This window comes from Chanodichthys erythropterus, chromosome 15, assembly GCF_024489055.1.
Source record: "Chanodichthys erythropterus isolate Z2021 chromosome 15, ASM2448905v1, whole genome shotgun sequence".
NCBI lineage: Eukaryota > Metazoa > Chordata > Actinopteri > Cypriniformes > Xenocyprididae > Chanodichthys > Chanodichthys erythropterus.
Genome location: NC_090235.1, coordinates 6677675 through 6821853, shown reverse-complemented (window position 1 = coordinate 6821853; position 144179 = coordinate 6677675). Strand labels below are relative to the sequence as shown.

Genomic DNA, 144179 nt, shown 5'->3' with positions numbered 1-144179 from the left:
TTTACTGCAGGTTCTGAAAAAATGTTAATTGCTGTAGTCTGTTTAAAAATATGGATTCAAATGAATCTTTTAATCAGTTTGAATAAATTATTCACTCATAATAGGCTTGTTCGAAATGCATCAGTGTTGCGCAGACCGATCAGCATATGACATCAAAATACCGTGAGAGCGACTGGAGAGCGTACTTTGATGTCATACATTTATCGGTCTACGCAGCACCGATGCATCTCGAACAACTTCACGTGCTTCAGTACGGGATGAAGCCGTGTTTTTGAACGCATATCTTGAATGAATGATTCAATGACACCATATTTTTTAATAGTCACTTGTCGCCACCTAGTGGCGCAACAATGTAATTGATACAATCTATTTGAAACGTCAAGTTACTTTCAAAATGTGATTTGGACATTCAAAATGCCGTGGACATCAGTGTTTATATCTGAACTATAAACCTTTATTCCAGTACTTATGTGATCATTTGAATTACTGTAACAGAAATAATGATACTGTTGTAAAAACTTTGTGGAGATGTTGCATATAGACTTTCTAAAGGCTAATTGCTCTCTCTGGCTCAGTGCAGCGCCAACACAGATGTGAATGTTCGCTGTGATCATATTCGTCAAAGCTTTAAAGGTGCTACAGAGGATGTTTTGTTTTATACATTTTTGCAATATTACTTCAAACTGTCTTTACTAACTGATAAAAGACTATTTATTAGGTGCACTGAAAGGAATAATATTAATATACATCATCTGTGCACGAGGTAGGGCCTTAAAAACATCAGCCAATCGTTTACGTGATCATCGCGTAAACGATTGGCCCTCTGGCTTGTCAATCGCTGCCATGATGTTCCTTGTGAGAGACGAGCGCGGCTGCGCGCTCCAGTAACTTTCCACACTCCACAGGCGCCGCATGCGATGTTTTTGTCAGGAGACAGGAGTAACAACTGCAGATTATGAGTTACCTGCGGTGAGTCCGATATAATGAATCCACTAACACAAATACATGCCGGTGGTAAACACTCGAGTTTTGGGAGGCGTTCCCTCGAAAGGAGGGGGGGTTGTTCTTACGCATGCGCTCATTTCAAAAACTCAGTCTTTGGTTTCTCAGTCGACGAAAAGATCCTCTTTATCACCTTTAATAGACAAACCACTGTCATTTTTTGGAATGAGATTGCGAGGGTGTTTGATCTTGATGATTAATCGTGCAGCTCTACTATCATGTGTCTCATAACGGAAACGCAGTCTCTGTTCAGGCTACATCAATTTTAGATATAGTTTGCATTAATAATTTCAGATATGTAACGCTGTTTTATCCATATCACTGACAGAAGCATGCACTGGCTGCTGCAACCTGCAGATATTTGGTCAATCACCAAAGTCGATTGCGTAACTACATCCCTCTGTCTATTATATATATATATATATATATATATATATATATATATATATATATATATATATATATATATAACGCTATGTTTGTGTGCTGAATTCGTATCGCTTTCATTGGCTATTGAGTAAATAAAATAAATATATTTTTTTTTCATTTCTTTTCATTTCCTTAAAAAAATCTAGCCAATTTGAACTGGAATGCCGATCCCACCTCGAAATTCCCTCCCCGGACTCCGTCCCCCCGCTTATCCCCCATTTCCAGAGCTTGTTTGGGCGTTAGCGTATATATGTTTCACCAGTTCAAATTCGAAAATTAACACTGACAAATATTTCAAGTAATTTCTCTAAAACGATTTTAATCTGAACTGTCTCTCAGGATTAGGCAAGGATGCGGGTCGTAGCGATTGTGCTTCTTGGAGTTCATCTAGCCCAGTGAATCTCAACCTTTTTTGAGTAATGGACCCCCGTCATATTTGAAACCATCCTCAAGGACCCCAGAATAAAACTGGCTCATTGGTATCATTAATGTCTTTGAAATAAATATTATTACTTGCATTTGGTCGTCACAAAGACATTAATGATTATTATAGTAAAATTTACTACTACATTAGTTGACTTTTCCTATATTTAGTCATATTATATATTATCTTCTTTTATGGGAACATGTCAAAATATACAAAAAATCATATTCAGATATTTTATAAGGACCCCCTAGCATTATGTCAAGGACCACTAGGGGTCCATGGACCCCTGGTTGAGAAACACTGATCTAGCCTATGCTGCTGAGTAGGCATAGGTTATTTTAATTTTACAGTATAGTGCCAGAGTAAGATTTCTCTTAAAAATAGTGCCACTGTGTGATATGTCAGTTATTATATTATCTTGAAAGAGACCTAAAAGAAAAATGCGTATCAGTATTATGCGTTTGTAGTCTCGTGGAATATGCATATGATACGTACTTTATGGCGTGTAATACGCACGAGCGAAAAATGCGTATCATATGCACAAGAAAATGCGTATCATATGCACGCCAAAGCTCATTTTAGCGTATATATTCCACGATATTACAAACGCGTTCTATTGATACGCATTCTCAAGTGAACGGGTTGGTTTCAGATAAAGATCAGTTTCATTTCTAACCCGAGAAACGCTTTTTTGCCCAGAGACTGATGATGACCAACTTGCTAAACCCACAATATGCTATTGATTGTTTTGTTCAAATAATAAATCTTAAAATAGCCTATAACAGCAGAATAAATAATAGTTATTTATTTATTTATTTATTTTTAATTAGATCCACGGTTCTTGGGGGAAAAAATAACTTGGAGAATTTGACTGCAGTCTTTATGGCCACTAGATGGCAGTAGAAGAGCACGAACAACCTTATTCTTGCCTCCGAAATAATAATTTATAAAAATATATAATATATCTTTCTGTAAAATAGTGTGATCAATAACAAGTGAAAAGAGTGTACTGCAAAGTATTTTTCTTGTTTTCATTACAATATTGCACAGTCTTCAAAAATACATTCAATAGGCTAAATGTCGTTCTTACATTTGTCTTTGTGAATGTGAGATCTAATGCACACACCTGTCTAACAAATGTTCATTTACTGGGTCTAAATATGTTATTTGTTGTAAGCACTCAGAGCTCATATGAACTAAAACCAAATTCCCTGTGTATATTCTAATAAAGATTGGATAATAAAGTTGTTTCTGACTAAATGGTTCTAATTCAAATATAGTAGGCCTACATCTTGAAAATGTTATTCCAATAACTGGCAAAATCCCATTAAATATACATTTAGCATGTAACAATGTTTAATTTAAGAAGATGACTAAAATGTTTCTCTCTGTTTGTGTTTCTGTCCAGGAACACACTCTCTGAAATACTTCTACACTGGTGTGTCTAGAGGCATTGACTTCCCAGAGTTCACTGCGGTTGGTCTGGTCGATGATGGGCAGTTTATGTACTTCGACAGCAACACAATGAAAGCTGTGCCAAAGACAGAGTGGATCAGACGGAATGAGGGAGAGGATTACTGGGACACAGAGAAACAGAAACTGATTGGCAGCCATCAGGTCTTCAAAAACAACATCCAGATTGCAATGGAAAGGTTTAACCAGTCAAAGGGTAAGTTGGTAACAAACCCACTTACACACACAAATGATCTAGAGATTTCTGTAGTATTATGTGTGTGTGAATGAATAGTGCATCACATATACAGTATAGTATATGTAGTATGCAAAACACAGACTAATTTCTCTGTTACGAGACAACTGGAATGACTGATTTAGTCAGATTTACTCACCATCTGATTATCAGGTGTGCCCAACAAAGAAATATTAATGTACTATTAAAATATATATATTTTTTTTACAATATATAAGTTTGAGTCTTATGCATTGAATGAATAGGGCAGTCTCAGCTTTTTAATGATATAATGATGTTCTCCAAACTGTCGTCGAGTTATAATCATTTAAATGGTGGCTGTCAACTTTTTTTTGTTGAGAAAATGGCCTCAAAGATTTCAAATGAATTTCAGTAATTTCTGGCAAAATTAGAGATTTTTTCAAACTACAAACACTAAATTAAGACCAATAAAAAAATATATTTATAATTTTAGAAATACGCACTTCCCTAACTGATAATTTTGTACAGATGATTTCACCAATCTTCCAAATTACCTTAACCAGCAGGTCCAGAAACTAAACCAGCTCGCACTAACCTATATTTTACATTATCCAAACATTCTTCCAAAATATGTTGTGACTTTCTGACTGACTGATGATTTTATTCTGACTTTATGAACTGAGTTTTCATATAATATACATTCATTGTCTCTTTTCCTCAGGTGTGCACACAGTTCAGGTAATGTACGGCTGTGAATGGGACGATCAGACTGGAGAAACAAATGGGTTCCGCCAGTACGGTTATGATGGAGAGGACTTTCTGTCTCTGGAATTGAGGGAGATGAGATGGATTACACCAGTTCAGCAAGGATTCATCACTGTACTGAAATGGAACCATGACAGAGCTGAACTTGAGGGCAGAAAACATTACCTCAACACTGTGTGCATTGAGTGGCTGAAGAAGTATGTGGAGTATGGAAAGAGCAGCCTGAAGAAAATGGGTACATCAGTTCTTACAACAGTGAACATGTGTTCCTAAACAATCTTGTTCACTAGAAGAAGAAAAAAAAATATTTTTATACATTTTGTCTCTTGATGTTTAGATAATTTAAGCATTACAGATAATGTGGTCTTTGTGGAAATTAATAAAAAAAATGTTCTTTAAACCAAGGATTGAATGGGAGGAACTTATTGCAAGGATATAGACCTTTTCCAGGCCATGTCCTGCTGTACTTCTATTATTTGTAATATATTGTATATTCCTATAATTTATTAATTCAAAGGTATGCTGGGTATAGAGCTTGAGTGCAGTCTTGTGCTCTTGTGATTGAGCCCCTCCATTGAAAAAACAAATCAGTTTACCTTTTTCTTACTGATATATTATAGGAAAATATGAATTCTCGTTTGGAACTGTAGCAACTCTCTCTCTCTCTCTCTCTCAGTCTCTCCTCAGGTGTCTCTGTTGCAGAAGTCTTCCTCTTCTCCAGTGACGTGTCATGCTACAGGTTTTTACCCCAGTGGAGTAACAATCTCCTGGATGAAAAATGGACGAGAACATTATGAGGATGTGGATCTTGGTGAACTTCTTCCCAATGAGGACGGAACCTTCCAGAAGAGCAGCACCATCAGAGTCACACCTGATGAGTGGAAGAACAACAAGTTCAGCTGTGTGGTGGAACATCAGGGCAAGACTGTGACAGAGGAAGAGATCAGGAAGAACAATGGTAAGAGTGATAATATGTGCAGACCATAGAACTATTTATATTCATGTTTTATGTTAATGTTTAATATTTAAAATAAAATAACTAATAAAACAAGATAACTATTGCTAAATGCCAGTGGACCCTGAATCTGCCGATAAAGATGAACTGAAACAAATACCATTTAAAACATATAAACCACATAAGTTTATATCCTTTCATTTTGGGGTGATAGTGTGTAATTAAGTATTTTTTACATTGTTACTGTACATTTTTTGAGTATCTGAACTCTAATTTTACTTTTGGGAAACTTCTATTTTCCTACATTTAAAAGCATTACTTATTACTCCAAATAAATGATTCTTTCATTATTATTTTTTTTGTAGCCAATTCTTTTCAAATGAACCTGTTCGCTACACTGTAAAAAATTATTTTCATAATTTGTTATCACAGCATTTTTTCTTTTGTCAAATCAACTTGGATAATTAATGTGGTTCAGATAACATAAGATTTTGAGTTTCTGTTGATTAAATCAGTCGCCTTCATTGTATTAATTCAATTTTTATTTTAATGAACTCAATTTTAAGGCAACCAGGTAACTTACTTTTTAAGTTAAACCAACAATTCTTTTTTACAGTGTATGAGCGATTAAAGTAATAATTCTATACATAAAGCAACACTGCTCTAATCATTCTTGTATAAGCAGAGGTGTTGCATTTTTTGTTACATGTTTGTCATTTTCTTTTCCAGCCTCTGATGTCTCATCTAGTCAAAGAAGCATGTGAGTGAACCACAACGATATATGTTTCTGTCATTTTAAAGACACAAGATGAAAATACTGAACTTGAAAAATAATGCTTAGCATCATTCAATAGTATAAACAGATTTGAATTGTTAATTTTTTGTTGTAGCTTCTGGCAGTGGATCTGGCACCTCAAGTTAGACATCACAGTGGGCTAATATATGTAAGTGTGTTGTTATTATTCAGTACAACTGTCTTATGTGAAGTGAACCAAATGTAATGCTGTTGTTCCTGTAATTTTAGTTCAAAACGTGACTGAGAGAACTGATCCTGACAAATAATGTCCAACATTCTGCCAAAGATTTCTCAGAGAGACGAACACAAAAACATTCTCTTCTTCTTCTCTCTATATATAGAGGAGGAAACAATCGAAATATAGAAGATGCTTCCTAATTTGACTATTAGCAAAACTAGTTGGTTGTAAGGGTCCTTTGTTAGTTACTGAATGACCCATGTGTTTAGATTTGTGTACAAGTACTGGTAAAGCATTTTATAAAATGTATATTCAAGTTTTTAATAAAATTTTTTTGAGTAATACTGTGGTATGCGGTATTGAATGTGGAAGGGTGTGTGAAACCTGAGTGGAGGTCTCTATATAAGCCACCGTTAAAAAAAGGACAGGATATACAGTGGCAACTTCTTCATTGTACAATTGCAGTAAATGCTGTCATTTGTTTTAAATGCTGATGTCAGCGTCGAATGTCCTTTTTGCCTAAAAAGAGAAATGAGAAGAGAAAAAAGAAAAAAGAGTTTTTTATGCTTTTATGGAGTGTGATTAGACTGAAGCCTATATTTTTGGTTTTGCAAAAATTGTTCAATTGCTTTAACAAAGTGTTTCCTATGATGACCTTTATTTATGGTTTTACATTTGTTAAAAAGAAGAGTTGAATTTGTCAGTTGTTGAATTTTATTTTAGGACAGGCCAAATTAGCCATCAATGTGAGCAGGGAAAATGAGATTGAAAGGTTGTTGGAGTAAGATGACATTGTGTTAATGTTTTAAATATGGTAAAAGCAAGAGTATTCATTGATTTTGATTTTTATAAGTCAATGAAAGATCTGTTAACATTTGAGATGAAGTGGTTTGTAAATGGAGTGTTGTGCTTTGTTGTTGATGAAGAGATATTTTTTACTCATTTGTTGTAACTTTTTTTCTTCTTTTGATGATTTCTTTGGCACTTATGTAATAATTGGATAGGTTTTTTTTAGAAAAAAAAATGTATTAATGATGTATGATTTATTATAATAAAATTATTTTTTTTTAAATTCTCAAGTTCAAGTTGCTTTCTTGGCATGACATTTGGAAAACATTTTAACTGTATTTAAATACAGAATAGAATTACATCACCAAAATAATAATAGGAAATAAAAGAAAGAAAAAACAAACAAAACAAACAGAAGAGGAACAGTAGATAATACAAAACAAAAATCACTAGATAATATCTCCATCCTAATATTATTTATAAATAATTACAATTATATACAGTAAAGAATATGTAAAATATTACAAACAAATAAAATGGATTAATCATTTCGTAGGTGTGTATGGTATATATTTTGCAGCTAGTTTGGCTGTCATGTCATCCTCTTGTTATAGATGGTGTAGTGCAGCAGAGATGAGGCAGAATAGGAACTTCCACAAGAGACGGGTTTATTAAACGGAACAAACAGCAAACTTACACCATGAGCAAAACATAACAACAACAAGAACGGACAAGGAGTGCAGGGAGTGAGTCCAATAAAAAGGGAGTGCAAACAACAAAGACTATAGGTGCAGGGAATCCAGGGAGAGCAGGAGAGATGATGAGGAAGTGAGATCAGGTGTGGAACAGAGAGGATTATGGGAGTCCGGGACAGGCGTGACTGTACCATCTCTCTGCACAGTGGAGTTTTAGAGTCATTTAGAGTAAAGAATGAACAATTCAGTGCTGCAAATTGTGGAAAAAATATTTCCTTTGCAGTGGTGTTCTTGGGACAGGCAAGAAGAAAGTGTTTCTCATCCTCTATTGATTCAAATCACAGTGTCTGCATATTCTCTGTTCTCTTGGTATCCGGCATTTTTTAAGTCTTCTTTTCTCTATTTCTAAGTCATGGTCACAGAGTTGATATTTTGAAGGAATTTGTCTTTATTTTAATGGTTTAACTGATAAGTAATTTGCCAGTTTGGTAATTCTGTTTAAGGCCGAATAACACTTGAGTTTGTTTAGGAGGTCAAATTAGTTTAATTTTTTTTATCATAATTATACTTCAGATGTTTGTCAGTCTCTTTTTAAATGTCAGGGTTGTGGTTGGAGTCAGACTTGGCTTGAGTTTCATTAATTAGTTTAAGCATGAGTATATTTAGAGGATGAGACACTGTGGGGGTTTCATTGGCAAGGAGGGCTTTATATTGAATATTCAGTATTGGATTGGCTGAGGTGATGCCCAAATTTAAAAGCTTTTGTTTGTATTTCAATTTTTAAGGGGTATAATTCAGCCCCACAGAAGTAAGTAAGATTAAAAACAGTGCAAAAACAAATCATTTTTAGACAAATACAGGTTAAAACCATATTAAACAGGCCTAATATTCTATACATAATTAAAGGGATAGTTCACCCAAAAATGAAAATTCTGTCATCATTTACTCACCCTCAAGTTGTTCCAAACCTGTATGAATTTCTTTGTTCTGTATATTTTGAAGAAAGTTTGTAACCAGGCCACTTTGGGGCACCATTGACTTCTATAGTAGGGAAAAAAATACTATAAGAGTCAATGTTGCCCCAGAACTGTTCAGTTTCCCACATTCTTCAAAAAAATCTTCCTTTCTGTTCAACAGAACAAAGAAACTCATACAGGTTTGGAACAACTTGAGGGTGAGTAAATGATGACAGAATTTTCATTTTTGGGTAAACTATCCCTTTAACCTGCACAAACAAACATACAATAGAAGGCTTTTCAATTCACATATCACTAATCTTGCAAACGTTGATCTCACATTTACTTTGATAAGACAAACTGTAGGTGCAAAATCAAATGAAAACATTGACTTCGGATTCCACACAAATTCATTAAATACATATAAGCTGAACACCCTTTATGTAGTAAGATTTAGATTTTAATTGGATACATTAAATAAGAAACATGTAGAAATTTTCCCATACACTCTCAGAAAATAAAGTACACAATTGTACCTTTAGGGGTACAATGGCTTGTCACTGGGGCTGTACCCTCAAGGGTACAGTTTTTGTACCCTTGGCATAGGGTACAAATTTGTACCCTTGTGATTTGTACCTTAAGAGACCAGTTTTGTACCTTTGGTGACAATTTTGTACCTTTATTTAACAGTACAAAAATTGACCCTTCAAAAAGGGGACAAAATTGGCAAAATTTTTCTTTTCTCCCAGTGTGTTTAAGATTTTAATTCAAAATGCCGAATCTGTTGCATGAAAGTACTGTTGTTAAAATAAATAATGAATAAACAACCACTTTCAGTCAGTGATGGGATTAGATTTGATTATTTATGGTGTAAACTCTATCACCAGACTGCTTTTATCTGATGTCTTATTTGTATAAATTTATATGTTTTTGTAAATACAGTTACAAAGTGTTTAACATAATCTTAACATAGAGACCAAGAGCAATTGCACAACTAAAGGAAGCACTGATCACCGTAATGGTAACCAAATATTTATATATATTGAACATATATCAAACCTCTGTCAATTCTCAAAAAGAACTTAACTGTTAATAATAATAATAATTATAATAATATCAAAATCTGTAGAAATACATTAGGGGTCAATCACCTTCAGAGTCAGTCACATGCTCTGTTTAATCTACTTAACATTTGTCTACTTGTTTTAGACTTATCATGCATGCGGTTTTTATTTTAAGTAACACTCTCAGAAAATAAAGTACATAATTGTACCTTTAAGGGTACAATGGCTTGTCACTGGGGCTGTACCCTCAAAGGTACACATTTGTACCCTTATGATTTGTGCCTTAAGAGACCAGTTTTGTACCTTTGGTGACAATTTTGTACTCTCTCAGAATATAAAGTACATAATTGTACCTTGAGGGGTACAATGGCTTCTCACTGGGGCTGTACCCTCAAAGGTACACATTTGTACCCTTATGATTTGTAACTTAAGAGACCAGTTTTGTACCTTTGGTGACAATTTTGTACCTTTAACAAAATTTTTACAAAATTGGCTTTGACAGCGTACAATCGTTGACTATAATGAGATATATATATTTTACACACACACACACACGCTGAATTAAAATCAGAATTTATTAAATCCTTTTCATTTTCACATTTTACAACATTTCATTTTAAACACATTTTTAAACATTCCATATGAGTCCATCTTGCCGGGTGTTAAAAAGTAACACTGAAGCAGTGTTAAAGTTAATGAGATAATTGATTGATGATTGAGTGATGATTGACAATTAGTGGAGACACCTGATGATAATAAGCAGAATCATTGAAGAAACAACAAGAGAAAAAGAGAGAGACACAACATCTACAACTGACTTCCAGCCATTAAACATTATTACACTTATTATTAACCAGTTTGATTTGATTTCTGTCATACATCAACAAAAGCTCTTATTGAGAATGAACAGAGGTTTAGATGTTAATGTTTTAATGAAAGTTTAGTTTGAAGTCACCATGATGGTGAAAAGCATTTCCTTTAGCTGGGCTCTTGACTCTCTTTATTCACATTAATTTATCTCTGGCTGCTCCAATGTTGTGTTTGTAAAGCACATTTGTTATGGTCAGAGAAACTGGTCTGCGTTTCCCAATAGTGATGTGAGCTAAAGTTGATCAATTTAGGTTTACAATGCTTTGGGAAGCACAGTCATGATGGTTGTGTTTTCTCATTGTGAAATGGCCAGATTCATTGGTGACATCCAGTATTAACTGGTGATATAGATGTAATATTTCTTCATAGTATATTTGTTACCGTTTGAGATCCAGCAGAGCTTTTATAATCTGAAGGGTTTTTTTTGAAACACACACAGACATCAAGAATCAGCACATGACCCTCAACAATGGTGACAATCAAAAAGTGCTTCATGTTGCAGTGCATGATGGGAGCCACCAATCAAATCTCATCCATGGCTCCCATCATGCATTGCTGCATGAATAAATTATGCAGCTGAATTGTCCTGTAATTTTCGTAGATTGTTCATGTTTGCTTTATTTTTCTGTTGTTTTGTTGTGACAGTAGCTTGTTTTGTGATGTTCAGAGTTGATCTGTTTGTCAGTATTTTGTATTTATTTATCGTCACCGTTCTTGAGAATCATATGCTGACTCTTGATGTCTGTGTGTGTTTAAACACTGAAGCTTCAGTGCATAATGTATTATTCTTAAAAAAAAAAGAAGTCATACTGCTGTTGGATCTCAAACTGTAAAATCACAGGACTACAATACAATAATACTAAAGCTACACATCAAGCCAACGGTCAGAGATTTAGACTCTAAGCGACATCAGGCCATCACATGATGATAAAATCATCATCAAATTATATTGTGACCAGATCATAGTTTCTCTGACCATGACAAATGTGCTTTACAAACACAAAGTTGGAGCAGCCAGAGAAAAATTAATAATAAAAAGTAAAGAGTCAAGAGCCCAACTAAAGCAAACGCTGACCTCTTTCATGGTGACTTGAAATGAAACATTTCATAAAACATTAATTAACACCTTTTTTCTCTCTTTCCTTCAGTGATTCTGCTTATTAACATCAGGTGTCTCCACTAATTGTCAATCATCAATCAATTATCTCATTAACTTTAACACTGCTTCAGTGTTACTTTTTAACACCTGGCAAGATGGACAGCCTCTGCTAAGCCTTTTTTTTTTTTTTTTTTTTTTTTCAAAATTTGTTTTTTAAAAATTTTAATGATATATCATAAATGATTAATGATATATCATAAATCTTTAATGATATATATAATTTATATATCATTTATATCATTTATATATCATTAAAATCTTTAAACAACAACTTTTACAAAAAAAAAATGGCTTAGCAGAGACTGTCTCTTGATATTGTACCTTAACCTTTAAAAGAAACGGTACATATATGTACCTTTTAATGCTTGGGAACATATATGTACCTTTTTGACCCTCAAAAAGGTACAAACATGTACCTTGAGGTCCAATAATAAGTTCTCTGATGTTCTCGTAATGTTGAGCGAAAACGTTCTCATAACAACGTTCTTGAAACATCTTTATCACGTTACGTTATTTGTACTTGACTGATGTTCTCGTAATGTTGAGCGAAAACGTTCTCATAACAACGTTCTTGAAACATCTTTATCACGTTACGTTATTTGTACTTGACTGATGTTCTCGTAATGTTGAGCGAAAACGTTCTCATAACAACGTTCTTGAAACGTCTTTATCACTTTATTTGTACTTGACTGATGTTCTCGTAATGTTGAGCGAAAACGTTCTTAGGATAACATTCTGAGAACATGCTTTTAATGTTATTATTATTTGCTAAATGTTTTCAGAATGTTATCATAATACGTTCTGAGTACAATGTTTATAAAAAGCGTCCTTACATTGTAATCTGTACTTAATGAATGTTCTCATTATATAGAGAAAACGTTGTGAGAACAACATTGCTGTAGCCGTAACGTCTTTATGATGTTATTAATATTTGCTAAATGTTTTTGAAGTTCAATGTTTTGAACGTTCTTATGTGACCATAAAATGACCCAAATTGGAATGTCCCCCTAAAGTCATATAAGGAACCTTGAACTGCAGCACTTTCATTACCAAAAGAGGACGTTTATGTCACAAATGTTCTGTAAAATGTCAGAATTTTTGTCACTTTTAGAGAACTTTTAGGCAAAGTTGAACAAGGTCACGAGAACATCGCCTTCTGCGTGTGTGTTTTATAGAAAATAATAAAGTTTGAAGTCACCGTTATAGAGGTGAGCGTTTGCTTTAGATGGGCTCTTGATTCTTGACGTGTAACATTAGTTTTTCTCTGGCTGCTTTAACTGTGTTATCAAGACATGATAGTGATAGCAATAAACGTAAGAGAACTTCTGGTTAGATGAGTTGAGTTGTTTAGTGCTGATGATTTAGTCATCGTCACTAAAGCCTCAAGCTGTGGATGTATTAACTGTTAGTTTTATTAACGCTTTATTATATTTAATTCTTTATACAGACAAGAGTTTTGAGGGCTTTTTATTCAAACTTCAACACAGACATCATGAATCAGCGTATGATCCTCAACGATGGTGACACTAAACAAAATCTTTTTTGTGACTTTAGTAGCTTGTTTTGTGATGTTCAGAGTTAATCTGTTTATCTGAAAATTTTGTCACCATTGTTGAGGATCATACGCAGAATCTTGATGTCTGTGTGAATCTGTATGATACTGTTTGAATAATTTCTGCCCAATAATGAAAGCTTTCAAAATATCAAAGCATGGCAGGATTTTATACACTATCATTGGACTATAATAACACAAAAGAAAATACAATATTCAGAGACCAGAGAATAAGGCCACTAAAAATAACAATGAACAATCAAATCCATATGATCAGATTTTTTTTAAAACAAGCGCTTACCTCCATAACGGTGACATTTATACATTTGATAAAACATCAACACCTCATAAAGAAGATTTGTATGAAAGAAACAAAGTCAGAGTGGTTTGTTATAAGTGAAGATGCAGAGATCTAGAGAGATCTGTTAGTGTTTAATGTTGTTTCTGTTATCTGAGTTTTGTGTGTCACCATTGTGCAGGAGAGTAGATCCTGAGCTTCAGTCAGTGATGATCCAGAAACACTGATGCTCTGCTGCATGTTGTCTTATTTAAAGACAGTAACTGTGTAGTTGCTGATGCAGTGATACAGCAGTTACATTAGCTCATGTATGTGCTGTCGTTTTTTTGTCTTTTGTAAGACATTTAAGAAAAATTAGATTTTGTTTTTGAGCAGATACTCTTATTAATTGACATTTTTGACGAGGGCAGCAGGGATGTTCCCTAAAAAAAATACAAATAAAATATGGTTCCCTAAATGTTCTGTGAATGTCCGCCAAATAACGTCCCCCAAACCTTAAAAGAGCTCCACATCGTGACCATCTCTGAACGTTCTGGGAACATTATTAGACAACGTCCTTAACACCAGTGGGGATGTTTTGAGAATGTTCTGGGAACGTAAAATATCTAGTGGGGCAGGTGGTTTTGAACTTTCAGAAAATAACGTTTTCATAACATTTCCAAAATGATAGAATGGAATGTTCCTCTAATGTTCACATAAACCAAGAAAAAACGTTCTTAAAAACAGTTAATTTGAACGTTCCAAAAATATTACAAAATAACGTTTTTATAACATTTCCAAAATGATAGAATGGAATGTTCCTCTAACGTTCACATAAACCAAGAAAAAACATTCTTGATACATTTAAAAAAATGGACGTTTTGAACGTTTAAAAAACATTCCGAAATAACGTTTTCATAACATTTCCAAAATGATAGAATGGAATGTTCCTCTAACGTTCACATAAACCAAGAAAAAACATTCTTGATACATTAAAAAAACTGGACGTTTTGAACGTTTAGAAAACATTCCAAAATAACGTTTTCATAACTTAAAGAGAATGTTAACAAAACGTTCTGACAACTCCTTTTTGTTAGCTGGGACAGGACTAGTGATGGGATTTATGGCTCTTTGAGGGGATCCGGATCTTCGCGATCCGTTCCTTTCAAAGAGCCGTTCAAAAGAACGGCTCTTTTGGCTCTTTTTAAATATTTAGTCAGTTTTAAGAAGCCAGCTTGGGGGCATCTCAGTTTATCCTGGAAATAATCACTGGGAGGAATGATGAGGTGAGATTTGTAGTCAAATAATTAAAACTCGGATATCACACACCAATATCTGAGTTTGAATTATTCTGAAATATTGATTATTACCTCATTTGTCATGTGTGGACTATATTCCATAGGGTTGCACAAATCCCTCTGCTTAGACAGTGACATCACTATTTTGGATTTACCTTTAGTACAAAGTGTGTGTGTGTGTGTGTGTGTGTGTGTGTGTAAAGCTACGTTGACTTATGTTATTCATACAATACCTACTCACAAATAAACATCAAAAACAAAGCCGGCTGCAATGAATTTCTGTGCAAAACAGCTTTTACTACAAACACTTCCACACAAGAACATTTTGATAGAAAACGTCTTGGGTTACGAGTGTAACCCTTGTTCCCTGAGTAAGGGAACGAGACGCTACGTCGTTGACGTGATGGGAATCCTCTGTGTTTTTGTGTTCGTGAAGCACCACTGTATCCAACCAATGAGAGAGAGAACGTGACGTCATAGGCGGGCGACGTCGCGGACTATAAAGCACGCCCAAAAACAGAGAACGCTAGCTTCTGTGATATGTCTGAAGGAAGCGCTCCAGGCATGCAGGAGGTACGGCAACATGACGTAGCGTCTCGTTCCCTTACTCAGGGAACAAGGGTTACACTCGTAACCCAAGACGTTCCCTTTCGTGGGAACTATCGACGCTACGTCGTTGACGTGATGGGAACGCTGTCCCAACTATGCCGTGCCTCCGAGTGCCTGGCTGCCATCTTGTAGCACCAAAGCACCCGGAGTAATACTAACATTTAGGTCATAAAACCTAACAAAAGTATGCTGGGATGACCACCCCGCAGCACCACAAATATCAGCCAGGGAAACACCCGACCTGTGAGCTGTTGATGCCGCCATACCTCTTGTTGAGTGCGCCCTAATGTTCAAAGGACACGGGAGCCCTAAGGCTCTATAAGAAAGTGTGATGGCCTCAACCACCCACTTACTCATTCTTTGTTTGGAGGCTGGGCCCCCCGATTCGGGGACCCATAACATACAAAAAGCTGGTCAGATTTTCTCCACAGGGCAGCTCTGTGGACGTAAGTATCCAGCGCCCTCACTGGGCACAGCAGGTTAAGTCTCCCCTGATCCGGAGTAGTAAACGGAGGGGGATAAAAAGCCTCCAGAACAATGGGACCTGGGACCCTGGTGGGGACTTTGGGTATGTAACCAGGCCTTGTATGCAGGAAGGCCTTAACCATACCTGGTGCAAACTCTAAACATGATGGTAACAACGAAAGAGCTTGAAGGTCACCTATTCTTTTCAATGAAGAAATGGCTAATAAGAACACAGTCTTCAATGTTAGCATTTTGTCCGACACATCTTCCAAAGGTTCAAAGGGCGCCTCAGCCAACCCTTGTAACACAATGGCCAAGTCCCAGGTCGGAGATTTTGGGCGCACTGAGGGCCTCAACCTCAGTGCGCCACGAAGGAAGCGTACAACTAAGGGGTCTCGACTTACCGAGACACCCTCCATAGAAATGTGGTAAGCCGAAATAGCAGCAACATACACTTTTAGTGTGGAGTACGTTAGACCCTCTGACAGTTTTCCTTGAAGGAATTGAAGCACATGGCTAATAGAAGAATGGACCGGGTCCACTCTGAGATGACTACACCATGTAGAAAACACATTCCATTTATACATGTAAAGCTTCCTTGTAGATGGAGCCCTGGACTGAAGGATGGTTTCCACCACCTCCGTTGGGAGACCAGAATCTATGAGTCTTGCCCCCTCAGAGGCCAGGCCCACAGTTTCCACATTTCTGGACGGGGATGAAAGATCGTGCCGCCCGCTTGGGACAGGAGATCCTGTCTGAACGGAAGCTCCAGAGGAGAGCCGTAAAGGAGAGAAACTAGGTCCGCAAACCAAATTCTCGTTGGCCAGCAAGGAGCCACCAATATTAGATGCACCCCTTCCTGGCGTACTTTGTCCAGAACTCCCGGGAGCAGAGAGACTGGGGGAAACGCATACAGGCGTCGCCTCGGCCACGTCTGTATCATGGCATCCAACCCCAGAGGAGCTGGGTGCCTCAGAGAATACCACAGAGGGCAATGGGTTGACTCCTCTGTGGCAAAGAGATCGACTTCCGCTCGACCGAACACTTTCCATATGAGCTCCACTACCTCGGAGTGGAGCTTCCATTCCCCCGGACTCGCGCCTTGCCTCGACAGGGCGTCCGCCCCCATATTCAGATACCCTGGGATATACGCCGCTTTCAACGAGAGTAACTTCCCCTGGGTCCAAAGGAGGATACGGCTGACTAGCTCGCACAGTGGACGAGACCGCAGCCCCCTTGGTGATTTATATAAGAGACCACCGTAGTGTTGTCTGTCTGGATCAACACATGGTGGCCCCTCAGGTCGGATAGGAAGTGTTTCAGAGCCTGAAACACTGCCAGCATCTCCAGCCGATTTATGTGCCAGGAGGCCTGGTGTATATCCCACCGACCTTGAGCTGAGCGACCACTCATGATCGCTCCCCAGCCCGTGAGGGACGCATCTGTCGTAAGCATTACGCGACGACATGAAGTTCCCAACACGGGTCCCTGGGACAGGAACCAAGGCTTTTTCCACATGACCAGAGCACGAAGGCATCGCCGCGTGACTTTGATCATGCGAAAAGGATTTCCCCTCGGGGAAAACCCCTTGGTCCTGAGCCACCACTGTAAGGGTCTCATGTGCAGAAGGCCAAAAGTAATAACGTTGGACGCAGCTGCCATCAGACCCAACAGTCTCTGAAACTGTTTTACAGTGAGTGACTGGCCTAACTTCACCCCTTTCACGGCCCCGAGGATGGAATCCACACGAGCAGGGGACAATTGCGCCTGCATCGTGGTGGAATCCCAGATTACACCTAGGTAGTTTGCAACCTGCCTCGGGACCAGCACACTCTTTTTGGCATTGAGCCTCAACCCAAGCCTTTTCATGTGCGACAGAACCACATCTCGATGTAGAACTGCCTGACGTTCCGTTTGAGCTAATATCAACCAATCGTCGATATAGTTCAGTACACGGATGCCCCGGAGTCTCAGCGGAGCCAAGGCTGCATCCATGCACTTCGTGAACGTGCGGGGTGACAGTGATAGGCCGAAGGGAAGAACCTTGTATTGGTATGCTTCGCCCCCGAAAGCAAACCTGAGGAACTTCCTGTGAGAAGGATGGATGGATATGTGAAAATACGCGTCCTTCAGATCTATCGCCACAAACCAGTCCTCGGATCTGATCTGTGGAATAATCTGTCTGAGTGTAAGCATCTTGAACTTCAACTTCTTTACAGATCGATTTAGTATGCGTAAATCTAGAATCGGACGCAACCCTCCATCCTTCTTTGGAACAATGAAGTAGCGGCTGTAAAAGCCCGACATTTTGCTGGGAGGAGAAACCCTTTCTATAGCTCCTTTTTGCAAAAGCGTCGCAACTTCTTGTTCCATAACCAGAGACTGCTCTGGAGCAACCACAGTGTGAATCACTCCACTGAACTTGGGGGGAAGAGAACCGAACTGAATTCTGTACCCCCGTTCTACTATGAACAGCACCCATTTCGAAACATTCGGAAGACATTTCCACTCCTCTGAATGATCTACTAAGGGTACCAGCCTCTCGAGACTGGTCTCTGGTGTTTTTTGAGCACTTGGCTCGTTTATCTGACGCGGCGCACCGGCAGATAAACGAATCACGTGCTGGCCGAACCTCCTCGGAGGATCGACAGGGACTGCTGCGCCCTGTCGCACACTGGGTGGCAGGGTTGGCAGAACAGTCCCTTGAGGGCGCCGAAGGGGAACGATAGAAATTAATCGTCGAACCCCTTCGGAGGGGGCTGCCCTCAGAAACCCTGGCCCACGAGCGTCAGGATTTCTTTTGGGAAGCCTTCCGGGAAATAATGACGGTCCTCAGATCCGCCCTACCCCCGGAAGGCTTCGGCTGTGCAGCACGCTCCGGTCCCCAAGCTTTCCGCGGGGAGCACGGGCGGCCACACTGGCCTTTTGTTGGGGTCTGTGCCCCGAGGAGCCGGCTGTCGGCTGAGGCTGCCCCCGCCCGGCAGCCTCAGGGGGATGAGTTTTTCGAGGGAGGAACCTTTGAAACGCCGCCTTCTGCTTCTTTGCCTCCTCGAACCTGTCGACGACAGTATTAACTGCGTCACCGAACAGGCCCTCGGAGGAAAGCGGCGCATCCATGAGGACATATTTATCTTTGTCCTTTATGTCAGCTAGATTGAGCCACAGATGTCTCTCCGTGCCCACCAGTGCTGCCATGGAGCGGCCCACTGACTTGGCCGTCTCCTTGGTGGCACGGAGAGCTAAATCCGTGGCTCTCCTCAGCTCTTGGATTGTCTCAAAGGTTACCTCCCCACTTTCATCAATTTCCCCCAGCAGATCAGCTTGGTATGCCTGCAGTATACTCATCGTGTGCAGACACGCCGCAGCCTGACCCGCTGCCGAGTAAGCCTTGCCCACCAGATTTGATGTTTGCTTTAATGGTCTGGTGGGCAATGTCGGGGATTTCAGGGACGATGCAGACTCGGGCGAGAGATAGCTCGCAAGCGTCTCTTCAACCCGAGGCATCGCCCCATAACCGTGTTGTTTCAGCCCGTTAATATTGCTGTACATGGATGTTTGCGGGCTGAAGACACGGTACTGCACAGGTCTGTTCCACGACCTCGACACCTCGGCGTGGAGGTCGGAAAAGAACGGCAGTCCCCGACGCTGAGGCAATGACCTGGCTGGAAGAAAGCGTTCGTCCAGTTTGCTCTTTATTTTGGGAACGCTTTCCTCCACGGGCCAGTTTATATTCAACTTTTTTACTGCCCGGGCCATAACCTCAGCAAGCTCCTCATGGGCTGGAGATGAGGATGACGGTCCCTCATCTCCACCCTCGATACCTTCAATATCAACCTCCTCGGAGGAAGATATATTCAGTATCGGTGTCTCTCTTCGGGGGGAAGAAACCGCAGCGCGTGCTTCCACCACCAAAGAAGAGACACTAGATCTAGCAGGTAAGGGGAGCGATAAGGCAAAGCCCGTCTCTCCCCCCTCTGCTAGATCCATTTGTGAACCCCACGAGTGCAGCCTTCGCTGTGCCTCGGCAGCAGCGGGACCAGACCCGCGGGGAACACTCGCCGCGGCGCCCTCCTCAAAGAGCGCCCGGCGTGAGCGCAGCGCCCTGAGAGTGAGCCGCTCACAGTGCACACAGACAGCCCCCTCAAGAGCTGCCTGTGCGTGCTCAACTCCCAGGCATTTCACACACATCTCGTGTGTATCTCCCTCCACGATGAATCGCGGACAAGGAGGTGCACACTTAGTGAAACGCTGGCTTTTCTCCGTCATTTTATATATATATATGTCTTATTTATGTGTCTATTTCACTTGTTAGAAACTCTTGTCCTCAGACAAAGAGATCACTTTCTGGCGAGATGGTAGACAGACAACAGTAAATAAGACAGACAAGATACAGATAGCGCTTACTGAAGACAACAGAAGCTAGCGTTCTCTGTTTTTGGGCGTGCTTTATAGTCCGCGACGTCGCCCGCCTATGACGTCACGTTCTCTCTCTCATTGGTTGGATACAGTGGTGCTTCACGAACACAAAAACACAGAGGATTCCCATCACGTCAACGACGTAGCGTCGATAGTTCCCACGAAAGGGAACAAAAAATATTTAAAATTGCATCTGTGTGAAACACGCATAGGAAAAAAGAACGACAGAAAGAACGGCTCCCCTCCGGCCACGACTCGGCTCCCATCGTTCATGTTTATGAGCCGTTCAAAAGAATCGGTTCGTTCGCGAACGTCACAACTCTAGACAGGACATTAAAGTGCAGTTATCATCTCATATCTGTTTTCTACTCTAGAACAGGTGCTATATACTTTGTCGTCTGTGAATGTAATGTTGGATCTGGTTGGTGTAGGAAGGAGATTTATATACAGTATTTTTATTTGTCAGGCAGTATCATACTACTACACTATTTGAAACATAACAGCAGATACAGACAAGTGAACACAACAAATACTCTTTGACTTGAGGATGGACTTTGTGAGTTATTATATTAGAGATTATATAGTAGCCTACACAAATGTTTTTAAAATCACATGCTGCATTGACACTGAGCAGTCACATAGTAAATCCTGGATGGGCTGATGTCTGCAGGAGGATGAAGTTAAGTCTCTTCACTGTAGGCTTCAGTTCTGAGGAACATTAGAGATTTCAAATTTTTTAGTATCATAGATCTATATCTCACTGTGACATAAACTAAACGATATATCTAAACTAAAATAATATGTAAACTAAAACAATGCATCTTGAATTATTTTTTACATGTATTTCGCTTTAGTCACCACTAAGTGGCGCTCTGAGCCAACAACAGTTTTCCAAAATTAAACCATTGTTGTTGCCTGAAGGAGTTAAACTCATACTGCCTCAGCTCTAGGCATTTGTCTCGATGTCACATGATTTCAGGGAACAGAGTGCAATCAAGGACACAGGGAAATGTCTGATCTTTTGTTTATCTCTACAGTGTGGCTACTGGCTACAGCAGTTAGCCAAACTTGCCTGACTAATATATATATATTTTTTCCAGTGTTTATTTGCACATTGTGAATCTTGATCCTTGTCTTGTAATATCTTTGTTTGAACATTAGAAAATATTATCTTAGCATTTTATGATCATTTATGGTCATTTGTACTTTTGTTTTAAAACCTTACAGTTACTATGATTTAACATTTATGAGACTAGCCCTGTTTGAGTCCCAGTCTCCTGTACACAATTAACTGTTGGGAGTAAATTTCAGTTCTACATTTAGTTTATGACTAAACATGCTGTGGCATATTCTTCTTGGAGATTAGTGATGCTGAAGAATAGAAAGAATCCGGTAGTAATTAGAGTAAATTGGTAATAACTAACCCTGAACCTACCCCTAAACCTAACCTTAACCCATGTAGTTACCTCATATTACCCAGTACTTTCTAAGTGGACGTACTGTAAAATAAAGTGCAACCAAAAATCCTAGTCTCTAATTTTGTAAATCTGTTTTTGTGCATTATGCTTGCACTCAGTTAAGACTGCTCAAACTTCCATATAAAACACAGTAAACACTGAACTGAGAACAGTGTCTTCAAAGAATGTTGATTGGTTAGATACCAATGTTCACATCTCATTTTTCTGAATGTGGGCATAGTTGAGCCAAACTTGTATGTCACAAGACAGATCGTAGTCTAAGTGACCTGATTTCAGCTATATTTCAATTTTGACAAAAAGATTCATGTCACCAATCAACAAGCCATCAAATAAGCACTGCTTAAATTTGTTGGACATTTTGATGTGGCAACACAAAAAAATAGAAAGAGACAGAAACTGTATTTTTATAATCTACATGTTATAATGGAAGCGTTTCCCTCCTCTGGCTTATACAAATAATCGCAATTTGCAAGCTTTTTAAGACAATTTATTACTAAAGGTTTTGGCTGAAATATGACACAAATAAATTAATGCATGTTCTAAAAATATATTTTAAATAGCAATCCTGGTATCTTAAAATGTAAAGACGGTATTTTGGGCAATCTGGATAGTATATAAAGGGGGTATTATTGAATAATGGTTTTATTATTTCCTGTGATGATTTTTAGTAATCTTAGTAAACATACAACAAGCTATAACATTTTCCTCATAATAGACACTATTCTACCACTCTCAGAATAATTTTCTCCCTGCAGCTTAACTTTCACTTTTGATCTCAACCTCCTGTGATAATTTGATTCTAGTAACAAGTGATGTAAGAGTTATAGTTGATTTCCATTGGTCCTGAAAACCTACTTGATGTGCTCACCATGAGCAAGTGCTCGCAGTTGTGCGTCTGCTTGCTCTGAGGAGAGGAGCTATCTCTAAAGATCAAACAAGAGTAAAATACTTTGGTTTGCCAAATTATAGGAAAAAATGATGAAGGTCTTGGTAATTTTTGTGCTTGGGATTCATCTGATTTCAGCTGGTAAGATTCTTCCTTTTTTCTTTCTTGCTTTCTTGCTATTAATTAAAGTTCACAGTTTCAAAGAAATAGTTTATTTGTTCTTTTGAGCCATCTGTAAGTTATTTTTACTTTGGGTTAAGAGATTTTGACAGATCATTTAGTTTACCCAGAATAACTGACCAAAGTTGTAAATTATTTATAGTGTTAAAATGTTAAATAGTTAAATTACTACCCAATTATAGGTCATTGAAACAACAGCTTAAAAATTATGTTTCTCAACAGGTTCATATTTTTATTAGGTCTTAAATGTACATTTCTTAATATTTGTAAAGATGAAAACTATTATTAGGCAACTATAATGGTAATTAAAATTATGTTGAAATGTTACTTATATTAAATATATAAACTTTATGGCTCATAATGATCTTATCACCCATTTTGATCTTGTTCTTATAATGTATATTTTCCCCCTTTCAGCAACCCACACTTTACAGTACTTCTACACAGGCACCTCTGGCATTGGAAATTTTCCAGAATTCATGACAGCAGGGGTTGTTGATGGTCAGCAAATTGACTATTATGACAGTGTCATCAGGAAAGCAGTCCAGAAAGCAGAGTGGATCAGTGGAGCTGTTGACCCGGATTACTGGAACAGGAACACACAGATCTATGCTGGAAATGAGGCTCCATTTAAAAACAACATTGACATTTTAAAATCTCGCTTTAATCAAACTGGAGGTGAGTTACAACTTACAGTTGGAGGTCAATTAATCAACATTAATTGTTTGTTAATAATTTAATAGTTTTTTTTGTTTTGGAGAGAGGCCCTAAGGACTTTATTATTATAAATAGCATGTTCACATATACACAGTCACTGTGATCTTGTGAGCACAGTAACTAGAAATATTTTGCTCTCTAGCAGTTCATTTATTATACTTTTGCATCAAAAAAATATATATAAAAAATTAATAACTGAATATTATCGTTCCATCCGGAAACTCTTAATAATGTGATCAATGTTCCCACTGGGCACACCAACTTCCTAAAAACGTCTCAGCCTGTTGAGCAGAAACCAGAGCAAATGTAAATTAAATTAAATTAATAAAATATAAATAAATGACTTTTATAAAACAAAATACAAAATAAATGTTTTAATAAAACTTATAATTAGTTCTACTACATTAAAATAATTATAATGAATTATTATAATTGAATAAAAAATATATAAATAATAATAAATTATTTAAATCTAGAAGCATTACTGTTCTGTACTGCTTTTTCAAAAAGAAAGATGAAAACTCAAGATAATTTGTGTGCTTTTGCGAGTACTGCTACTTAATTTCTGTACTGTTTGTCATTATTTCATGATAATTTCACAGCTTGTCATATCTTCAGTTCAATACTGAAAAAAACTGTGTGGATAGATGAAACACTGTTCATTCATCTGTAATTTAAGAAATCTCTTGCCCCCCCCACACTTGTTTTAGTCTGTCTTCTACTCATCAGACGTGTACAAACACACAGACATATAACTTGATCTCTTGTACTCAGTGTGTGTAGACGTGTCTCCTGCAGAGTTCAGCTCCAGCTCTCCTCTTTCACATTGACTGTCATTGTTCAGTCATTCTGACACTGAGATCAGCTGATGTTTCAGTAGGACTGGAGCTCAACTCTGCAGGATGATGATGATCCTCCAGGAGTAGATTGAGTACTGCTGATTTTCACTGTTACTGTGGTAAAGTTGAATCACTATTCAACAGCGCAAAGAGTCTTAATATGTATGATATCCTATTTAAGATCATTAATTTTATTGATTATATATTTTACTGATGGTTTTCCCACAGAAGATGATAAAACTCTCAAGAATTCCATAGACTTTCAGTGACAGAATCATAGACTGTAAAAAATATGGACGTAGCGTCCGTGACGTCACCCATAGAGTTCTGAACAGCAGCTTTGAAGCGAAAATGAGGACGCGGCCATCTTAGCTGCGCGTCACCGCACGTCACTCCCGGATAACTGAAAATGGGCAAAGAGGCGGGGAGGTGGTTTGAGCTGATGTGATTGGTTGCTGAAACCACGCCCACCTAGCTCGACGTGACAACGTTAGCAAGCAAAGGAGCTATCTATCTAGATACTATCTAAATTATTAATAAAGATAAGTTTTAACATCAGAAAGTTCTAAAGGTTTACTGTCAATTTACGGTGTTTTTTTTAAGATATAGATGCTCCAACACCAGTAATTTGTGTTGGGTGTGCAAATAACAACATGGAACATCAAATGGGACTTCATACCTTTATAATAGAGATCGCGAGATGAATCCAATCTGGCACTTGGGTAAAATATAAATGTCCATTGCAAAACAAAAAAAAAACATTTCACATTTATTCTGAATGATCTGCTCTCTGTCATCGTTCTTCAAGAAAGGATGCAATCTGAGCAGCGATCGTATCTAAAAAACAAATGAGCCTGTGTCCAAAGTATATTTTTTTCAAAATAGTGCAGCAGTTTTAGTTATAATATCCAAGCAGTGCTGTCAGAGTTGTATATCCTCCTGGTATTGTCATTGTAGTAACTTAAATCTCCCAATCAAAACTTTCAGCCAATGCCACGATCCAACAACGTGTGTTATGTCTCTTCCCCGTGCACGCACACAGACACACATCAGTCTCGAATATTATGCAGCAAGCCATATTTTATAATTGTATAAAATAATCGAGAAAAAAAGCACAAAAACGGCTGAGATGCCAAATTCAGCGGCAGCTGAGGTAACATGACGCCTCACAGACAGCAGCGCAATCTACCTGTCACTCAAGTGGCCACGCCCTTAATTATGCAGAACTTTAAGGCTTAATACAATTTAAACGGATAAGTTATAAAAAAAATTCACCCCCCTCAGAGTTGTCATGAAGGGCAAAAATAGCAGTATAGACCAAAACCACAATTTGAACCAACTTGTAAACATGTTTTTTTCTGCTATAAACTTGGCCAATTTAACATGGGACTCTATGAGATTCTGCTCTCTTTTGGAGCCTGTCCCTAGCGGCCAGTCGATGAATCGCAGTTTAAGTTACTTCCGTATTGGCTTCACGAGAGAAAGGGGGAGGTTGCCGCTTGGACAGAATTCAATCTCCAACTGAAACTCCAACTGTCAAAAAATTCAAATGTAAACACTCACACATCTGTTTTTCTGACTGTTTGTTTAACTGTCTAACTGTAGGTGGGCCAAAACTATCAACTATTAAAACTATGTTAAACTTTCAGGTGAGTCTTTGTGAAGGCAGCATCCGTTTATCTTGATCAAATGCAGTTTGGTCTGATATTTAATACCATGTAACCAAAGTAGGTCACTTTAGAGTCATCTGCTCTCTGCTGTCAGGAACACTGTCCTTTCTACGGTCTCCATCTGTTTATAAATATTGAGTGTAAAAGAAGGAAAATAGGTGAGGAAAGAATTTAACAATTCTGCTTCTGAGACACCGTTTCCAGTTCATTAACCGATCCATTAATGATTCTTAAAAAATAATTGATACTAACTAGAATCAGCAAACATACTAAACAAAAACAATACTACTTTTGGCAACATTTCTTTTTGAATTTAAGTATCATTTATTATGAGAGAACAATCTTCCTAATGTGTGTCTTTAACAACAGTCAGTAACTTCACTGATTAAAGTCACACAATCCTAAAACCCACACAACACAGTCACAGTTCACAGTTCAATTTGATTGACATGATGAAAATCACATGACATCCGCTGCAGTGAATAATTCAACAACTGCTCGATCGATTCATTCAGTGAGTGATTCAGTCAAACCCATAATTTAGAGCGGTTCATAAGAGTCGTTCATTCGTGAGTCAGATGACACTGATAGCGCAGTATGTTTGCAGTCGTGTTCATCCAGCGAAGACATCGCAATAGAAATCATGTTGTCTGTTTATCATCTTTGTGTTATTTCACAGCACACACTCTTTCTCTCTCATCACAATAAATTCAGACGAGAAACTCACATTTCTTCTGCTGTGCTGCTGTAGATTCAGCGGTTAGAAACACTGTCAGAGTATTTCAGTTCAGCGTCCGTCAGCATCAGTGGAAGATGAACCGACTGAAACAAATATCAGAAATCATTCGCTTCCTTTTTGTAAGAAAAGAAACCAGTTCTGTTTTAGAGACAGAGAAAAAGTGAAACCGTTTGAGCAGTGAAGGTTCAGATGAGCTGAAGTGATGTGACAGGACGTCCTGCTGAATCAAATCATGACTGATTCCTCAAACAATCTATTTTATATGAATCACAGGAGCTTTACGACATCAAGCGTGTTTTATATTGTATCTCCGTCTCTGTCGTGGTTCCTCAGAATAAGATTGTTCTTCTGTGGTTGATTCGGCCGCTGCTGAAGCTCAGGGTTCGGTTGCATGAAAGTCCTTAAGTTAAGAAAACCCTTAGTTATAAGGTTAAGGGTATCCTCAGTGAAACATGGGTTGCAAGAACAAAACCTTAAGGCTGTCACTAAGTATTTCCCTTAATTGCTTAAGTATTCCCTTCAGTTCTGCTATGTGTTGCAACAAAGTCCTTAGTAATCATTTAGCAATAAAAAATGAAGGGATCAAAACGGGTCCCTCAAGTCATCTGCTGAACTCAAACACGACGGATGATTTCATGTTAACTGAGGATGAGGAAGTACCGATGTGTATTTTTAGCGATTGAAATAAGCCTGTTGAAAGTATGACGTGAAACAGCATGTATTGTAACAAAATAAAATTGAATGAACAGCGTTTTCATATTTTGATCACGTCCATATGCACTTGAATTAACTCTCTCATGCAGGCTTTTGTCTTGTGCACAAGAGTGACTGATTATAGCGGCAGGCTTCGGTGTTTCCCTTCTTTTAAAAAAAGAAAAAGAAAAAAAGAATAGCTTTTTTATCCTTGGTCCAGTGATTCCCATGATCAGATGTGATTCGTCAGATGTCAGGGCTGAGAACTGATCAACCTACATTCTGCTTCTCTAATAAGAGCAAAGCAGCCCGTCGGGATAAAGCAGAATGTAGGTTGATCAGTTATTTGTTGTTGATTAGAAGGTCCAGTTGCTCTGAATCATTCTCAGCGCTGACAGCTGTCCGTCATCCTCACATCATCAGATCAATCATTCTCAGCGCTGACAGCTGTCCGTCATCCTCACATCATCAGATCAATCATTCTCAGCACTGACAGCTGTCCGTCATCCTCACATCATCAGATCAATCATTCTCAGCGCTGACAGCTGTCCGTCATCCTCACATCATCAGATCAATCATTCTCAGCGCTGACAGCTGTCCGTCATCCTCACAGCATCAGATCTCTGAATGAGGGTTTTGGTCTTTCTGTTAGCAGACGCTCTGACTGTTGTGTTTGATTGAACCGACAACAATTCACTCATTTCTTTCACAGAAATCTGTAGTGAGCGTTTAATCAGTAGATACACGCCGTTATGTGTATTACGTTTTTGTCTATCACAGTGTAGAGTTTACATTAGATTATATTGTTTTTATACTGAGCTAATGATATTTTCTATATCCTACCCTTAAAACCTGAACTTAAAGGGTTAGTTCATCCAAGAATGAAAGTTTTGTCATCAATTCCTCACTCTCATTTCGTTCCAAAAGAATATTTATGCCGCCTTATAAGATATCATCTTTTGGACACAATCTAAGGCAGAATCACATGACTTTCACTGTGAATACAATCCCATAATGCACTGCAAAATCCTCAGTGAAACAATCCATATAATTCTGAAAATTATAAAACAAAATAGTTTCATAGAATTAAAAACTGATTATTTTTCCACAATATTTGTGTATGCATATTTATGTTTATTAGAGAATCACATTTGGCAATATGCTAACGACAAACTGAATCAGTTGTGAGTTTACACACTTGAGCAGAGCTGTTTTCATGATTCATGTGTCGCTGCCTTTATAGTGTGTTCCAGATCAGTCACTTATGAGGTTCTGTTTCATTTAGGATGCTGTCTATGTAGACTGGAGTCAGATCAGTAGGTTTAGATCAGAGTCCGGATGAGCACTAGTGAATCAGAGCAGGACAGTTGAGCAGCAGCACTCGTCTCACTTATGTTGAGTTTTAGACGCTGTTACTGAGAATCACCACCAGACCTGTTAACTGCCTTAACCAGCAGATCCAGAACTAGACCAGCACTAACCTACAGAAACAAACAGATCCAGCATTTGAATTCATACAGGTCTAAGCTGGTCTCAACAGGGTTTTCATTGTGTCTGAGTGTGAATGAGCTCGAAGGAACACAAACTGAAGCTCAGAGACACAGAGAGACAGACAGACGCCAGATTCACAGGAGATGATCAATTCATAAATGAATGACAAACTGTCATGATGTTTGAAATGCATTTAGTTCAGATGTCACATGAGATTCACAGACTATTGTGTGCTCAAGGTGAGAACAGACGCCACTGTCCCAAAACACTGATGCCAAACACTAGATATATAAAGACGTTCACTCGTATTACTATGATTGGGAGAAAGTTCAAAGCGCAATATGGCAGAATAAGTCCCGCCTTCTAAGTAAAAGAGCCAATCATCAATCGCTAAAGTCATTACATCACTGCAGCTGGTGTTAGAAGCTCCGGTTGCTATAGAAACAGTCAGTGTTTATGACTGCACATGTGCATCGGCTGCTCCAGCCTGAAAAATGCAGTTTTTTGTCATGATTTGAGCGTTTAGAAACAAAATTTATGAGACAGTTGTCAGATTTCATTGGTGATTTCAAATATGAAGTTTAATCGTAAGCTTGATGAACAGCTTTGGGGAATCTAACGTTTCCCCACTCAAAGAGAGAGGAGCTGCAGTCACATGACTGAAAGAGCTGCTGAGAGGCGATTCAAAGATGGCCGCTGAGTGAAATGACTTTCCTGAAAGAGACTTTGCTGATGCAGAACACTGAACTGCTACAACAGCACAACATGTTTCCATGGTTACTGTGTGTTCATCAGCTGAAGATCAGTAACTCTGTGTGTGTGTGTGTGTGTGTGTGTGTGTGTGTGTGTGTGTGCTCATGTTGTACAACTCTTTGAACAGGAAACTAACACTCAATGTCATTTTCGGTAAGAAGCTGAATTATTTAATATTATTCGATCCTGAAGCTCTTAATGATTGTGATCAGTGTTTCCTGTTGATTTTTTTCTTGCTGAGCAAAACCAGTTTCTAAAACCCTCTCGATCTTTTGAGCAGAAACCACAACAAACAATTGAACCCAAATTAATTAATAAAATATAAATGAATAATAATTGATTACACTTATTCATACAAATTATTTGACTAAAATACATAAAATAATTAATTAACAAAATATAATTAATAATAGATTAATTAATATAGAGGTGTTACAGTTATTTTTTGTGTTGATTTCTTGAAAAGATAAAAGGATGAAGCTCCTCCAGGAGTCGATCGAGTGCTGCTGATTTACTCTGTTTTACTGCGGTAAAATCACTCTTCAACAGTGAGAAGAGTCTTAATAAGTATGATATCCTGTTTAAGATTAATAATTTGTATACACTTTATTATGTCTTTAAGTTCAAGCTCATTTAATACAGTTATACAAATGAACATTTCCTTTAAAGACATAGGGCCCAATTTTAACGATCAGAAACGCAAGTGTCAAAGCGCGAAGCGCAAGTAACTTTGTGGGCGGGTCTCGGCGCTGTTGCTATTTTCCCGGCGGGATAAATGGCTCTTGCGCCCGGCGCAAATCTAAAATGGGTTGGTCTGAAGTAGCTTCATTATTCATAGGTGTGGTTTGGGCGTAACGTGAAATAAACCAATCAGAGTGTCATCTACCATTCCCTTTAAGAGCGAGATGCGCTCGCGCCATGGCGGATTGATATTTACATGACGGAATTTGTTGGCGGAAAAGCTGAAATTGCCTGTTAAGTGGCCAGTCAATCTTTCAGTCGTCTGCGTTGGATGCAGGCTTTCAAATAGCTCCGCGCGATGAGTCGGTTAATATATATGTGTGTGTGTATTGGCACGATTGTCCAATTAATTAGCCAATTTCGTTCATCATTATTTGTAATAGAAGGCTGAACTGAAAATAGGTAGCCTAATTCTAATACACGCAATTACTATTCATCATTACATTTTTATATTTATGTAGCCTACACAATAATATTCTTTTACACTATAATCCTTTTGTTTTTAATGTTTGGCATGTTTGTGTGATGCGCATCCCTGTGTGTAATAAGCAAAGTCAACGCGCACTGTGGACGCGCCCAGAGGTGCAGTTTCTACCAACGCGCTCTAACAAAAAAATATTGCGCCATTGACTTTAGACTAGGTTTTTTCTGGTCAGTGGCGCAATTGTTTAATGGAACAGCAAAATAGCACCAGGGATTGTTTGCGCTTCTGTGGAGGGAAAAGCGCGCTTTGCGCGGGTGCAAAATAGGAATGACACATGCGTCGGTGTACAAAGTCAATTGCGCTGGGTGCAAGATAGGGCCCCTTATATTTTGAATCAATAGTTATTTCTCATTTTTCCTTCTTCATTCTCTTCCTTTCACTTTTTTATCTTTTTTGATAATACCATCACCAAAACATAAAAAATAAATAATAAATAATTAAGAATATTAAGAATAAACAAATAAATAATAATTAGAACAATAACCAATACATACACAACAAAACACTTTTACATACAAAAATAGGAGGAAAAAAGAAAATAAAAATACAAGAAATACACACAAAAAATTAAACATTCACATATTCATATCAAACTCTTATAATGACACCTAATTCCTAATAAGTAAGTAAACATTATTTAAAACCAATTAATAATAATATTAAATAAACAAAATAATAAATTAATAAGTTAAAGGGAGGCAGGGTTATATAAAGAGGTAATTAATATATAATTCCTTTATTTTATAGTATATACTTTGATTTTAGAGGTGCTCAAATCTTTTCAAAATCTATATTTTGCTCTTAATTTCATGTTTCCTCTCATGAAGCGACTTTAGAAAGTAAATCTGACAATCATTTAAAATTGGGGATTCTTTTCTTCTCCAAAATCATGTTATTGTTTTAAACGCTGTAATTCTCAGTATTCATGATAAATATAACTCATCTTCACTAAGTAGCATATGTCCTAATACCTTTATTATATTTGATTTCTTATTATATTCCCTGAATTACTTCTGTCCAAATATTGTTTTATTAATTTACAAGTATAAATATGAGTGTAATGAGCTTTAAGTTCACTGCAGCTTCTCCAACATCCTGAACATAAATGATTATATTTGGAAGATATTTCTGGTGTTATAAAATATCACATAATGATTTTCCAAGCATATTCTTGTCAATATGTAGATTGTGTAGATATTAAATGATCTTTTAAACTTTGTTTCCAATCTCCTTCTGTTATTTTATTATCTAATTCAGTTTCACATTTTGTTTTAATATTATATAAACCCGTATGCTTAATTTCTGTGAATATATTATTTATTCGTCCGATCAAGTTATCTACTCTATTCATTTTACTAACTTTAATCATAAAACACAACAGAGGGTGAAAATCATCTAAAGTTTTTATTTTAATCTCATCCTTTAAATAACTTCTTATTTGAAGATATTTGTAAAATAATGTCCTAGACGATACATATTTCCCCATATGCTCTCAAATGTCTCCATCTCATTGTCTCCATAAATTTGACAGAATCTCAAATCCTTTTTTATCCCAAACCTTCAATACATCATCAAAAGTATTTGATTTAAATCTGGATCTCTTGATATTTCTCTTTAACTAACCATCTCATGATCACTAATTCTTCTCCAACATTTAAAAGTTTCACTTATACAATAATAACTATATTCACCTTTTTCTTTCTTCCACAAAATATTAATGAACTAATTGCATCAAGTGACCCAGTTTCCATACATTTCCACTGATATATTATCCACTGCATCCAGCTCAACATTGGTTTAATCTGGGCTGCGTAATAATAATACTCCACATTTGTCAATGATAACCCACACATTTCTTCACTATTTTGTAAAATCTTTAGTTTTACTCTTGGTTTCCCCTCATCCCAGATACATTTTCTAAAAATACTAGGCCACTTTTGGAATGACTAAGATCTTTTATTAAATAATTCACTCGTATACTCTGCGTTAAGGGCTCGATACATAAAGCAGATATTTGAGGTGATAAATGATCCTCTTGTCTTGTCCTCATTAAAGAGTTGGTTCACCCAAAAATGAAAATTCTGTCATTAATTATTTACCCTCATGTCGTTCGACACCCGTTAGAGCTTTGTTCATCTTCAGAACACAAATTAAGATATTTTTGTTGAAATCCGATGGCTCAGAAAGGCCTCCATAGCCAGCAATGTCATTTCCTCTCTCAAGACCCATAAAAGGTACTTTAGACGTCGTTAAAATGTCCATCTCACTACAGCGGTTCTCATTTTATGAAGCCACAAGAATAGTTTTTGTGCGCAAAAAAAACTAAATAACGACTTATATAGTGATGGGCCGATTTCAAAACACTGTTTCCTGAAGCTTCGAAGCGTTATGAATCAGTGTATCGATTCATGATTCGGATCGCCAAAGTCACGTGATTTCAGCAGTTTGGCGGTTTGACACGCGATCCGAATCATGAATCGATACACTGATTCATAACGCTTCGAAGCTTCAGGAAGCAGTGTTTTGAAATCGGCCCATCACTATATAAGTCGTTATTTAGTTTTTTTTGTGCACAAAAACTATTCTTGTGGCTTCATAAAATGAGAACCACTGTAGTGAGATGGACATTTTAACGACGTCTTTAGTACTGGGGACACACCTAACGATTAGCTGAAACATTCTAAGACTGAACTGAACACACATACCGATTGTTTCCTGCGACTGAAGCAGATTTAAATACTTACACATGGAATTTGAACACCGACTGCAATCGCTGACTGAACGCGACTGGACGCGTTTGAGCATGATCAGCCATAAGTATCAATTTACATTCATAATCGGCCTTACAATCATTAAGTGTGTGCGCGGCTTAATACACATCTTCCCTCCTTATCTATTTTAATAAATTCACTTTTAAATGATACGAATACTTGAGCTCCAGCCAACTTTTCTGATCTTCTTTATTTAAATGTGTTTCTTGCAGAAAAATAATTTCTCTTTCCTCCCCTTAAAACATTTTTACAAAACAACAAAAAAGAAAAGGAGAGAAAACTTGGAGAGAGAGGTAGAAAAAAATAAACTAAGAAAAAAACATAATTGTACAATCATAAACATACAAAATGAATAAAAAATAAAGAAAAAAAATAATAACAGTAATAATAATAATTAAACAAAGCTCAACTTCCCTCATTCTTCTCTCTGCCATCCTTCTTTGGGGGTTTTATAATCAATAACCAAAGATTAATACATTTCTCTAAATTAAACATTCATATTGAGATCATTTCATTCTGTTATTTTCAACAAGGAAGAAAAACATAATAAATAATAAGTAAAATTAATGCATTTCTCTAAATTAAACATTTTTATTGAAATAATTTCATTCTTTTAAATAATAAAATTTAAAAAAATCAATGAGGGAATTTAAACTCTTTAACCCTTATTAAATTATATAGTTAATTCCCCTTTTCCCCTCTTCAAGCGTAATAATAATAAAAACTACTAAACAAAACTTAATTAAATTCCCTCCTTCATCTCCCCTCCATCCTTCTTTATTAATTATTAAGATTATTAATTTTATGGACTATATATCTTTTCTAATGCCTGGCTCACACTACAGGAGTTTTTAAATCCTGACCGAATATGAAATCTGGTTGCAGCACACACATAAGGAGAATCTTCACAGATTTTATTCTCACAAATCTCAAACATGCACACACTACAAGATTTGAAATTTGCAGCGCAGCACACACTACAGGATATTATTAAGATTACCATACCCAGAAGAGTCACTGACATAAACAGGTAGGCTATGTTTACATTTGCTAGCAGCTTTCTACACTCACCCGGTATGTTCAAAACCATAGTGAATTCTCCTCAGCTTATCTCTTTGTCCGTACGGTTGCGTCATGTTTTTGAAGACGCGTTATTCAAGGAGTTCCGCCATCACTAATGTCCAACGGACCCATACAGCAGCTGGTTTCGCGGTCTCATTCACTTCTCTCATTGGCTGTTGTTAAAGAACTGACGTGATCTTCCCGATTTAAAATCCTAAATATCAAACATGTTTGATATGATCGGGGCGGCCCCGATTTGTGTGAGAGCAGATCGGGAGGCGCAAGATTCAATCTGTGAACGCCTCACATTACCAGATAATCTGCGCCGAACATCGGAGCCGATCGAGGTCCTCGACAAGATTTTTTCTCAGATTCTCTGAAGGGTAAAATCGGGCATAAATCGGCCTAAAACTCGTGTAGTGTGAGTCAGGCATAACTGATCAGACTAACAGTTTTCAGCCGATGATAAACTCACAAACATTCCATAGACTTTCACTGACAGAATTCAAACTCCAACTGAAACTCCAACTGTCAAAAAATTCAAATGTAAACACACACACACACACTCTTGCTGCGTCCCAATTCGCCTACTTATACTACATCCTAAAAGTATGTACTGTTTTTGTAAAGAAAAAATACATACTTTTGAGTGTGTAGCAGAAGAGTATGCAAGCTTTGGGACATACTACCTCGTCATAACTGCGTCTTAAACGGACGTTCTGTCGCTTAGTGACGTAACCTGTAACTGTTTAAACTGCTCTGTCAATCATCTTGTCACAGTTAAAATCCTCCACATTCAATTCAATTTAATTTCCTACCATTTTGGAGAGAAATGTAGTCGCTCATTGATATGCCAGTCACGGGTCTTTCATGAAATAACTCTCCTCATCTTTGCATAATGATGGATTTAAAAGTTAATGACCAAACGCATTGTTATATAAGTTCACAATGCTGTTGCAGATGAAATAATAATTTTTTAGTTTGTAGTTCTAATCGAATCCTGGTCCACAGCGCAATGTGTTATGGGCAATATTAGCCGTTAGAAGTGCCCAGATTCTGCATGTTCGTGAAAGAACAGCAGTGCTTTTGATTTCATTTTCAGTACGCAGTGTTACAGCGGTGAAATTACAAATGCCAAATACACATTCTGAGACATGAAATGAATAACTGGGAATTTTATTAACATTAAATCATTCTTCTCCTCAAAATTTTGGGTAGGCTGTGCCTCCCTTGCCTCCCCTGACGAGCCACCACTGCTCATGGGGAGTTTGGGGACCAAAAAATTTCCCCACAAGGTAAAACATATATATCAGGTTTTACTATCCTTGTGAGACATTTGGTCCCCACAATGTAGTTTTCCAAACCTCTCTCAAACACAAAATGTTTCTCTCTCTCTGCTGTTTTAAAGCGCTCTGAGTTGCTCTCACTGTTGGCCATTCAAAGTGTAAATATCACAGCAGCACTGAGATCTGTGCTGACGCTTTTGAGACGTGTGAGCTGGTCTGTGAAGGATGATGGGTATTTTTCAGACAGCAGAGAACAGATGGCTCTGAAGTGACCTACTCTGGTTACAAAACTCCATTTGCTTTGATCTCATAGCAAAATTATCAAGACTCTTTACACTGTTGATGGGTGACTTAACCATAATAACAGTTCATAGTTCAGTCTACAGAATACCCAGCCTGTGTGTGCTTCATGTGTTCATATTTTCTTTTTTAATCTGGGATACAGTGGAAACTGAAAGTTATTTCTAAATTCCTCATCTTAATTGATGTAATTGTTCAGGTATCTGTATCAGCTCACTGAATGAACCTACAAACACATAATGGAAAGCGTGTGTTGTTCTCAATGGCTGGCTGCTTTGTCACAGTCACACGTGATTTTTTAAGGCAGTGGTCTCAAACTCAATTCCTGGAGGGCCACAGCTCTGCACAGTTTTGCTCCAACCCTAATCAAACACACCTGATCCAGCTAATCAAGGTCTTCGGGATTACTAGAAAATTTCAAGCAGGTGTGAGTTGGAGCTGGTTGGGGTTAAACTGTGCAGAGCTGTGGCCCTCCAGGAATTGAGTTTGAGACTGCTGGTTTAAGGGCTGTAAAATGCAAGAGACTGTTTAAATGAGTGAGAGAGGAAACATGAGTATCACAGTAAAGAAGGGCTTTACATTACAAGGCTCCGCTGGACAGTGATGTGGAGGATCAATAAGCCTTTTCATTTCATTACAGAAACTGGATTTAAGACATAATAAAAGAACAGCAAGTGTTTCACAGTGAGTCTATCAGTGTGTTTGTTAAATCGCTCAGGGACACAGAGGGGGTCTGGAGGACAGATTTGTGGTGGTCTGTGTGAGGGCTGTTGGAAAGACTCGTCCTGACTCATACGTCACAAACCTACTCTAATGTTTCTATGAGATTATTTATAATGATTAGGGTAGGAATTGTAACAGTTCTGGTTCTGAGACACAGATCCAGTGCAGTGAATAAGTCAACAACTGCTCAGATTAAGTCAGTGAGAGATCCAGTCAAACTGATCAAATTGCTTTGAAAACAGACATAATAGCTTTCTGAGGTTGTGATCTGATCTGTTTTTCCCCGGTGCAGCTCAAGGATGTGCTGATCGCCTTTCTTATATTATTAATTTTCTCAGAGAAGAAAGAAGCAAACTCGCAGCATTTGCTGTCTGAGAGCATTTCACTGGGAATCTGACTTGGGGGGGTTTGTTAGTCTCTACAGTAGCAAAAAGAGTGCGGGGGTTGTTTAAGTTTCTGTTTATAATATTTGAGAAGAAGGTCTGTCTAGCTTTGCCTAGTTCCACATTGAAAGCATGAAGGTTATCTTTATAGATGTTATAGTGGATTTCAAGTTTTGTCTTTGGCCACATGTGCTTAGCTTTTCTGCATTGTCTTTTCATATTTTGCACTGCTGTTGAGCTTCTCCACAGTGCTTTTTGTCTTTTGTCTTTTTTGTCTATATTGAGAGTACTCAACATTTGAAGTGGGTCAAAACCTTTCATCAAAGTTGTCCTAAAACCTTCTTCTTAGGACAACTTTTATTAACTTTTTTGATTCATTTCAAATGTTGACTTGTATATATATATATATATAGTATACTACTTATAGTTGGATTTCCTGTCTAAGGGTGTTTTCACACCTATGGATCGCTTGTTTTGTTCCGAAGTTTAGAGACTAAATTTGTTACAATGTTTCATTTTCTTCTTGGTTCGGTTCGCTTTCACATGGCAACATTTCAAAGCGTACCAAAATGAGTTTAGGCAAGTCACATGTGAGTAAAACTGTCCTCTTATTGGTCAGAGTTTTCTCTGCCTCATCCATCAAAATAATGATTGAAAAGTTCACTCCATGAGCTTATTGTGGCTTTATTTGTAACTGTCGAGACACACGCAAACACTTTATAAATGTAGCCGCCTTTCCCGCTGTTAAATTATATGCTACATTCATATTAATGCTGCGGCAAATTTAAACGCACGCTCTTTCTCTCTCTCGGTCTGTCTCTGGTTTTCTAGCTCTGTCTAGTAGGTGACCTGTTGTCAGTGCGTCGAGAGAGACCATATAAATTTTATAATGAAGCAGCAGAGCGGGAATCAAGACTTCGTCGGGACAGCATTCTCGCACGGAGAAGTGCAATTACACAACAGAGGCACTTGTTGGTTTTCAGTTATGGTAAATAATGTTGATCACTCACAGAATCAGACACTACCGCTTTTTATACCACATTTCCTGTTAGGAATTATGATATTGTTTGGTTCGTTGGTCCGTTAACTGGGTTGGATTGCTTTCACATCTCAAGCGAACCGCTCCAGAGTTCGTTTGAAAGCTTACCGAGACCACCCTTTGGTGCACACCTGAGTGCGATTGCTGCTTTCACACCTGCCCAAATGAACCACACCAAAGGGGGAAACGAACTCTGGTAAATGAGGCAGGTGTGAAAGCACCCTAAGTTTAGCTTCAAAGGGCATCTTCAACAACAGTATTCTATAAAAATTAAGACTATATTTTTTGCATTCCGATTCTGACATACAAAGGCACAACAAAACATTTTCCTTCTTCTTCTTGTTACCGCTATATTTCTGCCATCACTATGCATTCGCAGCTGCAAGTGACGTAACTGTGACGTCTGCTCCAAATTGGACTATAGGGCTGTGAAGAACAAGCTTTGGGCTTGTTGATGGAGTCGATCAACTCATCGTTCTGAATCTCATCCGGATGTTGAACAAAAATGCCAATTTTCTCAGCTTTTTGTTTAAAATGTTGCCTTTTTTTATACGAAACTTACCCACTCATTTCTTTCACAGAAATCTGCAGTGAGCGTTTAATCAATAGATACACGCCATTATGTGTATTACATTTTTGTCTATCACAGTGTAGACTTTACAATAAATTTTATTGTTTTAATCCTGAGCTAATGATATTTATAAGCCGCCTTAAAAGATACCATCGTTTGTTCAAACTCTAAGGCAGAATCACGTGTCTTTCACTGTGAATACAATCCCATAATGCAGCGCAAAATCCTCAGTGAAACAATCCATATAATTCTGAAAATTATAAAACAAAATAGTTTCATTAAAAAATAGTTTAAATAAAAGTACTCACATTTATTTATTTATTGTTTTCACCCTTAATAATATTATATCATCATGAAGGGATTCATTAACTCTTTCAGCTCGTTTTCCTCCCTCATAATCACAATCTCAGATAAACACACAAATGACACACATTATCAATAGATGTCCAGCTGTGGCGTCCTTCACAAGTTTGCCTAATATTGTCCAAAACTTCTTTTGATTTTGGACAAAGGGGTCTATAATTCCCAGTGCATTTTCTCCTCTAACATTTAGTGTTTTTCAAGAATAATTTCTCTTTCCTCCCCTTAAAACATTTTTTCAAAACAACAAAAAAGAACAGCAGAGAAAACTTGGAGGTAGAAAAAAAATAAACTAAAAAAAAACATAATAATAGTACAATCATAAACATACAAAATAAACAAAATAATAACAGTAATAATAATAATAATAATAATAAAAATAATAATTAAACAAAGCTCAACTTCCCTCATTCTTCTCTCTGCCATCCTTCTTTGGGGGTTTAAATAATCAATAACCTAAGATTAATACATTTCTCTAAATTAAACAATTTTATTGAAATAATTTAATTCTTTTAAATAAATAAATAAACTCCAAAAATTCAAGGAGGGAATTTAAACTCTTTAACCCTTATTAAATTAAATAGTTCATTCCACTTTTCCCCTCTTCATCCGTAATAATAATAATAAAAACCACTAAGTTCTCTCCTTCGTCTCCTCTTCATCCTTCTTTATTAATTATTAAGATTAATTTTATTGACTATTGACCTTATTCCTGACTAGCGTTTCGAATTATGGGTTCCACTTCCGGTTTGGGGAACTTCCATTCAAAAAGACTGAAACTAATCGTTTCAAATTATAATCATAAGGTTGTCCTACAAATGAGCTGTCAGTTTTTCTTTCATGTTTTATTTTCAGACATCATGAGAATTACGTAACGCTTGGTATTTTAACGTAACATGTTGTAACAAGAAAATCTATGGCAAGAGCTCTTTTCAGTTTTCAGCAGATGCTTTTTATCCTCGTGATTATTTTCTTTTGTCCCTTTGCATTTCACTGTAACAGTATGAAAAAGGACAACATATGCTGTACATTTGTGCTCTGTTCTCCCGATATAATTTACGATATATCCATCCCATTAGTAATTCACTGGAATGCACGAAGAATCTCTCGTTTTTCTCCTCAAAACCTCAAGTCTCTTTCCAGGTTTGTTTTCAAAGGTACATACAATTTATTAAAATGGAAATCACTTTGAAATAGTATCACGCAATGCTGAAGTTCATGAACATATTTATTAAGGCAACGTATATTACATAACGCAGATATATATATCACTATAGTTATGTTCAACCCGTCCGTTATTGCTGTGGAAAGAATCACGCTTTTTCATGGCCTTTAAAAGTAAATGGACTTTTAAAAGTGTAAAAGCATCAACAAGGTAATGTTCGTTGGTTGAAGGGTGAGTAGAATAATGTCATCTCATTGTACCCAGTTTAAAAATAAAATGCATTACTACGTTCATAGAGCAAGTATATCACTGACTGTCTACAGCTTAACGGAAGTTACTCCCATAATTCGCGCAAAGCGTCATGGGGCGTAGGAATAAGGTGGATATATTTTCTAATTGATCAGTTTTTTGCAGATGATAAACTCACAAACATTCCATAGAATTTTACTGACAGAATTCAAACTCCAACTGAAACTCCAACTGTCAAAAAATTCAAACGTAAACACACACACACACACACACCTAACACACCTTGTCACTTCAGAGTCGTCTGCTCTCTGGTGTCAAGAAACTGTCTTTCTACTGTCTCCATCAGTTTATAGTTGTGATGTTCTCCATATGATGCATGATAGAAACACAAGATGAGATGAATATACAAACTCTTGTCAGACTTTATTCAACACAAGCTCCTAAGCATACAGACAAAACCAAACAAACCCAGAGCATGGATCGAAAACAGACCTCAATAATACATCAAAGATGTCTGCTGTGCTGATATACAACAATAGTGAAGGATACAAGAGTGTAAAAGAAGGAAAATAGATGAGCAGGGCCGGGAATCGTAAAGAATTTAAGACACTTTTGAGACACTGTTCCAGTTCATTAACCGATCCATTAATGATCTTTTAAAAAATAATTGATCCTAACTAGAATCAACAAACATACTAAACAAAAACAATTCAATGCAGTGCAGTTTTGAGGAGAAAATACTCAGCAATGTTGTTGTCATGTAAATTTGCAAACACCACATTGACATATAAAAAACAGTAAAAACTTAATTTTCACCACATGGGTGTAGTGTTTACCTGGACCATTCTCTCTCTCTCTGCTGTTTTAAAGCATTCTGAGAGTGAAGGCTTCAGAACAATGGCTACGTTTACATGCACCAATTTTCGTCAATCTGAGTGAATTGAATCCGATTGCAGATCTGTTTACATGTACTCTAAACATTTTAATCTGATTCAAATATCTGTTTATATGTGTTTTATATACATTCTGATTAAAACTTTTGCGCATGCGCTCTGTGTGTTTGGCGTCATATCAATCACACTTGCGGTTACGTCAACAGATGATGATCATGTATCGACAATAGCCAGAGATATTGTCAAAAGCATCAAATCTCAGCAATATTACGAGGATTCGGTATTTCCAATTAATGTAGGCCTGTTACATTCTTCTAGTCTATTATAACTATTAGGTTTGGCTTCTTTTATTATTAAATTAATATTATCCGTGCTGTGAGGATAATAAAAGATTAGGCTATTAGCTATCTTTGAAAATGTTTTAAACATTTTTTTAGGTCTATTATACAATGAATTATTAAGAGTGTAGGCTATAATATTTCTTAACACCGCAACCTGTTTAACGCGAAATACTATTATTGTCATTTGTTTCACTACCCTAGAAAATAATGGAATAAATCAAGACAGTTATATACCGTTATCAGCATGAATACTGATCGAGGTTGAGACTTTTTCACCGGCATAACTCTTGCGCAAAATTTGCACGTTGCTTCTTGTGTGATATCCATTGGCTCCCCTTCTTGTTTTAAAATGGAAATATTTCCAATATTATGATGAAGGGATACAGCTACGCCACTGCCTGTTGGCATACATCTTTACAACTAAAGATGTGAACGTGAATTTGCTCACTGTGTAATGTGTGTCAACACTGCACATGTGCCTCAGAGACTTCTGAGTATCATTGAGAAAGTAGTCAGATTCAAGCGTAATTTTTTGCTGTTGGATCAGATTAGAAAAGGAATAAACCACTCCTTCCAATCCGATCTAAATTTCTTTCGGATCGAGCTCAATTGGATCGATTAAGGTGTTTACATGAATGTTTTTCAATCCGATTGAGCCGTCAATCCGATCACAAATGGATTATTTGGGTGCATGTAAACGTAGCCACTGATAACCTTGGGTTAAGCGCAGTGTGAAAAACCTATAATGCGTGTTTTCTGAGTGAGAATTGTTGTCAGTGTTATGGTTAATGTGCATATTTTGAGACATGTATGAAGTGTTTTGGTAGTTTGAGCAGGTTTTGAAGGTGAGAATATCTGTTTGGTCAAGATTCGTGTTGGCAATGTATGAAGAATTTTCAGAAATGACCGATACTTGTTGGCAATTGAACAAAAAAACCCTAATGAATTCACACACACACTCTTAAAAATAAAGGTGCCAGGAAGAACCAAAAAGGGGGTTTCACAGCGATGCCATAGAAGAACCTTTTTTGGTTCCCCAAAGAACCTTTAAGCAGAAGGTTCCTTGAAGAACCTTTTTTTATTTAGTGCCATAAAGAACCTTTTTTGGTACTGCAAAGAACCCTTCTAAAAGGTTCTTTAAAGAACCTCTAACAGTTCTTCATGTCACTTTATTAGGTTCTTTGTAGAACCGTTTATGAAAAGGTTCTTTATGACCCTATAGTAAACAAATATACAGATAGTCCAGGAATAAGGCTGAGTGAATTTTTATTGCTTTTATACTTTGATCTACATGAAAGCATATGAATATATATTTCATGAATCAGACGAATTGCACAATTTTAAAATGTTAAAACTGTAGTGCAGAAACACTACAATAAACCTGAAATTATCAGAAAACAGACTGATTCCATAATAAACCAGAAATCAGCAGAAAACACTTAATAATAAACCAGAAATGAGCAGAAACAGAGTCCATAATAAACCGGAAATGAGCAGAAAACAACAATAAACCAGAAAACAGGCTCTAGAATAAACAGTCTACTTCAAATGAAAACTGTAAATTAAAGTATTAAAACAAATGAAGTGTTAAAGAGATATGGTTGACGATGCCTGGTTTGTTTCTCTTACAATTGAAGAGATAGTTCACCCAAAAATGAAAATCGTCACCATTTACTCACCCTCATGTTGTTCCAAAACTGTATGAATTTATTTCTGTTGAACACAGAAGAAAATATTTTGGAAAATGTTGGTAACCAGACAGTTAATGGTAGCCACTGACTTCAAGTATTTTTTTTCCGTTCTATTGAAGTCAATGGCTACCGTCAATTGTTTGGTTAACAACATTCTTCAAAATATCTATTGTGCTCAACAGGAGAAAGAAATTCATACAGTTTTGCAACAACATGAGTTTGAGTAAATGATGACGATTTTCATTTTTGGGTGAACTATCCCTTTGATCGTGAGAGAAACAGGAGAAGACAGAACTGTATTACAGGGAATTATAAACTCTCTTCACACAAATAGGGACAGGTCCACTCCTTTTGAAAACAAAAGCCTCCAAAAATGCCAATGTCCTTTGTATACTGTCTTTTTTAACACTGCACAAAAGAAAATATGTCTCTGCGTTGGTTTGTGGTTACCCACAGACGCGTACAATAGTTCTGTAATAGACCTGCACAATATATGATGGACAATGTAGTCTATAATTTACTCATTCATATGTTTGCTGCTCATAAGTCTGCTAATGTTAAATGCAGATAACTTTAACATAACATAAAAGTCTATTCTGTCTGCGCATGTTTATAGCTGCCACCTAATTGATTTTAGGCTTCTCATTTAGTAGATTATGGTGTAATGTTGAATATCATCCATCATGTTAAACTGATACACCATCATTGTACAGGAATGTGCAGCTGTAAAGATATTAGGGTAACACTTTACAATAACAGTACATGAATAATCATGAACTAATGCCTGAATTAATAGTTACTTCAACATGAACTCAAGATTAGTTAAGATATGAACTAATCATGAACTAATGAAGAGTGATCCTTAACTACGTGTTAATATATGTTTGATAATTAATGCATTAATTAACATTTAGGGTAAACTAAATCAAACAGTCTCTATGAGAAGGAATAATAAATATTTGGACTTTAAAATAAATGTAAACAATTTATTATTGTCAGAATTTAAACTACTGACATCAGCAGCTTCATTATAAACATTACTGAAAGGCACAGGATTAGTTTGTAATTATTTTCACTGACCCTCCTTATCAAACATATAAAATACTAAATACACTAATAATTTATCTTAAAAGGTCTTAATATGTTTTGTGACATTCTTTCCTATCAAACTAAACTACTGTGACTTACAACAGTTCCTGAGGAATCGGTTCCCCAAAAAATAACCAAACAGGAAACATGAGCTAAGGTCAGGGAGCATTTGCTGGGATCAGATTCAGAAGTTCACTCTCCATCCAGACGCAGGCCGTGATCATACTGTACCTCCATTCTCTGACTTTTTGAAAAGTCACACAACATCACTTAACTGGGCTGAATACTTATATAGTTGTGTTAGTACATGTGTATTTGATAGTAAGTTAATGATAAATCATGAGCTGAATTTGGTAAGTAGTTAACAGTGAATTAATTATGATGTGCCCCCTCAAGTAAAGTCATGACATAAGTATACATTAACAAACCATTAGTTGATGTTAGTATATGCTTAGTTAATAATGAGTTAATTATGATTGTGCCCCCTCATGTAAAGTCATGACAAGATGCACTTACAAATCATTAACTAATATATGAATAAACACTAAGAGTGCCATCCTTATTCCTCTACACCCCGGTACAAAAAAACAAAAATAAAAAGTATTTGTATTTTATTTTTATTTATATAATTAAACATATATGGACTTGAAAGCAAGCCATAAACATACCTGTAAAGACACACATAAGGCACATTTACGTGTAAAATCGGGCGTGTCCACAAGCTAATGCTAATCAAAGCATATACATTTAAACGACAAAGATACAAATACAGTTAATAACTGCACATAACCTCCTGAAAATCCCAATAAAACATACATGTAAATATGTCTTTAATTATTAATTCGGCTTACCAAAGCAGTCAACATTTATTAGTTTAAAATGCCAGCAACACAACAAATGCACCAAGAGAACACCTAGCGTGAATACCCACCAGAAACAAACCCTACATACTTTAGTTCCGGGAATAAACTATGACTATTTAGCTATGACTAAATATAAATTAACTATAAAAATCAGAAAATGGTTTAGATCAAATTTAATTTATTAGTGGTAGTTAGTCTATTTTCCACATTTGATTAGACAGATCTATGTAATTAATGGCTAAATAATCATGTGCCATTCCTATTATTTTTCCCAAAGCTGCAGATGGCAGATTATGATATTACAGTGTAAATTATGACAGTATTAAATCATGTTTAATTCAAATTCAGAGTACTTGTTTACTCTTATGGAGCCTGATTTATTTAGTTTACCCCTAAATGTTAATTAATGCATTAATTATCAAACATGTATTAACGCGTAGTTAAGACTGCTGTTTTCATGCATAAATCCTTATGACTCCTGTCGTAGCTAAGGATCACTCTTCATTAGTTCATGATTAGTTCATATCTTAACTAATCATGAGTTCATGTTGAAGTAACTATTAATTCAGGTATTAGTTCATGATTATTCATGTACTGTTATTGTAAAGTGTTACCGATATTAGACATTAAACAATCATGATAAATCCAGTTAATTCCTCAGTATGATCCCAGCACGTAGAAGCAGAACATCATGCACACACACATTAAGGATCATCTTTTACCGATGGACCTACAGCTGTCAAATATTTTAATGGTGTGAACTCACTATGCACATGGACAGGCTTCATGTTTATATAATCATATTCATCTATTCATGTTTCCTAATTGTCAGTAGATTTTATTATCTTACATCTCCACTAACTACAACCCAAATTCCGGAAATGTTGGGACATTTTTTTAAATTTCAATAAAATGAAAACTAAAACACTTTCAAATCACATGAGCCAATATTTTATTCACAATAGAACAAAGATAACATAACAAATGTTTAAACTGAGAAATTTTACAATTTTATGCACAAAATGAGCTCATTTCAAATTTGATGCCTGCTACAGGTCTCAAAATAGTTGGGACGGGGGCATGTTTACCATGGTGTAGCATCTCCTCTTCTTTTCAAAACAGTTTGAAGACTTCTGGGCATCGCGGTTATGAGTTTCTGGAGTTTTGGTGTTGAAATTTGGTCCCATTCTTTCCTGATATAGGTTTCCAGTTGCTGAAGAATTCGTGGACGTCTTTGACATATTTTTCTCTATAGGTGAAAGATCCAGACTGCAGGCAACCAATTCAGCACCCGGACTCTTCTACAATGAAGCCATGCTGTTGTAATAGCTGCAGTATGTGCTTTTGCATTGTCCTGCTGAAATACACAAGGCCTTCCCTGAAATAGACGTCAACTGGAGGAGAGCATATGTTGCTCTAAAACCTTTATATACCTTTCAGCATTCATAGTGCCTTCAAAAACATGCAAGCTGCCCATACCGAATGCATTTATGCACTTCATACCATCAGAGATGCTGGCTTTTGAACTGAATGCTGATAACGCGCTGGAAGGTCTCCCTCCTCTTTAGCCTGGAGGACACGGCATCCGTGATTTCCAACAAGAATGTCAAATTTGGACTCGTCTGACCATAGAACACTTTTCCACTTTGAAACAGTCCATTTTAAATGAGTCTTGGCCCACAGGACACAACAGCGCTTCTGGACCATGTTCACATATGGCTTCCTTTTTGTATGATAGAGCTTTAGTTGGCATCTGCAGATGGTACGGTGGATTGTGTTTACCGACAGTGGTTTCTGGAAGTATTCCTGGGCCCATTTAGTAATGTCATTGACACAATCATGCCTATGAGTGATGCAGTGTCGTCTGAGGGCCCGAAGACCACAGCTTCCAATAAAGGTCTTCGGCCTTGTCCCTTACGCACAAAGATTTCTCCCGTTTCTCTGAATCTTTTGATGATGGTATGCACTGTAGATGATGAGATTTGCAAACCCTTTGTAATTTGACATTGAGGAACATTGTTTTTAAAGTATTCCACAATGTTTTTACGCACTCTTTTACAGCTCTGCCCATCTTTACTTCTGAGAGACTCTGCCTCTCTAAGACAACCCTTTTATTGCTAATCATGTTACAGACCTGATATCAATTAACTTAATTAGTTGCTAGATGTTCTCCCAGCTGAATCTTTTCAAAATTTCTTGCTTTTTCAGCCATTTGTTGGCCCCGTACCAACTTTTTTGAGACCTGTAGCAGGCATCAAATTTGAAATGAGCTCATTTAGTGGATAAAAGTGTAAAAAGTTATCTATGTTCTATTGTGAATAAAATATTGGTTCATGTAATTTGAAAGCCTTTTAGTTTTCATTTTATTCAAATCTAAAAAAAACGTTCCAGCATTTCCGGAATTCGGGTTGTAATCATAATTGCTTGTCTGTATGTGAATGTTTGGATTTGTGAAGAAAAACGAAGATGTTATTTGCAATACTTTTTGCTCAGTCACCACATTAAGGTTATACAGGAAATGAGGAGTGGGAAGTATATTAAAATGGTGTTTTGCTTTTTCTCTTTACAGGTGTTCACTCATTCCAGCTTATGTATGGCTGTTATCTGGATGATGATGGCAGCACTCGAGGATTCTACCAGTATGGTTATGATGGCGACGACTTCCTTAGCTTGGATAAGAGCACCCTCAGCTGGACTGCTGCTAATCCTGAAGCTGTTATTACCAAGATCAAATGGGAGACTAAAGAGAGAGACTTTGCAGAATACTGGAAAGGATATCTAGAGAATACCTGCATTGAGTGGCTGAAAAAGTATATGGGGTATGGCAAGGACACTCTGGAGAGAAAAGGTAGGAATATCAATTGTTTTAAAATCCCCACTTTCTAATCCTGATCTAATCCTGAACTTGACCATCTTGCCCAGTAAGACCATAAATGTTAGAACCAGACGAATGCTAGGAACCAATCTTTAGGAAAATATTAATATAATATCTTTGCTTCATTATTTCAGTCTGTTGTAAGTGCCACACTTCCTACTACCAGCTGTTGGCGCTATGACCGTGACACACAATAGCCATATCCATGTGATCAGCCCCCATGTCCGAACATACAGCTAAAGTTTTATCTAAATCATACAATCATGATATCAGATGCTTCCATTTTTTGCCATTAATTTATTGCCTCGCCATGGCAACAGATGTATACAACACTGTTCAATATAATAAAAATCCACACTTTCAGTGCTTGGGCCCTAATGATAGAAAAGAGTAAATATATAGATGAATACTATCAACAACAAAAAGGAAGTTGAAGCCAATAGCCTTGTGGGCAGCACTCTAACATATGGCGCAACTGCGCATTCTGTGACCTGAGTTCGATTCTCGGCTCGAGGTCCTTTGCAAATCCGTTCCTCTCTCTTTACCCCATGCTTTCCTGTCTGGCCTCTGTACTGTCCTATCCGATAAAGCAAAAAAATCCCAAAAATATAACTTAAAAAAAAAAAAAAAATGAAGAACAAGACATATAAATATCTGGTCTCTTGAAGCAGCACACGCATAGTTTGCTATTAAGAATCCTTGGATCTTTAATTTCCCCCTCTCTGCTTTCTTAAGTACAGACACAGACACGTTATTGTGCATCACTGGAATGTCTGTACATTATCTGGTTTAAGTCTTCTGCCCAAAATCGCTATTCATAAGAAGGTACAAATCTTTATTTCTCAGCAGTTTTTTGCATTAACATGCATAGTTTGGTGTTTGTGAGGGTTTTTATCATACGACACTTAAGCAAAATGAAGTTTCACATGAACGTGAAGCCAGGAGAGTGTGTAATCCCATTAGAATATTCAGAAAGAATCTAAGACATACAGTCAAACAAAGGATTACCTTTGGAGAATTCACTTCTCAGAATTAAAGGGTTAGTTCACCCAAAAATGAAAATTATCCCATGATTTACTCACCCTCAAGCCATCCTAGGTGTATATGACTATCTTCTTTCAGACGAACACAATCAGAGATATATTTAAAAAATATCCTCCAAGGTTTATAATGGTAGTGAATAGGGGGCCGTGTTTTGAAGTAAGTACTTTTAATGTTGCAGGTTGTGCACTACTTTCTCTTACTATTTCTCTTTATCTTTCTGTTTCTATATCTTAATATTTTTCTGTTCTCTCTCTCTTTCAGTCTCTCCTCAGGTGTCTCTGTTGCAAAAGGATCCCTCTTCTCCAGTGGCGTGTCATGCTACAGGATTTTACCCCCAAGGCATAACAATCACCTGGATGAAAAATGGACAAGAACATCATGAGGATGTGGATCTTGGTGAACTTCTTCCCAATGAGGACGGAACCTTCCAGAAGACGAGCAGCATCAGAGTTACACCTGATGAGTGGAAGAACAATGAGTTCAGCTGTGTGGTGGAACATCAGGGCAAAACCATCAGAGAGATACTGACAGACAGTAAGATCATAATTAGCTATGATTAGAATGATTGTCTTGATGAGTAGACCATCAAACTACAAAATGTTCATAGAAATAATTTGCTTTATGCTTACAAACTTGTTCAGGAATGTGTTATGGTGTCACAGACAATATTCTATTAGATTGTAGTGATGTACTGCAGACATCACAATCACAGATTTTGTTTTTGTATCAGCTGAAATGTTCCACTTCTACAGGTTCTACAGAGTTTTTTAATAATCTGATGTTTTCTTCTAATCAGATTCTTCAGATTCTGTTCCCATTACCATCATTGTTGGAGTTGTTGCTGCTCTGATCCTGTTGATTGTCAGTGGTGTTGTTGGGTTTGTGGTGTATCGGAGAAAGAAAGGTGAGACATTGTCTCATATTTTATCATTATTTCTATATTGATTACATTGTATGTTTCACACATTTGTGTGCTGCTTTGATGGGTGAAATAACTGAACTTACAGTCCATTTCTCTGGTTGTTTTTCAGGCTTTAAACCTGTTCCACAGAACCGTAAGTTCCTCATAATCTCCTTTATCATAACGCATTAATAAAAGATGGGCTCTGCCATTGGTCACTATTATGTACCATGTTCATATTTAAATCTGTTAAGTAGTTTAAAGTAATGTAAGTAATGTAAATTTATATAATTAATCAAAATAGATGTTGTGTGTCCTACAACATTTCTCTCTAATGTAACTAAAACTAATAAATATGGCATTATATAAATATGTAATGCCATTTGTGCTAATTCTAGAAGCAGTCTGTTGTATTATTGTTGTAATTTTCTTTTTCTGTAGAATCTGATGATGGTTCAAGTGGATCCTAAAGCACAAAGATGTAAGTGTGTTATTGTTATTATTCATCATTGCAACTGTCAGTCATGTAAAATTACTGAAATGTAATATGTTTCTGCCATTTCAGGAGACCAGATGAATATGTGAGATGAAGTTGAAAAAATGAGGCTTATCCTGCTGTCTTGCTTACAAATCTACATTTAAACACACATAGAACATGTAAACACACACATTGTGTGAATGATTTGTCTTGGGGTTCTACACTGATTACATCTAAAAGTTTTTTTTTTTTTTTTTGTTTATCTTTTTTTTTATTCATTTTATAAACTTGTTCATTTTAACATATAAATATGACACATTGATCACAGAACCTAAATTGGAAAATGTGTATATTTCACTTTAGTGACAAAGAAATACAAATGATTGATTTGCAAGTTTGATTGATTTGTAGGATTTGTGATATCAGTACTGACAATAAAAAAGAAATCAGAAAAGAATGTAGAAATCTGAAATGTTTATAATCAGTTTAACCACCTATGTAGATCCATGTATCTCTATGAAGAAAAATGTTTGTGTTTTTTCTGTGGGGAAAAAGGGGAAGGATGATAACAAGTAATTAAAAACATACATTTTTTATCTACTGCAACATTTAAATAATGTAATATAAACTTTAAAATGGTCTAGACATTGGAACATTTGTACTTGGGGTTTTCCATCAATTCAGCTATCAATATGCAAACTTTACATTGTATTCCTTAAATGGGTTTAATGGGTTTGTTCTGTTTGTATATTTCCTTTGTTTGTGTTGTAAGTTATTTAGATGATAAGCTGTTCTACAGAATATTTGATTTTTGTTAAACAATTATGCTGTACTATTAAACTTTTACATGAATGTTTGAACAGTACAGTAAAATATATATATACTTTCCTTTATTTGAAGTTAGTGCATCTAAATTAAGTTGCATGAATGTTTTTGTATATTGGTTGCCTTCAGCTGTAATGTGGTTTTGATTCTTTTAAAATAAATAAACCTCACAAAAAGCAGCACATGATAAATATCTGTATTTCACTCTTTTACTCCAAAATAACAGAATTCAGATTTCATCAGAAGCTATTAATTAATTAATTGTTGCTCCAAATGCAGCAGAATATTATTTTCTCATATTATTTCTCATATTTGATGAAGTTTGCATCACTGATTCTGTTCCTTTCTTGTTTATTATTGTGAAGATGTTTTGAAACAATTTCCAATTTATGAAGTGGTCAGGGCTGTGTAGATTTCACTACAGATTACAAAATACATGCTTTAAAAAATAATTTGTAACATATTTCGTTAGATTACTATACTATCTAAATACTTCAGAATGCTTTGGAATACTAATAAGGTATGTAACAAAAGGTCCACCAAACATAGAACTTGGTTTTCCTCTGCATATTATTTTTAATATGCATATCAGTTTTCCACAGTACAGTATTCCTTGAAGGAAAAAATGCAGACAACCTTTTAAAAAACAAAAATACTGATGCAACAATCCATTAAGAGCTGGGATGTGTAAACTTTTTGAATTGCATGAACAGGGTAAATTGTAACTACAAACCCGATTCCAAAAAAGTTGGGACACTGTACAAATTGTGAATAAAAACAGAATGCAATGATGTGGAAGTTTCAAATTTCAATATTTTATTCAGAATACAACATAGATGACATATCAAATGTTTAAACTGAGACAATGTATCATTTTAAGGGAAAAATAAGGTGATTTTAATCTGGACTGCAGGCTGGACATTTCAGTACCCGGATCCTTGTTCTACACAGCCATGATGTTGTAATTGATGCAGTATGTGGTCTGGCATTGTCATGTTGGAAAATGCAAAGATCACAAAAGTCTGGATTTCTGGTTGTACCTATGATATCTAAGTCCACTAAAGGAGGTAGAGCGTTTTCACATTTGGCTCCGAGCCCCAGTTTACTCGAGTCCAGCTCCAGACGGCTGCTCTGACGGAAGGTGCCGTCAGTCGCCTGTCTGTGACCCGTTACACCACCCTGACCCAGAGAGCGGGACTTCCCATCAGCCCCGATGAACTCCCAGCCCAGATCCAGAGTGTGAGGAGCAAAACCAGACGCCTCACACTGGATCAGCAGAACCTGCCCAGGAACCAGCAGAGGAAGAGGAGAAGGATAGATGGAGAGAGACGGAGGCTCTGGAAGAAAACAGGCAGTGGTTTTTATTCTATTAAACTATCTGGCTGAAACATCATATAGATAATAATATATGCAAATCTGACTTGGATGTCAGGATCAGAGTATTCAATCATCTCACCAACTATCTCCAGGTCCACGGCTACCTGAGCCAGCAGGTGTGGAAGATACATTGTGCAGATATAAGTTCCTGAGTGTCTCACTTGAGATTCTTCCAGAATCAGGGATGCATTTCCTGTTTCATAGAGGCCTGTGATGTCAATATCGGCTCCGGTCTCTGATGTCTCTGCAAACCGATCGTTCTTGCCATCGTAAGCGAGGACCAGCCGTCCTTCACCCCGAAACTGATAACGCCACTCGACAGAGAATCCAGAGCCGTGAACTGGAGAAGACGGGTCGACCCAGAACCCACAGTCTAACAGAACCACTTCTCCCAGTCTAGAGCGGACCACAGGAGTTTTAACCAAAATATATGATACATGGATTGCAAAACCCAATGGGAATGCAAATATTTATTTTTTATTAAAATGCAATGTGTCCGTTCTCGGGGAGGGATTAGTCGCTTGACCTCGCATCGTTGGATGAGGGAAATCAATGCTGCGGCAGTGGAGAAAAGGTTAGACGGATAAACTGAGCAGAGAGGACATACTGCTGCGGCAGTAGATAAAATTTTGCCAGAGAACTAAGCTCCTGTGGGAGCAGGGAGAATAACACTGCGGTGGCTGTGAAGAAATAGCCAGAGAAGCTGAGCTCCTGCAGGAGTGGGGAGAAAACACGGCAGGAAGAAAACACAGCTACGGCTGTGAAGAAAAGTTTAGATAGACAAACTGAAGAAACTGCTGTAAACTGAACTGAATCTACGGCGCGGCTTGCTAAGGGCCTCTAGATCCGACTTCCTCAATCCACCATATAGCCCATAGAATTGCCATTAATTCAGTAGTGAGAACAGAGCTTCCATTAGAAATACGTAGTTCAATCTTCAACCCTAACTGCTCCACATACACCCCAAATCCAGCTCTCCACTAACTAGATCTCTAGATACATATGTAAAAACAATCATATTACTCTTTTACTGATTAAATTAAGATATTCCACTATTTTTGGTGTAACCTCCCACTAATCTTTTTCCTGAAGAAAAGCAAGCTCAATATTCAGTTTAAGCAGCATCCAATGGGGCATAGGTAACCAACTTCCATGCTCTACAATACCTCCCTGTTCCATGCCCATCTTCTTAGCCCACTGATTTACTTTGATAAAAAATGTATTGCATTTATTACCTCCAGTAAACTCTTGTAACAGACACCTTGCAGGGAAGGTATGATTACACCCACTGAGTTTTGCCCAGTACTGAAACCCTTAATGCGCCTTAACCATAAGGGCATTTCTCCCATTTCAGTGAGCAGGGCAGGGACTGGGTAAGTTCTGAAGGCCCCACAGCAAAGCCTCAAAGCCCTTGCCTGCAACACAACTAACCTATCCAGAACATTTTTAGAAGCAGACCCAATACACAAAGCACCCATAATCCAGAACAGATCTTATCATGGCCTGAAAAATTAGCAGCATTGTCTCCCTATTTGCCCACCACCTCACACCCAGCCAGACTTCTCATAACATTCAAAACTTTTTCACACTTCAACATTCTCAATATCTAGGAATACACTCACTACTATTTCCTTATTTCTGAATGTCCTTTTAATATGCTGATTTAAAACTGCAACTGATTCCATTGTAGACCTTCCATTCCTAAATCCATACATCAACTAAGAGTCCTTTAGATTCTAAAAAATATAGCAATCAATTATACCATCCTCTCCATAATCAGATCACTGCCATGAGCACTATAAAAAATCTGCAATGAGAATATATGAGGCTCTTTAACTTTTGGCTCTTTAGAAGCTGAAGTCGCGCTCATAATATTGGACAATGTCAGCTGCTCGTCAAGCCCTTGTGCTGCCACTGAGAACCAATCAGCTTGCAGGTAGACTGGACTTTGGGCGGAGTCAGTGAGAGCAGATGTCCATCTGACCATGGAGGCGTGAGGCATGAAAGGGTTAATCTCACACTTTGGTTTGTTCACAGAGCCTTTGGGAGGGTTCAGAGCGGCACTACAATCGTGCCAGCTGGATCTGGAGGAGGACAGTGCATTAATAAAGTTTAGTTATCATCTTGTTGTTTTACACTCTGAAAGGTAGCATTATACTATGATATCTGTGGCTGTATTGTTGGATCTGGGTAGCATTTGCCACCAATGGATCTACAATCAATTTAGGCAATGCTTTTGGGAAATGCTACCCTGGTTGGTGAAGAAAAGGGATTTAGTACAGTATTTTTGAATTGTCAGTCAGTATCATCATAATACTATTCTTCATAATACCATTTATTTGCATACACATACCTACATCGTTTTAGTCCAAAAGTGTGCACATTTGTAGAAATACACATTTACCTCAGATTTCATTATGGTTTAATAATTACCGAGGTCATAAAATATAGTTTGCTAGGGGGGTTCGGGGGCATGCTCCCCCGAGAAAATTTAGATTTCTCTGGTGTACATATGTGCATTTTTAAGACGTTTTAAGGCCAACAAATTGGATAACAAATGCTTTAAAACCATGTTAACAAATACATGCATGCACAGTTTTGAGGCAGCTTTAATTGCATGTGTGGTAATTTCATGACTTAACTTACAACAGAGCAATGACGGTCATTGGTCGTATTCTTTTGGGCTTTATTTAAGCTATAATAAAGTCATTATGCTGCGCGCGCCGGCGCATTTGCGCATGTAATTCTTGAGTGCGCGCCGCGAGCACAGAATAACGGCTGATTGGACCTGTTCTTTTTTCTGAATTTTACTGACATAGTCTGAACATCTGAAGCTCCCTCGTCGTCACTTGTAGCCTATCTTTTCCAATTTTCATTGATTCAACTTATTCGTTCAAAAAGCTGATTAATTCAGTAAAGAAATAGCGCCATTTGTTGCTCAGGGACGCAATACAATGCTCTGGATTTGATCTGAACTATATTCGTTGGCGAAATTGTGCAAAAACAGGCAATGATGTCTAAAATGTAAACATGAATAAAATTTATATAACATTTGTTATGCTGATATCTGGAGAAAAACGGCACTCTTCATGTGATTATAATATTTACTATTTATTAACACAGTGAAAGCGTGCACTCTAAATGCGCACCGACACTAGTCTAATCTACAAGACAACATCACATACAGGGATGTCAGATCGATTGTGCATCATTAAAACAACAATTATGATAAAATCGTAGACTAAATATATCGCACACCCCTACCCTACCCTCTTCACAGTAAATAACATTTGAAATTCAGGTCTGTAGACATTACTATTTAGACTCTTGGTGGCAGTAAAACAGCTACTCTGGTGGCGTCAGTCAATCTATCTTTTTTGGTGGCATTTTATTTTCTTTCACTTCATGAACTTGTGAATTTACATTATGCATTTAAATTAATAGTACCCACCAATGCAAAATCATACTGGGGTGGCCACAGGGGTGGCCAGAGTTTATGCAGGGGTGGCCGTCCCCTTGGGGGCGCCCCTGCTTGAGAATGGACTTTGTGAGTTACAATAAAAGATTATATAGTCCACAAATCAACACAAATCTCTTTAAAAGCACAAAACACTGACCAGTCACATAGTAAATCCTGGATGGGCTGATGTCTGCAGGAGGATGAAGTTCAGACATGGTCTCTTCACTGTAGGCTTCAGTTCGAATGAACATTAGAGAAACCTCCTCCATGACCGTGCTTCTCCTGGACAAACCAGCACTCAAGAACTGGACAGAACTAGAAATTGCAAGATCCATAAAAATAGTTTATTGGTCACACACATAGCATTAAAGATCAAGTGGTCTCGATTAGGGCCTACCAAAACTTACCACTAAACAATTATAGATGTTTTGTATGATCAAAATCTCAGACATCGTCGTTTTGCTTGTTAAAATGATAACTGTGTGTAGATGTGCTGTTTGGTGTATTAAAGGTCCTTCGGATTTTCCCAAAATTTCAGTGCAGCTTTTAGGGGCGGCCCCGATTTGTGAGAGCAGATCGGGAGGTGCAATATTCGATCTGTGAACGCTTCACATTACCAGATAACCTATGCCGACCATCAGAACCGGTTGAGGTCTTCGACAGTATTTTTTCTCAGATTCTCGGGAGGGGAAAATCGGGGATAAATCGGCCTTAAACTCTTGTAACATTAGTGTGAGCCCGGCTTTTCAGTACTTCTCTTTCAGTTTCACTCCGTGTTTACAGCGCATGAGCATTGACTGCTGTTTGTTTTGCGCCAAAATAGCCTATAATTCAAGTCATTAATGTAATTAATCTAATACACATTATTGATGTAACATCATGCAAAGGTCTCGTGACATTAAAAACATATACATTTCTCTATAACACGTACATTTTAGGCGCTCTCAGACTCAGCCAGTATTCCAAACGCGCCACACTGTGAATAAGAAGCTGATGGTTTTTGCCATGATGTCACGTGGTTTCGAACCGAGTGCAGTTAAGGACACAGGGGAAGTTGCCTACCATCTCTTGATGTAGTATTGTAACAACAGATACCCCAATCCTATAACTTAAAACACATTGTATCTTCCATGATAGAAGAATTAGCTGTCTCAGGCTGCTTCATCACAAAAGTATTTGTAATTGTTTGTATAAAAATAAAAATAAAAATTGTAGGCTAAATCATTAGTAATTGGTCAAGATCTTGTCCTTTTATTCTCCATACAGGCCAGCTTCACAGCATGAAATGATAAATTCATAAAACTCTAAACAGGTAGGCTACACACAAGAGTCACACATCTAATGGTTGTTATTAAATTTCCACCCAGATTTATTTTTTTTCTTTTTGTAGGCCTATGTGCTGGCCAAAAAAGTTGTAATTATTAAGATGTAGGCTATGTAGCCTAAAAAAATATATTAATTGTTTACTTGTTTACGCAGCTTTTTAAGAGGGTTTCAATTTGTTTAAATTTGTTCACATTTTGTTAATTAGAGGTTTGAAAGCAGCACACAAAACCACTGCTAGATAAAACAGGTAAACTTTTTAGTCAAAACCTTAAGATTTGTGTTTGATTTCTGTTTCTGTTTTTTTTTTCTTTTGTATATAACCAAATTTGGCTATAATGTCTAACAATAGGCCTATAGTACAAGTTAAGCTAAAGTGAGGTGACAACATCTGGTTGCACTTGAATGTTTGACTTCATTAACTTTATCAACTCACTAAGTCTAATAGACTAGATGTAATAATAAATACAATAGTCGAAGTGCTGCATTCAATTATCTTTGGTTTTAAAAAACAAGACAAGCTTAAAATCTCAAAAATTACAGTAGGGTAATATCAAGCATCTGTATTCATTAAATAGCCTATGTTTTAAAAAAAATACAGGTTGAGGATTGAAAACACATTAGATCGACCACTTTAGGAGGATATGTTTGCCTCAATGATTTTAAGGGCCTTCAAATACTTTATTTTGTTTTCACTTTCGCAAACAACCCAGTGTATGAAACTCATCTTAGAGACTGATGACGTCGAGTCTTTCTAGATTATCTATTGGCTGCCGCTTCTAGAGCTATATATGTGTTCTCGCAGTGACACCGACATTTCGCCAGTTTACAGACAGGCATTAAAGCGTCTATAATAAGACAATCTAATTCTTTAGAACGTTTGTCTTTAATTAAAGAAAATGCAGTCCGTAGCTCTCCTGCTCATCGGGATACAGCTCGTTTATGCTGGTAAGTAGATGGTTTGACCGTTTAGTGCAATTTCATGATTTCTCCCATAAAGTTAATTACAGAACGCCGCTTGTTTATATTTATACAGTTTAAATCTAAGTTTTAATGTTGCGATTGTCACTACCATGTAGGCTATTTCTGTTCGCAAAGTCGAATGTTTGTTTTTTTTATTAGTTTTTTTTTCATTCATTTTTTTCCCAACATTTACTAAAAAAAAATAGAAAATGCAAATATGCTTGACAGATGATGACAGCTGGTCCAGCCATTTTAAATCAACCATTGACTTATGCAATAAACTAATGTTTTGGGTGGTAAGACTACTCAACCAGTAATATATTTTGATCAAAATTACAAAAGCAGACAATTCAATTGTACATAATCAATCATTGGCAACTTGTTCAAAAGAATGAGAAATTACTTTTATGATGTGCTCACTGTAGATGATGTGAAGTTGAACAGAAAGTTTTGAGAATTGTAATTGTGATCTGAGAAATGAACTAAAGCGACTGAGGTTTATTATCAGTATTTTTTGCTGTTGACACTAGAGGGCAGTGCAGGATTACAATTAATGTACATTGAGTTGCATCCATCAGGCAGTTTACAGAAAAGAAGAACTTTAGTTATTTTGAGTAAGAGAAAAAGAGAAATCTCAATTGTTGTTGTCATTGTTGAAAACAATTTGCCTTTTTTCTTTCAGGAAAACATTCCCTGCAATACTTCTACACAGCAACATCAGGCTTACCAAATCTTCCTCAGTTTGTGTCTGTAGGAATTGTAGATGGACAGCCATTCACATATTATGACAGTAAAATTCGCAGAATGACTCCCAGGCAAGACTGGATGGCTAAATCTGTGGGAGAAGACTACTGGGAGAGGAACACTCAGGCCTCAATTGGGTCTGAACAAGCCTTCATTAACAACATTAATGTTGTCAAAGATCGCTTTAATCAGACTGGAGGTGAGCACTACTATATGATATTAGAAATTCAAGTAAAAATAATCAATGTATTTTTAAACAAACTAATACTGAGTAAATAAAGGTATTCTATTCCTGCGTGAGGGGAAGTACTTATAATTAAGCAAGATTAGCATAAATATTCTTCTAGTAATCTGACCTTTTACAAAATTGTAATATTTAACTCAGGTTATGTTAATGTGGTTACAAAGTGTTTTTGTGTGTGTGTGTGTGTGTGTGTGTGTGTGTCCTTTTGTGCATTATATTTCTGCACATACGATATATATTTTGTAGAGGCATCTGGGATGAACACAAAAGATTTGATGTGAAACATTAACTTTTGGTGTTATACTGTAGGCCTTGCAGCTACACTCCTCTTGTAACAAGAAAAGGGCAGCATATTATTCAAAGTTAAATGTTGTTTATGCAGAAAGTTCTGTATGTGTAAAAAGTTGCTCATTGAAAGTGCACTGAATTAGTGGAGTTTTGGTATGCTTACACAGGTAGACAGATATGTGCTCAGGGCCTGTTCTAGGAGGTCTGTAATGCAGAGTGAGCTATTTGTTAGAATTATCATTCATCTCAATTGTAGTTGCTCTTATGGGAGTAGATACACCAAAACGAGCTGTCAAGTTGAACAATTCTCACTTCTTGTAGTGAACCAGCAATCTACATAATCTAAGTCAGATAGGCAGAATTTGCTAATCTCAAACAAGCGTATTATCCTCAGCTGTGACATGAAAGCTAGGTCATTGAGGACAATTAGATAATATTTACACCTTTGTGAAATTTAGCCCTTATATTTGTTTAAAAACAAGGAAACTGTCATCTTAGTCACTGTGATCTCTTTCATAATTTTTTCTTCAAAGAAGAAAAAATATTGACATATAAAACACTGTTTAATTCATTATCCTTTATAATACAGTCATTTTAGATACTTCACCATATTTATTCCTCCAAATTTGTCTCAGTTTTAAAACAAAGCAGTGTTAAACAAAGCACTTTGTTTGGCAACAGAAAGTTTGTATGTTTAGAAACATGCTAATGCGAAACTGAATGAATTGTTAGTCAGGTATTCTGTGTGCTTCATGTGAGGATAATTTTGTATGCTCTCAGTCTACTGGGCAGAAACCAGAACAAATGTAACCAAAAGTTAATTTAATAAGTAATTATACTTATTTATACAATTATTTTTATAAAAGTACTGAAATACATATGATTAAATGAGAAACCAGAAACCAGAGCAGACCAATTGAACCAGAATTAATTAATAAAATATAGATTACGTTAATTATTAATTATGCATATTTATACAACTCTGCAGGATGATGGTCTTCCAAGAGTAGATTGAGTACTGCTAATTTTGAGTCTTTTGAGTAATTTCTTCAACAGTGTGATGAGTCTTAAAGAATTTGATATCCTATTTAAGATTATTTTTTATATTTTTAAAAAATAATTGATCCTAACTAGAATCAACAAACATACTAAACAAAAACAATACTACTTTTGGCAACATTTCTTTTTAAATTTAAGTACCATTTATTATGACAGAACATTCTTCCAAATGTGTGCCTTTAACAAATTAAAATTCACAATTCTATTGTTTTTATACTGAGCTAATGATATTTTCTACAGTCTACCCTTAAAACCTAAACTTAAAGGGTTAGTTCATCCAAGAATGAAGGTTTTGTCATCAATTCCTCACTCTCATGTCGTTCCAAAATAATATTTATGCCGCCTTATAAGATATCATCTTTTGGACAAACTCTAAGGCAGAATCACATGACTTTCACTGTGAATACAATCCCATAATGCACTGCGAAATCCTCAGTGAAACAATCCATATCATTCTGAAAATTATAAAACAAAATAGTTTCATAGAATTAAAACTGATTATTTTACCCAATATTTGTGATGCATATTTATGTTTATTAGAGTATCACATTTGTCAATATGCTAACGATAAACTGAATCAATTGTGATTTAATTGAGCAGTGCTGTTTTTATGATGCATGTGTCGCTGCCTAAATAGTAAGACCCGATCGAAATCTTTTTCAACATCTAATGTCATCATAAACATTGTTTCTTAGTTTTAGTCTCATAATCAATCAGATTTAGTGTTCGTACATTATCAAATAATACCCGATTTTTCACAAATCCTGTCTGATCTGAGTTCAGTATTGTTGGTATTATATCAGCAGGTCTAGCAGCGATTATTGATGTGAAGAACTTCTGATCTATTTAACAAGGATTCAGGTCTATAGATGAACATTGTTTAGGGTTTTTCTCTTCCTGTAATATTACGGTTATAATAGACGAGTTCATGTCCGTCACTCACCTGTTATAATCCAGATAAAATCCTCACACAATATTGGGAACAACAATTTATTCAATTCTTTATGAAATTCATTAGTAAATCCATCACTACTGGGATATTTTTCTGTTTTACTTGTTTTAATATCTCTTAAAATCTCTTCTTCTGTTATTGGAGAGGTAAACACTTTATTTTGTTGACTTGTAATTGTAGGAAGATTCAAAGAATTCAGATAATTTTTAATTTTACTTCCAAACATTCAGAATCTGGTTTATAAAGAGACGGGTAATCATTATTGATTTTATTATTTTTGTTTATTTTTTATTTGTATTTAAATGCTAGACTTCTTATTTTACACTATTATCATAATATTTCTTTCTAGTATACATTAAATTCTTCTCAATATCTGCAGTTGCTATTTTATCTAAGGACTTCTTTAACTCTTCATGAACCTCCTTACTTTTTTTGTAAAGTTTTTAATTTATTTTTCTAAGTTTAACTAATCTATTTTTCCATGATCATCTGCTATTTTTTTCCGGCTCATTGTGGCTTTAGCATCCCACAATATAACTGTTGTCTCTTCTCCATTATTATTACTCAATATAATTTCTGAAAAAGTGTATTATTTTATCTTTAAAAATATTATCCCTAAGAAGAGAATTATTAAACCCCAATATTGAAGATCCTTGTTTACTCCCAAGATCCATTTCCATTATCACTGCATGATCTGCTACAGTTATTGGTCAGATTTCACAGCTCTTTACTCTTAGCACATCATTTTTAACATAAATATATAATCTAACCTGGAATAAATATTAGGAGCTTCAGGGTAATATGTAAACGCCACACATCTGTCAATCCACATCTGCCCCTTTTATTGATTTGTGTTTTCTTTTACTCTGAGTTTCTAATTCTTCATACAAATTTAAATCTCATGCCATAATCATTATTCCTTTAACTTCCAACAACGATAAAATAATATTTTTAAAATTTTTAAATTTTCCCCAGGTGTGTTTTATATATTAATTAAAGTTATTTTTGTCCTTCTAATTCTCCGCTCACTAATACATATCTGTTTTTATCTATTTTACTAAATTCACTTTTAAAATTCAAATATTCCTTAACCAATATTTCTTCTCCTTTTTGCTGATGTAAATGATGATGCGAATACTTGAGCTCCAGACATCTTTTCTCATTTTTTATCTTCTTCTTTTATTTAAATGTGTAATAATTTCCCCTTTATCTCTCTTAAGTTTCTGGAGTACCTCTTTCTTTTTATTGTTTTTTTTTTAAAACCATTTGTATTTACAGTTATTTTAAGTCCTTCCATTTATTTATTGATTTATTTATTGAAACTCCAACTGTCAAAAAATTCAAATGTATACACACACATCTAACTGTTCTGAGATCAGTCAAAAGCAGATTTGGTTTGATTTTAATATCATGTAATCAGAGTAGGTCTCTTCAGAGTCGTCTGCTCTCTGCTGTCAAGAAACTGTCTTTCTACTGTCTCCATCAGTTTATAGTTGTGATGTCCACCATATGATGCATGATAGAAACATAAGACCAGATGAATGTGCAAACTCACATCAGACTTTAAAAGCTCCTAAGCTTACAGATATAACCAAACAAACCCAGAGCATGGATTCAAAAACAGACCTCAATAATAGATCAAAGATGATAGGATGCTGTGCTGATATACAACAATAGTGAAGGATACAAGAGTGTAAAAGAAGGTAAATAGATGAACAGGGACGGGAATCGTAAAGAATTTAACTATTCTGTTTCTGAGACACAGTTCCAGTTCATTAACTGATACATTAATGATTCTTTGAAAATAATTGATCATAACTAGAATCAACAAACATACTAAACAAAAACAATACTACATTTGGCAACATTTCTTTTTGAATTAAAGTACCATTTATTATGTCAAAACGTTCTTCCTAATGTGTGTCTTTAACAATCAGTCAGTAACTTCACTGATTAAAGTCACACAAGCGTAAAACCCACACAACACAGTCACAGTTTACAGTTAATTTTGATTGACATGATGAAAATCACATGACATCCGCTGCAGTGAATAAATCAACAACTGCTCCGATCGATTCAGTCAGTGAGTGATTCAGTCAAACCCATAATTCAGAGCGATTCATAAGAGTCGTTCATTCGTGAGTCACATGACACTGATAGCGCAGTATGTTTGCAGTCGTGTTCATCCAGCGAAGACATCGCAATAGAAATCATGTTGTCTGTTTATCATCTTTGTGTTATTTCACAGCACACGCTCTTTCTCTCTCATCATAATAAATTCAGACGAGAAACTCACATTTCTTCTGCTGTGCTGCTGTAGATTCAGCGGTTAGAAACACTGTCAGAGTATTTCAGTTCAGCGTCCATCAGCATCAGTGGCCTTATTTGTTGTTGATCAGAAGGTCCAGTTGCTCTGAATCATTCTCAGCACTGACAGCTGTCCGTCATCCTCACATCATCAGATCAATCATTCTCAGCGCTGACAGCTGTCCGTCATCCTCACAGCATCAGATCTCTGAATCATGAGGGTTTTGGTCTTTCTGTTAGCAGACGCTCTGACTCTTGTGTTTGATTGAACCGACAACAATTCACTCATTTCTTTCACAGAAATCTGTAGTGAGCGTTTAATCAGTAGATACACGCCGTTATGTGTATTACGTTTTTGTCTATCACAGTGTAGAGTTTACATTAGATTCTATTGTTTTTATACTGAGCTAATGATATTTTCTATAGTCTACCCTTAAAACCTAAACTTAAAGGGTTAGTTCATCCAAGAATGAAAGTTTTGTCATCAATTCCTCACTCTCATGTCGTTCCAAAAGAATATTTATGCCGCCTTATAAGATATCATCTTTTGGACAAACTCTAAGGCAGAATCACATGACTTTCACTGTGAATACAATCCCATAATGCACTGCGAAATCCTCAGTGAAACAATCCATATCATTCTGAAAATTATAAAACAAAATAGTTTCATAGAATTAAAAACGGATTATTTTACCCAATATTTGTGTGTGTGCATATTTATGTTTATTAGAGTATCACATTTGGCAATATGCTAATGACAAACTGAATCAATTGTGATTTAATTGAGCAGAGCTGTTTTTATGATGCATGTGTCGCTGCTTATATAGTGCGTTCTAGATCAGTCACTCATGAGGTTCTGTTTCATTTAGGATGCTGTCTGTGTAGACTGGGAGATCACTAGGTTTAGATCAGAGTCCAGACAAGACTACAGTGAATCAGAGCAGGACAGTTGAGCAGCAGCGCTCGTCTCACTTATATGTTGTTTTAGACTCTGTTACTGAGAATCACCACCAGACCTGATAACTGCCTTAACCAGCAGATCCAGAAACAGACCAGCACTAACCTACAGAAACAAACAGATCCAGTGTTTGAATTCATGCAGGACTAAGCTGGTCTCCACAGGGTTTTCATTGTATCTGAGTGTGAATGAGCTTGACTGAACACAAACTGAGGCTCAGAGACACAGAGAGACAAACAGATGCCAGATTCACAGGAGATGAACGGCTCATAAATGACAAACTGTCATGATGTTTGAAATGCATTTAGTTCAGACGTCACATGAGACTCACAGACTATTGTGTGCTCAAGGTGAGAACAGATGCTGTTCCCAAAACACTGATGCCAAACACTAGATATATAAAGACGGTTCACTCGTATTACTATGATTGGGAGTGCAAAGCACAATATGGCAGAATAAGTCCCGCCTTCTAAGTAAAAGAGCCAATCATCAATCGCTAAAGTCATTACATCACTGCAGCTGGTGTTAGAAGCTCCGGTTGCTATAGAAACAGTCAGTGTTTATGACTGCACATGTGCATCGGTTGCTCCAGCCTGAAAAATGCAGTTTTTTGTCATGATTTGAGCGTTTAGAAACAAAATATATGAGACAGTTGTTGTCAGATTTCATTGGTGATTTCAAATATGAAGTTTAATCGTAAGCTTGATGAACAGCTTTGGGGAATCTAACGTTTCCCCACTCAAAGAGAGCGGAGCTGCAGTCACATGACTGAAAGAGCTGTTGAGAGGCGATTCAAAGATGGCCACCAAGTGAAATGATTTTCCTGAAAGAGACTTTGCTGATGCAGAACACTGAACTGCTACAACAGCACAACATGTTTCCATGGTTACTGTGCGTTCATCAGCTGATCCTCTGTGAAGATCACTAACACTGTGTGTGTGTGTGTGTGTGTGTGTGTGTGTGTGTGTGTGTGTGTGCTCATGTTGTACAACTCTTTGAACAGGAAACTAACACTCAATGTCATTTTCGGTAAGAAGCTGAATTATTTAATATTATTCCATCCTGAAGCTCTTAATGATTGTGATCAGGGTTTCCTGTTGATTTTGTTCTTCTGAGCAAAACCAGTTTCTAAAACACTCTCGATCTTTTGAGCAGAAACCACAACAAACCAATTTAACCCAAATTAATTAATAAAATATAAATGAATAATAATTGATTACACTTATTCATACAAATTATTTGACTAAAATACATAAAATAATTAATTAACAAAATATAATTAATAATAGATTAATTAATATAGAGGTCTTACAGTTATTTTTTGTGTTGATTTCTTGAAAAGATAAAAGGATGAAGCTCCTCCAGGAGTCGATCGAGTGCTGCTGATTTACTCTGTTTTACTGCGGTAAAATCACTCTTCAACAGTGAGAAGAGTCTTAATAAGTATGATATCCTGTTTAAGATTATTAATTTATTATATACTTTATTATGTCTTTCAGTTGAAGCTCATTTAATGCAGTTATACAAACGAACATTTCCTTTAAAGACATAATATTTTGAATCAATAGTTATTTCTCATTTTTCCTTCTTCATTCTCTTCCTTTCACTTTTTTATCTTTTTTGATAATACCATCACCAAAACATAAAAAAAATAAAATAAATAAATAAGAATAAACAAATAAATAATAATTAGAACAATAACCAATACATACACAACAAAACACTTTTACATACAAAAATAGGAGGAAAAAAGAAAATAAAAATACAAGAAATACACACAAAAAATTAAACATTCACATATTCATATCAAACTCTTATAATGACACCTAATTCCTAATAAGTAAGTAAACATTATTTAAAACCAATTAATAATAATATTAAATAAACAAAATAATAAATTAATAAGTTAAAGGGAGGCAGGGTTATATAAAGAGGTAATTAATATATAATTCCTTTATTTTATAGTATATACTTTGATTTTAGAGGTGCTCAAATCTTTTCAAAATCTATATTTTGCTCTTAATTTCATGTTTCCTCTCATGAAGCGACTTTAGAAAGTAAATCTGACAATCATTTAAAATTGGGGATTCTTGCCTTCTCCAAAATCATGTTACTGTTTTAAACGCTGTAATTCTCAGTATTCATGATAAATATAACTCATCTTCACTAAGTAGCATATGTCCTAATACCTTTATTATATTTGATTTCTTATTATATTCCCTGAATTACTTCTGTCCAAATATTGTTTTATTAATTTACAAGTATAAATATATGAGTGTAATGAGCTTTAAGTTCACCGCAGCTTCTCCAACATCCTGAACATAAATGATTATATTTGGAAGATATTTCTGGTGTTATAAAATATCACATAATGATTTTCCAAGCATATTCTTGTCAATATGTAGATTGTGTAGATCTTAAATGATCTTTTAAACTTTGTTTCCAATCTCCTTCTGTTATTTTATTATCTAATTCAGTTTCACATTTTGTTTTAGAATTATATAAACCCGTATGCTTAATTTTTTTGAATATATTATTTATTCGTCCGATCAAGTTATCTACTCTATTAATTTGACTAACTTTAATCATAAAACACAACAGAGGGTGAATATCATCTAAAGTTTTTATTTTAATCTCATCCTTTAAATAACTTCTTATTTGAAGATATTTGTAAAATAATGTCCTAGACAATACATATTTCCCCATATGCTCTCAAACGTCTCCATCTCATTGTCTCCATAAATTTGACAGAATCTCAAATCCTTTTTTATCCCAAACCTTCAGTACATCATCAAAAGTATTTGGTTTAAAATCTGGATCTCTTGATATTTCTCTTTAACTAACCATCTCATGATCACTAATATTCATCACTTTGCAAATTCTTCTCCAACATTTAAAAGTTTCACTTATACAATAATAACTATATTCACCTTTTTCTTTCTTCCACAAAATATTAATGAACTAATTGCATCAAGTGACCCAGTTTCCATACATTTCCACTGATATATTATCCACTGCATCCAGCTCAACATTGGTTTAATCTGGGCTGCGTAATAATAATACTCCACATTTGTCAATGATAACCCACACATTTCTTCACTATTTTGTACAATCTTTAGATTTACTCTTGGTTTCCCCTCATCCCAGATACATTTTCTAAAAATACTAGGCCACTTTTGGAATGACTAAGATCTTTTATTAAATAATTCACTCGTATACTCTGCGTTAAGGGCTCGATACATAAAGCAGATATTTGAGGTGATAAATGATCCTCTTGTCTTGTCCTCATTAAAGGGTTGGTTCACCCAAAAATCAAAATTCTGTCATTAATTATTTACCCTCATGTCGTTCGACACCCGTTAGACCTTTGTTCATCTTCAGAACACAAATTAAGATATTTTTGTTGAAATCCGATGGCTCAGAAAGGCCTCCATAGCCAGCAATGTCATTTCCTCTCTCAAGACCCATAAAAGGTACTTTAGACGTCGTTAAAATGTCCATCTCACTACAGCGGTTCTCATTTTATGAAGCCACAAGAATAGTTTTTGTGCGCAAAAAAAACTAAATAACGACTTATATAGTGATGGGCCGATTTCAAAACACTGTTTCCTGAAGCTTCGAAGCGTTATGAATCAGTGTATCGATTCATGATTCGGATCGCCAAAGTCACGTGATTTCAGCAGTTTGGCGGTTTGACACGCGATCCGAATCATGAATCGATACACTGATTCATAACGCTTCGAAGCTTCAGGAAGCAGTGTTTTGAAATCGGCCCATCGTTATTTAGTTTTTTTTGTGCACAAAAACTATTCTCGTGGCTTCATAAAATGAGAACCGCTGTAGTGAGATGGACATTTTAACGACGTCTTTAGTACTGGGGACACACCTAACGATTAGCTGAAACATTCTAAGACTGAACTGAACACACATACCGATTGTTTCCTGCGACTGAAGCAGATTTAAATACTTACACATGGAATTTGAACACCGACTGCAATCGCTGACTGAACGCGACTGGACGCGTTTGAGCGCGATCAGCCATAAGTATCAATTTACATTCATAATCGGCCTTACAATCATTAAGTGTGTGCGCGGCTTAATACACATCTTCCCTCCTTATCTATTTTAATAAATTCACTTTTAAATGATACGAATACTTGAGCTCCAGCCAACTTTTCTGATCTTCTTTATTTAAATGTGTTACTTGCAGAAAAATAATTTCTCTTTCCTCCCCTTAAAACATTTTTACAAAACAACAAAAAAGAAAAGGAGAGAAAACTTGGAGAGAGAGGTAGAAAAAAATAAACTAAGAAAAAAACATAATTGTACAATCATAAACATACAAAATGAATAAAAAATAAAGAAAAATAATAATAACAGTAATAATAATAATTAAACAAAGCTCAACTTCCCTCATTCTTCTCTCTGCCATCCTTCTTTGGGGGTTTTATAATCAATAACCAAAGATTAATACATTTCTCTAAATTAAACATTTATATTGAGATCATTTCATTCTGTTATTTTCAACAAGGAAGAAAAACATAATAAATAATAAGTAAAATTAATGCATTTCTCTAAATTAAACACTTTTATTGAAATAATTTCATTCTTTTAAATAATAAAATTTAAAAAAATCAATGAGGGAATTTAAACTCTTTAACCCTTATTAAATTATATAGTTAATTCCCCTTTTCCCCTCTTCAACCGTAATAATAATAAAAATTACTAAACAAAACTTAATTAAATTCCCTCCTTCATCTCCCCTTCATCCTTCTTTATTAATTATTAAGATTATTAATTTTATGGACTATATATCTTTTCTAATGCCTGGCTCACACTACAGGAGTTTTTAAATCCTGACCGAATATGAAATCTGGTTGCAGCACACACATAAGGAGAATCTTCACAGATTTTATTCTCACAAATCTCAAACATGCACACACTACAAGATTTGAAATTTGCAGCGCAGCACACACTACAGGATATTATTAAGATTACCATACCCAGAAGAGTCACTGACATAAACAGGTAGGCTATGTTTACATTTGCTAGCAGCTTTCTACACTCACCCGGTATGTTCAAAACCATAGTGAATTCTCCTCAGCTTTTCTCTTTGTCCGTACGGTTGCGTCATGTTTTTGAAGACGCGTTATTCAAGGAGTTCCGCCATCACTAATGTCCAACGGACCCATACAGCAGCTGGTTTCGCGGTCTCATTCACTTCTCTCATTGGCTGTTGTTAAAGAACTGACGTGATCTTCCCGATTTAAAATCCTAAATATCAAACATGTTTGATATGATCGGGGCGGCCCCGATTTGTGTGAGAGCAGATCGGGAGGCGCAAGATTCAATCTGTGAACGCCTCACATTACCAGATAATCTGCGCCGAACATCGGAGCCGATCGAGGTCCTCGACAAGATTTTTTCTCAGATTCTCTGAAGGGTAAAATCGGGCATAAATCGGCCTAAAACTCCTGTAGTGTGAGTCAGGCATAACTGATCAGACTAACAGTTTTCAGCCGATGATAAACTCACAAACATTCCATAGACTTTCACTGACAGAATTCAAACTCCAACTGAAACTCCAACTGTCAAAAAATTCAAATGTAAACACACACACACACACACACACTCTTGCTGCATCCCAATTCGCCTACTTATACTACATCCTAAAAGTATGTACTGTTTTTGTAAAGAAAAAATACATACTTTTGAGTGTGTAGCAGAAGAGTATGCAAGCTTTGGGACATACTACCTCGTCATAACTGCGTCTTAAACTGACGTTCTGTCGCTTAGTTACGTAACCTGTAACTGTTTAAACTGCTCTGTCAATCATCTTGTCACAGTTAAAATCCTCCACATTCAATTCAATTTAATTTCCTACCATTTTGGAGAGAAATGTAGTCGCTCATTGATATGCCAGTCACGGGTCTTTCATGAAATAACTCTCCTCATCTTTGCATAATGATGGATTTAAAAGTTAATGACCAAACGCATTGTTATATAAGCTCACAATGCTGTTGCAGATGAAATAATAATTTTTTAGTTTGTAGTTCTAATCGAATCCTGGTCCACAGCGCAATGTGTTATGGGCAATATTAGCCGTTAGAAGTGCCCAGATTCTGCATGTTCGTGAAAGAACAGCAGTGCTTTTGATTTCATTTTCAGTACGCAGTGTTACAGCGGTGAAATTACAAATGCCAAATACACATTCTGAGACATGAAATGAATAACTGGGAATTTTATTAACATTAAATCATTCTTCTCCTCAAAATTTTGGGTAGGCTGTGCCTCCCCTGACGAGCCACCACTGCTCATGGGGAGTTTGGGGACCAAAAAATTTCCCCACAAGGTAAAACATATATATCAGGTTTTACTATCCTTGTGGGACATTTGGTCCCCACAATGTAGTTTTCCAAACCTCTCTCAAACACAAAATGTTTCTCTCTCTCTGCTGTTTTAAAGCGCTCTGAGTTGCTCTCACCGTTGGCCATTCAAAGTGTAAATATCACAGCAGCACTGAGATCTGTGCTGACGCTTTTGAGACGTGTGAGCTGGTCTGTGAAGGATGATGGGAATTTTTCAGACAGCAGAGAACAGATGGCTCTGAAGTGACCTACTCTGGTTACAAAACTCAATTTGCTTTGATCTCATAGCAAAATTATCAAGACACTTTACACTGTTGATGGGTGACTTAACCATAATAACAGTTCATAGTTCAGTCTACAGAATACCCAGCCTGTGTGTGCTTCATGTGTTCATATTTTCTTTTTTAATCTGGGATACAGTGGAAACTGTGACCTAGAATGAAGTTATTTCTAAATTCCTCATCTTAATTGATGTAATTGTTCAGGTATCTGTATCAGCTCACTGAATGAACCTACAAACACATAATGGAAAGCGTGTGTTGTTCTCAATGGCTGGCTGCTTTGTCACAGTCACACGTGATTTTTTAAGGCAGTGGTCTCAAACTCAATTCCTGGAGGGCCACAGCTCTGCACAGTTTTGCTCCAACCCTAATCAAACACACCTGATCCAGCTAATCAAGGTCTTCGGGATTACTAGAAAATTTCAAGCAGGTGTGAGTTGGAGCTGGTTGGGGCTAAACTGTGCAGAGCTGTGGCCCTCCAGGAATTGAGTTTGAGACTGCTGGTTTAAGGGCTGTAAAATGCAAGAGACTGTTTAAATGAGTGAGAGAGGAAACATGAGTATCACAGTAAAGAAGGGCTTTACATTACAAGGCTCCGCTGGACAGTGATGTGGAGGATCAATAAGCCTTTTCATTTCATTACAGAAACTGGATTTAAGACATAATAAAAGAACAGCAAGTGTTTCACAGTGAGTCTATCAGTGTGTTTGTTAAATCGCTCAGGGACACAGAGGGGGTCTGGAGGACAGATTTGTGGTGGTCTGTGTGAGGGCTGTTGGAAAGACTCGTCCTGACTCATACGTCACAAACCTACTCTAATGTTTCTATGAGATTATTTATAATGATTAGGGTAGGAATTGTAACAGTTCTGGTTCTGAGACACAGATCCAGTGCAGTGAATAAGTCAACAACTGCTCAGATTAAGTCAGTGAGAGATCCAGTCAAACTGATCAAATTGCTTTGAAAACAGACATAATAGCTTTCTGAGGTTGTGATCTGATCTGTTTTTCCCCAGTGCAGCTCAAGGATGTGCTGATCGCCTTTCTTATATTATTAATTTTCTCAGAGAAGAAAGAAGCAAACTCGCAGCATTTGCTGTCTGAGAGCATTTCACTGGGAATCTGGCTTGGGGGGTTTGTCAGTCTCTCTACAGTAGCAAAAAGAGTGCGTGTGTTGTTTAAATTGCAGTTTATAATATTTGAGAAGAAAGTCTGTCTAGCTTTGCCTAGTTCCATATTGAAAGCATGAAGGTTATCTTTATAGATGTTATAGTGGATTTCAAGTTTTGTCTTTCGCCACATGTGCTTAGCTTTTCTGCATTGTCTTTTCATATTTTGCACTGCTGTTGAGTTTCTCCACAGTGCTTTTTGTCTTTTGTCTTTTTTGTCTATATTGAGAGTAGTCAACATTTGAAGTGGGTCAAAACCTTTCATCAAAGTTGTCCTAAAACCTTCTTCTTAGGACAACTTTTATTAACTTTTTTGATTCATTTCAAATGTTGACTACTATATATATATATATATAGTATACTACTTATAGTTGGATTTCCTGTCTAAGGGTGTTTTCACACCTATGGATCGCTTGTTTTGTTCCGAAGTTTAGAGACTAAATTTGTTACAATGTTTCATTTTCTTCTTGGTTCGGTTCGCTTTCACATGGCAACATTTCAAAGCGTACCAAAATGAGTTTAGGCAAGTCACATGTGAGTAAAACTGTCCTCTTATTGGTCAGAGTTTTCTCTGCCTCATCCATCAAAATAATGATTGAAAAGTTCACTCCATGAGCTTATTGTGGCTTTATTTGTAACTGTCGAGACACACGCAAACACTTTATAAATGTAGCCGCCTTTCCCGCTGTTAAATTATATGCTACATTCATATTAATGCTGCGGCAAATTCAAACGCACTCTCTTTCTCTCTCTCGGTCTGTCTCTGGTTTTCTAGCTCTGTCTAGTAGGTGACCTGTTGTCAGTGCGTCGAGAGAGACCATATAAATTTTATAATGAAGCAGCAGAGCGGGAATCAAGACTTCGTCGGGACAGCATTCTCGCACGGAGAAGTGCAATTACACAACAGAGGCACTTGTTGGTTTTCAGTTATGGTAAATAATGTTGATCACTCACAGAATCAGACACTACCGCTTTTTATACCACATTTCCCGTTAGGAATTATGATATTGTTTGGTTCGTTGGTCCGTTAACTGGGTCGGATTGCTTTCACATCTCAAGCGAACCGCTCCAGAGTTCGTTTGAAAGCTTACCGAGACCACCCTTTGGTGCACACCTGAGTGCGATTGCTGCTTTCACACCTGCCCAAATGAACCACACCAAAGGGGGAAACGAACTCTGGTAAATGAGGCAGGTGTGAAAGCACCCTAAGTTTAGCTTCAAAGGGCATCTTCAACAACAATATTCTATAAAAATTAAGACTATATTTTTTGCATTCCGATTCTGACATACAAAGGCACAACAAAACATTTTCCTTCTTCTTCTTGTTACCGCTATATTTCTGCCATCACTATGCATTCGCAGCTGCAAGTGACGTAACTGTGACGTCTGCTCCAAATTGGACTATAGGGCTGTGAAGAACAAGCTTTGGGCTTGTTGATGGAGTCGATCAACTCATCGTTCTGAATCTCATCCGGATGTTGAACAAAAATGCCAATTTTCTCAGCTTTTTGTTTAAAATGTTGCCTTTTTTTATACGAAACTTACCCACTCATTTCTTTCACGGAAATCTGCAGTGAGCGTTTAATCAGTAGATACACGCCATTATGTGTATTACATTTTTGTCTATCACAGTGTAGACTTTACAATAAATTTTATTGTTTTTATCCTGAGCTAATGACATTTATAAGCCGCCTTAAAAGATACCATCTTTTGTTCAAACTCTAAGGCAGTATCACGTGTCTTTCACTGTGAATACAATCCCATAATGCAGCGCAAAATCCTCCGTGAAACAATCCATATAATTCTGAAAATTATAAAACAAAATAGTTTCATTAAAAAATAGTTTAAATAAAAGTACTCACATTTATTTATTTATTGTTTTCACCCTTAATATTATTATATCATCATGAAGGGATTCATTAACTCTTTCAGCTCGTTTTCCTCCCTCATAATCACAATCTCAAATAAACACACAAATGACACACATTTTATCAATAGATGTCCAGCTGTGGCGTCCTTCACAAGTTTGCCTAATATTGTCCGAAACTTCTTTTGATTTTGGACAAAGGGGTCTATAATTCCCAATGCATTTTCTCCTCTAACATTTAGTGTTTTTCAAGAATAATTTCTCTTTCCTCCCCTTAAAACATTTTTTCAAAACAACAAAAAAGAACAGCAGAGAAAATTTGGAGGTAGAAAAAAAATAAACTAAGAAAAACATAATAATAGTACAATCATAAACATACAAAATGAATAAAAAATAAACAAAATAATAACAGTAATAATAATAATAATAATAAAAATAATAATTAAACAAAGCTCAACTTCCCTCATTCTTCTCTCTGCCATCCTTCTTTGGGGGTTTAAATAATCAATAACCTAAGATTAATACATTTCTCTAAATTAAACAATTTTATTGAAATAATTTAATTCTTTTAAATAAATAAATAAATAAACTCCAAAAATTCAAGGAGGGAATTTAAACTCTTTAACCCTTATTAAATTAAATAGTTCATTCCACTTTTTCCCTCTTCATCCGTAATAATAATAAAAACCACTAAGTTCTCTCCTCTTCATCCTTCTTTATTAATTATTAAGATTAATTTTATTGACTATTGACCTTATTCCTGACTAGCGTTTCGAATTATGGGTTCCACTTCCGGTTTGGGGAACTTCCATTCAAAAAGACTGAAACTAATCGTTTCAAATTATAATCATAAGGTTGTCCTACAAATGAGCTGTCAGTTTTTCTTTCATGTTTTATTTTCAGACATCATGAGAATTACGTAACGCTTGGTATTTTAACGTAACATGTTGTAACAAGAATATCTATGGCAAGAGCTCTTTTCAGTTTTCAGCAGATGCTTTTTATCCTCGTGATTATTTTCTTTTGTCCCTTTGCATTCCACTGTAACAGTATGAAAAAGGACAACATATACTGTACATTTGTGGTCTGTTCTCCCGATATAATTTACGATATATCCATCCCATTAGTAATTCACTGGAATGCACGAAGAATCTCTCGTTTTTCTCCTCAAAACCTCAAGTCTCTTTCCAGGTTTGTTTTCACAGGTACATACAATTTATTAAAATGGAAATCACTTTGAAATAGTATCACGCAATGCTGAAGTTCATGAACATATTTATTAAGGCAACGTATATTACATAACGCAGATATATATATCACTATAGTTATGTTCAACCCGTCCGTTATTGCTGTGGAAAGAATCACGCTTTTTCATGGCCTTTTGAAAGTAAATGGACTTTTAAAAGTGTAAAAGCATCAACAAGGTAATGTTCGTTGGTTGAAGGGTGAGTAGAATAATGTCATCTCATTGTACCCAGTTTAAAAATAAAATGCATTACTACGTTCATAGAGCAAGTATATCACTGACTGTCTACAGCTTAACGGAAGTTACTCCCATAATTCGCGCAAAGCGTCATGGGGCGTAGGAATAAGGTGGATATATTTTCTAATTGATCCGTTTTTTGCAGATGATAAACTCACAAACATTCCATAGAATTTTACTGACAGAATTCAAACTCCAACTGAAACTTCAACTGTCAAAAAATTCAAACGTAAACACACACACACACCTAACACACCTTGTCACTTCAGAGTCATCTGCTCTCTGGTGTCAAGAAACTGTCTTTCTACTGTCTCCATCAGTTTATAGTTGTGATGTCCACCATATGATGCATGATAGAAACACAAGACGAGATGAATATACAAACTCTTGTCAGACTTTACTCAACAGAAGCTCGCTAAGCATACAGACAAAACCAAACAAACCCAGAGCATGGATCGAAAACAGACCTCAATAATAGATCAAAGATGTCTGCTGTGCTGTTATACAACAATAGTGAAGGATACAAGAGTGTAAAAGAAGGAAAATAGATGAACAGGGACGGGAATCGTAAAGAATTTAACAATTCTGTTTCTGACACATTAATCGATCCATTAATGATTCTTTAAGAATAATTGATCCTAACTAGAATCAACAAACATACTAAACAAAAACAATACTACTGCAGCACAGAGTATTTCAGTTCAGCGTCCGTCAGCATCAGTGGAAGATGAACCGACTGAAACAAATATCAGAAATCATTCGCTTCCTTTTTGTAAGAAAAGAAACCAGTTCTGTTTTAGAGACAGAGAAAAAGTGAAACGGTTTGAGCAGTGAAGGTTCAGATGAGCTGAAGTGATGTGACAGGACGTCCTGCTGAATCAAATCATGACTGATTCCTCAATCTATTTTATATGAATCACAGGAGCTTTACGACATCAAGCGTGTTTTATATTGTATCTCCGTCTCTGTCGTGGTTCCTCAGAATAAGATTGTTCTCCTGTGGTTGATTCAGCCGCTGCTGAAGCTCAGGGTCCGGTTGCATGAAAGCCCTTAAGTTAGGAAAACCCTTAGTTATAAGGTTAAGGGTATCCTAAGTGAAACATGGGTTGCAAGAACAAAACCTTAAGGCTGTCACTAAGTTTTTCCCTTAATTGCTTAAGTATTCCCTTCAGTTCTGCTATGTGTTGCAACAAAGTCCTTAGTAATCATTTAGCAATAAAAAAATGAAGGGATCAAAACAGGTCCTTCAAGTCATCTGCTGAACTCAAACACGACGGATGATTTCATGTTAACTGAGGATGAGGAAGTGCCGATGTGTATTTTTAGCGATCGAAATAAGCCTGTTGAAAGTATGACGTGAAACAGCGTGTATTGTAACAAAATAAAATTGAATGAACAGCGTTTTCATATTTTGATCACGTCCATATGCACTTGAATTAACTCTCTCATGCCAGGCTTTTGTCTTGTGCGCAAGAGCGACTGATTATAGCGGCAGGCTTCGGTGTTTCCCTTCTTTAAAAAACAAAAAAAACAAAAAAAAGAATAGCTTTTTTATCCTTGGTCCAGTTTGGTTTAGATATTTTAGCGCACAGGACTAACGTTAGGCATCGAGCCGTGCCGCATAAAGGTCACCGAACGCATCATTCAGTGAATAATCGCCAAACAGGCAAAGTGGCGTCGATGCGCGAGTACAATACAATAACAATGAGTCGGACTAATATAATGTAATTTAATGGAAAACTATGTGAGTGTCGCGGCAGGATTTTGAGTGTCGTAGCTGTGCTCATATAAACAATGTGCTTGAATTTTAGTTTGCTCTGTGTCGTCCGTCAGGCTCCTTTAATAATCTCCATCACTCAAATATTGCAGAACAGTTGTTTAGTAAATGTTAAACTTGTTTAAAAGTCAGTGGTCCGTTATGTTTTGTTTATCGTGGGAGATTTCGTAACTATAGCAACCCGTCGGGCTGCTTTGCTCTTATTAGAGAAGCAGAATGAAGGTTGATCAGTTATTTGTTGGTGATCAGAAGGTCCAGTTGTTCTGAGTCGTTCTCAGCGCTGACAGCTGTCCGTCATCCTCACAGCATCAGATCAATCATTCTCAGCACTGACAGCTGTCCGTCATCCTCACATCATCAGATCAATCATTCTCAGCGCTGACAGCTGTCCGTCATCCTCACATCATCAGATCTCTGAATCATGAGGGTTTTGGTCTTTCTGTCAGCAGACGCTCTGACTCTTGTGTTTGATTGAACCGACAACAATTCACTCATTTCTTTCACAGAAATCTGTAGTGAGCGTTTAATCAGTAGATACACGCTGTTATGTGTATTACGTTTTTGTCTATCACAGTGTAGAGTTTACATTAGATTCTATTGTTTTTATACTGAGCTAATGATATTTTCTACAGTCTACCCTTAAAACCTAAACTTAGAGGGTTAGTTCATCCAAGAATGAAAGTTTTGTCATCAGTTACTCACTCTCATGTCGTTCCAAAAGAATATTTATGCCGCCTTATAAGATGTCATCTTTTGGACACACTCTAAGGCAGAATCACATGACTTTCACTGTGAATACAATCCCATAATGCACTGCGAAATCCTCAGTGAAACAATCCATATAATTCTGAAAATTATAAAACAAAATAGTTTCATAGAATTAAAAACTGATTATTTTACCCAATATTTGTGTGTATGCATGTTTATGTTTATGTTTGACAATATGCTAATGACAAACTGAATCAGTTGTGATTTAATTGAGCAGTGCTGTTTTTATGATGCATGTGTCGCTGCCTATATACGGTAAAAAAAAAAACAGTAAAACTCAAATGTTTACCTCTAGGGGAGTTGGAAAATGAGTCTATTTTCAAAAAAAGTGGAGTGTTCCTTTAAGTCCTCACATTTATTTAGTTATTTCATTTTTTCCCTCTTAATAATATTTATATCATCATGAAGGGAAACATTAAACTCTCACAAGTTTGCCTGATATTGTCCAAAACTTCTTTTGATTTTGGACAAAAGGGGTCTATAATTCCCAATGCATTTGCTCTCCTGACATTGAGTGTTTTTCAACTGTAAGAATAATTTCTCTTTTCTCCCTTAAAGCATTTTTACAAAACAACAAAAAAGAAAAGGAGAGAAAACTTGGAGAGAGAGGTAGAAAAAAATTAACTAAGAAAAAAACATAATAGTAAAATAATAAACATACAAAATGAATAAAAATAATAATAATAATTAAATAAATAAAGCTCAACTTCCCTCATTCTTCTCTCCATCATCCTTCTTTGGGGGTTTTATAATCAATAACCTAAGATTAATACATTTCTCTAAATTAAACATTTTCAATGAAATAATTTCATTCTTTTAAATAAATAAATAAACTCCAAAAAGGAGGGGTTTTAAACTCTTGAACTATTATTAAATTATATAGTTCATTCCACTTTTTCCATCTTCAACCGTAATAATAATAAAAAACACTAAACAAAACTTAATTAAGTTCTTTCCTTCATCTCCCCTCCATTCTTTATTAATTATTAAGATTATTAATTTTATTGACTATATCTTTTATAACTGATCAGACTAACAGTTTTCAGCAGATGATCAAACTCACAAACATTCCATACTGAAAACTCCATCTGTCAAAAAATTCAAATGTAAACACACACACACACACACACACATGTTTGTTTTTGTGAATTGTGGGGACTTTCCATAGACTTCAATGCATTTTACACTGAACAAACTGTACATTCTATCCCCCTACCCTGCCCCTACCCCTAAACCTAACCCTCACAGGAAACTGTGCAAACTTTTACTTTTTCACAAAAACTCATTCTATATGATTTATAAACCCATTTACATTGTGGGGACCGCTGGCTGGTCCCCACGATGTAGGTGAACTCAGGTTTATATTACATCATGGGGACATTTGGTCCCCACAATGTAATATAAACAAAAGCACACACACACACACACACACACACACACACACACACACACACACACACACACACACACACACACATCTTTCTGTCTGTCTGTCTGTTTTGAGATCAGTCAAATGCAGATTTGGTTTGATTTTAATATCATGTAATCAGAGTAGGTCTCTTCAGAGTCGTCTGCTCTCTGCTGTCAGGAAACTGTCCTTTCTACTGTCTCCATCAGTTTATAGTTGTGATGTCTGCCATATGATACATGATAGAAACACAAGATGAGATGAATATGCAAACTCACATCAGAAGCTCCTAAGCGTACAGACAAAACCAAACAAACCCAGAACATGGATTCAAAAACAGACCTCAATAATAGATCAAAGATGATGATGCTGTGCTGATATAAATGAATGATCCATTAATGATTCTTTAAAAATAATTTATCCTAACTAGAATCAACAAACACAATAAACAAAAACAATACTACTTTTGGCAACGTTTCTTTGTAAATTAAAGTACCATTTATTATGACAGAACCTTCTTCCTAATGTGTGTCTTTAACAACCAGTCATTACACGCCATTATTTATATTACGTTTTTGTCTATCACAGTGTAGAGTTTACATTAGATTCTATTGTTTTTATACTGAGCTAATGATATGTTCTATAGCCTACCCTTAAAACCTAAACTTAAAGGGTAAGTTCACGCAAAAATGAGAGTTTTGTCATTAATTCCTCACCCTCATGTCGTTCCAAACCCGTAAGACCTTTGTTCATCTTCACACAAATGTTTCTGCATTTCTACATTTTCATTAAGACATTATTTAGTTTGTTTATTGTGTAGTGTAGTGTATTGTTTATCGTTTATCATTTTTATTAGAACTGTTGCTGCTCATGAGTGCAGGTGATTTCAGGATATACTGTTTTTGTTAAGACATTTGATCCCCATATTGTAGACAAAACCTCACATGCACACACATATGTTGGGTTTCCATGTTTTATGGGGACTTTCCATAGACGTAAACTGTGGAAAAATATCCTGTTAAATTTCTGTGGTTGCCAGAAATTCCCAGCAAAAAGTACTGTAACAATGTTTCAAGTTTTACAGGATGCTAGAATAAAGCAATAAGCCCTGTGAAGCTGTGGTTTACAGTGAATTTATAACAGCTAAGGGGCGTTGTTAGGCACATCATAACTGATTTAGCACCAAAGTCTCCTCAGGATATTTATCTAACTATGGTGAGTATTGACTTTTTCCCTTTTTGTCACTCTGTCTCTTGTTCAGGTGTGCACACATACCAGGAAATGTACGGCTGTGAATGGGATGATGAGACTGAAGAAATAAATGGGTTTGATGAGGATGGATTTGATGGAGGAGACTTCACTACTCTGGATTATAAGGAGAAGAGATATATTTCCCCAGTGCCACAGGGACTCGCAACCGCAGAGAAGTGGAACAGGGATGGAAGCCTGCAGCAACGGAAAAATTATCTAGGCACTATCTGTGTTGAGTGGCTGAAGAAGTATCTGGAGTATGGAAAGAGCAGCCTGCAGAAAAAAGGTTCATAATATAAAGAAAAATAATCCAGTATATTTCTTGTTCTGAATCAAAAAATTGTCATTGACAACTCACAACTAATTTTCACACATAAATATTGTTAGTTAAGTTTGTTTGTTTCTTTCTTTCTTTCTTTTTAACACACAAGAGGCAATTCTTTCAGTGTTGAAAGAATAGCGAAGAAGGATTTTTTCCATTACAGATGCACACAGATATGTAAATTAATGTTTCCCTACATTTTTAGATCAAAGATATAAAAGATTTTGTCAGTGACTGTTCTGAAATTGCAGTTGCATCTCTGTTTTATTGTGCAGCAGTGTTGAAAGAGAGCTCTTTTACGAACACATTCTTCTCAGGATTTTGAGTTCCCATATGCTGCCCACAGCCACTGCTGTCCTCTTTAGACTCCACACTTTGTTGATGTAGACAATTAGATAGCTGGATAGTTCACTGTCAATTCTGCTCCAGTGCAGGTTTAACAAATGTGTGCAACAAGGATGAATCATGACCAAAAAGAGTACTCTTGTTAGTGCCCTTTTGAATCATAAAATTACATGCAAGACATGCAAGAATGGACATGCAAGAAAAGACCATGAGACTAGAAGCGAGGTCACTATTTGGGGCATTGACTATGAGAGATAGATGTGATAACTACTGAAATGAATTATTCTAATCTCTTTTGAACTAGTCTCACTTTAAACTCTTTCAAAACACTTTAATCAATTTTAATCAATTTTCTTTCTGTCACTCAGTCACTCACATTTGCTCATTTCTTTGCTCCACTCCTCCTTACTTTCTCTTAGAAGAAACAAAGTTTTGAGTTTAGGCACCTGCACAAAAAAGATCAAACTATAGACATTAAAATGCATTTCTATCTCTCCAGTCTCTCCTCAGGTGTCTGTGTTACAGAAGGATCCCTCTTCTCCAGTGACGTGTCATGCTACAGGTTTTTACCCCAGTGGAGTAACAATCACCTGGATGAAAAATGGACGAGAGCATCATGAGGATGTGGAGGTTGGTGAACTTCTTCCCAATGAGGACGGAACTTTCCAGAAGACGAGCAGCATCACAGTCACACCTGATGAGTGGAAGAAGAACGAGTACAGCTGTGTGGTAGAACATCAGGGCAAGAGTGTGACAGAGGATGAGATCCGGTCTAACAAAGGTAAGATTGTACAAGTCAATTACAAAATTATCACATTTTAATGAAAATCATTAGTTTCTTTCATTAGACAAACTATAATGTTCAGATCTGTGTTTCTTAGGTGTTTGTACAGACAATAGGTTGAATTGACTGTTGTGAATTATGTCGGGTGAACTAGTTGAACTAGTTGAAGCAGACACAGTCAATGTCAAAATATCACTATGTCTTAAATAATTAAGTCATTACAGATTGCACTTTATTTGCAAAACTGTTTATGTAAAAGAGATCAGAAATCAGAATATGTATGATAGTTTATTAACAGGTTTCAGACTTTCAACCTGTTTTCAAGCCTCAAATAGGGATGATATTTTTATAGTGACAAAAAAATCTAATTGAAATCGCAAAGTAAAATGCTTCCCTACTCCCAATGTAAATCCAGTGGCATACCATTGCAATTTCCTTGGATTATTCTAAAAATTCCAACAACAAGACACTGACACACTGTACATCGCAAATGCGAAGAGGTTTAGTCTTGACCGTTGATTGTGGGTAATTGTAGATGTTTATAAGCATGTGTCTGAATTTTAATTCGTAAAAAGAGAAGAGAATGATGGGAAACAGGACAAAGATAAGACCAAATTACGCAAGTTTGGATTGTGCATTATACCAATTTTAATCACCTAAATTGCAGAATCAATACATGCATCATTATTTTAATGTTATATTCTTATATTGTAACATATTTTTTTGTCTATGTCTTACTATTATTGCTAGTATATCATACCTCATGGAGACCATCACTGAAGACCAAGAGGGCTGAATTTTAGATTCAGTATTCATATGAATAGAAGAAGGCTAATTTTATGCAGCTGATATTATAAAATAAATAAATGTTAATTAATTTAATTTAATACATCTATTTAATGTATTATTGTAATATAAATAGTTATTTATTGTATTTGTATTTTCAGTTATTCTTTAGAACCTATGTAATATTTAGACCTGTATTGTGCTTGCATGTGGTAAATATTCTATCCAATGTACTGCAGATATCAAAATCAAAAATGCTGTTTGTCTTTTTATCTCCCCAAATTTTCTACAAGTACTGGTTAGTAAAATGATATACACACTCTTTGAGTAATCTTATGTTTTCTTCTGATCAAATAGGAGATTCTGTTCCCATTGGCATCATTGTTGGTGCTCTTGGTGCTGTCGTCCTGTTAATTATCATTGTTGTTGCTGGGTATAAGGTGTACCAGAAGAAAAAAGGTGAGGACTAAAGATGGCAAAAGAAAATATGTAATATGAATATATGTTTATAAATAGAACAGTATGTTCTATTTAGGCTGTAAATGGCTCTTTTTCAATTGATTTTTTGTTGGTTGGTAAAATTACTGAACTTACAGTTTTTGTCTTTGGTTGTTTTTCAGGCTTCAAACCTGTCAATGGTAAGTTCCTCATATGTGCATGTATCAAGAAGAGCTTTAACATTGGGAAAGATGTGATTAAAAATGGCATCTTAATATATCCAAATGTGTAATGTATAGCTTTGGTAAGGTGAAATGAAAACAGATGTCTCATCCCCCTTCGTTCGAATGTAGAACTACTAAATTTAGCATGATATAAATACAAAGATGGCTTCCATGCTAATCAAGACAATTTTGTTGTAATATTGTTTTCTGTTTTAGGCTCTGATGATGGTTCAAACAGCTCAGCTCATACAGTTCCACAAGCATAAAGATGCAAGTATGTTATAATTATTCATCAGTTACAATTATCAATTAGTACAATGGTCTCAGTCATGTGAAATGAATGAAATTTAATGGGTTTTTTCTTGGATTTTAGGAGACCACAGACAAGTGGGAGATATGAAGTTGAAAAAAAAAATGCTTGTCCTGCTGTACATGCTTCTCCACTCACTCACTCACGATCATAGATTTATGTGATGGGATTGATCTGGCTCATGTTTCTACATTATTACATCTATACAGTAAAGATTTTCTTTCTGCACACTTTCTGTTCATATTTTTTTCATTTATGTTAATTTTAAGATCCAGAAATATGACATTAATCACATAATTGAAATGTTAACCTAAATGAAACATCAAAAATTCTCTTTAGTGACAAAGAAGAAAACAAACAAAATTATTGATTTGCATGCTTGATATAGGATTTGTGAATATACAAAAGTCTCACTGGACTTTCAGTCTAAGAACAGTCATAATTTGTTTGTTTTTACAAATTAATTTCTGTGGAAAATAAATTAGGATAAGGCTGCTAGCAACTATTGAATATCAAATTGTTTATTTAATGCAACATTTGACTCTTTTAGTAAACTTTCTAATGGTCTAGATTGGACAATTTTTGATATTGGGCTTTTCCATCAATTATATTAAATGTGGGCTTCTTATTTTATTCCTTGTATGGGATAAAATATTTTCTGTTTGTATATTTACGTTTTTGTTTTAAATGATTTTGATGATAATCTGTACAACACAATAATTAGTTCTTGTAAAGTTTAAGATGCTGTACTATTAAACCTTTTCATTAATATATGAATAGTATAGTTAAAAATATTTTCCTTTATTTGAGGTTACTAAATCTAAATGGATGGGGTTTTTTTTTTTTTTTTACATTGGTTGCCTAAACAATGTAATGTTTTGCTTATTTAAAAAATAAAGGGACCTCAAAAAAAGGAGCAAGTGTTGCATGTCTGACTTTCCTAAAATAGTTGAATATATAATTAACTTTTTCTTCAAATGCAGCAGGAATATGATGTTCAACAGTATGATTACTTTCCCAAGTTGTTGTGAAATATGAAGCAGAATCAGAATTGCTTGTCTTGACACTGCAGGGATGCAGTAGAATGGCAGGTGAAATGGGTATTAAGTGTTGATGAAATCCCTAATAAAAAGCCCACATAGAAAGATGACCGCAGTATACTGATGATTATAAGAAAGGAATATAATTACATATCTAGTAATTTCCTGTTTTGAAAGGGTAAATGACACAAAAATGCTCTATAAAAAGTGAATATGTGCAATTGTTACCTAAAATAACTATTTCTACATTTACACAAAATTGCCTGGAATCAATGCATGCTGGGTTATTTTCTTACAAAATACTATGAATGATGCTAACATCACAGTAATTTACTGCTCTTGTTTTACTGTTGTCTTTTACATGCCACTGTAAGAAATGTAATTGTTTACCTAATTGTGTTGAAGTCACCATAGTGATGATTAGTGTTCCATTTGGTTTAGATCTTGGACCATGTATATTCATATTCAGATTTCAATACAACAATGGTGACATTCAACAAAAATAAACTCTGAACATTACAAAATAAACCAACAAAACAAATGGTAAAAATTGAACCAAAAAGTTCAGCAGCACAGACATGACAGATTGTTGATTGATGATTTTATTTGACACACAACACGGAGCGATGGGACCTATGCACATTGCACACAGTAGAGCGCTGTTTAGGACAGTTTCCTGTTGAAGAGCTTAAGTAATTTTTCACATAATGTTCTCTCTCTTAAAATGTAAACAAGTGTAAATGCCAGCATTATCATGAATAAAGAAGTGAAGTCTGTCAGGTAAAACAAGAGCTGATTCATGCAGTTCAGTCAGTCTGCTATTGTATTCCAACCATTACTCCTGAATAGAGGCTTCCATAAATACTTAGTTTATATGTAGAGTTACACTTCTAAGTTTAATGGTGCAACGTAAAAATATTTATAGTGAATAAGTTGTAACTTAGTGCCCATATAAGTCAAAACTAGGCTACGTTGTGCCACCAGCTGCAACTAGTTATAAATATCTATATGAAATAAACTTGATGATTTTGCCAAACTAACAAAATACAACAAGACAAAGGTGTCAGCTAACACAACATTGAAAGGTTAGGCCTACCATAGTAAAAACAAAAACATTAAAAGTACCATAGAAAAAAATGTGATATTGAATTAATATATTTTAAAACACAAACCAACACATTCTCACCTGTGAAAGGTTATCCCATTTCTTTGGGAATTTAATTCTCAGCAGTTTCACAACCAGAAGCTGTGCAATGTTGTAGCATCATTGATTCTTACTGTGACCATTGCAAGATGGAGGGTGTGTCGACGTGTCTGGAGTGGTTGAATGTGCCATCTGCGTATATATATATGTCAAAGCTTGTCTATTCTGCTAAACACTCATTAGTATTAACCCTCTGACAAGCCAGTGGGCCAATCCGCGCATGTCTCTCACAAGGAACGTAATGGCAGTGATTGACAAGCCAGAGGGCCAATCATTTTTTGTGATGATCACATAAACAATTGGCTGATGTTTTTAAGGCCCTACCTCGTGCACAGATGATGTATATTGATATTATTCCTTTCAGTGCACCTAATAAATAGTCTTTTATCAGTTAGTAAAGACAGTTTCAAATAATATTGCAAAAATGTATAAAACAAAACATCCTCTATAGCACCTTTAAGTATAAAACAGCAATCAATGCCAAAATTGATTTATCTGTATCGTTGTCAATAGTTTCTTATTACTGTATATGAATATACATCTACATTTGGTTTCATGATTCTTTTTGTCATTCTGATTAATATACATACTGTTCTTGTGAAAAATATTAATTTTCCTTTGAACAATTATCTGCATGTTCTATAGGTAAACACAAGGTGCATCAAGAACATTGTACAAGAATAAAGAAAGAATGGTTTTTATTGATAAACTATCCATTAAGCAATATTTTTGTTCACACTTTTGCTTGGCTGGCTCCATTATATTTGAATCATAGAATGTAGGAAGCTGGTTTCCCAGAATACATTTATGTTCCACACTTTAAATGTAAATGGTAACAAAGCAGGCCACACCTCCACTGCTCATTGCCAGTGACAGACCTAGAAGTTCAAGGCACATTGTGAGTTAGAACAGATTACAGTGTAAAAAGCCCCTAAGTGTTTCAAGCACCAATTTTCACACTTGAAATGGTTAAATCTGGGTCATTCTAAACCCCAGGTAAATGCAATCCTGGGATATCTTGACTAATCCTTCATATGCTTATGTTTAACACTGTACATTCCTTACCTGAGATAATATTCTTATTTACACTTTCTGTTTAACCCCCATTGTGTTGCAGCTAGCACAGAAAAAAGATATACAGGGGCTATATGTGTCCTGCAAAATAAGCAGATTAACGTAATTTTTGTTTGCTAAAAAAAGTACAGAAAATACAATTCAAATATGTTACAAAGAATGCACCAAAATGGTCTTTGATTTGAGAACAGTTATTTTTTTTCTGTCAGATAGCCTTTTAAAAATCTGTTAGATTTGCATAAATGAGAGATCAGATGTGATCAGAACATTCCCTTCTTAAAGTGTTGGATTAACTCTGACACATCCTCCTTACATCCAGCCATCCTCCTGCATGTGGTAAACTAGGAGAAAACATCATGGCACACACTCTCACACTATGTAACAGCAATGAACATTAATGAATTACGAAAATAATAGTGTTCAGAAACACAAGGTTGGGTGGACAAATTTCCCATATTTAGGTTGAAACAAAATGGAACATTATTGCAGGTAAATATGTTATAAATGTATTTACTGTTAAAGAAGTTTCTGCCTCAGATTTTACGCCAGCCAAACTGTAATACATTGATGTACTTAAAGGTTGACCACACAGCCAGAGTAAGCTTCTCTGTGTGTGGCATCAGTCAGCCTCATATGCCTCCACTCTCATATCCTCACGATCACCACTGTCCACGACACTATATGCATAGCTGCACTCGCAGCCAATGGAAAACATCTGGCCAGAGAGATGTTATTCTTGCGTAGCCAGACCTTCAGACTGACGGCAGAAGGTCTGGACTCTATCACAGCTTTCATTGGCCAAGAAAGTTTGTTTTGTTCCATGTCATGTTTAGGGGAGTGAAAATGTAAAGTCAATGTCCCTACAATAACAGACCGGCATGCATCTAATCAATTATCATGGTAAGTGCTCGTTGTCACAGCTGTAAACACAACAGCTTTACTCTTCCATGAGGGCGTTTGGCATCACGGCATTTGTTTCCAGGCGGACCGTTAAAGAACACGACACACCCGTCTCCCGAACATCCTGTAGATTTCAACCAACCAGATGACGACTTCGAAACTCCTGAAGTGTTTCCAGTTAAGTGTGCTATATGCATCAGATATTCAGCCAACGGTCTGTGGGCATGACGTCTGAGGCTGAGACTAGAGAGACGTGTGCTATTGTCATCCTTATAGTACAGGCCTGGACCCTGATGCGAGGGAAAAGATAATATGAACATTACGGGAGATTATGTGTATGCATAACTTGCTCATGAAGATCATGAGACCTTACTAAAAGAATTACAATAATATTATTTTATTGTTGTATTTAATTTGTTGTAACCTATAATATTACATGCTTAGACTGAGAGCACCCTAAAAAAATTTGCAAACAATCAAAACAAAAACAGCTATATAAACACACAGACTTCACCTGCTTGTCCCAGCCGCAGATAATACTCCCCCTAGACAGGCCCATGCCTCTGTATCCCAGCATCATGTTGGACAGGAGTTTGGAGGCTGCAGACACTGAGGTACTTTGCTTGTTATGTAGTTTGTCTGTTTTTAAAACACACAAACACTTACATATTAATATATTAATGAAGAATAGCGGTGGTCCAAACAACACAATTCTGCTTAGCTTCTACACAACTTTATTTCTTCAGGGAAAATTTATTTTACGTTCCTGGGGGCATTGTGGTCATACATAGTACATGCAAATATTTTTGAATATGAGTAGCCTATTTTAAATTGAAAGATGAAGAAAAAAAAAAATAGACAGATATATACCTCAGATATATAACACCTCTTCTTAGTTCACCATAAAATGTCATAATTTACTCATGTCACACAAGGTTATTTTCACAAGGTGTGAAATATGAATAATAATTTTTCTCCAAAGTTTGTTCTTCTAACAATCTTCATCTAATGTTTAGATGGAATACATTTCCTGACACAGCTGAAACTGGTAACTTCATCCTGTGAGCAGATGCTCTTCCCCAGAAGCATGCTTAGACAGACCTGCACTCTTTAGTCAGCAGTCTCTCCCAGTACTGACAGTTTACATTGCAGCCTGACATAGTGCCCAGCAGAGAAGGGTTGATCTCAATCACTTTACTGGCTTCCTTTGATGCTGCAAGTGTAGGTCTACATATTTTACATAAAGGAAAGGTGATTCCTCTGCGGAAAACAATGATTTAGAAACCAAAGATTTACATAGTTTTGATTACAACCAGAAAATATAGGCTTTAAAAAAACCTATACATAGTTTAACTTGGAATAGCATCTTTAAATTAAGTTCTTCTATTCACCTATGCTATTAAGAATAGGCCTATTTGAGATAAACATGAACATTTTGTGATTCTTTGGAGAAAAGGCTCTGCACACTGCTGGTTGACCAATAGGAGTGTGAGTCTTTCAGCATCATCAGTATCTATGCAGATTCATCTGATGCAGGTTAAAACCATAGACAACTATCTATGTCTATGGTTAACACTAACAGGTGTAGCATTGGTAAGGTACAGAAACAAATCTGGACACACCCTATTCCAAAACTCATCATTATCCAGGCAGGTTGTTGATGCCTGAAACCACAGAGCAGACTATGTTTAAAATAACTTCTTTTATACCACTGAAAAGTATTTTGTGAATTTTGTGTATTTTCTGCTCTTGGATTGCTATTTGAGAACTCAATATAGATACAACAAATAATTCAAAATAATACAATTTAAAGATTTAAATTTTACATATTTAAATTGAGCACACAAGTATGCTGAATATTTTAAAGTTCATGCTTTAACCAACTTATTAAATGTAGAAAATACTTTTTTTTTCTTTCCTGTTGCATTTACTTAATCTTCACATTCATTTACTTCAGCTACAGGAACACAGGGATATTGACAGAACCTTACAATAAGCAGCTATTGGTTCAACAAAAAAGCAACTAACATCCATGTTTACTTCATAGCAGCCAGATCACCAAATCCTCAAAATGCGGAAACTAAACATACAGTAGCTGTCATGTTCTCGATTAGCACATTCCTAATGATTAAGTTTATGAATCATCAATTGGATGTCACATACCCATGGCTAGATATGACCCCTTGTCCATGCTCCTATAAGGGCCAACTGTGTACAGATGACTGCCAGTGAAGTCAAAACCCCCTAAAATTAGTTCTGGTCATACCTCGATACATGAGAAATAGTAGCAATTAAACATTAATGTAGAGTGACATCACATAAAGTGCAGCCTGATGTTTGGTGCAAACATGATCACACAGTGTAGCTTATGTGTGATAACAGGTGAAGATTATAATACACCACCAAGTATGCACACACCTGAAGAGCATGTCTTGCAGTATTAACCGCTATGACAACTTTCTGCCACTTTTAATGGAGAAGTTAATGAGGTTTGATGACAGTATATTTGATATGTCTTCTCTGTGTCTGGCTGTTCCTGTGCCACAACAACAGACAAAAAAATAAAAAATAAAATGATTTTGACTGATGTGAGCTATATGCATTTGCATTATAAATTATGTCATTCAATTTTTTTTATTTTTTTTTTTTTAAAAGGCCATGGGAAGGTTTTTTTTATAACTAGTGCAATGGATATTTAATCAGTAGGCTATTATGTTAGCTGCAATGGCACACATTTTATCTGTCACTACTTCAGAGGTGGCACACACACACACACACATACACACACATTAGTTGTTTATTAGACAATATCTATATCTTGTACAAATTATTATTTTTGGGATAAATGGTAGTAGCCTACATGTTTAGTGCCTTGTTTTCCCCCTCTTCTTATCCATTGCACTGAATGACAGAACATCATTTTAAAACGTTTTATATTACTCTATTGTGCCAATATCAAGTTTTATGTTTGCTCTTATTATTCTAACTTTTATTATGATTTTGAAAATAATAGCTGTATTAATATCCTACTCCATTCCGTTGGTTTTGGTGTTTCAAACACAGTTGGAAACAGTTGGAAAACAGTTGGTGTTTCAATTCCAGTCTCTGAATTACCAAGGACAGAAAAGCTTTTATTGGTCCACAAATAACAAAAGTAGCTAGTCTAGAGCTAGCCTACTCCCCATTGAAATGCCCACAGTGTAGGGGGAAAACGAAACCGAAACTATACCAGAGCATCGAGAGGAAAATGCTATTTTGAAGGAATCTAGCATGGGCTATAGCTCGCCTTCGATAAAGACACAATTCATTCCTTTATTATTTGTGCTTAGAAATAAATAAACGGGATAGAGTTCAAGATGTATCATGCTAAAGCGCTGCTCGTGGACCTGGCGATAAGCTGTGTGCTTCATTACAGCACACGTGCATTATTAAAGAATAACAGCAGTTTATTTCTCTTGACTCAGCTCTGGTTCGTGGCTGGTGTGAAGTGGGTAAGTCTCAGGTGTTTTCTGTTCAGCAGCTGGAAAGATGCGTCCGTGCGGCGCTGCGTGGCGGTGACATGCTTGATGTGTCCGGTTTATGAAAGCGGACTGACTCTCCTCATGAACACTAAGCTGGAGTACTGGAGCGGGTGTTTGTCTTGCCCTGGAAAAACTATTACTTCTACAGCTGCAACACTTATAGCGTGTTTGTTCTGGGAAGTAAGTTTTCCCGACACAAAATGGAAAGCGGATAGTCCAGAATGTGCGGAGACGAAACAGAGAAACCGGGCGCTCTTCATGCGAGTGGTCCGTTATTCCAAACCCGACGCCCCCTTACTGAGCGGAGCGTTTGTGTTTCTTGCTCTTGCTGTCATATGTAAGTTAAAGGAGTCTTTGTAAACAGACCGTTCAAATGAAGCACAATACTGTAAATGCTTTTCTTCTTTTTGTGTTTTAAAGGTGACATGTGCATTCCATATTACACGGGAAAGGTCATAGACATCCTGGGAGAACATTACCAACCAAACAGCTTCATGTCAGCAATCTTTCTCATGGGTCTCCTCTCACTGGGCAGGTACTGAATGTTATGTAAAAATAACCTGTTATCACAGTTTATGTTTGTGTCAATAGGATTGTGTCAAAAACATACATGTGAAAAAAAAGGTCACCATGATTTTGCCAAGTAAGACATGTTCCTGGATCAACCTATTTTATTGATCCTGGAACAACATTCCTGTCCGAAAATTTTCTCTTAACCCTATTCCTACCCCTAAACCTAATCCTACCCATAACTTACGCCTAAAATCAGAGGGGAAAGATATGTGAATAATATCAATGTAGAAGCACCTATCCCTGGTTGCAAGCCTAAAATTGACATAAATGGTAAACTTGTCCCTCAAATCTGATTGGTTGATTGGAATGTTGATCCAGGAACATGTCTTGGTGAAATCACATTCACCATGAAAAAATATTAACATGTAGGCTATATATTGTATATAATAATCTTTTAAATATTGTCCTCCTCTATAGCTCTTTGTCCTCTGGGTTGCGAGGAGGTCTCTTCATGTGCACTCTGTCCAGACTGAACAAGAGAGTTCGTCTTATGCTCTTTAGTTCTTTGGTCAATCAGGAGATAGGATTTTTTGAGGATAAAAAGACAGGTAGGACTAATTAGTGCTTAAGAAGTAAAGATTTTATGCATGTGCTGATTACAAATTTGAATGCTTTGTGTTCGATTATTATCTCAAACTGTTTTTATCTGTTGTCAGGGGACTTGACATCACGTCTGTCTGTTGACACCAAGCTAATGAGCCAATCAGTGGCAATGAACGTGAACATCCTCCTGCGCAGTATAATCAAGAGTGTTGGCATCTTGTATCTGATGGTCAGCCTGTCCTGGAAACTCACGCTGGTCACTTTCATCGAAGCCCCACTGATTGCCATCACTCAAAAGATTTACAACACACACTATGAGGTCAGATGAACAGAATAGGGTATTTAAATACAGCAATGTAGCTCAGAGGTGTTATTTTAAAGCACACCACAAATGTAAGATCAAGATTTAGGCATCTCCTTATGACCTTTGACCTCTTTTTCATCAAGCCTTGCTCTGTTAAAGGTGCCTTAGATTCAAAAATTGAATTTACCTCGGCATAGTTGAATAACAAGAGTTCAGTACATGGAAATGACATACAGTGAGTCTCAAACTCCATTGTTTCCTCCTTCCAGTGGCGGTTCTACATTGAAATACACCCTGGGCGAGACCCCTTTCGAGCCTTTTCTTGGTGTGGATCCCCCGTCCCCGTTTTTTTTTTTTTTATCTGCTCGTGCTGCCGCCCCCAATGTGTTACGAAAAAATTACGCCCCGGGCAGCTGCCCGGTTCGCCCGTGCCTAAAACCGCTACTGCCTCCTTCTTATATAAATCTAATTTGTTTAAACGACCTCCGAAGAACAGGCGAATCTCAACATAACACCGACTGTTACGTAACAGTCGGGGTGTACGAACCCAATATTTGCATATGCCAGCCCATGTTCCCAACATTATGAAAGGCATTAGACAAGGGCAGCCAGTAACGTCTGGATCTGTGCACAGCTGAATCATCAGACTAGGTAAGCAAGCAAGAACAATAGCGAAAAATGGCAGATGGAGCAATAATAACTGACATGATCCATGATTACATGATATTTTTAGTGATATTTGAAAATTGTCTTTATAAATGTTTCGTTAGCATGTTGCTAATGTACTGTTAAATGTGGTTAAAGTTACCATCGTTTCTTACTGTATTCACGGAGACAAGAGTCGTCGCTATTTTCATTTTTAAACATGTGCAGTCTGTATAATTCATAAACACAACTTCATTCTTTATAAATCTCTCCAACAGTGTAGCATTAGCCGTTAGCCACGGAGCACAGCCTCAAACTCATTCAGAATCAAATGTAAACATCCAAATAAATACTCTACTTACGCGATTAGACATGTTGCATGATGAACACTTTGTAAAGATCCATTTTGAGGGTTATATTAGCTGTGTCAACTTTGTTTATGCTGTTTAAGGCAAGCACAAGCTCCGTGGGCGGAGAGCACGAGATTTAAAGGGGCCGCTCTGCATAAATCGGCGCGTTTATAATGATGCCCCAAAATAGGCAGTTAAAAAAAAAAAAAACTATGGAGTATTTTGAGCTGAAACTTCACAGACACATTCAGGGGACACCTAAGACTTATATTACATCTTTTGAAAACATGTTCTTGGGCACCTTTAAAGGGATAGTTCACCCAAAAATGAAAACTTCTACTGTAACAGTAAATAAAACCTGCTTAGACAAATCCAAATTAAACCCTGCGGCTTGTGACGACACATTGATGGCCTAAGACACGAAACGAGCGGTTTGTGTGAGAAAACGAACATTATTTATATCATTTTTACCTCTAATACACCACTATGTCCAACTTCGTTCAGCATCCTGTTAGTGAGGTCAAAAAACCCGCTCTACTGACGGAAGTGATGTCTCGCCCATATACTTCAATGAGCGCGAGACAAAAATTATATATCATAAAAAATGATATAAATACTGTTCGGTTTCTTGCACAAACCGATCGTTTCGTGTCTTAGGACATCAATGTGCCGTCACGAGCCGCAGGGTTTAATTAGGATTTGTCTATGGAAGTTTTTTCGACTCTTATTGTTCAAGTTCCCAATCACTCCTATTATTTGACTGACAGACGGCAGCGGTTGCAGTTAAAAATCATAATTTGCGTTCGACTGAAGAAAAAAAGACACCTACATCTTGGATGCCCTGGGGCTAAGCAGATAAACATCAAATTTTCATTTTTGGGTGAACTATCCCTTTAACATAACGTGGACCCTTCAAGAATAACTTAATTTTAAATAATGCTTCCCCTGTATCTCTTTTAATTTTTGAATGATTTTTCTTTTAAACATTTACACTGAACCAAAAACCATCTTGTTGTGCAGCAATTATCAAAAGAAGTTCAGGACTCGGTGGCCAGAGCCAATGAGACAGCAGGAGAAGCGGTTGCCGGGGTGAGGACTGTACGCAGTTTCCGCATGGAATCCAGTGAGGCCTGTCGTTATGACGACCGTTTGACTGACACTCACAACCTGAAGACTCGAAGAGACACAGTGAGGGCCGTCTACCTATTAGTGCGAAGGGTGGGTTTTGCATAGGTTTAAAATATATTGTACAATTTTAATACATACTGCAGTAGTGCACATAGTAAACATAGTGTACAACACAATAGGCAGCATATATTGAATTGAAATATATCTTTAGAATATATATACATTAATTTAAATATATAGGTATAAGAGTGGAAAAGTAAAATATTAGCTATAAACATTGCTTAATTTCTTTGTATCATCAGACTGAGCATGTCATATGTAATTTGTTTTAATTCAACTGTACTATATTTATTCCTACAGCTGATGTCATTAGGAATGCAAGTTCTGATGCTGTACTACGGTCGCCAACTCATCAAATCAGGACACATGAGTACAGGCAAACTTGTGTCCTTCATCCTCTACCAGGGTGACCTGGGAACATACATCAGGGTTTGGATTCATTTTATTTTCATATTTTCATATTATTCTCAAGTAGTTTTCTCAGAGGCAGTGAGAGAAATTTGGGTTTCACAGATGAACTTAATTAAAAATGCTTAATGTTTTGGTAATTTGGTTATAATTCCTACTGAATTGGGCATTTTTCTTACAATTTTAGTAAAAAATTATGAAGTAAAATACCTGCTGTCTTAAGATAAATCAGGCAGGATTGCTCTGAGAAAAATCTTAAACCTGTGATTATCTCTATCTGTTTTTCCTTAGACACTTGTCTACATGTATTCAGACATGCTAAACTCTGTGGGTGCAGCTGCTAAAGTTTTTGAGTACCTGGACAGAAAGCCACTTGTAGACATGGATGGAAGTCTTCACCCTGAAACCCTGGCTGGCCAAGTCTACTTCAAAAACCTCACTTTCTTTTACCCAACTCGACCTGATCAGCCAGCCCTCAAGGTACAGCGCACTCAGAATGTGCAGTGTATGCAACTTAACTCAGCTGAAATATCACTTAATAAAGGGAGAGTTTACCCAAAAATGAAATTTCTGTCATTAAAAGTGGGATCAGTAGATTTTGAAAAACGCTGTTGGACATTGTTGATATTTGAAATCAACCCCTCTCTTCACTGCTCCGCCTCCAAAACTCACTCCAATCCTAACCACCCTGCTTCTTTTGAGCTCTTTTGTATTGTGTCCCATCTCTCGTTCGTTGTTTTTTCTTATTTTCAAATCTCCCTCTTGCTTGTTCTCTCTCCTAGACCATTATACGCCCCTAATGCTGATTGGTTAGACTTTGTTGTTGGTGTTGGCCCGACTAACTTTCAAACAGTGTTTTTGAAATTTTGATTGAAATTCACCTTTTGCCTTTTTTGTCCCTCATAGAAAGCAACATAATTGCCATCATTAAAGGTCCTGAAAAGTAGTAAAGACATTGTTAAAATAGAGTACCTCAGGAATAATGTGTTTTTGTTGGCAAAACCCGGAAGCGAGTTAGCATTTTAGGACTTCGGTTCCATCGCTATAAAGTCTATGGGTTTTTTGAATGGGTTTTTGCTAAACCCCCTGAAATAAGGTCTGTGGTTAACAAAGCCTCTAAATATTTTCATGTTTTGATCTATGACATAAAACACACCAGTTATTACCCCCATGTGATTTTTTAAAACCTTTATTGTGTCTTAAAAACAGCTGTTGCTAACAAGTTGCTAAAAGGGACTACTTCCTTTGGTGGGGACATAAGATGTCATCATGACAAACAGGACATTTGGACAGCATTTCTCATGGAAAAGTGGATAAGTATTCATACACAGCGCAGATCATAACCAGCGAACATGTTTTTAAATAAAGTTGTTTTTTAAATAAAGTTTGAGGGAGCTTGGTGGTGATGACGTTGATCCGCGACCATGGTGTGCTGTAGTCCGTTTATAGCCTACTGTTAGCTTTTTACATCTGACGACTTTTTTTAGGCTTGAAAATGTATAAATGTTGTGTTAACTTGTAAAGATTATCTTGATAGACAAAACGTGTAAGTGTCATAACCCTTATTTTTTGCGATTTTCCAAAAGTCTATGGGAAAAATGCATAGGCTTTCGATCGAGGGAATCCGTGCGCTGCTAATTTCCATGTTGGCCTACAAAAACACCTCATCCCTGAGGTACTCTATAGTTAACATGTCTACAGTTGTTCAACCTTAATATCATGAAGCAATGAAAATACGGTTTGTGCACAAAACAAAACAAAAATACCAACTTTATTTAACAAATTAGTCTCTCCCTGTCATTCTCCTTCACTGTTTACATTCAGCGCTTCCAGATTCTGCGTCAGAACACCGGCTCGGTATTGGCTGATGATGTTCACATGAGCAGCCCGAAGCATGCGTGTGATGCTGACACTGGAGCCGGCCAATACTGAGCTGGCATTCGTATGTAAATATGGAAGCGCTGAACGTGAGCAGCGTAGGATAATGACGGGAGAGATGAAATTGTTGAATAAAGTTATTTTTATTTTTTGTGCACAAAATTATTTTTGTCGCTTCATAATAATAATAATTTATTTTATAATTTATTATTATATAATAATTTTATTTATATAGCGCCTTTCCAGAGCTCAAGGTCACTTTACATTACAGTTACAGTTGAACTTGGAAGCAATAACCAGAGAAGACAATCAGCAGCAAATTACAAATTAGAATAAAGCGCAGTGAAAAACAGGACAAAATGCAACAACAACAACAACAACAAAACAGAAGTAAGAAATAACTTACAACTGATAACATAAATACAGCAGCTCATCTCATTAATGTTGTTCTCTTCATGTAAGCAAAGTTTCTTGTGATTTGAGTGGGTAGAGCTGGTTTACAGGTATATTTAAATGTCACCAGCATATAAATGATAATTAAAAACCATGATGGTATAAGATTTGATGCAGTGGTAAAATGTAAATAATGAATAGTAATGATTCTTGATGTCTTCATAACATTAAGGTTGAACCACTGTAGTCACGTTGTCTATTTTAACAATGTCTTTACTACTTTTCTGGACCTTGAATGATGGTAATTATGTTGCTTTCTATGGGCGATAAAAAAAGCCTATTGGATTTCATCAAAATATCTTAATTTGTGTTCTGAAGATGAACAAAGGTCTTACAGGTTTGGAACGATATTAGGGTGAGTACTTAAGGACAGAAATTTCTAACCCCTTAAATATATTGTAAACAATATCCAAAATTTTAGCTTAGTTAAGTTGTATATTTGTTTATAAATATATTTACTGCCAATAGATAGACACAATATGTGAGCGTGCATGTTATGTTGATTTGCTGCATGAATAAGCATACATAAGATCTAGACAGGTGGAGCTGGAGGAGATGGAGGGTTTCAGAGGAACTCTGATAGCCCGCTGCAGAACCAGCTTACGATCACTGAACCAGATTATTCAAATGTTGCACAAGCTACACTCAAAAAAATGAATTGTTGGATTTACTTTAAAAATAAGTGTCAAGTGGTTCCACGCAACAATATTGAGTAATTTGTACAAAAAACTATTTAGTTGAATGAACAAAAGAATTCAAGTAAAGCTGACAAAATTTCTTTGAGTAAATACAAATCATTTGAATGTCACTGTTACATAATATTTATATGTGCAGTTTACTTAATAATGTTATGTTGATTTTTTGAATAATCATTTAAATAAAAAGGATACAACATATCAGAATGCAGCCCCTCACCCCAAAATGCACTCAAAAAATAACTAATTGAACAAACTCAATTGAATTGAGAGCAGGAGTTTCATCCTATAAACATGCGAATGTGAGCGCGCACAGCCTAAACACAGGCGACACTCTTTTGCATGATGGTAACCACAAAAATCAAAAACTACTCTAAATGTCCAACATAACTGAACATTAAACACTAACATAAACTAACAACATCTTTCCCTTTACTGAAAAACACATAAAATAACACTTTAATCCCTAAATTTACTCTCCTAATGCAGTCCCTTGCAAAGCATGCTGGGAACGGCTCCACTGCACAGTTAGTTATGTCAACAATAATGTGTGCGTTTCACACAGCAATGTTAAGTTGACTGAACAAACACTTACTAAGTAAAGCTGACAATACTCAATTTTAGTAGAAACAACGCAGTTAAATTACGTTCATGTAGTACATGAGTTTTTTAAGTAATGTGAACAAGGGTGGTTTGAGTGAAACTAACAACAGTGAAAGTTCATTTTTTTGAGTGTAGCTCATTGGCTGCAGAATCAGCAGAGGCCATGTGCCATCTTGTGCCATGTAGAAAATTATGTGATCGCATGTTCATTGATTTCAGAACTTCTCTCTGGAGTTGAAGCCGGGTCAGATGACGGCTCTGGTGGGAATGTCAGGTGGGGGGAAGAGCACCTGTGTGAGTCTGCTGGAGAGATTCTACCAGCCTCAGCAGGGACAGATTCTGTTAGATGGACAACCACTGCAGAACTACCAGCACAAATATTTACACCAAAAGGTAATAGTCAAAGACCTTGACTTACGTAAGATTTTCATGTATAAAGAGTAAACATAGTATTTATTCCTATGCATACTGTATGAATAAAGCATAAATAAAAAGCAGAAAAAATAGCATTATAAACTAACAAAATATTGTAAAACATACACACAAACAACTCAAACTGCATCAAAAGCAATGGGGAAAAAGCTAGATTAAAAAAAATGGCCAGTGAGGAAGAGGACCTGACATGAAACGGAAGGTCCTTCCACAGCTGCAAACGCTTGGTCACCCTGGTTATAAATGAGAATGGGGACTGGAAATAACTATGGTTGATTGTTAATCAAAATGTTCTTGCCTGTCTGTGTCATAGGTGGCCATGGTAGGTCAGGACCCTGTGCTTTTTTCTGGCTCCATCAGGGACAACATATGTTACGGTTTGACTGATTGTGATCAGAAAAAAGTGGAAGATGCAGCCAAAGAAGCCAATGCCCATGACTTCATCAGTAGACTAGAAAAATCATATGACTCAGGTACCCATGAAGAATCATCCTTGGCCCACTGATGTCTGTAAATTATATACAATACTTATATTTTGGTATATTATGACAGGTAATTTCAGTGAATATGACCTCTTAATGAGTATGTGTATGTAACATGGTTTATTTGCATGATGTACATTAGATGTTGGAGAGCGTGGATGTCTTCTCTCTGGTGGTCAGAAGCAGCGCATTGCTATTGCCAGAGCTCTGATCAGACAACCTCAGATCCTCATATTGGATGAAGTCACCAGCAGCCTGGACACTGAGAGTGAACGCATGGTACATGACACTTCTTCTCCATTGAATTCTTAAAGTATGCTGCTTTACTAAATAAGAAGCTCATTGAAACTAATAGTACCTTGTGTACAGTGTTCGGATTCTGCTGTATCTCTTCAGATGTTCATTTTCATCTACTTTTGTTCATGCCTGCATCACTTTATTCCATTAATAGGTTCAAGATGCTCTGGCTCGCCACCCTTACCAGACCTTGCTGGTGATCGCTCATAGGCTGAAAACAATTGAAAGGGCAGACCAGATCATTGTGATTGACAAAGGAGAGGTTATGGAGCAAGGGACACACCAGGAACTGATGGAGAAGAAAGGCAATTACTATAAACTGAGAGAGAGGCTCTTCAATGAGGAAAAAGAAGCCGATAAGGAAGAGGTCAAACAAGAATGATTTTCTTATAGGCATTTTCCAAGAATGCATTACTATTTATAATAATAGGTAGCATATTCATAATGAAACAGAATTTGTTACCTTTTAAATAGCACTGTATTCAAATACACTTTATTTTGTTTTTGAGGGTTAACCATTTGTATGTTTTCCACTTTGTGAATGACCTGTGAATAATCCAGAAGTTAAAAGCACTCACTCACTTGAAGTGAATTGTGAATCAAGAAAAAGCAGTAATATACAAAACAGCAATCGGTGCCAAAGTAGATTTATGTGTATCATGTCAATATAAGCAATATATTGTTCTTATATGAATACACACTTATATTTTTATTTTCATGTCCCACTCTTTCATTCTGATGTTCTTTCCTTAAATCTATTATTGCAATTATCTGCTTGTTATCACAAGGTGCAACAAAGGTAATAAAATAATAAAGATGAACATTGCACAAGGAAAAAAGAGAGAATATTTTATTGATAAACAATACACAAGAATCAAACAAAGTTTTCACACTTTCACTGCCTTGGATGGCTCATTTGTATCTGGATCATAGAATGTAGGAAGCTGGTTTCCCAGAATACATTTCTCTTCCACGCCTTCACTGTCAATAGTGACGAGGTAAGCCACACCTCCACTGGAACCATCTCGGTTCATTGCCAGTGACAGACCTTGAAGCACAAAGCACATTGTGAATTAGAACAGATTCACATTTTAAGTATGCCTATTGGAAATCATTTTAAGACAAATATTAATGTTATTCTACATAACATACTGTATTTAGTTTGTGATTATTTTGCAACACCAGTTCAGTATTTTAAGTAAAATTACTTGAAATATGATTGAAAACATAAGGGCCATAGACCATGAGCTAAAGACTATCAGTGATCTTTATAAACTGGAAAAGATGCATGACCATAAAGTGCAACTACACAAAGCCTAAATGTTTTATATGCAACGCACTGTTGATCACAAACTCCTGGCTCTCCTGTCTGGTCATGCCTGCTCTGTATTCCGCATCCACAAAGCCATAGATGTAGAAACTTCCAGAGCCACCCACTGCAAATGGCTGTCTGCTTAATAACCCATTAAGGGTTGCATAGACCTGAAAAGGTAGACGAGAACCAGAGAAAAGAATACCAATATGCACAAAATGATACAGTATATCATATAAAATGCAAATGATCTGAAATGATTCTTTTTCAATGTGTCTTATTTTATCTAAACACTGCATTTTCTCCACATAAATTTTGATGTCTTCATGAAGGATTAATACAATAACTATACACACAAACTCATCCTTTTGCACACTTTAGTCACAGATACCTGTCCACCCGCCCTCTTGTCCCATCCAGCAACAATGAGATGAGCTGATAGTTCCTCTTTATACTTGTAAGAAATGTTCTTCACCAGTGTAGCTGCTGAACACACCAATGGATCCTCATCCACCTCAATACTATCCACAAAAAAAGATGGTGCAAACTTTAAAGCCATCCATTCTATTTATTTCTTTTTTTAACTTCAATTACTTAGTGTTGTAAAATGCATTTTATAAAATGGATGTAAAATGTATCCTTGATTCTGATTGTTTGAGCTGTGTCATGCCTAACAATGGCCCATAGCTGTTCTTAATTATCTGCAAACCAGGGCTTCTTGGGGCTTATTGCTTCAATTAATATGAGATATTATACTGATAGCACTGGTACACTTTACTGTTTGTATTACTCTGCTTTTATGTACACAACAGTCAGGACTACAGTATGTGAGTGGTGTGGAGTGGAAACTTAGATTTTGGAGCTGATTGTTTGGAGCTTTTTCTCTTACCAGTGAGCAGGGAGTGAAAACCCAAAGTGGATCCAGAATGCTTTGAGCAAAGATGACATAATGTTGTCACACTATTCCACTCACATGCTCTGGTCCAGGATTTGTAAAATTTTGGATTTCATGTGAATTTTTTTTGCCGATCGGATATGCACAAAAAGTCAGATTTGGACTGACAGTCTGAACAAGGCTAATGGGACAATTCACCAAAAATAAAAATTCTGTCGTCAATTACTCATTCTTTTATTCATATATAAACATTGATAAGCACATGTACATAGAGCACGGTCAACCACTTGCTTGATGTGCGAGAACTAAACCTCATTGGTTCTTGAGGAAGCTCAAAGTATTAGTGTGACACAAGAATGAACCTCATTGGTTCTTGATCATCAAGCAAGATTAAACCTCCATTTACCAAATTTGAGTGCTCTATGTACGTTCACTGATCAATGGCTTCTTTCTGAACTACTTTCAGTGGTGGACAAAAAACACAAACCACCAGGCCAAAGTTTGTTTGAAATGTAAGTTACTCGATATTAACCTCTTGATATATTCTGAACAACAGCAACCCTCTCTGTGTGGTATTGATTAAATGTATCAAAATACCTGTGAACATCTAATTGGTAGTTGACTATCTCAGCAATGGTTTGAGCATCAGCGGCTGATCCAGACAGAGCACAGTAGATCTTGTCATGGAGGGGGGAAAGCTTGTTCATCACCCGATTCACCACAGAGGCCCTGATTACAAAACATGGCAAAATGTCTGGTTTTCAACACTGTTTTCAAAAAAAGCTTTTACTACAAAGAAAATGTTGATTAGGCAAACAGAATAAAAGTATTTGTAATAAAAGCAATAGTTACTTCTCCATATTTCATCCAGTATAGCTAATGATTGTGTTAAAGGATTAGTCCACTTTTAAATACATTTTTCCTGATAATTTACTCACCCCCATGTCATCCAAGATGTTCATGTTCTTCTTTCTTCAGTCAAAAACAAATTAAGGTTTTTGATTAAAACATTCCAGGATTATTCTGCTTATAGTGGACTTCAATGGCTTCCAGATGGTTGAAGGTGAAAATTACAGTTTCAGTGTAGCTTCAAAGGGTTTTAAACAGTACCAGCTGAGGAATAAGGGTCTTATCTAGCGAAACAATCGGTCATTTTCGAAAAAAAACATAACTGTATATGCTTTATAAACACAAATTATTGCCTTGCACGTGCTTCCGCTTTATTCTTCAAAAAGCTTACGGCGTACGTTCGACGCCTTCCCTATTCTGCTTACGGAAAAAACTGAAACTGCCGCTGCGTTCGTTTCGTAAGTTGAATAGGAAAGGCGTAGGACATACAGCGTAAGCTTTTTGAAGAATGTGCAAGGCCCATAATTTGTGTTTATAAAGCATATACAGTTGTGTATTTTTTTTCCAAAATGACCAATCGTTTCGCTAGATAAGACCCTTATTCCTCGTCTGGTATCGTTTAAAGCCCTTTGAAGCTGCACTGAAACTGTAATTTTGACCTTCAACCATCTGGTGCCCATTGAAGTCTACTATAAGGAGAATAATCCTGGAATGTTTTCATCAAAAACTTAATTTCTTTTCGACTGATGAAAGAAAGACATGAACATCTTGGATGACATGAGGGTGAGTAAATTATCAGGAAAATTTTATTTGAAAGTGAACTAATCCTTTAAATGCTTCTGTTCATACAAAAGGCTAAATATAAAGGGGAGACCAGGGAATGTTTAAAAAAAATGACACAAATGCTTGTTTGTTTGTTTTTTCTACTTCTAAACTGTTTAGTGGTTCTAAATATGAATAATTTTTCTGAATTCTGACATTCTATTATCATATCATACTGCGTTCAGGGTAAACACTGGAATCTTTGTGAACTTGCACAATGCTGTTTGAGCTACAGGAGAAGCCTGAGTTGTGTTTTTCCCCTTGGCAATGAATGTACGCTAGCTTGTAGCCGAGACAGATTTTGGCGACAAACAAACAAGCAAACAAAAAAACAAACGAAAAAGTTCTTATTGATAAGCACACTCCCGTAGCCGTGAGCTACTCACCCTGCAGAAACTCTTGAATCCGAACCCACTACCACGCCACCGTCGAACTCAACGGCAATAATGGTGGTCTGGAATGACAAGATCATAAGATTAAGACTGAATTCAGATAACGTATATTCCATAAAAGCATTACACTGAAGGGGGGAAAAATCATTCGTGGTGTTTAGTTCGTCGTGAAATGAGAAAAAAAGGAAGGCACAAACTTACTCCCATTTTGAGACCGCTCGAGCTGTCATGTTCGCTGACATTCTGCATCTTTAACAGTGTTTTACGACAAAATACAATGTTCGATAAAAATGTTACAGTATTTACGTGTTTTAATGAAGATAATCTAACGTGTTTTAAGATCAGTAGCCTAGGCTATATGTTCTTTCGCTTTCGAATTGCCGATGACGCGCCGCGACTGACTGACTGCCGTATAGCCTAGTTGTGCAGAATAGTGCTTACTGTATCTGAACAGCGTCCTCATGTCACCTGTACAGAAGGAGAGAGGGGGTCAGGAAGAGAAGTAACAGATTCAGCAAAAATACTCCTATATTACTCGATAGCATATCCACTGTTATGGCCAAATCCATAATCTAAAAGGGAACTTCTGAACATTTGAATATCAAAAGGCTGTATCATTCTGTCAAATATGAATACATTTTTAGCAGTTTAATAAAAGATAATACTTTTTCAACCAGAAAAAAATCCTGAATGGACAAAATAATTTTATGTGTGTATGTGTAGGCTACCTGATAAACCCAATGTTGTGACCAAATGTCCCCAACAAAGATATTAATAATACTACCAGTAGGCCTCAAATTTGACATTGTGGGGACATTTATTTGGTCCCCATGAGGAAAACAGCTTCCAAATCATACGAAGTAATGTTTTCTGAACATGTAAAAATACTGAAAGTTTTCTGTTATTTGTAGGTTTTGTGCAAACAGTTTGTACAGTATAAAAATCATTATGTCTGTGGAATATCCCCATAATGACAGGAATACCAGTGTTTCTGTGAGTGTGTGAGTGTGTTTATGTGTTGACAGCCTACATAAGCATGAAAGGGTTAGTTCAGCCAAAAATGAAAATATTATTATTAATCACCCTCATGCCGTTCTACACCCGTAAGACCTTCGTTCATCTTCAGAACACAAAATAAGATATTTTTGATGAAATCTGATGGCTCAGTGAGGCCACTATTGCCAGCATGTCACCGAACCTCTCAAGATTTATAAAGGTACTAAAAACATATTTAAAACAGTTCATGTGAGCACAGTGGTTCTACTTTAATATTATAAAGTATTCTCGTCGCTTTTCGCCAAAAAAACTAAATAATGACTTTTCAACAATATCTAATGATGGCTGATTTCAAAACACTGCTTCAATGCTTTATGAATATTAATATTAATATTAAGGTAGAACCACTGTACTCATGTTACACACAGAAGGGGACGGAGACACCGGTATCGTTAAGATATACGTTTATTGAACAACCACAGATGGCAGGCAGAGTGCAGGTGAGGGAAAGTTCATGACTGAAGATGATACTGGATCTGATACTTGTCTTTATTTTTCCCAGGGATCGTGGATGCAGGCAGACATGGAACAGACGAGACACAATGACACTCACAGGAGATGAGGAGACACTAGGAATCACAGAGAACGCTGGAGACAGGTAGTCGTTAGCAGAGTCCTTGAGCTAAGAATAACAGTTAGGTGTGCGTTAACGAGACCGGACATGAATGTGTGCTCTGAAGTGTCTTTTATGCTGCTGTGGTGATTGGTGCTGATGAGTGTCAGGTGTGGCTTGTTAATACTCATGCGAGGGAGTGCTTTGTGATTGTGTGTGTGTAGAGCCTGGCGTGTCTATGATAACTCACATGAACTGTTATAAATATGTTTTGAGTACCTTTATGGATCTTGAGAGGTTCGGTGACATTGCTGGCAATAGTGGCCTCACTGAGCCATCAGATTTCATCAAAAATATCTTAATTTGTGTTCTGAAGATTAACGAAGGTCTTAAAGGCATGGAATGACATGAGGATGAGTAATAAATTACATTATTTTCATTTTTGGGTGAACTAACCCTTTAAACGTTGGGCATGTCTGAGACATTTGGTAGGATCTTTTTAGTTTCACATAGAACCCCAGAGAAAATTAGCATTCCTCATATAGGCCTGTGGATTAATAAGAACAGTTTGCACTCTTTAAAAAAAAAAAAAAAATCTAAATTGTAAATAAAACAATGATTATTGGAATATTTTTTACAGGAATATACTATTTCAGTCTTTTTACTTCAAATTTCATGTTTAATTCAACATGTTACTTGCTCTTTCTTTATGATTAATTTGTGAAATTTACTAGCAGATTTAAAAAAAAATCTACAACAACTTGTTTTCAGTGTAGTATATAATGATAGCCTAAAATAATAATTATTATAGGGATGTAACAATGTTTACTAATACATACTATTTAAATTTAAAAGTTAAAAAATGACATCACAAATGTAAGGTTGAATGAATCAGTGATATATACATACCATCTTCCCAAAGAAACCCACTATAATTATAATTATACATTAATTTTTACTAGTTGTAACAGTTTTTAAGCTATACAGACAATACAGAAATACAGATAAACCACAAAAATTACTTGGAATCAGAACTTTTATTGCATGTTCATCATTAGCTTTGTCAAACATCACCGATCCTATGGATATGGATAACAGCAGTTTATTTATCATTAAATTTTGGCAACTTGTCTCCTGGGATGACAACATGCTCAACACCTTTTTCAGAAATGACAGCCAAGTGGGCAACACCCCCACTTACATTGTCTCTTCCCATAGCCAGAGCCAGTGCTGCAAAAAGTAATACATTTTTTCAGTGAATGAAAAACATTTCAGTCTGTTCCTCAAACCAAAGTATTGTATTGCACTTGTTTAAAAGACTAGATTTGGAGACAGACAGTCAGCATATATTTTGATTATAAAATGCAGAAAAAATATGCCAAGTACTTTGACATGTACAAACCATTGGCAGCAAAGGTTTGACACTCGTCTCTGGTCATTCCTGGCTTGTACTTTGCATCTGCGTAACCGTATATGTATGTGCTTCCAGACCCGCCAATAGTGAAGTGCTGACTCACAAGCATCCCTCCCATAGAAACAGAGTACACCTAAAGAGAATGACAGTTAATGCATCATTAGAACTTGTTTTGTGCTGTGCAAGGGAAAGCACAACATTATACACCAATCCCAATTTTTGCAAACTTTGCAGTGCATGCACGCTATGGTGATGATACACGGGGCAACTTTTTGAGCAATGGTGCCGAGTGATGTTGCTTGGGCACTTTCCCATTGAGAATGGGCAACAAATTTCTGTCTGGATACTTAGATAGAAATTTGGTGCCCATTCTCAGTTGCCCGGCAGCATTGCTCAAAAAGTTGCCCTGTGTATCATCACTGTAAGTCATCGCAGAAAGTTGATGTTACGGTTTAACTGATGTTACGGCCCATGTTATGTTGTGACTTTACAAATGCTACAAATGCAGTCAATACAATACTGAAGCACACATAAAGATGAAACTATCAGCTTTTGCACCTGAGGCACACATTAACATGAGCCAAGATGCTACAGGACAAATTGCCAACAGTAAACTGATGCCCCATTCTATTTCTGACAGTCCAAGCGTTTCCGCTACTTCTGACACAAAGGACAAATAGACTTGGAATGGTCATTTTGTCACGTCCAGTGATGTGACAATGGTCAGCGTATCCAGTGCAGACATGGTGTGACGTCAACTTCAAATTTGCTTTGCAAACTTTCAATTCTGAACATCTTGGCAACATAATAATCTGTGTTCTTTCACCATGTTTAACAAACATTTGTCAAAAGCTTAACATGTATTGATGAGCTACTTTGCAATGCCCATCTGAATAGCCATCAACAACACAGGTAAGCTTTTTTTGTTAGATATTTGGGTTTTCTTTGCCTTTATATAGGTAGGACAGTAGGAAGGCCGACAGGAAATCATGGGAGACGAGAGATGGGAATTAGTTTACTGTTGGAGATTTGTCTCTTGTGTCGCGCCGAATCCAGTGTAGACAGAATCGCTGTTTATAGCAAAATAAATTTTAATGTTTTTAGTCACGTCATGCTGCTCTCTTCCTGTGTAAACAAGGTGTGAGGCAAGTTAACATGATCCCAGCCTTTTGTTATAATGAAAAAGATTTTTTTGAATGATTTGTACATCAATAACCTTTTATAGATTGTCATGTGAAATAGCTCATCAGTATGCGTCAATATTGTATTGATACACCGTATCAAGCATGACATTATAGGCATTTTTTTGTCATTACAGCTAATAAAATCTCTTATTTTTATCTTAACAATAATACAAACACCATGTAGGGTGAAGTTTAAATGGACATATTGCACAGGCAAATTTACAAATTTCTGGCCAGTTGTTCGCATCTGTCATAGAAGTCACAACTTAACACGGGCACTGTCATGAGCCAGGTTTGATCACTCGTGTTTTTTGGGTGTTTTTCCTCTCTATCATTGATTTCAGCTGTTTCCTGTTACCTCTGGCGTCCGCGCTCTCGTGCGCGCACCTGTTCTGTGTCTTCGCGCTGATTGCGCTGCCTACTTTTCCCTGTTCTTTGTTCTTGTCTGTGTCCGGGAATTGTTGTACGTGAGTGTGACATGCTCCTAGCTCTTGTGCTTGATGAAATTTGTGTGTTAGCAGCTATTATTCTGAGTCCCAGCCCCAGTCCAGAGCCCGACCTAATTTCCTGCTGTCCAGTTCAGCCGTACAGAACTACCTGTCTACTGACATGGCTGCTTCCATCTGCCAGCCAGAACCATCTCCATCGGTGTACACTTCACTACAGTAGGACAACTGTTGAGGATCTGTGACTCGGGAAGCTTCTGATTATTCCTTTGTTTCTCCAGCTGCAGCGTGTTTGCTACATAGCGCCTGGCAGTCTGTTTTTGTTTGTATATTGGGACTACAATAAACTTTGTGAACTACTTTTGCCTCTGGGTCCATAGGGTCACCTGACAGGCACCAGTTAAACTGGTATCCGAATTGGTTTAACTATATACATGGTTTGTATCCTCAATACAAAGATTCATGTTCTGCTAATAGGCCTATCACTCTTTCTGATGGAACAAAATTTCTTGACCCCTTTTCTCTACTGTCCTGTCAGTGAGGATGTGACCCAATCAAATGGCCGAGACATAACATTTTAGCATAGGACACTCATAAGAAAGGAAGTGAAGAGAACCACAGCTCAACTAAGAGTAATGTTCTACCTGTGGCCCTTTTTTCTTGTCCCAGCCTGCAGTGATGAAACCAGCTGAGAGATCCTCTCTGTGCTGATAGCACAGCTCCTGCATAATAGAGGCTGCTGCCATTACCAAAGGAGGGTCATCCATCTGAATACTAGATGTCCAGGAGGAAAAGAAAAAGATGTCTGTTTGACTGGAGAAGAAGGCTATTTTCACTTTAGTCACTATTTATTATAGAAGACTAGGAGTGCCATTTTAAAATAAAATGAAGGAATCCATTATCAATTTATAGCTTAAAAAATGTAAAATAAATAAATAAATAAATTTGGAATCACCTGTGGAATGCGAGCTGGAATTTGGCTGCACGTGTGATGGCTTGAGCATCCGCAAGGGATCCCGACATGCAGCAAAATATTCTGTCGTGAACTTGAACTAGTTTGTTTATTACCTTTGATGAAACATAAGACCTGGATACAAAACACAATATGCAGTTTAATTATTTATTTAGTTATTTTTTCAGTTCATTTATTCAGTGTTTAAATATCACATGCTCATACACATATCTTTTTTTTTTTTGGGTAACACTTTATTTTACAGTGTCATTGATATGTTACATGTAGTTACTATAGTAATAACTATAAATTATGCATAATTACATGCAACTAACCCTTAACCAAACCAAGCCCTAATCTTAACATTATAGAAAGTACATGAAGATACTTAATATTGCTCAGTTCTTTAATGTATAATTAAAGTGTAACAAAGACACCTTAAATAAAGTGTTTCCATTTTGTGTTTAATGTGCCTTTATGCTGTCATTGGAGAGGAATTGTGGGATACCTCGCCTAACTGGTAGATACTGCATCAACTTACCCACCCATGGAGGCTCGCGAGTCTGAGCCAATAATAACACCTCCAGCAAATTTCACCGCTAATATTGTAGTCTGTTAATGAAAATGCATTCATGATAAGATTTCTGCGCAAATCGATGTCAGTTATGAATCTTTGTCTTGCGCCATTAACATAGTGAAAATGAATGTCAGGAAAATGGTCTCACCCCAGTGCTGACTCCTTTCACATGACTGTCTGACGAATACGTCTCCATGTTTTTCAAAGCTCGTAGCTAACTCTATCCGAAAATGTATCCTAACTAATTTTCTAATCTTTGTTCGTTATCTTATTAAATCGGACAGAACCCCTTCTATTGAAATGCCCTTTTACCACAACGCGCACGACTCCGAAGCACCTCAAAGACCGGAAACAAACATACCGTGAACTGGTTGGTCCGTTCATGGTTTCACTTTCTAAGCATAAGCAGCCGCCTCTCAATCGTTTGTCTCTTTTCTAAGCTTCATGTGTCTAAATTACTGAACATTACGGAGCCACTCACATTTATTTGCAATGTTACCAACTGTTGTGAAGACTACGGAGCCGGGCTTCTGCTTCGAAAACACTTTAAGGTAAAACATAATCCGCAACTCGTTTTTTAGTGACACCAGGTGAGTGTGAAAGCGATAGTTTGCAGTTAGCGAAGGAAGCTCATACAATAAAATATCATACTCTATTAATATAAACTATGCAGTTGTAAATAACAATTTTGAACGTCCCTTGTTCGTTATTATTATTTTACGAGACTTGAAAAGTCACTATTGCGCGCAGACATAGCCTGTTAGCTGTTAAAATAACCTCGATAAACAATGGGAAAATGAAACTGTATCAGTCAATATAACAAAGTTAACATAAAAAGAGTTGTCCTTCGGTGTATTCTGAGATGCCTATTGAGTCTGTCCATTTGGCACACACACCCAATGAAACTTTCTTGACAAGTTGCTCTCCACTGGCAAACTGAGGTTCATGGGAAATGTGATTCAGCACATCCCAAATATGTTAAGTGTGTGTGTCTCTGGCCTGGGTGTTCTAAATAAAATGTGGAGCTGTAAAGTGAATCCAAAGCTAATAATATTTTGTTGCTTCCTTCTAATGAAACTGCTAACATTTAGGCATGCAGACTTGTTCTGGCCCAAGCCAGGCATGTTTTGTATGTGATGTGCTATCAGAGGGCCATCTATTAAAATTACCCCCCCCCCCCCCTGACACTTCTGAGTTCTTTTGTGTTTCTTTATAGAAATGCAGCATTAGACAGTTTGGTGAGGGGGAAGAAACCCAAGCCCCTTAAAACTGGAACAACTATTGCTGGAGTTGTGTTTAAGGTAAGACACTTTAAGTGACGCTTGTTTATTAACTGAAATCGGGTCGTATTTGATCTGACCTCTGTTTTGCAGGATGGAGTGGTTCTTGGTGCAGATACTCGCGCCACATCCAGCGAAGTGATTGCTGACAAAATGTGTGCCAAGATTCACTACCTTGCTCCTAACATTTAGTAAGTTTAAACAAAAAATCAAAATTAAATGACTGCTGTTTAGCATTATTAACTTGTATGTGTTACCTCAATAAGTATACCATTAAAATGTATGAAGAGCAAAATTGTAACAAAAATTAATTTAAAATTGAACTGTATTGAATTTCATTCTTTAAAATGGACTATAATGTATGTAAATGATTTCATTGTCTTTGTTTCTTTCTATCTGACCTTTCTCCATTCAAAGTTGCTGTGGTGCAGGGACAGCAGCAGACACACAGAAAGTTACCGAACTTATATCCTCCAATCTCACTATCTTCTCAATGAACAGTGGGCGAAACCCCCGTGTCATCATGGCAGTCACTGTCCTTCAGGATACTCTCTTTAGGTACGCTTTTAACAAAGGAACATGATCTCACTTGTATTAGGTGTTCATACATGTGTCGTTCTAGCAAATGTTTTATGAATGCACAACTTAGATGTTAGATGATCTAACATGAGTTAGATGCTGTAGACTTGTACATGTTTAAAGGTTCTTTATTGGTTCCATGAAGAACCTCTAAAATCTATGCAAACTTTTATAATGGAAAAAGGTTTGTTAGATTAATCAAATATTATTCACACTAAGAAAAAAGTGTTTACTGTTTACTGAAAGGTTCTCCGGGGAACCAAAAATGATTCTTCAATGGCATCGCTGTAAAAACCCTTTTTGGGAACCTTTATATATAAGAGTGTATGTCCAAGATTGTCTCTCCAACATGAAAATAGCATGGAAATGAATGAAACACATGAAAATTGCCCATCATAGTAAAAGGTTCTTAAAGGATTAGTTCACTTTCAAATGAAAATTACCCCAAGCTTTACTCAGCCTCAAGCCATCCTAGGTGTATATGAGTTTCTTTTTTGTGATGGACATAATCAGAGATATTTTAATATGCTGAAGAAAGTGCTTCCATCCACATCCGTCCATCATAAAGTTATGAAGAATGTGTAAACTGGCATTGCATCATTTCCACTTTTTCCATAAGTTAAATAGGTCGTAGGACGTAGCGTAAGCTTTTTGAACTGCAAGAGTATTATGCTTTCTTCGTAACTTGAATACGGAAGGCAGTCTGGTGGAAGCTAGATATTTTACTTCATAACTTGTTAAATATGGATTTTTTTTACAGAAACGCATCACTTCACTTCAGAAGGCCTTTATTAACCCCCCGGAGCCGTGTGTACACATTTACGAAAAAAAGGCTTTATGGATTTCCAAGAACTACATAGTGATTAAAGAAAGATAAACACATTTAATTACACGTGACGTGAATACTTGGTTGGAAACTCAACAGATGCTCACAGAACAGAATACAATGAAAGGCATCAATACTTTGGTGAACCGATCCATATATGGGGATATAGAGAGACACTTAATGCATTCATAGATTTAGTTTGAGGTCTAACTGCTGTGAAACATGAAACATAGTAGACTACTGAAGCAGAATTAAACCCACCAGAGGAAGAAAAGGATGAGGTCTAAGCATAGTTACAGTACTAATGCTTATGAAAGCCGGCCTATATAAAGTATGCTTTGTATGTCATGTAAATTCACACTTTTCACGTGTCATGCACAGACTCCGGAGAATCATGCTTTATAACACTTTTTTAATTCTTAGATATATCTGTATTTGATAAAAATTCCTTTATGTAACTTATTACATACTCCTTTGTCTCAGAAAACTGAAACAAGTTGGAAGATCTGTTTAAATTACACAATTTTTGAGCAATCTTGTTACTATATTTTTGTTCTGGAGTTTCCTTTCTTCTGTCTGGGTTGAAAACAAAATAAAAATTTGCACATTATGTTTTCTTAAGGTACCATGGCCAGGTTGGCGCTAACCTGCTGCTGGGTGGGGTGGACTGCACAGGAGGTCACCTCTATGATATTGGACCTTATGGGGACATGGACAAGGTGCCATTTCTTGCTATGGGTGAGAATTCTTATAATATGAACATGATTGTGGGGATTTTATCTCAAATTAATTCATCCTCATCGTCACATTTTTTTCAATGCAGGATCAGGAAATCTAGCAGCTATGGGAATTTTAGAAGACGGCTTTAAAACAGACATGGATGTAAGTATGAGATAAAAAATTATATCAGCATATTGGATTGTATGTTTTTAATGCCAGTAATGTACTTTGAGTGCATTTAAGCTGTTGATTGTTTATTTACACAATTATTTAGATGGAGTCTGCCAAACATCTGGTTCGGGATGCCATCCATGCAGGTGTAATGAATGATCTGGCTTCAGGTCATAACATTGACTTGTGTGTCATTACAAGAAATGGTGTTGATTACATAAGGCCATACCAGGAGTCAGAACAGAGAGGGAAAAGGTGGGTGATTTCTGATACATAAGCACATATTCTCATAGTATATTTAGCTTGTTTTAAGAGTTGTGTCACACTATTATGTTATAGATTAATTTCTGTGTCTGACTTTTAAGAATGTCTAATAATGCTTGCTCTATAATTGTTTTCCACACAGAGAGGGACAATACAAATACAGCCCAGGAACAACAGCAGTACTCACGGAACAAGTTCAGCATTTTGAAATGGAATTGATTGAAGAGAGAGTGCAAACCATGGAAACCTCATAAAGATTGCATACTGCTTTTTTAACATTTAGTAGATTATACCAACCAATTCAAGTGTCAACAAATGAATGAGAATTTAAAAAAATAAAACTGATCTCAAGTCAAATACATATTGGAGAGAATATGATACTAGACACACTGACATGTGAAATCTGAAATTTCAAATAAACTGTGATTTGTCAGTTTTAAAAGTGACTATTTATTTCTAACCTTCATGCTGTTGTTTAGGCTATGTGTTTCTTTGGCTCAGTGCAAAGCACAAACCTTACTGGTCATGTCTGTTTGAGAGGATTACAGATAAACACATCTTCTACCAACCTATTCAAGGAAACCTCCACAGAGTGCCTCTCCTTTTCCTAGTTTAAACCCGTTCAGGGCAAATCTACATAGTTACTGGTGATGTCATCAGGGTTGGCTTTTGGAAGTATTTTTTTTACTGAAATAGGCCTACAATAAAACACTGAAAACAAAGGCTATTTTTATAGGTTCTAAAAAATTTAGAGTTGGGCTTAACAATCTTGTTCACAAATACATTAAAGGTTATGCCATTAGTTTTAAACAGTTTGTTATTTTAATATTTATGTGAATAATTTCTCACTTTATTGAATGGAATTATTCATTATGGTTAATAAGCCAGATGTGAAATTTATATGAATGGCCTATTATTTAGGATGGTGTTTGGTTAAATACATTAAATCGTTTTTATTGAAAAACAGACAAATTTTCGACTTAAGACGCACCCAGCAAAGTTGAGTATCACTTTCATTTTCAGTTGATCTTGTTGTCTCAGACTAGGCTAGTTCGTTAGCGATTCACTTTCAACTATGGCGCTTATGGACGTATGCTTGTCACCTGAGCTGAAACAATCATGCTCTTCTCCTAGAACTTGGCAATTTGAGCCGACCTCCTGTGGTCCGAGTCATTACATGTTCGGACTGAACGGCAACGAACTGGCCGTCCCGACTGGAATGGACGTAAGTTGACTATAGCGCTACATCCGTGTTGACTTCCTGATTAAAAACAATCTGAATTAAACAAAGACATCTAGCTTAAAAGCATAAATTTAGCAAAAGATGGGTCCGTACTGGGATGTTCTCTTCTTATGTTTCTCATTTTTTATTCTCCACAGCCGGAACAGTTTCTCGGGCCACTCACAGAGGGAGATTCGGATATAAAAATTGAATTCCTTCATGGCACTACCACGTTAGCTTTCAAATTTCAGCATGGAGTGATGGTGGCTGTGGACTCAAGAGCATCTGCAGGGTCTTACATAGGTGTGTTTTTAAAGCTAAAATGGTTTACCAGCGATTTTCAACATACATGTGCTGTTGAATAATACATGTTTCATTTGCAGACGCAAAGACATTCAACAAGGTAATCGAGATCAACCCGTATCTCCTTGGGACAATGTCTGGCAATGCTGCAGACTGTGTATACTGGGAGAGAAGACTAGCCAAAGAGTGCAGGTAAATGTATGCATCAATGCAATTTTATTCTTGATGTCTGTTCTGAGGTCTTATGTAGGACTGTTAATGTGGATATCAGTTTTAAATTATTCCTTTTTGTCTGTCAAAGTTTAAAGGATTAGTTCACCCAAAAATGAAATTTCTGTCATTAATTACTCACCCTCATGTCGTTCCAAACCCGCAAGACTTTTGTTCATCTTTTGAACAAAAAAAATAAGATATTTTGTTGAAATCCAAGCTATTTGACTCCTCCATAGACAGCAATTTAACCACCACTGTCAAGGTAAGGAAAGGTACTAAAGACATCATTAAAGGATTAGTCCAATTTCAAATAAACTTTTCCTGATAATTTACTCACCCCAATGTCATCCAAGATGTTCATGTCTTTCTTTCGTCAGTCGAAAAGAAATTGAGGTTTTTGATGAAAACATTCCAGGATTATTCTCCTTATAGTAGACTTCAATGGCCTCCAGACGGTTGAAGGTCAAAATTACATTTTCAGTGCAGCTTCAAAGGGCTTTAAACGATACCAGACGAGGAATAAGGGTCTTACCTAGCGAAACGATCTGTCATTTTCTAAAAAAATACCTACACCTTCCCTATTCAACTTACGCAACGAACACAGCGGCAGTTTTTTTCGTAAGTAGAACAGGGAAGGCGGAGGACATACAGCGTAAGCTTTTTGAAAAATGCAGAAACCGGAAGCACGGTCAAGGCAATACTTTGTGTTTATAAAGCATATACAGTTGTATTTTTTTCGAAAATGACCAATTGTTTTGCTAGATAAGACCCTTATTCCTCGTCTGGTATCTAGCAAAACAATTGGTCATTTTCTACTGTTCCCTGTTCTACTTACGAAAAAAACTGGCGCTGTGTTCGTTGCGTAAGTTGAATAGGGAAGCTGTAGGTGTAGGTATTTTCTTAGAAAATGACAGATCGTTTCGCTAGGTAAGACCCTTAATCCTCGTCTGGTATCGTTTAAAGCCCTTTGAAGCTGCACTGAAACTATAATTTTGACCTGCAACCATCTGGAGGCCAATGAAGTCCACTATAAGGAGAATAATCCTGGAATGTTTTCTTCAAAAACCTTAATTTCTTTTTGACTGACGAAAGAAAGACATGAACATCTTGGATGACATGAGGGTGAGTAAATTATCAGGAAAAGTTTATTTAAAAAATCCTTTAAAATAGTCCACATGACTACAGACAAACATGACAAACAAAAATAACGACTTTGTTGAATAATCTCTTCTCTTCCCTGTCATTCTCCTTGACGCAGCAAGCACAGTGCAGACTTCCATGTTCTACGTCCGAACGCCGACTCATTATTGGCCGGCTCCTGCGTCAGCATTACTCACATGCGTCATACTGCTCACGTGAACAGTTTCGGCCAATGCTGAGCCACCGTTTGGACGCAAACACGGAAATGCTGCACTGTGCTTACTCTGTCATCTGCGTATGAGAATATTCTTGTCGCTTCATAAAATTAAGGTTGAACCACTGAAGTCACATGGACTATTTTAACAATGTCTTTAATACCTTTCTGGGCCTTGAATGTGGTGGTTAAATTGCTGTCTATTGATGAGTCAGATACCTTTCGGATTTCATCCAAAATATTTTAATTTGTGTTCTGAAGTTGAAGGGCTTATGGGTTTGGAACAACATGAGAGTAATTAATGACAGAATTTTCATTTTTCGGTGAACTAACCCTTTAAGGGAATGTGTTTTTTAAATGCGATGATTTTCAAAAGAAAAAATCCTATATTTGAATGCATTCAGTCTACAAGTAGACTACTGAAAAATAATCACAAGCTGATATTATATTTTTAAAGGATTTACAAGCTCAGGAACAAGACACGAATTAGTGTGGCCGCAGCCTCCAAACTTCTAGCCAACATGATGGCTGAATATCGAGGCATGGGCCTCTCCATGGGCACTATGGTTTGTGGCTGGGACCAGAGAGTAAGAAACATTAACATTTTTCTTATGTTCGAGCTTCACTTTTACCTCTCACCTGCCATCTTTTCTCTTTTCACCCTCTGAATAGACAAGATCAAAATTTACATTTTTGTCATCAGCATGTCTCTAAACAGCCAAAAATTCAATTTCTTTGAATTGAGGAAGCAAACATGATGCAAAATAACAATTCAAATTTGAACTAAAGGAAAAGGAGTAAGATTAAATTGTCATTTTTAAGTTGAAAAGAAAAGTTTATCAAACTTTAAATGTTTGCTTGACAAAGCTTTATCTGACCATTTAAAGGTCAAAGTTTGAAGGTGATTTATGCCATTAAAACAGGCAGACAGAGTGACAGGTTTTTAAGAACATTTTATTTCCTAGAAAGCATTACCTGTGTTGAATTTCTTTCAATTACAGTTCTATAAATTCCTTTCTGCAATTCTACTTCAGCTTCCTGTGGGGTTTGGCCAGTTCAATTAAATTCCAACTCAACTCCAGCCAATTCTTCTCTTTGTTACATGGCTTTTGTCTGGTTGTCCATGAGAACTTAAACCATTTAATTTGTCATTTATCAGATGTGATTGCACCATTTGATTGCACCTTATGCACCATTTTACAAACAGCGACAGTCCCTCTGGAGAAACCTGGCATTTAGTGTAAGACTCAAGGGCCCAGTGTTGGCAGCTCATGAATTTCCCTTTCTGCGATTTGAACCAGTGACCAACGATAAAGGAATAGTTCACTCAAAAAATGAAAACTTGCCCATGTTCATGCCATTCCAAACCAAACCTGTATGACTTTCTTTTGTCTGTGGAACACAAAAGAAGATATTTAAAAACAAAAACAAAACAAAGGTCAGTGAGGTCCAGAGTTGCTTTGAGCACTGACATTTATTTCATTGACAAAAACAGTCATCAAAATATCTTCTTTTGTGTTCCAGAGAAGAAAAAAGTCATAGAGGTTTGGAATGGCATGGGTAAAAAAATGATGACAGAATTGTCATTTCTAGGTGAATCCCTTTAACCACCATTTAAAGTCGCAGTGGGCAGCTCTGGCCCTCAAAATCCAACTCAATTTTAACACTGATAAAACTCAACTGCTTGTAGCTTTCTATTAATCCTGAAGACCTTGAATAGCTTGAGCAGGTTGTTTGATCAGGGTTGGAGCAAAACTAGTAGTTCTACCGGAAAGACTTGGGGAGGTAAGATAACGTAACAATATTTATTAACAATCAACAAGAAAAATGCATAGAAAGAAAAATGGCATAGGCCCCGTCCATAGCTCAGATCCTAGAGGGTTGCGGACTCTGCATTTCCTGCCTGAAGATGAAGGTAGGGGCGTAGCCAACCCCCTGGATGATATGGACAGGGACCATCCTGGTGGTGGTGGGGAGGATGGAGGTGAAGGTTGGCGCCAGCATCTGCAGACTCAAACATGTGTCAGCAATCTTTTATACTTCAAGTGTAAGATAATTATTGGTTCGATCTAAATTAATAGGTGACGTAACATTGAGTCTTTCTGGCAGAACTTATGCTAGAGCTTTCATATCTTGAGGGCCAGAGTTGCCCACTCCTGATTTAAAGCATTTTCTCAATAATTTTGCTACATCTTTACCAGCATTTGTGTTTTTACAGGGTCCAGGTCTATATTATGTGAGCAGCAGTGCCACAAGGTTAGCAGGAGATATGTTCTCCACAGGCTCGGGGTCTAACTATGCCTATGGTGTAATGGACTCAGGGCATAGATGGGACCTGAGTGTACCTGAGGCCTACGACTTGGCAGAGAGAGCCATTTATCATGCCACACACCGTGATGCCTATTCTGGAGGGGTGGTCAACAGTAAGTAGCCCATCATATCACACAGTGCCCAGTTTTGATATTTGCAGTCAAAATGTTTGGTATCTGAGATGGTCTTCTCATACCCATTCATGATGAAACTCTTGTCTCTGTGCTTTCTTACCAGTGTACCACATGCAAAAAGATGGCTGGATCAAAGTTTCCCAGAATGATGTTGGTGATCTTCATCATAAATATGTTTCTGAGCGGAAGTAACAGGCTTCTAGGTCAGAGCTGTCACTGAATAATGTTATCACAAGCAATTTTTTAAAACTAGAGACCAGCTTCCTTTAGTACTGACATGTAGTTTGTTACAGAAGATGAAAATATCAGTAATAAACAATGTGTTTCAATGTCATTACTGTATGGAATATGAAATAAATCACTGTGAAAACAATTGTCTAAGGGTTTTTTGTATTGTTTTGTTTTTGATCAGAATGCATGTAATGAATGTCTGTGGAACATTTTGAAAAAAATGTAAGAAATTGCTGCACCATACAATTCAATTCAAACATCAATTTTAATATTAATTCAAATATCCAATTTTTTTTACCCATTTCTATAAATGTATTTTAAATGCATAAGTAGCCTTACAAGCAGAGCTAAATATTTCGCCATTTTTTAAAAAGTGTTATACACTCATAAGCTTCCATGTGCAAATGTTTTTACTTTTGTATATACTGTATAGATACAGAGTGTGGCATTTACTTATAACCTCAGACCATTTATGACACTTTTTCTAAGCATGGACTTTATCACAAAAAAAAAAGATTGTAAATGTGTTCTTTGATCATTTTATTCACTTTTATACTTTATTTCTAAAGTAATGAGGTTTTATGGAAACAGCTTCATTGTAACTTAATTTCAGAAGGTGCATTTCTTTTTTGATCATTTACTGATAAAAATTAATCATTGAGACTAAGAGTAACATTTTTTTTTTTTTTTTTTTTTTTACAAATCTTTATATTTTGAGTAGTTCACTTAATTTGAATATGTAGACAAAAACACATTTTATATGATTATCCTGACAAGGCTTTGTAGACGTGCATTTACAACATACTATTTAAGTTACATTTACTTAAAATATTTACTGATGGATTTGGCTGATACTCTGAACCCTCACTTGGTGATTACGTATTTCTCCATATTGCAACATAAATCTAGCAACCTTTCTCATATTTCAACTTTTAATTATTCAGAGTCATTTTATAACTGTTTATAACTGATGACAAAAATGACTAATGAATAAGGGTGCATGTTAAAGACATGTAAAGTGTAATTGGTCAAACACAAATTAGGGGCCGTTGCACAACACAACAAAAAAACGTAAAACTTTTTATGCCACTTGGCCGTTCATTTACATGACAACAACGTTTTGGGGGCATGAAAACTCAAACTTTTGAAAATGGATTTCAAAGTGCACGTTTTTGAAAACCATACCGTTATTGTCTCCAAAAACGTCAAAAAACACAAAAGTGGTTGTGGTTGTGTAAACATAACGTTAGTTGAGTTCAAAATAGGCCTGTTTAAAAGTCTGATGATGCAAATAGCTGCCTCAATTATTTATTTATTTTTTTTGTAAATCCAAGGCAATATTTTTTTAACAGGAGGCCTATGGAATTTCTTCCTTTGGTCAAAACACTTTTCCCCAAAAATAATGACTAATATTGCATCACAGATTGAAGATTTTTACTACAAGGACTAACGCATGCATCCTTTTTAAAGGCTTTTCCATTCTATCTTTTTGCATGTTGTAAAGAAGATGTGAAATAGGCATGCTTATTCTTATAGGCCTGGATTTATGTTACAGGTTATCATTGATTTATCTCTGTTGTTACATAAACAGAGGTAATCTGGTATTAATTCTAAGATGGAATGTGGTGTTTTTGCATTGCTATCTGAGATAATAATGAAAATAATAGTGCTACAAAGGTTACAGAGGCCTGGTTTATTTGATTCACAGTGATTTATTTGCATATTGTGTTTCTTTGCACAGCTATTCACAATATTGTGTTTAAAATGCAGTCATAATGTCTTGTTTTGTTTTTTAACTTGTATCATATTGCAATATCACATTTGCAACAAATTCATATGAAATATTACATTTACAATATTGCACACATTCTTCCTCTAGCCCCTCCCTCTCAGATTGTTTATATCTCTTGTTCATATCAACATGCTGTGCACTCTGAGCTGGTTTATATTTTCTACAGTTGGTTTGGTCACATCATTAAAAACAAGTGTGAGCCGTTGTGTGTAAATGATGACAACTGTGTTGTTTAACTTTTGCCATTTGTGTTTACCATTCTGCATCAAAGTGCAAAATGTGTTTTAGTGATTAGAATGTATTTAGAGTTTTGCAAAAAAGAGTGCATGAGATTTGCAAATGGCTAACTGCTTGAACTTGGCCTAGGCCCTATAACTTTTCGTTTTTGTCGCTTGGCTGTTTCCATAAAGGTCCAGAAGTTTTTCGTCAGGTGTGCGATGTTCTTTTTTAATATGATGTCATTACGTTGCTGTCTTGCCGCGAGCCAATCGCTGTATTGCTGATCATGGTTTCGAGTATCGGTATAGCATAAGCTGGATCTGCACATTACGATGAACAAAAGAACGCGCAGTAATCTCAAAACACCTTAATCCAGACAAGGTTTTTTTAATAAAAATACGCAAATTCGTTTGAAGAACCAAATTAGGCACAGATCAGTTAGATTAGAAAATCACAATTAGAAGATCTGGCTTCTGTCAAATCATCTCAGATGTAGGCCTATTGACTGAGGTACGAAGAATGGACCCAAAGTCTCTGTACAGCTGCTCCTGATACGGAAAGGTCTTCCTTTTTGTTACGCATCAAAATTCAGTATATCTCAGCAGTGGCAAACAGAAACCGAAACTTAACGGCTTCCACAACCACACACAGTTGAGGTTCACAACGTCGCTATATTGCAAGGAGAGTCGTGTAGCCTATATCCTGACTGAAACACTGAAGTACTGTGTCTCGACGCATTTGGAAACAATATTGTGGTAATGAGCGAAATTACGTTATCAATTTTGCTTTGTGAAAACACGCTTTTGGATAAAAGTGTTCTGCTAAATCTCGGCTTGTTTGACGTTTCGCTTTTCATTTTAAAGCAGGGCGAATGGAAAACATTCGCGTTTAGCTAAAAAAAAAGGGACAGACAGACAGATAGATGGATAGGGGGATGGATGGATGATTGAGTGGCTGCTTTTCGTGCTGCATGTATTCTAGGCATCTGCTAAAGCATTTCTATGTGCTTGCGATGATGTTGCAGATAATAATCATAATTATAAGCATAAATAGGTAGTACAGGGGTGTCCAACTTTTTTTAAGGGAGGCAGATTCTATGTTATGGACATACTGGGGGCTGGATAATTCTTCATTTTTATATATAGATAATATACATTATAGGGTATATAGCTATACAGGGCTCCAGATTAACATTTGAGATCATCATTTGAGATCAGTGGCAGTGTCACCAAGTTCTAGATGGCACTAGCACCTAGCCTAATTGTAGCATCACAAATGCAATATTAATAATATTACATGTTTTGTATCTTGGAAATGCACATTTGACAGCTTGAGTTGACAGTAGCAGTAGCTTGAGTTGGGAAGCAGATGTAAATGTATTTTTTTATTTTCATTTACATCTGTAAAAATGTTAGCAACCCCAATTTTTGAAGGGTAACACATATTCTGTCTGAAGTGAGAACTGTACTCTTATTTAAATTAACCTTTGGTCTTACATTTAGATCACCACAAGTAAAACCGCTGTTTGGATTTCTGTTTTGCACCATTTCCCGCCACTAATCTGTCACCATAGCTACTGATCACCTTCATCATCACTATCAGCTGTGTTCCATTAACCACCTAGTTTGTCTGTGTATTTAAGTCTTGTGTTTTTAGTTCATCATTGTCTGGTATCGTTCATTGTATGGTTGTGTCTCGTGTTTGCCAGTTTGTGGATTTACTTGCCTGTGGTACAGTTGCCACAAAGGTACAGTTGTCTGGGGAGGGGCCTTGAGGGAGCTTCGCTGCATATGTGGAGTGGGTGCTGGCATCATGTGGATCGTCTTTCACCGTTGGATTTGACGACAAAATGACACCAGCCCGCCTCTACCGTGATGCAGGAGCCAGTGACCAACAAAACGATTGAGCGAAACATCACCGCGGAGCCGGAGCACTGCGAGTCTAACCACCAGGTGTGCAAGTCTACTGCAACATCCGTCGCCAAGGGAGTTTGTGATGAGTGTGAAGGTATGGAATGGAGCCCCGCCCACACTCCTGCCACTGAGAGTGAGTTACAGGCAGACACCATGAATTCTTATTTTTATTTTGGAGAGGATTCCCTACCCCCTTTAATCCCTCCCGAACCTGTCTATTCTATTTGATGAGCTGGTCCCGCCCAGCCTCGCTCTCCTTTTCTCCAGTCTCTGTTCATCACCAGTCCCTTCTCCAGCCCTCAGCCATGCCTGCTACCCAGCCCTCGCTGTCTCCCATCATTCCCTCGGTTCCACATCAGCCTCCTCTCAGTGGTATGGCTACACCTGGGGCCTGCTGTGAGCCAGCTTCTTCTGGCAGTGGAGATCCTGCGGCTCCACCCCAAGCCTCAGATCCCGTCGTGCCACCTCGGCCCATCGTCTTGACTTCTCCGCCTTTGCTCCTTCCTCCCTCAACAACAGCAGCTACCATCGAGCTTTCAGCTCCACTGGACTCCCTCAGACCCTTGACTCCACCTGGCTCAGACATCGCCACGGACTTGCGGGTTGTTCGTTGCTCTCTGACCCTCCACCCCTACAGCTCCATTTGGCTCCACCTTCCCTCAAGCTCTGCCTCAGCCCTCCGGTACCCTGCTTTCATCTCAGGGGGTCATCGCTGCGATTCTGTTGCGGACTCAGACATTCGATATCACTCTGCTCCTTCTGCTCTTTGTCTATGCACAGAGCGCCTCCTCCATCGGGTCCGTCACTTCCACTCGTCATCGTGGTGTGGAGACCCTCACCACCATGGCTCCTCTCTCCAGCAACGCCGCTGTGGGACGCCGTCCTGGCTGTGGCCTGGAGCTGCATCAAGACTTTCCTGTTCAAGGCAACCCCTGGATTACACCACCATCTGCACCTCCCCTGGACTTCCTCTATTCCAGCCCTCTCCCAGACTGACATCCTCCACTGAAACCTCCTCCATCCATCTGTCGGCGTGAGGACGTGCCATTTCCCGCCACTAATCTGTCACCATAGCTACTGATCGCCTTCACCTTCATCACTATCAGCTGTGTTACATTAACCACCTCGTTTGTCTGTGTATTTAAGTCTTGTGTTTTCAGTTCATCATTGTCCACTATCGTTCATTGTATGGTTGTCTCATGTTTGCCAGTTTGTGGACTTACTTTCCTGTGGATTTATTAAAGACTGTTCTACCCTTTATCTTCCTCATTGTGTGTATACTTACAATCAAGCTGTAACAACCTCACTACCATGGTAAAAATTAACAATATTGTTTCTATGGTTACTAGAATGTTTTATTTTGTAAATAAATAAAATAAAGCATTTATTTGTCAATAAATGATTTTTTTATTTTGTCAAACACATTTAGTAGCTATACATACAAATGCACAGAACTGCTAGTTCACAATACAAATTTCTGTAATTAGGCCTCTATTTCATTACTCTATTAATAGATTTAATAGGCTACATTATATAACAAAATTAAATATTAATAGACCACATTTCTGCCACAATACCAAAGTTACAATTAGTGCTACTAAATCTATGGTAAATGTTGGTGATTTGTGGATTGAAAAGCCTTTTAACAGGATTGTTGTGGGCTGGACTTTGGACACCCCTGTGTAACTTAAGGCCAGCATGTAACAATCGTAATAATTTAAAAGGCAGATATTTCTGTTGCTGTAGACATGATGTTGATTCAACATGTTAATATTTCATAGTTGATGTAGTCTATATATGTACTAGCTAAATGTTTTTCAACCATTAAGCATTGTTTCAATGGTGTATTGTTTCACCATTGAAACAACTGACATTATTTTAGCCACATTTCAATGATCAAGTTTGATCATGTGCCGCCCAAGTGTCTAAAGTGAGAGCCCACTGAAATCTTCAACAGAAGCTTAAAGGCTGCTGGCTATATACTGGATATAAGTGGAAATGATCATTTTAAGCCTATATGTAGAGAATGCATTTTGAATAATTGCATCCATTTTTGTCTAGGAGGACCATACCATGATGCAGGTGGTCCCAGAAGAGCGCAGACCTCTGAGGACACTCTTCAGACTACTGTCTCTGTCCAGACCTGATGTGGTACCAATATGTGGGGCTTTCCTGTTCCTTGTTGCAGCTGTTATCAGTGAGGAATTACAAATAGCTTCTGGTTTTGTTTTAATTGATTATTACCACACAGCATTTTAGTTTTGTATAAGTCCTCTTCACTGTAAATTGTTGACTTTATCTAGAAAACCTGAAGAAACTAATTACCTTAAAATAAAGTAAAGGTAATCATTTTTGAGTTAATAAAGCTTAATACATCTTTGTATAGATATGGGTGTTTGTAGTCTATAGGCTAATTTACACTGCACTGACAGACACCAAACACTGCAGACAATCACCAGATTTCAATATACGTCACTTCTCAGACATTCCACGACTCGACAAATATCAAATGAACATGTTAAATTGGTTAAAACAATCACTGACCAATGGCAACATGCTGAAGTGTAACACACTGATCAGACAATACCTGACGGTCTGTTGCCATTGGTCAGCATCTGCCGATGCAGTGTGAATTGGCCTTATAGGTAACCAGAAAATGTGATTTATGGTAACTCAGTTTGACAAGTTGAAATTAGTTAATCCATTTTTGAGATTGTTGATCATTAATATTGTTTCCTCTTCCTTTGAAAGCTTATGAAGTCAAGTTGTATTTACAGTTTAACAGATTTATTAACTTCATAAAATTGTTGTGCAAAGTTAAATAAAAATGTTAGTTAGGATATTTGTTAAGTTTTACAGTGTGTTTAACATTTCACTGAGACTTTGTCCATTATCTTGATCTATAATTTCAGGTGAAATGCACATGCCATCATTTACTGGTCAAATAATTGATGCTTTGAATTCTAAATTTGATAGTAACACATTTGCAAGTGCAATTTTCTTCATGGGACTTACTTCTTTTGGAGGGTGAGTTTGATCTTTGTTTACATGATCCAGTTTAGTTTATTGATTATAGGGACACTAGCTTATTTGGACTGAATGTGCGTTAAAACATGTATTTCATGCACTTCCAGCTCTTTTTCAGCTGGATGTCGAGGTGGATTGTTCATGCTCACAATATCAAGGCTTACAAAGAGAGTCCGGCAACGTCTTTTTAGTCGTTTTGTTAAGCAAGACATTGCATTCTTTGAAACAACATCAAAAGGTCAGTCATGCATGTCCACAAAAATGATGCAAACACAGAGAAGTAGAAGCAAGAACAATTATTCCATGTGTATTTAGCAATTGACAAACAGCACAAGTGTTATTTTGGAGTTGCATTGCAACAAACACATATACATAGATGTTCAACTTTCAATATTAGTTTATGTAGGCTGGATTTTTCAGACTGCGCTTCTTTGTACAGGGGATATCACTACATGTTTGTCCAGTGATGCATCTCTGATGAGCCGGTCTCTGGCTGCAAATGTCAACATCCTCCTGCGCAGCCTTGTTATGACTATCGGCATCTACTGTTTCATGATACAGCTCTGTTGGCCCTTGGCCTTGCTCAGTGCGCTTGAGTCACCAATTACTATCACTGCTGAGAAAATATACAACAAGTACTATCAGGTAAATGGACAGTGAATACACTGAAATACACTGGATACTATGATCTTCATATCTTCATATTAACCTGATTGATTAACTATCATGTATTCTTTTTGTGTGTGTAAGGGACTGGTCAGTTCAGTGAAAAAATCCATAGTAAAAAGTAACCAGGTTGCTGGAGAAAGCATTTACCATATCAGAGCTGTCAGGAGTCATGGTGCTGAGAAGGTGGAGCAGAAGATGTATAACGGCAGACTGGAAGAAACACACCATTTTAAAATACACAGAGACAGTGTCAGAGCTACTTACTTGCTGTTCATGAGGGTAATAATCTCATGTATATTTACATTGTAATATATTTGTCAAGGCATTGGAATTTTTGTATAAGATATATAATCATTAATCAGCTTTCTTTTTTCAGTTATTCCAGTTAGGTATGCGGGTGCTGATCTTGTGGTACGGGCATCAAATGATCAAATCAGGGCAAATGACACCTGGAAACCTTGTGTCCTTCATACTCTACCAAATGGAGATCGGAGGCTATGTACAAGTGAGACACATATTCACAGTCATTTTAAGTTGATTTCCATGAAAGGTGTTAACACTGTGGCTTTATGTTGCAATCAAAACATTACTGTGTTTGTTTGAGAATCCCAAACAGCAAATTTATTATGGCAACAAATATTTTTTGCAGTTCCTATTTGCAGTAGGTCTAAACTATAAAATAATGTCTAGCATATAGAGCCTAAAATTCCATTGTAAAAACCAATTGACTTTAAAAAGAAGCATTTTTTTTTTTACTAGATTAAGTTAAAATTCTCAATGCCAAAAAAAAAGTATATTCTTTACTCACCTTACTTATTGTGAGTATTCTCATTTTCAAGTAAAATGCTGACTCCCAGAGTGCATTTATAAATTATGAACTATCTTTGTTTTATAATTTTATTTGTCCATTTTTGTTTTTGCTGTTGTTGTTTGTTGCCAGTGTTAGCAATCTGTTTTGTGATGTTCAGTCTCATTATCTAAAATAATTTGATTGTTACCATGTTGTGTTTTCCATGCTGAATGTTGATGCTGCTTGTGTCTACACAATTAATAACAAGTTCACTTGCATATTTTCTCATTTTTATTGGAAATACTGGTGTTACTTACTACAATCATTGTTTTAACAAATCATAACTTAATAGCATTACATTAAACATGGTTTGTTTAATGATCTATAAAGTCAGATAATTTTAAAATGTTTTTCACTCATTTGACCACACAATTGCATGATGTGATTAAACAACACTGATCACCATCATGGTGACCTTAAACAAAAGTTTTTAGTTAAACAACATCTATTTATGGAGCAAATGTCTGTGATGTTCTGTCAAACAAATTCAGTTATATTGACAATTTTTCAGCATTCAAGTTTGATTTTGATTGAATGTAAGTAAAGGAAATCATTGATAATTCCACTGAGATTGAACCACTGCTTTTTAAAATTGCACATTTTAATGCTAATAATATAGGAAAATGTGAAATAGTTCAACATTATTTTCTTTATTCCAGACATTAGTTGAACTACATATAGACCTTATAGAGTCACTGGAGTCAGCTGATAAAGTCTTTGAGTATATGGACCACAAACCATCAGTTTTATGTGGTGATCTTGCACCTGACCAGCTCAAGGGACATGTGACGTTTAACAACATTAGCTTCTCTTATTCAACATGCCCAGACCAGAAAGCACTGGAGGTACATTTATATGATTTTATGAAAACTTTTAAGTGAATTAAACAGTCAGTTACTGAAAATAAATTAATTTGAAAGTTGTTTGATTTATTGGGGTAACCTAAATATGATGAATGTATTCAATTAGCCTACCTGAATTTGATATAATACTGAATGCAGTTCCTCCCCATAGAATAGAACAAAATCAGAAACTAAATATGAAAACTAAACTGAACAAAACAATAAGTTGTATTGTAATTTGCTAAAGATAAAACAATGTAATGATCGGTGGGAGCATAAATGAAGTAAGAATAATAATATATTTAATATAGTAATTATTTATATATGTATTTAATTTATTTTACATTATTTTTAAAACTTGCTCTTATGTTACATATCTATTTTTTTCCTCCAATTCTATCTCTGTAGAATGTCTCATTTGAGATAAAACCAGGGTCAGTTACTGCACTAGTGGGTGTCTCGGGTGGGGGGAAAAGCACCTGTGTAGCCCTATTAAAGCATCTTTATGAGCCCCAGTCTGGTGAAATCCTCCTGGATGGAAGGACCCTAAAGGATTATGATCACAAGTACTTTCACCAAAAGGTAATAACATGCCTGCTTACCTTAAATGCTGCATGTATACAGCTTTACAATGCTTAGTCCATACCACAATGAACTGAGATTTGTGAATAATGCATGTTTCCAATGCAGGTAGCTGTTGTGAGCCAAGAACCAGAGCTCTTTTCCTGCTCTATTCACAACAATATCACTTATGGACTTGACAGTTACTCAGAAGATGTGCTACAGACTGCAGTAAAACAAGCTCATGTTAACAGCTTTGTTCACTCTCTGAAAGATGGCTATGACACAGGTAATATGCTACAGTTTTACTACAGCAATTTTGTAAATAGGTTCAAATATATTTGTAATATAGGTATTTTCCTACCAAATACAATGTGTTAAAAAAAAGTAGTCTTTATTATTTAATAAACGGTTGGTAACATTTTATAAAAAGCTTAATTTGTTAATGTTTGTAAATGCATTAACTAACATTAACAATGAGCAATACATTTTTTACAGTATTTATCTTTATCTGTTTATTTACAGTATCTGTTGGTAGTTTATGCTCATATTCATTAAATAATATTAACAGATACAACTTTTGATATTAATATATTTTTTTATATTCTAAATGTTGAAATTAAGATTAATAAATGCTTTAGACGCACACTGTAAAAAATAAATCCGTAAAATAATGGTAAAAAGTACTGGCAGCTCATTACCAGGACGTTGTCCAGTAATTTTACGGACATGTCCGTTAACCCTACAACACAACTCTATGAAGTGAAAATTCTAAATACAGGTAAAACACCTGTAATAATAAATACAGAAAGTTCTGTTAAATTAATACAGTACATTGTGCCTAATTTTTAGAAGAGTGTATTTTTCATATTTAGTTCATGTTAACTATAGCTAGTTAATGGTAGGCTAGGCAATTTCGGAGATGCTAGCAATAGCAGGTTAGCTTTGAAAGCATTTGATCCCACCCTCCCTTCAGAGCATCTCCAAAACCACGCCTCCTTCAAAACACATGAACACACACAGCCAGAGCAGAGTCTGCAAAGCATCACAAGAGACAGTGTTAAATTACCTCATGTCTCAAAGCACATAACATTACAATAATAATAAATGTAAACAACTTACAGAGCTACTATAGGCAAAACATTGCCTATACCTTATCTTGAACTAATATTAATAAATGTAACCTAAAGTGTTAGCAAATAGTCCCTAACAAACACAAAAGTTGCCCCAAAAGTTTAAAAAAGTATTAATGTATTTGCATTACATAACAAAATATCAAAACAGGTGGCATTTTTTTAAAAGAAATACAAGCAAATTTTTAAAAGAAAACTTTTCAAGAAGCCAATTTAATATTTTGTATTCAATGAAATTCATGTGTGAAAGGTGCCATCAAACGTTTTTTTACAAGATGTAATATAAGTCTAAGGTGTCTCCTGAATGTGCCTGTGAAGTTTCAGCTCAAAATACCCCATAGATTTTTTAAATACATTTTTTTAACTGCCTCTTTTGGGGCATCATTAGAAATGTGCCGATTCAGCGCGCGGCCCCTTTAGTGCTCCATGGCTAAAGCCAGTTGTGTTTATGCATTATACAGACTGCAAGTGTTTAAAAATGAAAATAGCGACGGCTCTTGTCTCTGTGAAATACAGTAAGAAACGATGGTAACTTTAACCACATTTAACAGTACATTAGCAACATGCTAACGAAACATTTAGAAAGACAATTCACAAATATCACTAAAAATATCATGATATCATGGATCATGTCAGTTATTATTGCTCCATCTGCCATTTTTCGCTGTTGTTCTTGCTTGCTTACCTAGTCTGATGATTCAGCTGTGCACAGATCCAGATTTTAATACTGGCTGCCCTTGTCTAATGCCTTGAACATGGGCTGGCATATGCAAATATTGGGGGCGTACATATTAATGATCCCGCTGTTGCGTAACAGTTGGTGTTATGTTGAGATTCGCCTGTTCTTCAGAGGTTTTTTAAACAAATGAGATTTATATAAGAAGGAGGAAACAATGGAGTTTGAGACTAACTGTATGTCATTTCCTTGTACTGAACTTATTCAACTATGCCAGGAATATTCAATTTTCCATTCGATGGCACCTTTAAGTGTCTAAAGGGACTGAAATCTTTTGGGGTCTACTGTATGTGCATTTGTTTGGGACTCTTCTTGATGACAGAAGAGTAACCAAATCTGTCATGTCTTTTTTCTGCCTGAAACAGAGGTTGGAGAGCGTGGTGGTCTTCTCTCTGGTGGTCAGAAGCAGCGCATTGCTATTGCCAGAGCTCTGATCAGACAACCTCAGATCCTCATACTGGATGAGGTCACCAGCAGCCTGGACACTGAGAGTGAAAAGATGGTAAGCATCTACATGCATCAGTCAAATCATCATTAAATGTTGATGTGGTCAAAAATTTGTTCATTTTCTTTGCTTCATCAGATCCAAAATGCCCTGGCATGTTTCACGACTCAAACCAGACTGATTGTGGCTCATAGGCTGAAGACCATTGAGAGTGCAGATCAAATAATAGTGATTGATAAAGGCTCGGTATCTGAGAAAGGCACCCACATGGAGCTGATGAAGAAGAAAGGAATCTACTACAAATTAAGAGAGAGTCGATTTAATGAAGACAACCCAGAGACTACTTGTTAACCGATTGAGAAATAATAGAAAAGAATGCACATCCAAGGCAAGGGTGAAGACACAGTGTAAAAAAAACATGAAAAAGAGTGCAAAGAATCCACACAATGATATTAAGTTTTGTCTCTTATTTTGCTCTTCACCAAATACATTGAAATATATTTATGTATAAACACATTGCATTAGCACATCTAGCATATTTTGCAAAAATAGAGCATATTCTGCTGTAATCTGTTTATATTACTCCTTTTGTTCTTTTTTAATTCTGCAGGATTTTAATTAAATATTTGAAACCATTTCACAAGGATGAATAGGCCTATATTTATAGAAACAGCATGCTAATCTAATCTTCTAATCTGGTTTTTATTATCATTACTTTTAAGAAATTAAAAACATATTTTAAGAGAAATATTTATACCATGGTCTCTCTGAATACTCAATTCTGATTGGCTGGATGATGTTCAATAAAACCGTTTAATGCACAGGTAGATCCAAGTCAGTATAATCCCTGTTCTATACACCGTTTGTGACTGCAGTGATTGGACAAACATTTTTGGTTTATTGATTTTTGGTTTGGTTCATTTTTAGTTTATTGATTACTATTAGGATATATAGAGTTTCAAACAGTGTAACAAAAAGTGTTATGAACAGCATTGCCTATACATTTCAGCCAGCAAGAGAAATAAAATCTACTTTATCCTTTGCCCCAATCCAACATGCAAATGGATTTCAAATTCTCGGTTACACTTTATTTTACAGTGCCGTAGTTACGTTGTGATTACTCAAATAAGTACTGAGTACTATTAATTAACTACATATACTTACTATGGAGTTACAGTTTGGTTTAGGGTTAGTTACTTGTAATTATGCATAATTTACTGTTATTACTATAGTAAATACATGTAGTAATGTGTAACTATGGCACTGTAAAATAAAGTGTCACCAAATTCTCATTCAACAGATTTACTTAATTTCAATTCACCTGGAAATTGTAGATCATTTATTTAGAAAACGAGAGTCCTGCATTTTTTTTATTAAGCTACCATTCATATGCCATAAAATTACTGTTTTGGATATTTTTTGCTTCGAAACAATATGTATCGTGAAAAACGCTATAAAATAAATGTGACTTTTAAAAAGTCTTAAAGGGTTAGTTCACCCAAAAATGAAAATTCTGTCATTTATTACTCACCCTTCATGTCGTTCCAAACCCGTAAGACCTTTGTTAATCTTCAGAACACAAATTAAGATATTTTAGTTGAAATCTGATGGCTCAGTGAGGCCTTCATAGGGAGCATAAAGGTACTAAAAACATATTTAAATCAGTTCATGTGAGTACAGTGGCTCAATATTAATATTATAAAGCAACAAGAATATTTTTGGTGAATCAGTGTGTCGAATCTGCTGTTTGGAGTGCCAAAGTCACGTGGTTTCATCCGTTGGCAGTTTGACACACGATCTGAATCATGATTCGATACACTGATTCATTTGTGCTCCGAATCTTCCTGAAGCAGTGTTTTGAAATCGGTCATCACTAAATAAGTTGTTATTTAGTTTTTTAGGCACTCCAAAAATGTTCTTGTCGCTTTATAATATTAATATTGAACCACTGTACTCACATGAACTGATTTAAATATTTTTAGTACCTTTATGGATCTTGAGAGAGGAAGTGTCATTGCTCCCTATGGAGGACTCACTGAGCCATCGGATTTCAACTAAAATATCTTAATTTGTGTTCCGAAGATTAATGAAGGTCTTACGGGTGTGGAATGGCATGAGGGTGAGTAATAAATGACACATTTTTGGGTGAACTAACCCTTTAAAGATTTTTGCTTTCCTGTTCCAACCATTTCTTTGTGTTAAAAGGGCCATTTGGAATTCCAAAAGGCACAAGAGGTGCTGATAGTGATCAAGGCCTGTATGCCAAGATGTGTCTACATCAGGGGACTGCTAATTGTCACACCTTTAGTATGACGGGGGAAGATGTAATCTGCTGATTGGCCAGTTTGAATGTCTCACATTTGGGTTTTAGTCACATGCAGGTCAAATAGATAAAAGAAGATTGGAACTGTTGTTCTGTCTCTTCTTTTTCTGGGCTCTCTTTTCTTGAGCCCTTCTCTTTGGCTCTCTTCTCTTTCTCTAGCTCTTGTCTTGGGGCTCTCCTCCTACTGGATCTTTCTCTCTTCTCTTTTCTAAAACCATTCTCTTTCTCTTTTTATCTCTCTGGTAACATTTTACATATATGCTGGGTATGATTAATCATATATGTTTTTATCATCTCATACATCTATTTTGTAATTATTTCATGAGTTACCATAACCAGATATTGTGATAAAACCCTTTCAATTACAAATTATGTGCTAAATAGTTTTGATTTAGAATTAAAGTTGAATTTTTTTTCATTGAAATGCTCCCTATTGCAATACAGTATTGTCAAACTATAGCAACGCTCTCCCACGTATTATGCTAATGTTAATGTACTTTTTTCCATTGTTAGTAGCAGTGGGTGGTACTAGTCAAGAAATGTAGTTTTACACAATCATATTGAAAACGTTTTTTTAGTCATTCGGCAGTCCTGCAGCCTGAACCACTGGAGGGTAACCACCTTACATTTTCTTACGTCAAGTGTTACCATAAATCAGCAAAGGAAGGGTGGTTCTTTATTCAAGCATAAACAGTTACAATCGCTTTTAATGATTATTTAATTTTTAATGTTGTCATACTGTGAGACTTTTTCATAAGTAAGTCAACTTATGTTTATAAATAAGCAATATGGTTTCTTTTTCACAGGCCTGCAAGTTACATCAGTTTGTGACGCTGCAGTTTGGTAAAGTGAAAGCACATGACTTACTTGAAATGCCTTTGTTGCCAGCATGTTTCTGTAATGGCTCCAATTCAAAAAATAAACATTGGTCCACTGTAAAAATGATTTTTGCTGCTTATTAACTTACTTAGGGATAAGTGGTCAACAAGAAACTTGTGTCAGTACTGGGATGAGCACAGTTTTTGACTGAGTGCAGCAACACATCATGGTTGTCATGTAGCCTCCCAGAGCCTGAGCACAAGCACAAGGACAGAAAATCTTTAAATGACAAACATAACTGAATATTAAACACCAACAAGCCTTTCTCTGTAATCAAAAACGCATATGGATTAAGTACACTTCAGTTTTACATATTTAAGTTAATACTATATAATAAATTTAAGTAAATAAAATGTATTTGTGTTGCAGCAATTGTGTGGTTTTAGCTCATTTTAATTAGGTAAATTTAATAAGCAGCATAAATCGTTTTTGAAAAATGGATCAAAATTAAGTGAATTTTGGCTGAACTCAAGAACAAATATCTGCCAGTGCAAGAAAAATAATCTTTTTCCCTTTAGATTAAGTTTATTTTTCTGACTCCACTGGCAGATATTTTTCTTGTTTTAAGCATAAGCTTATTTCAATAAACTTAATTTTTTTTTATTTTTTTTTTCTAACAGCTACCAGACTTGAGCTCTTTATTGAGCTTGATAAACAGATCAGTCTGACCTCTTTTAGACTGACCTCATTTCATATCATCACGAGTCAACAATGCTCCATAAAATGAAACTTTTATTTTTATAATCCTCATACAGAAATGCATAGCTGCACATTTTTATAGCTCAATATGTAGTCGAGAACTAAATGTTAGATTTTGACAAATTATTTTTGCATATGCTGTGTGGCAGCTTTGACACGCACACATTTGTCTTTTATTTTGGGTTGTGTAGCAAGATCGGCTACCAAACAAGCTAACCTTGTTTTGCTGGAAAGTCCCTATTGTTGTTTCACCTGGTTACAAATTTGTGTGTTTGGCTTGATGCCTGGCTGTACCTGGATCATTTGTTGTTGTCCCACCCCCTAGTGCCAGCGGCACAGATATGACAAGATCTGTTCTCCATTTTATAAAGCTGCCAGTGGTTTGCCTGTCTCGAAATGGCTGCCATTTTTGCAATTTTGCAATTTTGCATATCGTTGATTGGCCTATACATATTTTCCTATGAAAGCATGTTCCTATGGTAATGAATGGTGAAATAACCTTGAGTTAGCAGGTCTGATATATCCTCTGAGTACATGTTGGTATCTTAAAAGCTTTTGTTATAGTTGAAATTATATGTTACAGCATAAAAATCAAGAAAGCATTCTTCAAAAAGAAAGCAGTTATGAATGTTTTAAGAGTTTGAATAATTTTACATGCTAGTGAAGGTACACAACTGGTTTAGTGAAACCATGTGACTTTAATGAAATGCCCAGGTTGCCAGTCCAGTTTATCGGAGCTCTCTTTGGCAGCACCATTTTGTGATTGCCAGCCATTTTGTGATCTGAAATAACAGTTCACATGTTCTCTTCAGTAAGGAGAGTGATAGTGTGCACATATTTCTTCTTTTCATGGCCTGAAATTTAGAAGATTTTTCCAATGCTGAAGCCATTTTAAAATCAAACCACCAATGAATGGCTGTCTATAACACAACCAGTATTCACTTTTACTAGTTTGGTGTTATGATACATTAACTTAATTAACAAACTCCAAGATTAAGCTAGTAGAACTTAACATTTTGAACTTCACAAACATGCTAATTGTAATTTAATTTATATGTTGACTAAACTAACTCATACAATATTAATTCAAATCTTTTACAATTAACTGCTAGCAATAGCACACTTACAAGCAATGTAAAGATACAATCACTATCCATGTACACAACATGCTGTATATGCGGTCTTCAAAATTTTGCAGACCATCCTCGACCTAACCACAGTCTCTACCACAATGGTAACCCCCACAACTGCATCATAACAGAAACCCCCCTAAATCCCAACATAATAGAAGATAAAACGTTTATTCTCCTTATGCAGTCTGATGCAGAGTATGATGGGAACTAGAACTCTGTAGCACTCATTCAGTTTAATTCAGCTTAATATAATCAGCTTAAATAATTTTACATGCCATTGAAGGTGCATAATTGGTTTCATGAAATCGCATGACTTTAATAAAATGCCAAATGCTATGTTTAACTTCACTTTTAGACATACACTCGTGAAGCAGCCCAGGTTGCCAGTCCAGTTTATGTGAGCTCTTATTGACAGCCATTTTGTGATTGTCTGCCATTTCGTGATGTTAAATAATAATTTGCTAAATTCAGGAGATAATGAAAGGATCTCATCACATTCTCTTCAGTAAAGAGGGTATGAGGGTATAAAAATTCTTTCCTTTCACATCCTGAAAATTAGCAGTTTTTCAGAGCTTACTGCTGAAGCAATTTTAAAACCATATTGGGGCAGTCGTGGCCTTATGGTTAGAGAGTCAGAGTTGTAATCCGTAGGTTCAATTCTCAATACTGCAGGAAAATGTAGGTGGGGGAGTGAATGAGCAGCACTCTCTTCCACCCTCAGTACCCGAAAATGAGGTGCCCCTTTTGCAAGGCACCTAACCCCCAATTGCTGCCCGGGCGCCACAGCAATGGCTGCCCACTGCTATGGGTGTGTGTTCACTGTTTGCAGTGTGTGTGTGAGTGTGTGTGTGTTCACTACTCACTGCTCTTAATGTGTTTGCACTTACTTGAATGAGTTCAATGCAGAAGACAAATTCCAAGTATGGGTTACCGTACTTGGACTTCACGTCACTTTCACTTTTTAATGATTGTCTATAATACAATCAGTGTTTGCTATTGTCTTGTTGGAAAGTCCCTATCATTCTTGTTTTGGTGGTCCAGGCCTCTATATCTTGCTGCCTGGTTATGCCTGACTCATGGCACATCCACGATTGCAATGTTATGTTTTATCACCCTCTTTTGGAAAATATGTTGGCGACAAGAAATGGTGCAGTGATGTTTTGACCTCCATTACAAGGTGCTGCCTCAAAACGACTGCCACTACAATGCACAATGAATAATTGTTGCCATCGTGCAGATTATCTTTCTGTTCACTAATGCGTCAGTTGTGGCACATGTATTTTCAATTTTTATTTATCTATCTTTCTGCTGGGATAAGAAAGCATTGAACTATTTTAAACAACATAATACTTAATATCACAAATTATAGCTTAAATGGAAGTTAAAAAAAAAGTTAAGTTATTTCAAATATTATGAAACTATATCAGTTATTATGAAAGCCATCAGTCGTTTCTGTTCCATTTGGCTGTTAATGAAAAGTGTTAAATAGTAACTGACTGAAATGTTAGGACAGAAGATGAAAGGAAGAAGAGTGATGAGATATTATAAAATGGATGACAGATTTTTAGGTACTTTTTAGGTACTACCAAAAACATGCTACAGAAAAAAAAATGAAACAACAGACAACAGCCAAAACAAATGATACAATAGCTCACTCCAAGTTAAAAGGTTAGTTCAATCAAAAATGAAAATAATGTCATTTATTACTCACCCTCATGCGGCTCCACACCCATAAGACCTTCATTAATCTTCAGAACACAAATTAAGATATTTTAGTTGAAATCCGATGGCTCAGTGAGGCCTGCATAGGGAGCAATGACATTTCCTCTCTCAAGATCCATAAAGGTACTAAAAACATATTTAAATCAGTTCATGTGAGGACAGTGGTTCAATATTAATATTATAAAGTGACAATAATACCACTATAAAAGAAACAAACCAAAATAACGACTTATATAATGATGGCCGATTTCAAAACACTGCTTCAGGAAGCTTTGGAGCGTTATGAATCAGTGTGTCGAATCCGCAGTTTGGAGCACCAAAGTCATGTGATTTCGTTTTTTGTCACGCGATCCGAATCATGATTCAATACGCTGATTCATTATGCTCCGATGCTTCCTGAAGCAGTGTTTTGAAATCGACCATCACTAAATAAGTCATTATTTTGTTTTTTTGGCACTCCAAAAATATTCTCGTTGCTTTATAATATTAATATTGAACCACTGTACTCACATGAACTGATTTAAATATGTGTTTAGTACATTAATGGATCTGGCTATGCAGGCCTCACTGAGCCTGAACAAAAATATCTTAATTTGTGTTCCGAAGATTAACGAAGGTCTTACGGGTGTAAAACGGCATGAGGGTAAGTAATAAATGACAGAATTTTCATTTTTGGGTGAACTAACCCTTTAACACAACAGAGTATAATTTTTAGTGTGCCATGCAAAATTGTGTATTTAAAACATTTTTTGTCTTCTCTATTGTGATATATATACTTACATTTCACAAATCACACTTCTTTTGCTCTACACACCACGAAGACAGAGAGATAAAGTCTTAGATAAAGATAAAATAAATGACACAATCAACACAGGAATATTATAATCAAAATCAAAAAAAAAAAAAAAAGAAGAAGAAGAAAGAAAGTGATTGGCCATGAATGAGTTAAGTGTTTGCAGAGTTCTTCATGCCAGTGAAGAAGGTACACAAATGATTTCTTGAAATCACGTGACTTTCATGAAATGCCCAGGTTGCCAGTCCAGTTTATCTGAGCTTTTATTGGCAGCACCATTTCGTGACTGCCGGCCATTTCCTGATCTGAAATAAAGTTCAGCCAGGTGATAGTGAAAGGATCTCATCACGTTCGAAACATAGTATCTTCTTCAGTTTATTGCTGAAGCAATTTTAAAACCATATCACTAGTATTTAATGATTGTCTATTGTCTTGTTGGAAAGTCCCTATGATTCTTGTTTTGGTGGTGCAGGCTTGTTTCTTACTGCCTGGTTATGCCTGACTCATGGTGCATCCACGATTGCGATGTTATGTTTTATCACCCTCTACTGGAAAATATACTGCCGGCAAGAAATGGTACAGCGATGTTTTGGGCGTCCATTACACGGTGCCTTAAAATGACTGCCATGATATAGTGTACAGTGAATAATTGTTGCCATCATGCAGATTATTTACCTTTCTGGTCACTAATGCATCAGTTGTGGCACTATTTATTTTCAATTTGTATTTATCAATCTCTCCGTTGGGATGAAAAAGCATTACTTTATTTTTTTTTTTTTTTAATTGAGCAAAAAGAAAGTTACAATGTGACATAGTAACATACATAAAAGACAACAATAACACAAGAAAAGAAAAAACAGTGACAGGTATATACATATACAAATACAGAAGAAGACAGGAAGAGAGAGACAGAGAGTAGATATATGGTTGTGGTAGTTTCAGCAGGTACAGGTATAGAGATCAGTTAAGTCAATTTCATGAATTGCATTAGTAATTACTGTTTAGCTTTCCTTGTACTTTAACTTTTTTTAACTATTTAACAGATAATACTGAGCATCAGTATTTAATGCATTTTTAATGTTAAGAAACTTCAAGCTATTAAACTTTTCTGTTTCACTGTGTCTTTCAGTTTTCATGGTAAATGGTAACTGACTGAAGTTTCAGTACACAAAAATTAGGTTAAAGAGTGATGAAATATAAAATGGCTGACAGTTACTTTTTTTTTTTAGTTTTGCCACAAACATTCTATCAGAAAAAAACCCCCAAAACAACAGACAAACAGCGAAAAAAAATGATACAATAGCTCAGTCCAAGTTAACACAATAGAGCATCATTTTAGTGTGCAAGATTGTGTTTAAAGCATCCATTTTTTCTTGTCTCCTCGAGACCTGACAAAGTGCATGAGTTTTCCCGCGTGTTCTACTTTTGGATTGTATGTATAATCACGCCACCAGTGGTTGAATATCACATGCCAAACATAATGACAACACCCTGGAAAGTCCCGAACCGGCACTCTTTCACTTTCTTTTCTGCTGTAGTTTGTTGGTGATGCCGTGCCAATGCCAAGCTTACAGTCCTGTGATTGTAGGGGAGGGAAGGAGCTGATAGATGGATCAAATGCAAACTAGCGGCTCCCTTGCAAAGTGTATGACCTTTAAACACTTAAGTTATTTTGAATCTAATCAATGATTATTCAGTTTTACTGCCAGTGGACCAGTCTATATAAAAATGATAAAGTGATATTGTGGATGACATAACAGGAAAAACTTGGGGAAATTCTCATCATTTTTAGCATGCCTGTGGAAAAGAGGTTTGTACGGATCTGAAAGAACCTGCTTTAATGAGTCATCACAAATAATAAACAAAAAGGTTAATTCCCAAAATATTATCTGTGATAATGAAACTAAACAAATCACTGGGTTGGGCTTTTAACAACACCAACACACTTATAACCTACATTACAAAACAACTTCTGGCAGCAAAGCACATAAAAACATATGCTAAATGTAAATAATATTTTAAAATATTAAATATTTCAGCACTACCCTCAATGTGATTCACCTTGACATACATAGGCCTACTCCAAATTCGATTGTGCACTATAAATAAAACACTTTTATAATGAAATTGTTAGAATTCAAATAAGCTTTATATAGGCCTATACATTAATTGTAAAAACTGGCACAATGCCTTGTGTAGTCATAAACCTTTACATTGTAAAGGTTTATGACTACACAAAGCATTGTGCCAGTTTAGTTCGGTTAATAGACTGATAATCCCCCAAAGTTCCCAGAGGGGAAACTGGAGGGGTGTGTAGCTTTATGGTTAGCCTACATCAATAGAAATGTGGTAAACTGCGGCATTCACAACAAATAAGCTTTTTGTTTGGGAAGTCCCTTCAGTAATAGTTGTATGGGATAAAGAGCTCCCCCAAGAGACTAATAAATATATTTCGCTCCTGACCAACTAACGGGTATTGTTTTTGTCAGTAGACAGGATATATTACATCTTTTTGGTCCACTTTCCTTTTATAATCATTTTTATATAACACTAGTACAAAAAAGTATGGCTATTAGCTGAAACCGCTA

At 36.4% G+C, this 144179-nt stretch overlaps 9 protein-coding genes, 2 long non-coding RNA genes and 2 pseudogenes across 11 annotated transcripts; 9 read left to right on the top strand and 4 right to left on the bottom strand.

Annotated features, from left to right (window-relative positions):
- Window positions 1–1782: 1782 nt before the first annotated feature.
- LOC137037661 (major histocompatibility complex class I-related gene protein-like) lies at window positions 1783–6586 on the top strand. The gene is made up of 7 exons (XM_067411847.1): window positions 1783–1822; window positions 3258–3527; window positions 4249–4527; window positions 4969–5250; window positions 5977–6007; window positions 6138–6191; window positions 6272–6586. Exons 1-6 carry the CDS (start codon window positions 1783–1785, stop codon window positions 6184–6186), a joined length of 951 nt encoding a protein of 316 aa, XP_067267948.1. The 3' UTR covers window positions 6187–6191; window positions 6272–6586.
- Window positions 6587–22736: 16150 nt separating this feature from the next.
- Window positions 22737–51032, top strand: LOC137002206 (class I histocompatibility antigen, F10 alpha chain-like). Its single transcript, XM_067361721.1, has 6 exons — window positions 22737–22876; window positions 23333–23593; window positions 48398–48676; window positions 50009–50281; window positions 50544–50651; window positions 50779–51032. The coding sequence occupies exons 1-6, from the start codon at window positions 22825–22827 to the stop codon at window positions 50838–50840; spliced, it is 1035 nt and encodes a 344-aa protein (XP_067217822.1). The 5' UTR covers window positions 22737–22824; the 3' UTR covers window positions 50841–51032.
- Window positions 51033–51091: 59 nt separating this feature from the next.
- LOC137002207 (uncharacterized) lies at window positions 51092–51449 on the top strand. The gene is made up of 2 exons (XR_010891790.1): window positions 51092–51129; window positions 51214–51449. It is a non-coding gene; the product is annotated as an uncharacterized lncRNA (long non-coding RNA).
- A 900-nt stretch (window positions 51450–52349) lies between these two features.
- On the bottom strand, window positions 52350–57516 carry LOC137002157 (tapasin-like; annotated as a pseudogene).
- A 1396-nt stretch (window positions 57517–58912) lies between these two features.
- Window positions 58913–86871, top strand: LOC137037730 (class I histocompatibility antigen, F10 alpha chain-like). The gene is made up of 8 exons (XM_067411956.1): window positions 58913–59059; window positions 59757–60017; window positions 82008–82283; window positions 83164–83445; window positions 84592–84693; window positions 84855–84872; window positions 85113–85170; window positions 85270–86871. Exons 1-7 carry the CDS (start codon window positions 59011–59013, stop codon window positions 85160–85162), a joined length of 1038 nt encoding a protein of 345 aa, XP_067268057.1. The 5' UTR covers window positions 58913–59010; the 3' UTR covers window positions 85163–85170; window positions 85270–86871.
- Window positions 69454–73405, top strand: LOC137037735 (uncharacterized). The gene is made up of 3 exons (XR_010897314.1): window positions 69454–72127; window positions 72921–72964; window positions 73342–73405. It is a non-coding gene; the product is annotated as an uncharacterized lncRNA (long non-coding RNA).
- Window positions 86872–88329: 1458 nt separating the features above from the next.
- LOC137002156 (proteasome subunit beta type-8-like) lies at window positions 88330–91615 on the bottom strand (annotated as a pseudogene).
- Window positions 91616–92691: 1076 nt separating this feature from the next.
- Window positions 92692–102639, top strand: LOC137037728 (antigen peptide transporter 2-like). Its single transcript, XM_067411953.1, has 11 exons — window positions 92692–93282; window positions 93366–93480; window positions 93936–94066; window positions 94175–94380; window positions 96381–96578; window positions 96849–96977; window positions 97248–97436; window positions 100805–100978; window positions 101331–101490; window positions 101642–101778; window positions 101951–102639. Exons 1-11 carry the CDS (start codon window positions 92781–92783, stop codon window positions 102176–102178), a joined length of 2169 nt encoding a protein of 722 aa, XP_067268054.1. The 5' UTR covers window positions 92692–92780; the 3' UTR covers window positions 102179–102639.
- Window positions 102640–102659: 20 nt separating this feature from the next.
- psmb9a (proteasome 20S subunit beta 9a) lies at window positions 102660–106522 on the bottom strand. Its single transcript, XM_067411959.1, has 6 exons — window positions 106268–106522; window positions 106061–106128; window positions 104601–104732; window positions 103500–103629; window positions 103137–103278; window positions 102660–102844 (listed from the first exon to the last, which is right to left on the bottom strand). Exons 1-6 carry the CDS (start codon window positions 106313–106315, stop codon window positions 102684–102686), a joined length of 681 nt encoding a protein of 226 aa, XP_067268060.1. The 5' UTR covers window positions 106316–106522; the 3' UTR covers window positions 102660–102683.
- Window positions 106523–108679: 2157 nt separating this feature from the next.
- Window positions 108680–112592, bottom strand: psmb12 (proteasome 20S subunit beta 12). Its single transcript, XM_067411960.1, has 6 exons — window positions 112397–112592; window positions 112213–112283; window positions 111675–111806; window positions 111364–111493; window positions 109078–109222; window positions 108680–108905 (listed from the first exon to the last, which is right to left on the bottom strand). Exons 1-6 carry the CDS (start codon window positions 112442–112444, stop codon window positions 108778–108780), a joined length of 654 nt encoding a protein of 217 aa, XP_067268061.1. The 5' UTR covers window positions 112445–112592; the 3' UTR covers window positions 108680–108777.
- Window positions 112593–112604: 12 nt separating this feature from the next.
- psmb13a (proteasome 20S subunit beta 13a) lies at window positions 112605–116583 on the top strand. The gene is made up of 8 exons (XM_067411958.1): window positions 112605–112799; window positions 113465–113549; window positions 113622–113719; window positions 113946–114086; window positions 115556–115671; window positions 115757–115815; window positions 115928–116079; window positions 116231–116583. Exons 1-8 carry the CDS (start codon window positions 112741–112743, stop codon window positions 116340–116342), a joined length of 822 nt encoding a protein of 273 aa, XP_067268059.1. The 5' UTR covers window positions 112605–112740; the 3' UTR covers window positions 116343–116583.
- A 506-nt stretch (window positions 116584–117089) lies between these two features.
- psmb8a (proteasome 20S subunit beta 8A) lies at window positions 117090–122001 on the top strand. The gene is made up of 6 exons (XM_067411957.1): window positions 117090–117313; window positions 117469–117613; window positions 117694–117805; window positions 119638–119767; window positions 121399–121603; window positions 121728–122001. The coding sequence occupies exons 1-6, from the start codon at window positions 117164–117166 to the stop codon at window positions 121814–121816; spliced, it is 831 nt and encodes a 276-aa protein (XP_067268058.1). The 5' UTR covers window positions 117090–117163; the 3' UTR covers window positions 121817–122001.
- A 2160-nt stretch (window positions 122002–124161) lies between these two features.
- LOC137037729 (antigen peptide transporter 2-like) lies at window positions 124162–135590 on the top strand. The gene is made up of 12 exons (XM_067411955.1): window positions 124162–124621; window positions 127841–127976; window positions 128692–128806; window positions 128914–129044; window positions 129246–129451; window positions 129557–129754; window positions 129852–129980; window positions 130985–131170; window positions 131576–131749; window positions 131858–132017; window positions 133963–134099; window positions 134181–135590. Exons 2-12 carry the CDS (start codon window positions 127853–127855, stop codon window positions 134391–134393), a joined length of 1773 nt encoding a protein of 590 aa, XP_067268056.1. The 5' UTR covers window positions 124162–124621; window positions 127841–127852; the 3' UTR covers window positions 134394–135590.
- The last annotated feature ends 8589 nt before the right edge of the window (window positions 135591–144179 follow it).

Coding starts and splice junctions, on each gene's coding strand:
- LOC137037661 (XM_067411847.1), top strand. CDS start 1,783: ATGCGGGTCGTAGCGATTGTGCTTCTTGGAGTTCATCTAG. Junction 4,528..4,968: donor GAGCAGCCTGAAGAAAATGG/GTACATCAGTTC, acceptor TCTCTCTCTCAG/TCTCTCCTCAGGTGTCTCTG. Junction 5,251..5,976: donor AGAGATCAGGAAGAACAATG/GTAAGAGTGATA, acceptor TTTCTTTTCCAG/CCTCTGATGTCTCATCTAGT.
- LOC137002206 (XM_067361721.1), top strand. CDS start 22,825: ATGATGAAGGTCTTGGTAATTTTTGTGCTTGGGATTCATCTGATTTCA. Junction 22,877..23,332: donor GATTCATCTGATTTCAGCTG/GTAAGATTCTTC, acceptor TCCCCCTTTCAG/CAACCCACACTTTACAGTAC. Junction 48,677..50,008: donor GGACACTCTGGAGAGAAAAG/GTAGGAATATCA, acceptor TCTCTCTTTCAG/TCTCTCCTCAGGTGTCTCTG.
- LOC137037730 (XM_067411956.1), top strand. CDS start 59,011: ATGCAGTCCGTAGCTCTCCTGCTCATCGGGATACAGCTCGTTTATGCT. Junction 60,018..82,007: donor TCGCTTTAATCAGACTGGAG/GTGAGCACTACT, acceptor TCTCTTGTTCAG/GTGTGCACACATACCAGGAA. Junction 82,284..83,163: donor GAGCAGCCTGCAGAAAAAAG/GTTCATAATATA, acceptor CTATCTCTCCAG/TCTCTCCTCAGGTGTCTGTG.
- LOC137037728 (XM_067411953.1), top strand. CDS start 92,781: ATGTATCATGCTAAAGCGCTGCTCGTGGACCTGGCGATAAGCTGTGTG. Junction 93,481..93,935: donor GGTCTCCTCTCACTGGGCAG/GTACTGAATGTT, acceptor CCTCCTCTATAG/CTCTTTGTCCTCTGGGTTGC. Junction 96,579..96,848: donor TCTACCTATTAGTGCGAAGG/GTGGGTTTTGCA, acceptor TTATTCCTACAG/CTGATGTCATTAGGAATGCA.
- psmb9a (XM_067411959.1), bottom strand. CDS start 106,315: ATGCAGAATGTCAGCGAACATGACAGCTCGAGCGGTCTCAAAATGGGA. Junction 103,630..104,600: donor TACCAATTAGATGTTCACAG/GTATTTTGATAC, acceptor TTTTGTGGATAG/TATTGAGGTGGATGAGGATC. Junction 103,279..103,499: donor ACAAGAGGGCGGGTGGACAG/GTATCTGTGACT, acceptor CTACCTTTTCAG/GTCTATGCAACCCTTAATGG.
- psmb12 (XM_067411960.1), bottom strand. CDS start 112,444: ATGGAGACGTATTCGTCAGACAGTCATGTGAAAGGAGTCAGCACTGGG. Junction 111,807..112,212: donor TCGCGAGCCTCCATGGGTGG/GTAAGTTGATGC, acceptor TTTTGTATCCAG/GTCTTATGTTTCATCAAAGG. Junction 111,494..111,674: donor TTCCAGCTCGCATTCCACAG/GTGATTCCAAAT, acceptor CTGGACATCTAG/TATTCAGATGGATGACCCTC.
- psmb13a (XM_067411958.1), top strand. CDS start 112,741: ATGTTACCAACTGTTGTGAAGACTACGGAGCCGGGCTTCTGCTTCGAA. Junction 112,800..113,464: donor TGCTTCGAAAACACTTTAAG/GTAAAACATAAT, acceptor GTTTCTTTATAG/AAATGCAGCATTAGACAGTT. Junction 114,087..115,555: donor CTTCAGGATACTCTCTTTAG/GTACGCTTTTAA, acceptor TGTTTTCTTAAG/GTACCATGGCCAGGTTGGCG.
- psmb8a (XM_067411957.1), top strand. CDS start 117,164: ATGGCGCTTATGGACGTATGCTTGTCACCTGAGCTGAAACAATCATGC. Junction 117,314..117,468: donor CCGTCCCGACTGGAATGGAC/GTAAGTTGACTA, acceptor TATTCTCCACAG/CCGGAACAGTTTCTCGGGCC. Junction 119,768..121,398: donor TTTGTGGCTGGGACCAGAGA/GTAAGAAACATT, acceptor GTGTTTTTACAG/GGTCCAGGTCTATATTATGT.
- LOC137037729 (XM_067411955.1), top strand. CDS start 127,853: ATGATGCAGGTGGTCCCAGAAGAGCGCAGACCTCTGAGGACACTCTTC. Junction 127,977..128,691: donor CCTTGTTGCAGCTGTTATCA/GTGAGGAATTAC, acceptor CTATAATTTCAG/GTGAAATGCACATGCCATCA. Junction 129,755..129,851: donor CTTACTTGCTGTTCATGAGG/GTAATAATCTCA, acceptor TTCTTTTTTCAG/TTATTCCAGTTAGGTATGCG.